This window comes from Phyllobates terribilis, unplaced genomic scaffold, assembly GCF_046119375.1.
Source record: "Phyllobates terribilis strain yellow unplaced genomic scaffold, ASM4611937v1 Scaffold_1__5_contigs__length_1240528914, whole genome shotgun sequence".
Lineage (NCBI taxonomy): Eukaryota > Metazoa > Chordata > Amphibia > Anura > Dendrobatidae > Phyllobates > Phyllobates terribilis.
The window spans coordinates 44,328,117-44,431,342 of NW_027362761.1; the positions used below are offsets into that span (position 1 = coordinate 44,328,117).

Here is a 103,226-nt window from a genome sequence, read left to right on the forward strand (position 1 = left end):
CTGTGTCGGGAAGTGGGTAATGCCACTCGTGAGGCTGCATGCTTGGTGGCTGCGTAGGGCTGGGGGCTGCACCGTGAAGGGATTATGATGATGAGGGGCTGTGCTTAGAAGGTGGGGATGATGATGAGGGTCTGTGCATAGAAGGGGGGGATGATGATGAAAGGCTGTGAGGAGAAGGAGGGGATAATGATCAGGGGATGTGTGGGGAAGGGGGTCATGAGTAGGAGGGGCTGGCGGGGAAGGGGATCATATCGAGAAGGGGCTGTGAGGGAAATGGGGGTGATGATGCTGCATGGTGTGTGGCTGCAAGGGTAAGGGGGCTGCATGGTGAAGGGAATGGCTGTGTCGGGAAAAGGGTAATGTCACTTTTGAGAGGCTGCATGCCTGGGGCTGGGGGCTGCATAGTGAAGAGAGTAATGTCACTCGCGTTGGGCTGCATGCTGGGGGGCTGCACAAGGAAGGAGATTATATTACTCACATGGGGCTACATGCTGGGGGCTGTGCAGGGAAGGGAGTGATGTCACTCATGGGGGGCTGTGCGGGGATAGTGGTGATGTTACTTTTCTCAGGCTACAGGCTGGGGGACTGATGCATGATGGTGCTGTGTCAAGTTGCATGCTGGGAGGCTGCAAAGGGAAGGGGATGAAATCAATCACATTGTGCATGGTGGGGGTCTGCGTGGTGAATGGGGGCAATGTCATTCATGTGGGGCTGTATTCCGGGCTGATGCTCGGGTAGTGGGTGATGTTACTTGCATGTGGCTGCATGTGGTTGGGTGGGCTGTGCAGGGAAGGGGTTGATTTCACATGCATGAGGCTGCATGTGGGAGAGTTGGTCTGCACAGGGAAGAGGGTGATGCAGTCACGTGGGGCTGCATGTTGGTGGGCCTGTGGGGGGGGGGGTGATGTCACTCGTGTGCTTTTTGTTTTCATCGTTACTTATCTCTAACTTGTTTAGTTAATCCTATTAGAACAAATCATACAGGGCACTCCCAAACTTGAACATAACCTACAAAAACACAGGAGTAGTAGCCATAATTAAATAAAATACATTTTATTTAAGCAAAAGATACATGATAAAATTGATTAAAAAAAGGGGATTAGAATCAGAGACAGCTACAAAAACAGGTCAAAACATATATTACAAATGTAAGGCATTCAACTTATGATCCATATATACATACAGGACAAATATCCTATTGTATGTGGCAGATTATGAAACCTATTCAGAATGATACATGGAATATATACCCCTGGAGGTTACATTTAATATTCAGTGGAACAATATCCTACCGATGTGCAGTACAGTATATACCCCCAATGGGTATCCACTGCATTGCTGAGGTGTTATAGAAGCCCAGGTTGCTTTGATAGCAGCCTTCAGATCGTCTGCATTGTTGGGTCTGGTGTCTCTCATCTTCCTCTTGACAATACCCTATAGATTCTCTATGTGTTAGAACCCTCCTGTTAGTTTTTTTCCATCTTGTGTTTTGCGGTCACGTGACCATCTGCCTTTATATTCCAGCTCCGCCCTTCTGGCTGTGCTGGACTTCAGTGTTTGACTGTTTCTCTAGCCTGGTGCTTCGGTGCCTTTCTCTGTCAGTTTGCTTGGTCCTTCTGGGACCTCTAGTACCTTATGTCAGTTTGTCTTATTGTGTTCTGCAACGACATCTCTGTTTAGGAGGTGTCCCATTTTTGTCCCAGTCTTTAGTTCTTTTAGGGACCCCTCCCTTAATGCTATAGGTCTTCGTTCAGACTAGCCGAGGACTAAGGCGGGTCTGTTCGCTAGGAACAGATAGCCTGCTACATAGTAGGGATTCAGCTTAGTCTTACTGTAGGGACAGCTTTCCCCTATCTTTCCTTAGTGGAAACCTTCAAAAAGAGCCTGAAGACCCACCTCTTCCGACAAGCCTACAACCTGCAGTAACCACCACTCCACAAATAATGCTGCACGACCAGCTCTACCCTCACCTACTGTATCCTCACCCACCCCTTGTAGACTGTTAGCCCTCGCGGGCAGGGTCCTCGCTCCTCCTGTACCAATCGCCGTCACATTGTGTTCAAGATTATTGTAATTGTTCTTGTATGTATAGCCCTTCTTCACATGTAAAGTGCCATGGAATAAATGGCGCTATAATAATAAATAATAATAATAATGTTGCAGATCATAACAGTAAGTCCAGCCCAAAAAACTAAAAGGAAAGAAATTCGGGGATCAGTATGGTTTCCATCCAGGATTTGGCTCAACGCCTGCAGGGAATGTCTCTGGAGGTAGCCGAGCTTCAGCAACACGTGAGTAGCTGTTCTGGAGCGCATTTTGTCGAACCCAAGGTAGGACTGCCTGATGTTTTTTATGGTAAACAGCAAGATTTTTTTTCCTTTAAAAATGCTTGTTTGTTATATTTTCATTTGAGACCAACGTCCTCTGGGAATGAATCACAGCGCATTGGTTTTATTATGTCACTTTTGCGCAATGAACCACAGGGGTGGGCCTTTTCTCTCCAACCTAATGATCCGTGTTTAAGGTCTGTTGAAATTTTTTTTTCTGCTATAGGGCTATTATATGACGATCCTGATCGAATCTCATCTGCGGAGGCAGAACTCAGGCGTTTGAATCAGGGGTCAGGTGATCAGGTGATGTTGAAAATTATTGCACACACTTCAGGAGATGGGCCTCAGAAGTTAAATGGAATGATCCTGCGCTGAAATGTTTATTTCTTGCTGGTCTGAGTGAAAGGGTTAAGGATCTGCTAATTGCATTCCCCACACCTGAGACTCTGCAGGATGATATGCAGTTAGCTGTTCCTGTGGACAGGAGGCTGAGATGCAGGTTGAATGAGGTAAAGACTCCTGTAATGTCAGTTCCTAGTCCCCAGAAAATCTGCTCAGACGGCGGAGAACTGATGGAGGTTGGGGCGGTGTCACTCCGCTCTCAGGAAAGAGAGCGGAGGTTCGCCGAGGGATTGTGTCTTTATTGTGGTAATGTTAGAACCTTGCTCTTAGGTTTTTTCCTTTGCTGGTCACATGACCTTGTTGGCCTATTTAATCCTGCTCCGCCCTTCTGGCTTTGCTGGACTTCATTGTATAACTACTTTCTAGCTAGCCTGTGCTCTGTATCTAACTCTGTTAGTTTGCTTGGTCTACGGACCTCTATGTTCTATATATTTTGTTTGTTCGTCTGTCTGCTACTATTTCTGTTAGGAGGTGTCCCATTTTCCTCCCAGTCCTTAGTACTTGTAGGGATTCCTTCCCCACATCTATAGGTCTCCGTACAGACTAGCTTAGGACTTTAGCAGGTCTGATCGCAGGATCAGGTCCCCTGTTACATCGTAGGGATTAAGCTGAGTTCTATCGTAGGGACAGATCTCCTCTCTTTCCTTAGCTCTGGTAGCAGAACATAACAGTAAGTCCAGCCAGCAAATTCTCTAAGGAAAGAGTTTTCTGTTCCATCATGGGGTCGGTTCAGGATTTGGCTAAACACCTGCAGGGACTCTCTCTGGAGGTGGCCGAGCTCCGTCAGCACGTGAGTAACTGTCCTGGAGCACATTTCTTGGAGCCTAAGGTATGTTTGCCGGATTTATTTTTTGGTGAACACCGAGAATTTTTTTCATTTAAAAATGCTTGCTTATTGTATTTTTGTTTGAGACCCAAGTCCTCTGGGGATGAATCCCAGCGCATAGGGTTCATAATGTCACTTTTGCGCAAAGCGCCTCAGGAGTGGGCCTTTTCTTTGCAACCTAGTGATACATGCTTCAGATCAGTGGATATTTTTTTTTCTGCTTTGGGACTATTATATGATGATCCTGACCGTGTCTCATCAGCTGAGACTGAGTTAAGACGTTTGAGACAGGGATCAGGTAATGTGGAAAAATATTGTACTCATTTCCGTCGTTGGTCTACTCAAACAGGGTGGAGCGATTCTGCTCTGAAAAGTCTATTTCTTGCTGGGCTCAATGAAAGGGTTAAAGACCTGCTAATTGCTTATCCTACACCTGAAGATTTGCAACAGGCTATTCAATTAGCTATACGGGTGGATAGGAGACTGCGTGCAAGGGTTAATGAGAGCAAATCCTCTGCTATGTCAGTTTCTGGTTATGAGAATGTGTGTACTAACAGTGGTGAACCGATGGAGATTGGATCGGTGGCACCTCGCTCTCAAGAAAAAGACCGTAGATTTTCTGAAGGCTTGTGTTTCTATTGCGGAAAATCTGGTCATTTGATTAAAGGCTGTGAGCTTCGTATGAAGAAAGAAAAAAAAATGGTCAGTCATGCCCGTATTGCCTGTTTAAATTCCAAGGGTGTATTTTTAGCTGCTTCCACAATTGCTCAGGAAAAATTAATGGAATTTCGGGTGTTTGTTGATTGTGGGTCTACTCTAAATGTAATTGATGGGGGATTCTTGGAAAGACTCAATTTAAAACCCGAACCTTTATCATCCCCCATTGCTGTGGTTTCTGTGGATGGTTCCCCTTTGAAGAATATTACTCTCAAGGTCTGTGAATTTCCTCTCACTATTAATGGTGTTCACCATGAGAAATTGGATTTGGTAGTTTTGAATAACTTGCCTTCTCCAGTAATATTGGGATTGCCCTGGTTAAAATTTCACAATCCTGTACTGGATTGGTCTACCAGTGAAATTAAATCCTGGAGCCATAAATGTTATGACAAGTGTTGTAACGGGCGTATTGCAGCTTTGGATAGGGGAGAATTGCCTGTTCCTATTCAGGATTTTTGGAGAGTTTTTTCTGAGAAGGAATCGCAGGTTTTGCCTCCCCATAGAGACTATGATTGTTCTATTGAATTTGTCCCTGGAGCGACTCTTCCTAAAAGTCGTTTATTTAACCTTACTATTCCTGAGAGGAAGGCTTTGGAGGAATACATACAGACAAGTTTGGCCGCCGGTCACATTAGGCCCTCTAAGTCTCCTGTGGCGGTTGGATTTTTTTTTGTAAAAAAAAAAGGATGGCGGTTTACGTCCTTGTCTGGATTTTCGTGAGATTAACAAAATTACTGTACGCAATCCTTACCCACTGCCATTGATTCCTGATCTGTTTAACCAGTTAATGGGGGCCAAGTGGTTCTCTAAAATTGACCTTAAGGGGGCATACAATCTGTTGCGCATGAAGGAGGGTGACGAATGGAAGACGGCTTTTAACACTCCTGTGGGTCATTTTGAGAATCTGGTTATGCCTTTTGGTCTTACTAATGCTCCTGCATTTTTTCAGAATCTTATTAATGACATCCTTAGACCTTTGATCGGCAAAAATGTGGTTGTGTATTTGGATGACATTTTGATTTATTCGCCGGATATGGAGTCTCATTGGCGGAGCGTACGTGAGGTATTACAGTTATTAATGGACAATTCGCTTTTTGCTGAGCTGGAGAAATGTGAGTTCGCTGTACAGAGAATTAGTTTTTTGGGTTACATTATCTCCAGCGAAGGTTTTGAGATGGACCCGGTTAAAGTTCAAGCTGTACAGGAATGGCCTAGGCCTATTGGTTTGAAATCGATACAGAGGTTTTTAGGTTTCGCCAATTATTACAGAAAATTCATAAAAAATTTTTCTAGTATTGTCAAACCTCTGACCGATCTCACCAGGAAAGGTGCTGATGCGGTTCAGTGGTCTTCTGAGGCCATTGAAGCTTTTGTGTATCTCAAGGAGAGGTTCACCTCTGCTCCCATCCTTATGCAGCCTGATGTGACTAAGCCGTTTTTGGTTGAGGTTGATGCTTCCTCTGTGGGGGTTGGCGCAGTATTGTCTCAGGATAACGGGGATGGATTACATCCCTGTGCCTTTTTTTCAAAAAAAATTTCGGAGACTGAACTGAATTACGATATTGGTAATCGGGAATTATTGGCTATTAAACTCGCATTTGAACACTGGCGCCACTTCTTGGAAGGTGCGGAATTTCCCGTTCAGGTTCTTACGGATCATAAAAATCTGATATATCTTGATGCTGCCAAGCGCCTGAATGCCCGTCAGGCTAGGTGGGCACTGTTTTTCTCGCGGTTTAATTTCTCCGTTACTTACATCCCTGGTACTAAGAATGTTAAGGCGGATGCCTTGTCTCGCAGTTTTTCTCCCATAGTCGGTGCTGAGAAAGAGGAAAACATTTTACAAGAAGGTGTTGTGATAGCTGCTTTGGACTCCGTTTTGGAAGATGAGATTCTTAAAGCACAGGAGAATGCCCCATCTAACACTCCTCATGGGAGGTTGTTTGTGCCTGGGACCTTTAGGAGAGATTTGTTTGTTGAGTGTCATGAATCTCGGTTGGCAGGTCATCCCGGAATCTCTGAGACCAAGAGACTGGTGGGTCTCAGTTTTTGGTGGCCTGGATGGCAGAAGGAAGTCATTAAGTGGGTGCGTCAATGTACTATATGTGCTAGATCTAAGTCCTCACATACTCCTGCTGCGGGGTTGCTTTGTCCTTTGGAGGTTCCCAGTGCTCCTTGGACACATTTGGCTATGGACTTTATAACTGACCTTCCCCCCTCTGAGGGTTTTACTGTCATCTGGGTGGTCGTGGACCGTTTTAGCAAGATGTGTCACTTGGTTCCCTTCGTCAAACTGCCCTGCGCTAAAACTCTCGCTAAGGCCTTTGTCAAGGAAATTGTCAGACTTCATGGCGTTCCTACTGACATTGTTTCTGATAGGGGTCCTCAGTTCGTGGCTCGTTTTTGGCGTGCCTTTTGTGACAGGTTGGGAGTTCATTTGTCGTTCTCGTCCGGATATCATCCTGAATCTAATGGCCAGACAGAAAGGAAAAACCAGGATGTTGAGCAGTTCTTGCGTTGTTTTGTGGCAGACAATCAAGAGGGGTGGTCTGAGTTTCTGCCACTTGCTGAATTTGCTCTTAACAACCATACATCTTCTTCTGCTGGTTGTTCGCCTTTTTTTTGTTGTTCTGGGAGACATCCGTCGTTTGGGTCGTTCTCCAAGTTGGGATCTGCCGTGCCTGAGGAGGAGAATTTTTCCGGTGATTTGGAGAGAGTTTGGACGGATGTGCGTGGTAATCTTCAGGAGGCCAACAGAAAATCTAAAGACTACTTTGATAGGAAACGACAGGAGGTTTTGTTCGCTGTTGGTGACATGGTTTGGTTGTCCTCTAGGAATCTGCGGTTGAGGATTCCTTCTAAGAAATTGGGTCCCAAGTTTGTAGGGCCCTTTAAGGTGCTTCAGGTTGTCAACCAATCTGCTGTTAAGTTGGAGGTTCCTACCTCCTGGAGAATTAATCCGGTATTTCATGTCTCTCTGTTGAAAAAAGCGGTTGTATCGGATTGTGACGCCTCTGCCTCTGTTCCTCCGGTGGTGGAGGACGGGGAATATGAAATTTCTCGCATCCTTAACTCTAGACGGTATAGAGGTAGTTTGCAGTATCTTGTGGCCTGGAAAGGTTTCGGACCCGAGGATAACTCTTGGGTGAGGTCGGATGATGTTTCCGCGTCCAGACTTATCAGAGCGTTTCACAGGAGATTTCCTGATAAGCCTGGTCCTAGGGGATCTGGAGGATCCTCTTAGAAGGGGGGGTACTGTTAGAACCTTGCTCTTAGGTTTTTTCCTTTGCTGGTCACATGACCTTGTTGGCCTATTTAATCCTGCTCCGCCCTTCTGGCTTTGCTGGACTTCATTGTATAACTACTTTCTAGCTAGCCTGTGCTCTGTATCTAACTCTGTTAGTTTGCTTGGTCTACGGACCTCTATGTTCTATATATTTTGTTTGTTCGTCTGTCTGCTACTATTTCTGTTAGGAGGTGTCCCATTTTCCTCCCAGTCCTTAGTACTTGTAGGGATTCCTTCCCCACATCTATAGGTCTCCGTATAGACTAGCTTAGGACTTTAGCAGGTCTGATCGCAGGATCAGGTCCCCTGTTACATCGTAGGGATTAAGCTGAGTTCTATCGTAGGGACAGATCTCCTCTCTTTCCTTAGCTCTGGTAGCAGAACATAACAGGTAAAGCTGACCATTTGATTAAGTATTGTGAGCTTTGTTTAAGTAAAGAAAAAAAAAAGGTCAGTTACGCCGGTATAGCTTGTTTACGCTCTGCAGGAGTATTTCTTTCTGGGAGTACTACTTTGCAGGGAGATTTGATTGAATTTCAGGTATTTCTGGATTGTGGTTCAACACTTAATGTGATTGATAAAGGGTTTTTGGAAAACCTTAAATTGAAATCCAAACCTTTGTCATCACCTATTTCTGTGATTGCAATAGATAACACTCCCTTGAAATGTATTACTCACAAGGTTGCATTTCCCCTCACTATCAATGGAGTTCACCAAGAAATTTTGGACTTGGTTGTTTTAGATAATTTACCCTCTCCGGTTGTTCTAGGATTGCCTTGGTTAAAACTGCACAATCCTTTACTGGACTGGTCTACTAATGTGATTAAGTCTTGGAGTCCGAAGTGCTATGATAAATGTTGTAATGGTCGCATTGCGGCTGTGGAAAAAGGGGAATTACCTGTACCTGTTCAAGATTTTTGGAGGGTTTTTTCAGAGGAGGAGTTGCAAGTTTTACCTCCTCATAGGGATTATGATTGCACCATTGAGTTTGTTCCAGGAGCTACTCTTCCCAAGAGTCGCTTGTTTAATCTGACTATCCCTGAAAGAAAGGCCTTGGAGGAATACATACAGACAAGCCTGGCTGCTGGTTACATTAGACCTTCTAAGTCGCCTGTGGCAGTTGGATTTTTCTTTGTTAAAAAAAAGGACAGGGTTTACGTCCATGTCTGCATTTTCATGAAATTAATAAGATTACCGTACGCAATTCCTACCCATTGCTGTTAATTCCTGACTTGTTTAACCAGTTAGTGGGGGCCAAGTGGTTCTCTAAAATTGATCTCCGGGGGGCATACAATTTGTTACGAGTGAAGGAGAGTGATGAATGGAAAACTGCTTTTAACACTCCGGTAGGTCATTTTGAGAATCTGGTGATGCCTTTTTGTCTTACCAATGCACCTGCATTTTTTCAGAACCTTATTAATGACATCCTGAGACCTTTGATTGGTAAGAATGTGGTTGTGTATTTGGATGACATTTTGATTTACTCACCAGATCTAGAGTCCCATTGGCAGAGTGTACGTGAAGTTTTGCAGTTATTGAGTGATAATTCACTCTTTGCTAAGCTGGAGAAATGTGAGTTCGCTGTGCAGAAAATTAGTTTTTTGGGCTACATTGTCTCCAGCGACGGCTTTGAGATGGACCCTGTGAAGGTTCAGGCTGTGCAGGAATGGCCTAGGCCTATTGGTTTGAAAGGTATACAGAGATTTTTGGGTTTTGCCAATTATTACAGGAAATGCATTAAGAATTTTTCTGTAATTCTTATACCTCTAACCGATCTCACCAGGAAAGGTGCGAATACGGCCCAGTGGGCTACTGAGGCCATTGAAGCGTTTGAGTATCTCAAAGAGAGGTTCAGTTCTGCCCCTATCCTTATGCAGCCTGATGAGACCAAGCCTTTTTTGGTCGAGGTCGATGCTTCATCGGTGGGGGTTGGAGCTGTTTTGTCTCAGGAGAACAAGGGTGGAGTACATCCTTGTGCCTTCTTTTTGAAAAAAAATTCGGAAACCGAACTGAATTATGATGTTGGAAATCGGGAGTTGCTGGTTATTAAACTCACATTTTAACATTGGCGTCATTTTTTGGAAGGCGCTAGATTTCCTATTCAGGTTTTCACAGATCATAAGAATCTGGATGCTGCCAAGCGCTTGAATGCCCGTCAAGCTAGGTGGGCACTTTTTTTTCTCGGTTTCATTTTTCTGTTACCTATATCCCTGGTACTAAGAATATTAAAGCCGATGCTTTATCTCGCAGCTTCTCTCCTACGGTCGGTGCCGAGGAGGAGGAGAGCATTTTACAGAAAGGAGTTGTGGTGGCGGCATTGGACTCTGTTTTGGAGAATGGGATTCAGAAAGCTCAAGATGATGCTCCATCTAACATTCCCCATGGGAGGTTGTTCGTGCCTAGAGCCTTTAGGAGAGATTTGTATGTGGAGTGTCATGAGTCTCGGTTGGCAGATCATCCAGGAATTTCGGAGACTTAGAGACTTATCAGTCGCAGTTTTTGGTGGCCTGGATGGCAGAAGGAAGTCATCAAGTGTACTGTGTGTGCTAGGACATACGCTTCACATACTCCTGCTGCGGGGTTGCTTTGCCCTCTGGAGGTTCCTAGTGCGCATTGGACGCATCTCACAATGGATTTTATTACTGATCTTCCTGTGTCCGAGGGTTTTACTGTCATCTGGGTGGTCGTGGACCGTTTTAGTAAGATGTGTCATTTGGTTCCATTCATTAAGTTGCCCTGCGCCAAGACACTCGCTAAGGCGTTTGTTAAGGAGATTGTCAAGCTCCAAGGCGTTCCCACGAATACTGTTTCTGATAGAGGACCTCAGTTTGTGGCTCGCTTTTGGCGTGCTTTTTGTGACAGGTTGGGAGTCCATTTGTCATTTTCGTCTGGTTATCATCCTGAGTCTAATGGACAGACTGAAAGAAAGAACCAGGATGTTGAACAGTTTTTGCGTTGTTTTGTGGCGGACAATGAAGAGGTGTGGTCTGAGTTTCTGCCTCTCGCAGAATTTGCTCTTAACAATCATACATCCTCCTCTGCTGGGTGTTCTCCTTTTTTTTATTGTACTGGGAGACATCCATCTTTTGGTTCGTTCTCCAAATTGGGGTCGGCGGTGCCGGAGGAGGAGAATTTTTCCTGTGATTTGGAGAGAGTTTGGACCAATGTACGTTGCAACCTTCATGAGGCTAACAAGAAGTCGAAGAAGTATTTAGACAGGAAACGTAAGGAGGTTTTGTTTACTGTTGGTGACATGGTTTGGTTGTCCTCGAAGAACCTGCGGCTGAGGATTCCCTCTAAAAAACTGGGTCCTAAGTTTGTGGGTCCATTTAAAGTGCTTCAGGTTGTTAACCCGTCTGCTGTTAGGTTGGATGTCCCTACTTCCTGGAAGATTAATCCTCTGTTTCATGTTTCCTTGTTGAAAAAGGCTGATGAATCTGATAGGGACGCCACTGTCACAGTTCCTCCTGTGGTGGAAGACGGCGAATATGAAATTTTTCGTATCTTGAATTCTAGATGGCATAGAGGGAGATTACAGTATCTTGTCTCCTGGAAGGGTTTCGGTCCCGAAGACAACTCCTGGGTAAGGAAGGATGATGTCCCTGCTACTAGGCTTGTTAAAGCTTTCCACAGGAGATTTCCGGATAGGCCTGGGCCTGGAGGATCCGGAGGATCCTCATAAAAGAGGGGATACTGTTAGAACTCTCCTGTTTGTTTTTTCCATCTAGTGTTTTGCGGTCACGTGACCCTCTGCCTTTATATTCCAGCTCCGCCCTTCTGGCTGTGCTGGACTTCAGTGTTTAACTGTTTCTCTAGCCTAGTGCTTCGGTGCCTTTCTCTGTCAGTTTGCTTGGTCCTTCTGGGACCTCTAGTACCTTTTGTCAGTTTGTCTTTTTGTGTTCTGCAACAACTTATCTGTTTAGGAGGTGTCCCATTTTTGTCCCAGTCCTTAGTTCTTTTAGGGACCCCTCCCTTAATGCTATAGGTCTTTGTTCAGACTAGCCGAGGACTAAGGCGGGTCTGTTCGCTAGGAACAGGCAGCCCGCTACATCGTAGGGATTCAGCTTAGGGGAAAGCTGTCCCTACAGTAAAACTATCTTTCCTTAGTTCATGTTGCAGATCATAACACTATGGGGTTAAGGTTAGGCGAGTTAGCTGGCCAATCAAGCACAATGATACTGTTGTTTTTAAACCAGGTATTGGTACTTTTGGCAGTGTAGACAGGTGCCAAGTCCTGCTGGAGAATGAAATTTCCATCTCCAAAAACCTTTTCGGCAGAGGGAAGCATGAAGTGCTCTAAAATTTCCTGGTAGACGGCTGCGCTGAGTTTGGCCTTGATAAAACACAGTGGACCTACACCAGCAGATGACATGCCTCCCCAAATCATCACTGATTGTGGAAACTTCACACTAGACCTCAAACACCTTAGATTGTGTGCCTCTCCACTCTTCCTCCAGACTCTAGGACCTTGATTTCCAAATGAAAATTGGAACTCAGTGACCTTGTGGAGTGTGTCAATGACTGCCTTCTGGACATCTGTCAAGTCAGCAGTCTTCCACATGATTGTGGAGCCTACTGAACAGACTAAGGAATCTTTTTAAATGCTTAAGAAGCCTTTGCAGGTGTTTTTTATTACTTATTTTAATTTACTGAGTTAATGACTTTTGTGTTTTCATTGGCTGTAAGCCATAATCATTAACAGAAATAAACACTTGAAATAGATCACTCTATTTGTAATGACTCTATATAATATGAGTTTCACTTTTTGTATTTAAGAAATGAAATAAATTTACTTTTTGATGATATTCTAAGTTAGTGAGCTGCACCTGTAAGAATATCAACAAAACATATTGATTAATCAAGGAATACATTCACAAAAGAAGGATGCAGATAAGGAATGCATACAGACCCAAAATCGTAGTTCACAAGAGGCCCCTGACGCGCGTTTCGGGTATGCTTCATCCGAATTGCATGTATCATTCTGAATAGGTTTGATAATCTGTCACATACAATAGGATATTTGTCCTGTATGTATATATGGATCATAAGTAGAATACCTTACATTTCTAATATATGTTTTGACCCGTTTTTGTAGCTCTCTCTGATTCTTCCCCCCTTTTTAATCAATTTTATCATGTATCTTTTGCTTAAATAAAATAAATTTTTTATTATTATGGCTACTACTCCTGTGTTTTTTAGGTTATCTCTAACTTGGCTTAGTTCAACTTACTGGTTTGTAAAATTCATTGTTATAGACTTGTATGTATAAATATATTTATATATTTCTCCTTTTTGTTAGACTTATTTCTATATGTGTTTTAATTTAAACTGGTTGAGAACTATGGTTTGAATTTTCATTTCTATATTTCTAAAACTCCAGGGTATGTTAAAATATTGCAATTTGTTGGTGAAACGATCTGCAGCAAAGTCATCACCAGTAGACCTGCACTAAATCGTTCAGATCTCGCTGACACTTTTTTTTTTCTTCAGCAGCATTTAAAAAATAAAAAAAGTAAATAAAAACATGATAATCGCTTATGTAACCAATTTATTAGGTCCCAGCAATGTCTCGGTGTATCTCGATGTAACAGGCCAGAGTATACCCCGAGTTCAGACTACAACCGGGGTTAAAGCGGCCTAGCCTGGATTATACCCCGGGTATATTATGGCCTAAGCCATTTCAAATGCACTCATGCCAGATTATACAACCCCTTGATATCAACAGTGTTGAGTGATATACGCATGAATTACTTAATTTTTCAACATCTTCATGGGGGTTCAGGTTTGTCAGTTAAGTTATGTGAGAAGATAATTAACTTAAATCCTAAAGTTCTAAATATATAGATGTGGAACGCTAACTTCTGAGTCATTACAACCAAGATGACACATCTCAGATGTTAGACTTCCCAGTCGCATTGTATTGTAAGATTAATCTTCATCATGTGATTAACATGATTAAGTTATTAAAAAATGGCATGTAAAATCTCATTTAAAAGGGCTCATAAAATAGAGGGGTATATAGTACCTGGAGGGTAAAAAATGGCATCTAAAATCTATCTCATTAACAAGAGCTCAGAAAATAGAAAATAGAGGGGAATATTGTAGCCTGGTGGAGTAAACAAATGGCATCTAAAATCTATCATCTTATTTACCAGGGCTCATAAAATAGAAAATAGAGGGGTATATTGTAGCCTGGAGGAGAAAAAAATGGCATCTAAAATCTATCTAATTTACAAGGGCTCATAAAATAGAGGGGTATATTCTGGAGGGGTATAGTTTAGCCTAGGATAGTTTATTCCCCGAGTTATACTCTGGCCTGGGCCAAACTATACCTGGATTTAAGCTGGACGGGGTATACTTTGGCCTGTTACACTGGCCTTCTGTGGCGACTTACCCTTCTCTGTGGCCCATACAGCCTGACCTGTTGTAGAAGTCATATGGGACAAAACATTTTTATGGATTTTTATTAACCCTTTCACCCCAAAGCCTGTTTTCACCTTCCTGACCAGGCCAATTTTTTGAATTCTGACCACTGTCACTTTATGAGGTAATTACTGGAACGCTTCAACAGATCCCGGTGATTCTGAGATTATTTTTTCGTGACATATTGTAGTTCATGATAGTGGTAAAATTTATTTGATATGGCTTACATTTATTTATTTGTGAAAAAATCGGAAATTTGGCGAAAATTGTGAAAATTTTCCCAATTTTCAAACTTTGAATTTTTATGCCCTTAAATCAGAGAGATATGTCACACAAAATAGTTAATAGATAACATTTCCCACATGTCTACGTTACATCAATACAATTTTGTAAACATGATTTTTTTTGTTAGAAAGTTAAAAGGGTTAAAAGTTGACCAGCGATTTCTCATTTTTACAACAGAATTTACAAAACCATTTTTTTAGGGACCACATCACATTTGAAGTGACTTTAAGTAGTCTATATGATAGAAAATACCCAAATGTGACACCATTCTAAAATCTGCACCCCTCAAAGTGCTCAAAACCACATTCAAGTTTATTAACCCTTCAGGTGCTTCACAGGAATTAATGGAATGTAGAAGGAAAAAATAAACATTTAACGTTTTTTCACAAAAATTTTACTTTTAGACCCAATTTTGGCGCTTTTACACAATAAAAATGATTTTATATAAAAAAATTATTTTTGCATTGCTTTATTCTGAGAGCTGTAACTTTTTTATTTTTCTGATGATGGAGCTGTATGTATGTTTTTTTGTGAGACAAGATGATTTTTCTAGCGATACCATTTTTCTTTACATTCGTCTTTTTGATTGCGTTTTATTCCACTTTTTGTTCAGCAGTATGATGTTAAAGCATAGTTTTTTGCCTTGTTTTTCATTTATGTTTTTTATGGTGTTCACTGAAGGGGTTAACTAGTGGGACTGTTTTATAGGTCAGGTTGTTCAGGACGCAGCAATACTAAATATGTGTACTTTTTTGTTTATTTGTTTTACACAGATACAGTAAATGTATTTATTGGATTCATATTTTTCTTTTTTTTTTTTGTTCTTTATTTTGTGATTTTTTTAAGGCTGAGTGCCCACGTAGCGTTTTTCAAGCGTTTATGCTGCGGAATTTCCGCAGCGTAAACGCTTGTGAAACGCTAGGTAATCCGCACCCCATGGTCCCCAAGGGGATTCCGCATGTTCTATGCACATGCTGCGGATTTTTCCGCAGCGTTTCTGCAGCGCTCATAAATCTGCAGCATGTTCATTAATTTTGCGGAAGCGCAGCGGAACTCCCGCCATTGACTTGCATTGAGACGCATAGAATCCGTGTCTGTACATTTGTACAAGCGGCTTCTATGCGTCTCTATGTGCGGATGGTACCCAGTTCTGGAGGAGAGGAGACTCTCCTCCAGACCTGGGTACCATTGTACCTGTAAAAAAAGAATAAAAAAAAAAATAAAGTTTATACTCACCTGTCCGGCGTCTTCTCTCTGCTTGCCGGCAGCGCTGAAGGACCTTCGGTGACGTCACAGTCATGTGACCGCAGGCCCTTCACCGCTGTGTCTCGCGATATGCCGGCAGCCAGGAACCAGCGAGGAAGCAGCGCTGCAGCCACGCCGGGCATCGGGGGTGAGTATAGCTTTATTTGAAGCATTGTTTTACGGTCACACTATATAAATCCATGCTGTTTGCATGGATTTATATAGTGTGACCTAGTTGTCAAGCACTTTCCAAGTGATGCTATCGCCTGGAAAGCGCTTGTCAATCTGCATGTGGATACGCATGTGAATCCGCATGTATTCCGCATGTATTCTGCAGGAAAAATGCATGCACAATCTGCATGCGTTTTTTCTGCCAGGGAGATGCATAAATGCTGCAGAAATTTTCTGCTTCATTTCTGCATCGTGGGCACATAGCCTAAACATATTTTTATAATTTTTATTAACTTTTTTACATTTTATTACATTGTCCCACTATGGGACATCAACTTTCCCTGCCTTGATCGCTGATCTAATACTCAGCAATGCATCTGCACTGCAGAGCATCAGATCAGCATCTGACAGACAGGAAGGCGGCATCTCAGCTCCTGCTCTCAGGCCACCTGCCTGAAGGACCCCGTGGCCATCTTGGGACTGGGGGTTACCATGGAGACCATCAGCACAACGCGATGCGCTGTGCTGATGGTCTCACTCCCTCTGCGATGCTGTCATGCCAGGTGTAAGTGCAACACAGAGGGAAAAGGGAGAGGGAGCCCAGACACTAAGGAAAGGGGGAAGTGGAGATCTCCTAGTCTGGTCTAGCGTCACCCTGTCTCAACTAACGTCCCTAGATAGCCTCCTCAGCAATTGCTGATTGTGTGCCTCACCCTACTTTCCCTGGCGTAAGGCTACGACTAGGCATGGAAGGAGATGAGCACTAGCCAACCTCCACTAAAACTCTGAAGACAACAAGGGTAGACAAAACAGGTGAAAATGGCTTAGCTTTAGATGAACTCCAAATGTGCACACGGCCTCAAGCTACAGATAGGACGAGGTACAGCTCCTGCTAAGCTTCACAAGTAGAAATTAATATAACCGGCGATGCCCTCTCAGACACACCAGGTATATAAACACCCAGGCCAGAGAGCTAATTAGCAAGAGAGAGGTAGTCGCTCGGTCCTAAAAACAGCCTCTTATCTAAGCAGCTGTCTGCAATGCCAAACGTGGAGATCTTCTGCAACCCACTACAGGGCGACTGTCTGTCACCTCTGACACACCCGTGACAGATGCCCTGCGATGTCACTGTCACTATTGACAGCGGCATCACAGGGGCTAAACACCCATGATCGTGGGTGTTGCTGCGTGGTGTCAGCTCTCACATAGAGCTGACACCCGCACTTGATCGCGGCATCGCTTAGCTCCCGTGGCGTGGCATGTCGGAAAGGGGTTAAAGGGCCATCAGTGCTGAGGGTCTGACTGCTGTTCCATAGGACAGGCTCTGGCAAAAGTCACACTGCATATTTTACAGAGGGGTAAAAATGCTCCTCTTAGCAATTTTGTTAAGGTGTTGTTTTTAGCCGAGAAGGTATATATAATTTGCAGTAACTCAAATCTATAGTACATGGATTGGTATACATCAGACCTGGGCAAAGTGCAGCACGCAGGCCACATCTGGCCCTCTGGCTGTTCCTGTCTGGCTCGTGGACTGAGGCAGCCAAAGGGCTGAAAACAGTGGCCCACAGGTTGCAACATGTGACCACACTCCCGGCTTCCAAAGTTGCCAACCGTCCAGAAAAGTTCATAAAAATATGGCAATTTTTGCCCGGTCCGTAAAAAAAATTTAAGGTGTCAGTGATTTTTTTTTTTTTAAGAAGAAACTTATGCACATAGTTTTGACTGTAATTCTCATCATTTTATAGTGAATACAGTGGTCGCACACTCACTGATCAGCAAGTTATCACCTATCCCATAGTTAGGTCATAACTTGTTTTCACTGCACAACCCCTTTTAAAGGACTCTGTCAGCACAGTATGACTATGTAAACCAAACACAGAAAAGAAGCCGCCGCTCTGTTGATGTGACATCAGCAGAGGCAGCTGAATTCCCGCCAGGAGGGGTCTGTGACCGCTGTGTGCCGGGGAAGAACAGTGCCGGGCACAACAGGCAGGTAGGTAGCAACTACCTGAATGTTAGTGCTTAGGCACATTTATTGTTTTTCATTAAGTCCCGGATATCCCCTTTAATGAGTGTGAGAGGGAGAAAGCTGGGCCATTTTTTTAAATTAATAAAATTTGTTTTTTATTATCGCTTTTCGTAATATAACAAATAGCTCAGATTGTTCAGTTTTGATAGAAGTTAACTTTTCGTGTATGTGCACAAGTCTTGGCCAGCACCACCATTTTGAAGAGCGGGTGGAAATTTGCAGGGAGGGTCATGACAGTGATGGAGCACAACAATCTTTTACGCCTCTCCTCGCGAAGCTCTGCCCACTCTTCAAAAATGTTGGTGCTGTGGACAGGACTGGTGCAAAACTTGAGCAATTCCCTAAAAAAGCATTAAAAAGCCAGGAAATCAGGGATGGACATATCATTGGTGCAACCAGTGCGGCCGCACAGGGGCCCAAGGGAAAAGGGCGCCTCCAACGCAAGTGCAATTTTGCATTTTTAGGAGCTCTGGGGCTGCAAAGGGCCCATATATTGTTCTTGCACAGAGGCTCTTTTATGTCTATGTCTGCCAGTGCATGATATCGTTATAATTATAAAGCTGGTATACATAATACTGTACAGACCAAAGAGAAGAACAAAGCACCTGTAATCTCATTATTCCTGGGCCTCTTTATAACCCCTCGCTTCAGTAACTCCATTCTAGCCATCTCTGTAATGAGTCGTCTAGATCGGAGTTGATTTTTTGAGGACCTCTTAGCAGCTCCATTCTAGACACCTCAGTACTGAACCATCTAGACTAGTGAAGGCTCCCGTGAGTCCTCAAAAAATCAACTCCATTCTATTCACCTCACTAGTGAGTCGTCTACAGTGGAGTTAAAATGAGGTCCTCAAAAAATCACCTCCGATCTAAGAGTGGGTGGAGATTTGCAGAGGGTTGTGACAGTGACTGAGCGCAGCCGACAGAATTTACATCAGAAAAGTGGTGTAAATTATACCAGCAGTGGTCTCCAGTGACCCCGGACATTCCTGTATATATGTATATTACCAGCAGTGGTCTCCAGTGACCCCGGACATCTCTGTGCGGCACATTATGATGACTGACGGTGGCGCTCTTTTACGCCTCTCCCAGAGCTCTTCAAAAATGTCAGTGCTGTGGACAGGACTGGTGATCACACAGCAAAAGTCAGATTTTGGCAAAACTGAACAATCATTTCAGTAATGTGTAATTTTTTATATTACAAAAAGTGATAATAAAAATGCAAGTTTACTAATCAGGAAAAAAAAAAATTTGCCCAAATGCATAAAAAATGTAAGTGTAAAAAAATTCATGTATGACTTGTGATGTCTGTTCCATTAAAAACTTGGGCAATTCCCTCAAAAAGCATTAATAAGCCAGATGAGGCCACTAGAATGGAGTCTATGAGGAGCTCCTGGAATCAGCTCCATTCGAGGTGATTTTTTGAGGACCTTGTTCAAGCAACTCCACTGTAGTCACCTCAGCACAAGGACCACAAAAGATCAACTGCAACCAGCCATTAGGGACTAGGGAGCACCGAACCATTAGGGACTGGGGAGCACCGAGCCATTAGGGACTGGGGAGCACCGAGCCATTAGGGACTGGGGAGCACCGAGCCATTAGGGACTGGGGAGCACCGAGCCATTAGGGACTAGGGAGCACCGAGCCATTAGGGACTAGGGAGCACCGAGCCATTAGGGACTAGGGAGCACCGAGCCATTAGGGACTAGGGAGCACCGAGCCATTAGGGACTGGGGAGCACCGAGCCATTAGGGACTGGGGAGCACCGAGCCATTAGGGACTGGGGAGCACCGAGCCATTAGGGACTGGGGAGCACCGAGCCATTAGGGACTGGGGAGCACCGAGCCATTAGGGACTGGGGAGCACCGAGCCATTAGGGACTGGGGAGCACCGAGCCATTAGGGACTGGGGAGCACCGAGCCATTAGGGACTGGGGAGCACCGAGCCATTAGGGACTGGGGAGCACCGAGCCATTAGGGACTAGGGAGCACCGAGCCATTAGGGACTAGGGAGCACCGAGCCATTAGGGACTAGGGAGCACCGAGCCATTAGGGACTAGGGAGCACCGAGCCATTAGGGACTGGGGAGCACCGAGCCATTAGGGACTGGGGAGCACCGAGCCATTAGGGACTGGGGAGCACCGAGCCATTAGGGACTGGGGAGCACCGAGCCATTAGGGACTAGGGAGCACCGAGCCATTAGGGACTGGGGAGCACCGAGCCATTAGGGACTGGGGAGCACCGAGCCATTAGGGACTGGGGAGCACCGAGCCATTAGGGACTGGGGAGCACCGAGCCATTAGGGACTGGGGAGCACCGAGCCATTAGGAACTAGGGAGCACCGAGCCATTAGGAACTAGGGAGCACCGAGCCATTAGGGACTAGGGAGCACCGAGCCATTAGGAAGCCGTGTGTGAGTGTGTGCTGTGCAGCAGGAAGTGATGGAAGTTCCTGCTCAGAGCCCTCCTCCAGGAAGTCATGAGTCTGTCCTGTCCCGTCCCAGTAGCTGACAGGCTGACTACATGGGAACCTGAACGCCGCTCTGCCTGCAGTGTGATTCCCGGGCATTCCCTGTAGCTGACTGGACTCCTCTGCGCGCGGTCCTGTAGTTGCAGCACAAGTTACCGCAAAGTGACAACTGACAGACCCTGCTGGACCCCGCGTCCATGAGACCCGTGCAGGTAATGTGCGCGTCCACGAGACCCGTGCAGCTAATGTGTGCGCGTCCACGAGACCCGTGCAGCTAATGTGTGCGCGTCCACGAGACCCGTGCAGCTAATGTGTGCGCGTCCACGAGACCCGTGCAGGTAATGTGTGCGCGTCCACGAGACCCGTGCAGGTAATGTGTGCGCGTCCACGAGACCCGTGCAGCTAATGTGTGCGCGTCCACGAGACCCGTGCAGCTAATGTGTGCGCGTCCACGAGACCCGTGCAGGGAATGTGTGCGCGTCCACGAGACCCGTGCAGGGAATGTGTGCGCGTCCACGAGACCCGTGCAGGGAATGTGTGCGCGTCCACGAGACCCGTGCAGGGAATGTGCGCGCGTCCACGAGACCCGTGCAGGGAATGTGTGCGCGTCCACGAGACCCGTGCAGGGAATGTGTGCGCGTCCACGAGACCCGTGCAGGGAATGTGTGCGCGTCCACGAGACCCGTGCAGGGAATGTGTGCGCGTCCACGAGACCCGTGCAGCTAATGTGTGCGCGTCCACGAGACCCGTGCAGCTAATGTGTGCGCGTCCACGAGACCCGTGCAGGTAATGTGTGCGCGTCCACGAGACCCGTGCAGGGAATGTGTGCGCGTCCACGAGACCCGTGCAGGGAATGTGTGCGCGTCCACGAGACCCGTGCAGGGAATGTGTGCGCGTCCACGAGACCCGTGCAGGGAATGTGTGCGCGTCCACGAGACCCGTGCAGGGAATGTGTGCGCGTCCACGAGACCCGTGCAGGGAATGTGTGCGCGTCCACGAGACCCGTGCAGGGAATGTGTGCGCGTCCACGAGACCCGTGCAGGGAATGTGTGCGCGTCCACGAGACCCGTGCAGGGAATGTGTGCGCGTCCACGAGACCCGTGCAGGGAATGTGTGCGCGTCCACGAGACCCGTGCAGCGAATGTGTGCGCGTCCACGAGACCCGTGCAGCGAATGTGTGCGCGTCCACGAGACCCGTGCAGCGAATGTGTGCGCGTCCACGAGACCCGTGCAGCGAATGTGTGCGCGTCCACGAGACCCGTGCAGGGAATGTGTGCGCGTCCACGAGACCCGTGCAGGGAATGTGCGCGCGTCCACGAGACCCGTGCAGGGAATGTGTGCGTGTCCACGAGACCCGTGCAGGGAATGTGTGCGCGTCCACGAGACCCGTGCAGGGAATGTGTGCGCGTCCACGAGACCCGTGCAGGGAATGTGCGCGCGTCCAAGTGGAATGAAATTTATTGGATATTTTAAACTTTTTTTTAACAAATTAAAAACTGAAAAGTGGGGCGTGCAATATTATTCGGCCCCCTTGAGTTAATACTTTATCGCCACCTTTTGTTTCGATTACAGCTGCGAGTCGCTTGGGGTATGTCTCTATCAGTTTTGCACATCGAGAGGCTGAAATTCTTGCCCATTCTTCCTTGCAAAACAGCTCGAGCTCATTGAGGCTGGATGGAGGGCGTTTGTGAACAGCAGTTTTCAGCTCTTTTCACAGATTCTCGATTGGATTCAGGTCTGGACTTTGACTTGGCCATTCTAACACCTGGATACATTTATTTTTGAACCATTCCATTGTAGATTTTGCTTTATGTTTGGGATCATTGTCTTGTTGGAAGATAAATCTCCGTCCCAGTCTCTTTTGCAGACTCCAACAGGTTTTCTTCCAGAATGGTCCTGTATTTGGCTCTGTCCATCTTCCCATCAATTTTAACCATCTTCCCTGTCCCTGCTGAAGAAAAGCAGACCCAAACCATGATGCTGCCACCACCATGTTTGACAGTCAGGATGGTGTTTTGAGGGTGATGAGCTGTTGCTTTTACGCTAAACATATAATTTTGCATTGTGGCCAAAAAGTTTGATTTTGGTTTCATCTGACCAGAGCACCTTATTCCACATGTTTGGTGTGTCTCCCAGGTGGCTTGTGGCAAACTTCAGACGAGACTTTTTATGGATATCTTTGAGAAATGGCTTTCTTCTTGCCACTCTTCCATAAAGGCCAGATTTGTGCAGTGCACGAATGATTGTTGTCCTATGGACAGACTCTCCCACCTCAGCTGTAGATCTCTGCAGTTCATCCAGAGTGATCATGGTCCTTTTGGCTGCATCTCTGATCAGTCTTCTCCTTGTTCGAGATGAAAGTTTAGAGGGACGGCCGGGTCTTGGTAGATTTGCAGTGGTCTGACACTCCTTCCATTTCAATATGATCGCTTGCACAGTGCTCCTTGAGATGTTTAAAACTTGGTAAATCTTTTTGTATCCAAATCCGGCTTTAAACTTCGCCACAACAGTATCTCGGACCGGCCTGGTGTGTTCCTTGGTCTTCATGATGCTCTCTGCACTTGAAACAGAACCCTGAGACTATCACAGAGCAGGTGCATTTATACGGAGACTTGATTACACACAGGTGGACTCTATTTATCATTACCAGTCATTTAGGACAACATTGAATCATTCAGAGATCCTCACTGAACTTCTGGAGTGAGTTTGCTGCACTGAAAGTAAAGGGGCAGTTTTTAATTTGTTAAAGTTTAAAATATCCAATAAATTTCGTTCCACTTCACGATTGTGTCCCACTTGTTGATTCTTCCCCCAAAAATTAGAATTTTATATCTTTGTTTGAAGCCAGAAATATGGCAAAAGGTAGAAAAGTTCAAGGGGGCCAAGTACTTTCACAAGGCACTGTAGATGGCAGCTATGGAGGGGAGGAGGAGCTAGAGGCAGGCAGACATTCTGCAAGTTCTGTTGAAACCACAGTAAGGGTATGTGCCCACGATCAGGAGCCACTGCGGGTTTGAAGCTACGTGTCTATGCAGCATCAAACCCGCAGCAGCCAGATGTTACAGCATAGTGGATGGATTTCTAGAAAACCCATGTCCACTATGCATCTCTGGGCACCTGCGAATCACCTGCGGAAACTGACATGCGGCGCGTCTTTCAGACTCACAACATGTCAATTCCTCTTGCGAGTTCACATGTGGAATTTCCCCATAGATTAACATCAATGAGGAAAGTCCACATGTGAAAAAATTAATTGTGGCCGCTCATTTGCCTAATGAGGGTGTAAGCCGCGCGGCTGTTCTGCAGCGACGGGGCCGCAGCGGGAACATCATGGGCACATAGCCTAAGGGTATGTTCACACATTGCATTTTTTTCAGCGTTTTTTTTTTTTTTTTAATGCAAATTTTTACCTGCTTTATGCAGTACCAGCAAAGATTGAGATTTCAGAAATCTCATGCACACAGCTCGTTTTTTTTTGTCCTCAGTATTTTGTTCAAAACCTCGGGTTTTGCAAAATGCCGCATGTCACTTCCTTCAGCGTTTTATCAGCATTTTTCACCCATTGAAAGTTTACTGCCAAGAGAGCAAGTTTTGCTGCAGAAAAACCCCCCAGCAAAAACACAATGTGTGAACATAGCCTTACAGTTCTCCTCAGAACTCTGAGCACTGATAGTGTCAGACAGCCGCTACCAAGACAAAATAATGGGATTCATTAACCCCTTCATGATCTTGGGATTTTGCGTTTTCGTTTTTTGCTCCCCTTCTTCCCAGAGCTATACCTTTTTTTTATTTTTCTGTCAATATGGCCGTGTGAGGGCTTGTTTTTTTGCGGGATGAGTTTTACTTTTCAACGACACCATTGATTTTACCATATAGTGTACTGTAAAACTGGAAATTTCAAAGTGTGGTGAAATTGCAAAAAAATTCCACAATGTTTTTTTTTTATAACCATGTTCACTAAATGCTAAAACTGACCAGCCATTAAGATTCTCCAGGTCATTAGGAGTTTGTAGATACCAAACATGTATAGGTTCTTTTTGATTTGAGTGGTGACAAAAAAAATCCAGAGTTTGTGTAGTTAAAAAAAAAAAAAGCGCCATTTTCTGAGACCCGTAGCCTCTCCATTTTTCAAGGGCTGGGTTAGGGCTTACTTTCTGCATGCCGAGTTTACGTTTTTATTGTTAACGTTTTGGGCCAGGTACAATGTTTTGATCGCCTGTTGTTACATTTTATTGCAATGTTGCTTCGATCAAAAAAACATAATTCTGGCGTTTTTCTTCCTTTTTTTTTTTTACTTCAATAGTCTCCTTGCTTCAGCCCTGCTATGTGTGGCAGAAATCATCATCTTCTATGGTGTTCATAGCAGATCAGCAATGACAAGAACGGGAGTTTTTCCCCTCCCCCATGACAGCACACCTTGAGAGAGAGGATCCGCCCCACCAAGGACAGGAAACCGTCTGAAATAAAAGGGCGGTACCTCTCCCTCGCTTCAGTTGGTTTCCTGTCCTTGATGGGGAACCTGTCTGGAAGAAAGAAGACTTACCTGGGGCTGTCCCGGTGTGGAAGAGCGGGCACTGGCCTGTGCACCGGGTTCAGTATCCCAGAAGCGCCGTCCGCAGCTTCCCCTGGGGTCTCTGCGCCGAGCGGGGCGCACGCGGTGAGGCAGGCTCTGTCCTCCCGGAGACCGCGGCGCCGTCCTCCCCCTGCAGTGTGGAACGCTTCCGGGTGTGATGCGCCTGACGTCACGGCGCAGGGCACGCTGGGAGCGGTGCGCTGGGTGACGTCAGGAGGCGGCGCCGATCCAAGATGGCGGCGCCCATCGGAGCGTCCCAGGCCGTTTTTTTTTTTTTTTTTTTTTCAACGGAGCTCCGGCCTGAGGAAGGGGGAGGGCCCACAGACCGGAGGAGGCTGGATGGCCCTATATTTAAGGGGGGGAGCTATCCTGGAAGCGTGGTGCGCTTCTGAGACATGGCTGATCCAGATAGCCAGGAGCAGCAGCAGCTTACCCCCCCACCTCAGCAACAGAAAAAGCAGAGGGATGCATCGTTTACAGACAGCCGCTCGAGTAATCGTAGTGGCAGCCGCAGGAGTAAGGCTTCGAGTGCCTCGGGACCATCCAGAATGGAATCATCGGTTCTGCGACAGCCTCCGAATCCGGTACCCGTTTGTGACCTCCGAGGGTGAGTGAGCTTCGTGAATGTCACTGGTTAATAACGGGAAGTCTCTTATGTGCTTCCTTTTTTTAGGAGCCTAAGAAGAGTAGTGCCAAGCAAAAGCATAGAATGTGTGCCCTTTGCCAAGCTTCTCTCTCAGTAGAGTGGCAGAAACCACTTTGCCAGGGCTGTGTGACCAAAACCATAGCTGAGAATTCCCGGGATTTTGCTGCAGATTTAAAGTCCATAGTACATGCAGAAGTTCAGGGGTCCCTGAAAGGGTTCCTTAGAGGGAAGAAAAGGCCCCGTAGAGAGGTTTCCCCCGTCTCTGATTCCTCCCAGTCCGAGGAGCAGTGGGATTCATCGTCCTCTTCCTCATCGGGGGGCGGTAGACCCTGCTTCCCCATTGAGAATACAGACAGACTGGTTAGGGCAGTAAGATCAACCATGGGTCTGGAGGAAGAGAGAGCATCTAAATCCCGGGAGGACATCATGTTTGCGGGCTTGGGAGAGAAGAAGAGACGCTCATTTCCGGTTAACAGTAAGATTCAGGGCCTCATTGACCGGGAGTGGAGGAGACCTGAGAGATCAGGGGCTTTACCCTCCTTCTCCAAAAGAAGGTACCCCTTCGAAGAGAAGGATGCGGAACCTTGGGATAAGATCCCCAAGGTGGACGGGACTGTGGCAAGGTCATCGAAAAGATCTTCCCTGCCCTTGGAGGACTCTGGCGTCCTAAAAGATGCCCTGGATAAAAGAGCTGACTCCTTCCTGCGCCACACGTGGGAGGCGGCGGCAGGTGGCCTAAAACCAGCGGTGGCTAGCACCTGTGTGGCGAGGTCCTTGATGGTGTGGCTCCAACAGCTGGAAGACCAGCTTAAAGATAAAAAGGTCTCCAGACAGGCTTGCAGAGCTACCTCTAATACAAACAGCATCGGCCTTCCTGGCCGACTCTTCAGCTGACTCGGTCAGACTGTCAGCTAGGGCAGCGGGACTATCCAACGCAGCCAGGCGGGCCTTGTGGCTCAAAGGTTGCCCAGGCGACCTACCTTCGAAACAGAAACTGTGCTCCCTCCCATGTGATGGTAGACTCCTGTTTGGCCAAAAGTTAGAAGACCTGTTGGAAAAAGCAGGCGATAAAACCAAAGGGTTCCTGGGATTTTCGGGGGAACCAAGAAGATTTAGTTTTCGGAGGAGAAAATTTAACCGGGGTCGTCCTCCGGGAGACAAAAAGAAATGGGAAGCCAAGTCCAAAAAAGAATCGGGCTACATGTTTGGAGGACCATCCTCGAGTTCGAAGAGATCCTCCCAATGACGCCAGGCTGGAAGTGGGTGGAAGGCTTTCCCACTTTCTTCCAGCTTGGGATGCGATAACAGCAAACCCCTGGATTCTGAAAATTATCAGTGGAGGCCTGAAGATCCGGTTCAGCCAGACCCCCTGGCGGACCTTTGTGGTTACCCCCCTACGAAAGGTCCAGGAAGAACAATTAGCCCTGGAAACAGAAGTGTTAGAGTTAGTAGGAAAGCAGGTCCTTCTCGAAGTACCAGCAACACAGAGAGGGAGGGGGTTCTATTCCCCACTATTCATGATAAAAAAAACAAACGGGTCCTTAAGGACCATCATCAACCTCAGGAGTCTGAACCAAGTAGTAGAAAACCAGACTTTCAAGATGGAGTCAGTAAGCTCGGCAGTGAAGCTCTTACATCGCAACTGCTTTATGGCTGTAATAGACTTGAAGGACGCATATTATCACGTCCCAATCCATCCGGAGTATCAGAAGTTTCTGAGAGTAGCCCTGTTTATTCAGGGGAAGCTGAGGCATTTTCAGTTTGCTGCCCTACCCTTTGGCCTCTCCATTGCCCCGAGAATATTTACGAAACTAATAGCAGAAGTGACAGCCTTCCTACGGATCAAGAATGTAGTGATCGTGCCATATTTAGACGACTTCTTGATAATAGGGAAAACAGAAGCCCACTGCTCCAGTCAGCTCCTAGTGGTCACGGAAGTGTTGCGTCAGCTGGGGTGGTTAGTAAATTTCCAAAAAATCAAGACTAACCCCCTCCAGGACTCAGACCTTTCTGGGTCTAATCCTAGACTCTCGTCGCCAAACCTGCTTCCTCCCAGAGGACAAAATCTGCAGGTTGATTGCATTAGTCTCGAAGGCCATTCAAGCTCCAGAGATGTCTCTGAGAGAGGCAATGTCCCTCCTGGGTTCTATGACGGCCTGTCTCCCAGCAGTAATGTGGGCCCAGGGGCATATGAGGCGGCTTCAGTGGGAGGTCCTGTCAGCACAGAGGTCCTGCAACGGGCATTTAGAAGGCAGGCTCTCTCTCTCCCCACAAGTAGTAGATTCCCTTTCGTGGTGGACAGTCAGGGGAAATCTAACCGCATGCGTTCAATGGTCCAGACCAGTAGATCGGGTAATTACGACCGACGCAAGCAGTTCCGGATGGGGGGATCATCTGGCAGAACTCGCAATACAGGGTCACTGGGCTTACCACGAGGGGGGAGCATCCTCAAACTTAAAGGAGCTTTGGGCCGTAGAAAGATCCCTCAGGGCCTTCCTCCCTCACATCCAAAATCACCATGTCCAGGTCAGGTCCGACAACCGGACAGCAGTAGCCTATGTGAATCACCAAGGAGGGACAAGGTCACGCCCTCTGATGGTGGTGGCAGACAGGATCCTTGGTCTAGCAGAGCGAAACCTCCTATCCCTCAGCGCCCTTCACATAAAGGGGATAGAAAACGTGAAAGCAGATTTTCTAAGCCGCCATACCCTAAGACAGGGGGAGTGGGGGTTGAACCCGGAGGTCTTCCATCAGATTGTCCAGTTATGGGGGCAGCCAGACATAGACCTGTTCGCCACAAGGGCAAACAGAAAGGTGCAGAGATTTTGCTCCCTAAATCCGGCAGAAAATCCCCATGCCGTAGATGCCCTCCAGATTCCTTGGGGGTTCAGGAAGGCCTATGCCTTTCCGCCATTAGTGATGATTCCAGTAGTGGTGAGGAAGATCCGGGAGGAAGGCGCCAGGGTGATTTTGATAGCCCCTTTTTGGCCCAAGAGGCCTTGGTTCTCTCTGCTTCGGCTAATGTCGGTGTCAGATCCCTGGATTCTACCAGAGAGGCCGGACCTTCTCATGCAGGGACCAGTATTCCATGCCCAGGCCAGGGGGTTCCATCTTTCGGCATGGAATTTGAGAGGTCGCTATTGAGTAGCAAGGGGTTTTCACCAGGCTTAGTTTCTACTTTATTGGGGAGCAGAAAACCAATTACAACTAAGATTTATAGAAGGGTTTGGGGTAAATTCCTAGAGTTTATAGATATCCCGCTATCGAGCAAACCTCCGATCAGAGGGATCCTGGAATTTCTGCAAAAGGGGCGGGACCTGGGTCTAGCTACAGGGACCCTTAAGGTTCAAGTTTCAGCTTTGGGAGCACTCTACAATTGTAATCTGGCTGGGAATAGGTGGATCTCGAGGTTTATCAAGTCCTGTGCCAGAGCAGGACCGGTTAGATCCTTGGGTGTTCCTCCTTGGGACCTGAACTTAGTCTTGAACGCTCTTACTAGTGAACCATTTGAACCTCTACACAAGGTTTCTCCAAAAATTCTCACCCTTAAGACCATCCTCCTAGTGGCCTTAACGTCAGCCCGTAGGGTGGGTGATCTGCAGGCCCTTTCGGTTAATCCTCCTTACACACAAATCTTTGAGGATAGGGTCACCTTGCGGCCAGATCCAGCATACCTTCCCAAGGTGGTATCTAGATTTCACCGTAGTCAGGAGATTGTGCTACCCTCGTTCTGCAGCAATCCCAAGAACCCAGGGGAAGTCAGGTTCCATAGCCTAGATGTTAGGAGGTCCCTGCTACAGTACATTCACATGACTAGTCTGTGGAGGAAAGACGGTTCTCTGTTCCTGGCCTTTCAAGGGTGTAGGAAAGGTCACGGGGTGTCCAAGGGTACCATCTCTAGGTGGCTCAGGGAGGCCATTTGCTTAGCCTATACGTCCACAGGGGTTCCAGCCCCGGACAATGTGAGGGCTCATTCCACCAGAGCCGTTGCAACCTCCTGGGCAGAGAGAGCAGACGTCTCGATCGAGCAGATATGTAGGGCTGCTACTTGGTCTACACCATCCACCTTCTTTAAGCACTATCGGTTGGATCTATCCTCTTCTGATCTCACCTTTGGGAGAAGGGTACTTCAGGCGGTGGTCCCTCCCTAGGGTGCTCATAAATTCTCCAAAATTCTCTCAAGGTGTGCTGTCATGGGGGAGGGGAAAACACCAAGGTTACTTACCGGTAGCCGGTTTTTCCTGAGCCCATGACAGCACCCGTAGTTTCCCCCCCTTATTTTTTCTATGTTTCTCACACCCTGGTGTGCACTGTTTGGGGTGGTGTGTATATGTATATTGTGGTGTTGGTTATGTGCCTAACCTCTTTAGGGAGGTCCTCTCAATGCTCTGTAAACAACTGAAGCGAGGGAGAGGTACCGCCCTTTTATTTCAGACGGTTTCCTGTCCTTGGTGGGGTGGATCCTCTCTCTCAAGGTGTGCTGTCATGGGCTCAGGAAAAACCGGCTACCGGTAAGTAACCTTGGTGTTTCTGCAGACCCCTGGTTGGCATGACTACTCATCTTTGCCCAGTGATCATGTGACAGGGTCGCTGATGGGCTGGGTTTGTGATGCGCTACCAGCAAGCTCATGTTAAATGCCACTGTCAGAGATTGACAGCGGCATTTAACATGTTAACAGCTGTAGGTGGATTGCAATTCCATCCGCAGCTGTTAGGGGCCCATGATAGCTGATTTGATCAGCTATGCTGTCTGGTGCCTGCATGCAGCCAAATGCAGAGGGAAGAAAATTAACTTTATTCTCCTCACCAGCATTCGGTTTCAGTCATGGAGGTGGGGGCGCCATGGGTTCAGTCACTGCTGAATACAGAGCGGCCCTGACTGACACTTGCTCTATATTGAGGCCAACTGTCAGGGTCGCGGTTACAGCGGCCGCTCTGTATTCTCAGAGCAGTGACTGAACCAGCGGCGCCCCCGCCTCCATGACTGAAACCGAATGCTGGTGAGGAGAATAAAGTTAATTTTCTTCCCTCTGCATTCGGCAGCATAATAATAACGCTGTTAACCTGGAGATTAACCCCATATCTGCAAGTTATTAGTGTTATTTCTGGTGACAGGTTCCCTTTGTCTACCTTCAACCTTAAAACTATGAAACTACCATCTTCCATTGCTGTAATGGGCGGATCTGTATTTACTGAAGGCAGATTTTATCAGTGAATTGAGAGTCCTGATCAGTCCTGGCGGAGGAAGCAGATTTCTCTGATAAGATATATTACACAGTTCATTATTTTCATTTGTACTCTCGATTTCTGAAATAAAAAATGAAAACAACGGTTACGCTTTATCATTAATCATACGTTGCATTGTATCAAGACTTTCCCATTGATTTATGAAATAAAAATTTAAAGCTACGGTTACTCTTTAAGGCAGTGCTCACTCTGTGCAAGCAACTGTTGTCAATCATCTAATGAGTAGTTTGCCTCATGCTAATTGAGGGGGCAGAATGGCGCACAGAGCCCTTGGCCATGCCAAGGGTGCATCATAGAACAGTAATCTTCATATCGACTAAAATGTAAAAGCAGTCAAATCAATACAACAGGCATGATTTTTATTGGGGCTTACTCCCCTATATGACTGTAATAGCAGTTTACTTGGAGTTTTGGGAGTGACACACCTCCTTTAAGGCTTAGGCAAAATGGTGACTTTTGTCCGAAGACTGCTGTATCGCAGAATAGTGCGAGTGAATGAAACAGCAAAGCATGCAACGGTTTCTGACTTTCTGCTTGTTGTGGTTGCAGTGCCTTGCCGGTTGCAGTGCAAGTCTTGCATTATGCTGCGATTAAGCAGCGACATGCAGTGCTCTTTGGCTGCGACACAGGTCGCTCAAGCCTAAACTTTTATGATTTACGTTTGTCAAAGGTTAACCATCGATGGCTCCTGCCTCGGACTCATCAGTCATGCTGATGTACCCCCATGTTGTGAAGTCTCTGTGTAGCCCCAGCCTATAGCAGTAACCATGCTGAATGACAACCTGAATCCTCCTCCTATTTACTCAGTGTAAACGGTGAACATCATGTGGTAGCAACCATGATCTGTCTCAGGGCAAATCTGTCTGGGAAGCATGTTATTTAGATACTACACACATTTCTGACCTGATAAAGACCAAGCACCACAAATTTACAGTGAAGGGGCTAAAGCTCCGGCAATGTAGCAGGAGGTCGACTGGTATCTGACAGCTAGAGACCCTAAGGTAAAGACACAGCTTCTGTCTTCTCAAAAAGCCTATACATAATAGATATCCATAATACCATAATAACCTGGATAATTCATTCAACAGGTTATTTGGTGTGAACAAAAAAAATATGAATTAAAAAAGGAAAACACAAATAGTTTTAGCTATATTTTCATCGTAATACCAAACTATAATATTTGCATAATAATTTATATGTACTACAAAAAATAATAGTTTGTCCCACATAACACCATACTTCACCTAGCCTCCATCCTCCCCCATGTTTCACTTTTATTATGACGTCCTCAGGGTATATAGGGTCTCTATGACCTACAGCTTATGAGTTGTGTAATGTGATGTTCTGTGACAGCTGTGACTTTGTTGGGCACAGACTTGCTGTCAATGGGTTTATCATGACAGAGAGGGTCCAGAAGTCAGCAGTGTCTGATTTCACCTACTCTTGCACTGATTAGAAGCACTTCACCATCATATTAAACAGTGCAGGTTTCTGCTCGCAGTGCAAGGGTTAATCTGTTCAGTTGACCGCTCCTGGAGCTTTCTGGCTTTGATGGTCTCAGTTGTTCAGTCCTGGTCACTCTCCACTGCTGAGGTGTTATGGAAGCCCAGGTTGCTTTGATAGCAGCCTTCAGCACATCTGCATTGTTGGGTCTGATGTCTCTCATCCTCCTCTTGACAACACTCCATAGATTCTCCATGGGGTTAAGGTCAGGCGAGTTTGCTGGCCAATCAAGCACAGTGATACTGTTGTTTTTAAACCAGGTATTGGTACTTTTGGCAGTGTGGACAGGTGCCAAGTCCTGCTGGAGAATGACATTTCCATCTCCAAAAAGCTTGTCAGCAGAGGGAAGCATGAAGTGCTCTAAAATGTCCTGGTAGACAGCTGTGCTGACTTTGGTCTTGATAAAACACAGTGGACCTACACCAGCAGATGACATGCCTCCCCAAACCATCACTGATTGTGGAAACTTCACACTAAACCTCAAGCAGCTTGGATTGTGGCCTCTCCACTCTTCCTCCAGACGCTGGGACCTTGATTTCCAAATGAAAATTGGAACTCTGGGACCTTGTGGAGTGTGTCAATGACTGCCTTCTGGACATCTGTCCAGTCATCAGTCTTGCCCATGATTGTGGAGCCTACTGAAACAGACTTGGGGACCTTTTTAAACGCTTAGGAAGCCTTTGCAGGTGTTTTTTGTTAATTATTTTAACTTACTGAGATAATGACTTTTGTGTTTTCATAATAATCATCAACATTAACATAAATAAATAATTGAAATAGATCACTCTGTTTGTAATGACTCTATATAATATGAGTTTCACTTTGTTTTGAAGAACTGAAATCAATTAATTTTTTGATGAGATTCTAATTTAGTGAGATGCACCTGTAGGTCAGCCTAGGAGGTCTCCACTACCCCCTTTCCCTAGAGTCTGGGCCCCCTTTTCCCCCTTCCCTTCATGTTGCATTTAGTCTTTCCTACACCTTACGTGACACCTGCTTACTAGTTGCCAGGAAACCAATGGTTTTTACAGAAGAGAACTCCTGCCAAATCGATCTGTAGCCCTTCTCTGCAGAAATAGATAAGTAGTTTCAATTGAGCACTAGTCAATTCTGTACAATCATCTGGTCTGACATCTCAATGTGATATACTTTTAAAGGTGGTTTGTTTTCATTAAAAAATTGGTGCTTAAAGTTGGTTGCTCAATACCTAAAATGTCTTTATAAATATCTATTTTTTACACCATAAGCACTTTTGTGATTTGCTTTTTTATAGAATACCCTACACTGCTTCCTATACTACTAAGCCCTAAATCTGTTTTTTATTTTGCTTCCTGTGACATTTTGTTTGAGAGGAGTCTCAAACGAGGCATCATCAGGAGGCAGAGACAGCGTTTATCCCTCCTCCTGGAACAGGACGCCATCAGGGGGTGTCGCTGTGGTCACCACAGTTTTTCATTTCCGCCCTCTGAAGATGTCCGGAATCCGTGGCGCTGATAGAAGCTGTGGGAGAAGTGACCGAGCTCTGGCACTCTACTTCTATCCCCACCAACACAGCTTATTACTGTGAAAGGGGGTGTCATCAGTCTAGAAGCCAGGTGAGTGATGCCAGCACTGTCCCTTTTGATGACAAATTGTTTAAGTAGGTGTTGATAGCAGTTATGGGCCTGCGCTGGTGTCACTTTTTTTTTTTTTTTTTTCACTTCCTGTGACGTTTGAGAGCAGTCTCAAACAGGACATCACAGGAGGCTGGGGCTACATTCACTTTCCTGCAACGTCTATCTCCCCTCCATGGAACAGGATGTCATCGGCACCCTCTGAAGATGTCCTCGATCCATGGTGATAGACTATGTGGGAGAGGGGAGCGCAGCGGCACTTTGCTTCATCTCCTCTGTCTCATTTTTCAACTGTGAAACAAGATGTCGTCAGGGGTCGGAGAAAGAATCAGGGAGTGACACCAGTACCGCCCCACAGCTTTTTGCACCACCCTCAAGCAAATTATCATCAGGAGGCAGCATTGGGGTCACTCACTGCTCCTATCTCCAGCTCTTATGACACCTTGTTTCACAGTTAGAAGATGTGGCGCCGGAGATGGAGGCAGAATGTGGGTGCTGCACTCGCCTGTCCCACAGCTTCTATCACCATGGAACCAGGACATGATCAGAGAGCAGCAATGTAATAAACTGCAGTGAGTAATTGCCCCCTGATGACCTCCTCTTCCAGATGGGGTGATAGACACTGCACAAAGCTGAGTTCAGCCCCAACCTCTTGTGACGTTCTCTTTGACACTCCTCTCAGATGAAACGTCATAGGAAAGAAAAAAACGTTTATGGATTAGCCAGATAGGGAGAAATGCAGGGCATTTTATAATAAAGCTCATTACAAAAGTGATTAGGATGTAAAGATGGATATTTAGAAAAGACATTTTAGGTGCTGGAGCCCTAAAATTTCCCAACCCTCCTTTTAAGAATGCTCATTTCACAATAATCTTTGAGTGTAAACAGGCTGCCAATCGCCTGATAAACGAGCAAAATGCTTGTTCATTGGGTGAAATGATTTTTGTGTATCACAAAAGAACATTGTTCTTGGAGGTGCATCGTCCTGTGTAAACAGAACTCGCAGTGCTGAGAACCATGGTAGCCTAAGCGCACTAATCAATTTATTACAGATTACTGATTGCATATCGTTTACTTTAGTCTGGCTTTGTATAATGGCTATTATACAACCGCCAATCGGTAAAGGTTTACAGGTCAGCAGTCCATGTAAATGGATCCCAAAGCTGATTATGTTGTAAAATAACAAACCAAACAACACTTACAGTGGGGAAAAAAAGTATTTAGTCAGGCACCAATTGTGCAAGTTCTCCCATTTAAAAAGATGAGAGAGGCCTGTAATTGACATCATAGGTCGACCTCAACTATGAGAGACAAAATGAGAAAACAAATCCTGAAAATCACATTGTCTGATTTGGAAAGAAATTTTTTTCAAATTTTGGTGGAAAATAAGTATTTGGTCAATTAAAAACAAGCAAGATTTCTGGCTCTCACAGACCTGTAGCTTCTTCTTTAAGAGGCTCCTCTGTCCTCCACTCATTACCTTTAGTACTGGCACCTGTTTGAACTTATCAGTATAAAAGACACCTGTCCGCAACCTCAAACAGTCACACTCCAAACTCCACTATGGTGAAGACCAAAGAGCTGTCAAAGGACACCAGAAACAAAATTGTAGCTATGCACCAGGCTGGGAAGATTGAATCTGCAATAGGCCAGCAGCATTGGTGTGAAGAAATCAACAGTGGGAGCAATAATTAGAAAATGGAAGACCTAGAAGACCACTGATAATCTCCCTCGATCTGGGGCTCCACACAAGATTTCACCCTGTGGGGTCAAAATGATCTCAAGAACGGTGAGCAAAAATCCCAGAACCCCACAGGGGGACCTAGTGAATGACCTGCAGAAAGCTGGGACCAACGTTACACAGGCTACAATTAGTAACATACTACGCCGCCAGGGACTCAGATCCTGCAGTGCCAGACGTGTCCCCATGCTTAAGCCATTACATGTCCGGTCCCGTCTGAAGTTTGCTAGAGAGCATTGAATGATCCAGATGAGTATTGGAAGAATGTCATATGGTCAGATTAAAACCAAAGTAGAACTGTTTGGTAGAAGCCCAACTCGTCGTGTTTGGAGGAGAAAGAATGCTGAGTTGCATCCAAAGAACACCATACCTACTGTGAAGCATGGGGGTGGTAACATCTTGCTTTGGGCTGTTTCTCTGTCAAGGGACCCGAACGACTGATCCGTGTACATGAAAGAATGAATGGGGCCATGTATCGTGAGATTTTGAGTGCAAACCTCCTTCCATCAGCAAGGGCATTGAAGATGAAACGTGGCTGGGTCTTTCAGCAGGACAATGATCTCAAGCACACCGCCAGGGCAATGAAGGAGTGGCTTCGTAAGAAGCATTTCAAGGTCGTGGAGTGGTCTAGCCAGTCTCCAGATCTAAACCCTATAGAAAACCTTTGGAGGGAGTTGAAAGTCCGTGTTGCCCACCGACAGCCCCAAAACATCACTGCTCTAGCGGAGATCTGCATGGAGCAATGGGCCAACATACCAGCAACAGTGTGTGCCAACCTGTGAAGACTTACAGAAAACGTTTGACCTCTGTCATTGCCAACAAAGGATATATAACAAAGTATTGAGATGAACTTTTGTAATTGACCAAATACTTATTTTCCACCAAAATTTGAAAAAAAATTTCTTTCCAAATCAGACAATGTGATTTTCAGGATTTATTTTCTCATTTTGTCTCTCATAGTTGAGGTCTACCTATGATGTCAATTACAGGCCTCTCTCATCTTTTTAAGTAGGAGAACTTGCACAATTGGTGGCTGACTAAATACTTTTTTCCCCACTGTATCTGCTGAAGCACTTGCCACTTCAATGTCAGCTCTCTGCCGGTTTCTGTTGACAAGGATGTTGCGGTGACGTGTACATACTCGTAATGTGATGCCAAGATGAGCGGCATGAGACTGCTGTGCTCTGTGACAGGCTACAGCAGTTTTGTGCTGTAGACATAATGGTGACTCTGCAGACCAGCGGAGAGGCGGCACTTGTGCTACATCGGCTTCAATAAATAAGCACTACTTGGATTATGTCACACCATAAGCCGCCTTGACATTGGTTTTCACTAGATCTGAACAACTTGTAGATAGAATCAAAGACCATATTACATATTACTTTCTGGCTTTACTGTTCCGTTTTACAATGGATCCTAATAGGTGAATTAGAATGATGCTGAAAAGCCATGAAAACCTTTGTGACAAGTATGAATAAAAGTAAGATTTATCCAAACTAAATGTTGATGTTTACTTTAAACAAGTTTTTGTTTTAATATTTTATATGTTTAACTATTTGGTTATTCCATTAAAAAGACATTCAGAATAGCTTGCTTTTTTTCTTATTCTTAATCTGGTTGAAAATATGGAATACATATGTTATTTTATTTTAACACACTTTTTGAAACTTCTTGTTTTTCAGAAATTAATGTCTGTGTTTTGGGATGGCTGAAAACCAACAAGATATTTTTCACCCTCCATTAGATGATGGGTCGTTAATTGAAGGTGTAAGCAACCAAGTGGTTGTAGCAGTGGTCATCAGTTTAAGCTTTATTGCTGCTCTCACATATTTAATGTTACGGTATGTTTTGCATGTTCTGTCAGGTATCTTTGCATATAGCCCAAAAAATGGTTTTGTCTTGAATATGAGAAATTGTTATTGTGATTTGGTTGAACAGTTTACTAGTCTGAGGATGCCATTATAGAAAGGGCCATCATTCTAAAGCCGTCCATGCAACTTAGATAGCCGAGCATTTAGTCAATAGCAGTTGTTTCCGATCTCTCAAAACCATGCAACTGTTAGTGGCTTGTCTATATTGAGAAGTAAGGTATTTGGCATGTTGAAATCCAACATGCCAAACCCATCTTTATTCTATCATCTGGGAAGAGAGTTGTGGCTCCCCATCCACCTTGGATGGTTGTCCAGTTCTGCCAAAATCAAATGGTACAGCAGACATTCATCTAATGTATATCACCATTTTAAGGCTAGTCCTATCCATAAAGATAGGTGTTGGCTGCTTGAATGTGTATGGGTAATCAAGAGTGATAATTCAGACAGTCCTGGAATTAACTAACTTCATGGCTAAACAAATTTCATACCATGACTATGGATCGGGAATGTTTTGTTCTAGTGTTGCAAACATAATGTTATCTTTTCATAAAAAAACAGAAGTGAGCAGCAAAACATTCACCCTGAAAATCAAGAACGTGTGCAGGCCATTAGAGATCAGCTACAAAATGAACAGGTATGTTATCTTTTGTGTATTGTTATTCATGTTCCATCTAAAATTGGTCAGAATCTAAACTGAAATGCACAAGTGCTGTTTTTTTTGCCTTTTCTGTAAATTGTCTCTTCAGAGAGGAAGAGAACTAGAACTCTAGCGCCACCTACAGGAAGTAGCTATCCTAAAAGTCAATAGTGACCCTTTAACGAGCTTTATCGCATGACTTAGGATAAAAAGCCAAGAGCAGAAACTCAATTTGCAGACACTGTGTTTCGGGGTACTACCCCTTGTCAATGCAGTACCCCGAAACACAGTGTCTGCAAAGTGAGTTTCTGATCTTGGCTTTTTATCCTAAGTCATGCGATAAGGTTCGTTAAAGGGTCACTATTAACTTTTAGGATTGCTACTTCCTGTAGGTGGCACTAGAGTTCTAGTTCTCTTCTTCTCTGATTAGACAATTTGCATATTTCCCAGAGGAGCATTGTGGCTTTAAAAGTCTCCTCACCTGACGTGCTCAACATGTCACTCCGCAAGAAGAAATATTACAGAAAAGAAATCTAGGGGTATTACACCAATTTACTACTGGGTGGATCTGACAGGGAGCTGAGACATACCTGGTGTCTAATCAAGTAGAATGATTAGAAAGCAGACCGAAGTAGATAGCTAATGAATTTATGTACAGTAGTGTGGGGTATTGATTGTGTTTATTTTGTTTACTTTGGAGGAGTAGCTTTAAAATGACATCTCTCAAAAGTGCATTGAACCTAGGAAAAATAGTCCTCACGATGCACAGATTTATAAACGCTAGTTTTTTTGCTCCGATGTTTTGTATTTACAGGAAACAACTGTGCAACCTCGACATCAATTCTACTCCGATATGTCTTGCCCAGTATGTTTGCAGCAAGCTACGTTTCCAGTGGAAACAAACTGTGGACATCTTTTTTGTGGTAATTAAAACTGTTTAATTTTTATATTTTTGTGATTGTCTTTTTTGTTGGTTAGTATACAAATAAAAAATGTACTAATTATCTCTGAATAGGTGCATGCATTGTGGCGTACTGGAGATACGGGTCATGGCTTGGTGCTATCAGCTGCCCTATTTGCCGACAGACCGTAAGAAAAATTTTTTAATAGTTTACATTTTTTTTTGCTATAAATACATGTCAATTCAGAACAAGATACATAGTTTAACCTCTTAAGAAATTTTTTTTTTTACTGCTTCCATTATAGCAAGCTAAACACCTATGAGCGCTCATGGTTTCATTTGTCGTAAGATTCTTTGATGTTGAAATTATATTCACTAACATGTTAAAGGAGTGGTCCGGCCTTGCGCTACAAGTCTGCAGTCAAGTATGCCTACTAGATGGGCGCGGCCTTGCTCAGTGTAAGTTTATTGAGAAAGTTGTCGGAATGTGTCCGAAAGTAGGCAAATCACATGCTTCCGGTCATATGTCCGCCCGCTCCCGGCACCGGAGAATCCTCACAGCGCGCATTGTGAGGATTCACAAGTCTGCAGTCACATACAGAGATTGCTGTCTTGTAGCTTAAGGCAGGACAACCCCTTTAAGTTTATCTAACGTTGTGGTCAACATTATTGGCAACCCTGATTGTTATAAAATAGTGGAGATCCTTCTGTGTATCATTGGAATATTTTAATACATTTAGCAAAAAAAGTTGATGTATTCATTTAACTAAAGATGAAACATAGTATATGACATGGACAGGATTAAAAGCAATTCTTGGTTGCACAACCTTTGGCAACAATTAGAGTTGAAACCTTTTTCTGTGAGCACCTGTCTGCTGATAGTTTCTTCTTGAATGTGTGCAGGGTTTCTGTTTCCAATAGCAGATTTCACTTCTTTCCAAAGATTCTTACCTGGATTGGCTTCAGGACTCTTCCTAGCCAGTTTAAAGCTGTCACATTTTTATTTCTCCTTTTTAACTATATTCTTGCATACTATTGGATCTGTAGTTTGAGTTCTACGGCAGGATAATATACAAAAATGGGTGCACAACCTAAATAAATACTACAGGGTTCTGCATTGTGTATCAAGGAACATATGTCATGAGGGAGAAAAAAGAAATACACAAATGATATGCACACCTAAATAAAAACAACTTTTGTTGGTGTACAAGCATAAAAATATATAAAAATATCAATGAAAAAACTTGAGCCGCACATAATCAGGTGCAAATAAGGTCCAAGGTGACATGCCAAAAGGTAGACATAACAGCATAATAATACACCATCTTTTATAAATATTGCTGGCAATGGTACATAGAATTAGTATAAGCCATGCATAATGCATACGGAGGATACCATATAATACCCCAATAATCCTAAAGGATAAAGAAATAGTATGCTATGTCCCACACAAGTGAAAACAAGGCATACTGGAGATGAGCTACAGAAAGATTGAAATATACTGTAAGATGCAATATGTAAACTAATGTATTAAATCTCAAATAATGTAATAATTAATGGCAATCTCGAATAGATGTAGCCAGATGTATCCAGTTATCCAACAATAAATAGACACAAGAGAAGCCTATAGGAAGTATATAAAAATGCTTATAAGGTTATTATAGCCACATATGAAAACCGCTCATAGACTATTACTAGCCAAAGCTGTAATAGATAAAGTGTCTAGTGCTAGATAATGTGCTAACCAAAATATACTAAGGAACAGAAAAGATGTCACCCATGATGGCCCATGGCTCATGTAGCCCAGACACCCCACGCGTTTCGCTGTAGGTTACAGCTTCATCAGGGAAAGTGCTAGGCAATAGAGCTGTAACCTACAGCGATACGCGTGGGGTGTCTGGGCTACATGAGTCATGGGCCATCATGGGTGACATCTTTTCTGTTTAGGTTTGTTCATTGATATTTTCTATAATTTATGCTTGTACACCAATAAAAGTTGTTTTTATATTTAGGTGTGCCCGTCGTTAGTGTATTTAATTTTTCTCCTTCGTGCTACAGCAGGAAATTACCCATTTTGTTCTACTAAAACTTAGTTTTCTAATATTTGAGAGCACATTTCACTCTAAAAAATTCCAATGGAAAGGTATAGAATATAGGTCTTGCGCGTTTTGGACTACTGCTAGTCTTTAGTCATAGACCTATCCAATCCATATGGTCTCAAAATGAAGAGTATGTCTTTTATAGATCCGGAGGGCAAAATTCACATAATTAGATTACACCTGCAACATATAGTTCATGAAATTTTAACTTTTAAGTGAATATTAGATTAAATTACTAAAGCGAAAAAGATGAATAAAACACATGAAAAACTATAACATTCAATGAAATGTCCAAATAGATACAGCTCCATTCATCGTGATTGGCACCCATGAAGTTCAAGTACATAATGTGTAATATCTCCTGAAAAAAATAAATCAAGTGAAACCATTTTTTTTGTATAGAGCACTCATGTTAAATACAAAAGAGCAAATGATGATAAACAATAATTTAAAACCAAACACAATGGGAGGGAAAAATAGAAAAAACTAAAGCTTACTGTGTTACTGGTATTGGCACCCTTTACATTAATTTAGTATGGAAACACATTTTGACTCACCTATGGTAAATCACAAAAGAGATTCTCATATGATTAATTCATGTCACTTGGGCACTGACAATTAGCCAATGAATGATGACTTCACTGTTTTAAAAAGCCACATGGTAGGCCCTTTTACTTTTGTCACAATGGTGAAGACAAAGGGGCTGTCTGAGGACATCAGAACTGCTATTATTAGCAAACACAAGACTTCCAAAGGGTATAAGGCCATCTCCAAAGACCTTGGTATCCCAGTTTCAACAGTGCACAATGTTATTAAGAAGTTTGCCAAGCATGGAACCATCACTAACCTCCCTGGACATGGGGAAAAGAGGAAAATTGACAAGAGATGTCTTCGAAGGTTGGTGCGAATGGTAGAAAAAACACTACGTCAAACATCCAAAAACCTGAAGGCCAACCTGGAACAGTCTGGGGTTATGGTTTCAACAAGTAACATACGCCGCACACTAAACCAAACAGAGCTTTAGGAGTGAAGGTCAAGGAAGAAACCATTGCTGACGAAAAGGCATAAAAAGAAATGACTAACCTTTTGCCAAAGCGTACCTTGACAAACCACAATCCTTATGGGAAAATGTTCTGTGGATAGATAAAACAAAAATAGAGCTTTTTGGCAATGCAAAGCAACAGTTTATTTACAGATGGCGCAATGAAGCTTGTAAGGAAAAGAACACCTTACCAACAGTTAAGCATGGTGGAGGATCCATAATGCTGTGGGGTTGCTTTGCTGCGTCTGGTACTGGAGGCCTTGACCATATCACAGGAATAATGAAATTAGAGAATTATCAAGAGATTTCCAGCAAGACAATGACCCAAAGCACACATCCAAAAGTACACAGGAATGGTTTAAAAAAGAAAAATTGGACTGTTTTAAAGTGGCTAGCAGTGAGTCCTGACCTCAATCCCATTGAAAGTCTTAGGGGTGAGCTGAAATCTGCCATTGGGAAAAAGAACCCTGTAGACATTCAAGAGCTTGAACAAACTGCAAAGGAAGAGTGGGAAAATTTCCAGCTGAGAAGTGCAAGAAGCTTATAGATGGCTATAAGAAACATTTTGAGGCTGTCAGCAATGCCAAAGGATGTGCAGCCAAGTATTTATTAGGGGTGCCTTTATTGCTGCACATGCTGTTTATTCTGTTTCTTCTTTGAAATTGCAGCGTGGAAGATGAAAAATATTTTATTTTTGTATTACTTTGAACCAATAATTACAAAATCCTGAGGATATAACTTTGGTACATTTCCATTTATTTCTGAAGAAATTGTACAGTCTATTAAAAAAAGTGAAGGGTTGGCAATAAGTGACCAGCACTGTAGCTATACATTAATAAAGATACATTAAATCCGTACGATGATTTAATCCAAGGGGAAACGAGCATTTAGTTTCAATATCCAATAAGCTCTGACATGATATTCATGTCAGAGGAGAGAGAAATGATATTCCCAAGCCCCACCCCCGGTACCTTAGCCATCACCGGGTCCCTCCTGCTCTGTCCCCCAGCCTTCCGCCTCCTCTTCCTGAAAAAAAATGGGCGCAGTGCGCCCGCTTATATCTGCCGGCCGGGGATTTTTCCCATAGTCTATTACAGTGATCGAAAGGAACTAATCACAGTGATCAAAAGCCAGTAATTAGTAAATCAGTCCCCCCGTGTTAGCCCCTTAGTCAGATTCATTTATTTTTTTCTTTCATTCTTTGCCGTTAGGGTTGGACTAAGGGTTAGGGTTTTCAAAAGTTAAAAAAACAAAAACGATATGATGATTAGTGTTGAGCGCAAGTGCTTGCTATTCAAGTTTGCATCGGGCTGCTCACGTATGCACCGAGTATCGCGAGTGCTCGAGTGACATGCTCGAGTCTCAGCCCCGCATGTTTTGCGGCTGTTAGACAGCCAAAAAACATGTGGGGATTGCTTGCCATACACCTTGTGAAAGTAAAAAAAATGGGTCTAAAGTAACATTTTTGTGAAAAAAAGTTAAATGTTTATTTTTTCCTTCAAAATTCCATTAATTCCTGTGAATCACCTGAAGGGTTAATAAACTTCTTGAATGTGGTTTTGAGCACCTTGAGGGGTACAGTTTTTAGAATAGAAAAATATAGGCCTCCCAAAGTCACTTCAAATGTGAGGTGGTCCCTAAAAAATGTATTTGTAAATTTTGTTGGAAAAATGAGAAATTGCTGATCAACTTTTAACCCTTCTAACTTCATAGCTAAAGAAAATGATGCAATGTAAAGTAGACATGTTGAAAATGTTATTTATTAATTATTTTGTTTGGTATAGCTATCGGATTGCAAAGTTATTTTATTTGTCAAATTTTTGATATTTTCATGAATAATCGCAAAACAGATCAACCAAAATTTACCACTAACATGAAGTACAACATGTTATGTAAAAAAACAATCTCAGAATCACTGGCATCCGTTGAAGCGTTCCAGAGTTATTACCACATAAAGTGACACTGGTCAGATTTCAAAAATTTGGCCTGGTCATTAAGGTCAAAATTAGCTGTGTCACTAAGGAGTTAAGGGGAAATGTGTAACTATTTTGGAGTGGCCTAGTCAAAGCCCAGACTTAATCCAATTGAGTATCTGTGGTCAGACTTGAAGATTCACCAGAGGAAACCATCTAACTTGAAGGAGATGAAGCAGTTTTGCCTTGAGGAGTGGGTAAAAATCCCAGTGGCAAGATGTGGAAAGCTCAGAGACTTATCCAAAGCAACTTGCAGCTGTAACTTCTGCAAAAGGAGGCTCTACAAAGTACTGACTTTAGGGGGGTGAATAGTTCTGCACACTGGAGTTTTCAGTCTTTTTGTCCTATTTTGTTGTTTGCTTCACAATAAAAAGAAAAAAAAAGTTCACAGTTGTAGGCATGATCTTTACATGAACTGATGCAAACCCTCAAAAAAAACTGTGAAATTCCAGGTTGGGAGGTAGCAAAACATGAAAAATGCCAAGGGGAGGAATATTTTCACAAACCACTGTGTGTGTGTGTATGTATATGTGTATATATATATATATATATATATATATATATATATGTACAGTACAGACCAAAAGTTTCAAGAGAATGCCAAGAGTGTGCAAAGCAGTCATCAAAGCAAAAGGTGGCTACTTTGAAGAACCTAGAATATAAGACATATTTTCAGTTGTTTCACACTTTTTTGTTAAGTATATAATTCCATATGTGTTAATTCATAGTTTTGATGCCTTCAGTGTGAATGTACAATTTTCATAGTCATGAAAATACAGAAAAATCTTTAAATGAGAAGGTGTGTCCAAACTTTTGGTCTGTACTGTTTGTATGTGTGTATATATATATTATATACAGTGGTGGCCAAAAGTATTGGCACCCCTGCAATTCTGTCAGATAATACTCAGTTTCTTCCTGAAAATGATTGCAATCACAAATTCTTTGGTATTATTATCTTCATTTAATTTGCTTGCAAGGAAAAAACACAAAAGAGAATGAAGCAAAAATCAAATCATTGATCATTTCACACAAAACTCCAAAAATGGGCCAGACAAAAGTATTGGCACCCTCAGCCTAATACTTGGTTGCACAACCTTTAGCCAAAATAACTGCGAACAACCGCTTCCGGTAACCATCAATGAGTTTCTTACAATTCTCTGATGGAATTGTAGACCATTCTTCTTTGGCAAACTGCTCCAGGTACCTGATATTTGAAGGGTGCCTTCTCCAAACTGCCATTTTGAGATCTCTCCACAGGTGTTCTGTGGGATTCAGGTCTGGACTCATTGCTGGCCACCTTAGAAGTCTCCAGTGCTTTCTCTCAAACCATTTTATAGTGCTTATGGAAGTGTGTTTTGGGTCATTGTCCTGCTGGAAGACCCATGACCTCTGAGGGAGACCCAGCTTTCTCACACTGGGCCCTACATTATGCTGCAAAAATGTTGGTAGTCTTCAGACTTCATAATTCCATGCACACGGTCAAGTAGTCCAGTGCCAGAGGCAGCAAAGCAACCCCAAAACATCAGGGAACCTCCGCCATGTTTGACTGTAGGGACCGTGTTCTTTTCTTTGAATGCCTCTTTTTTTTTTCCTGTACACTCTATGTTGATGCTTTTTGCCAAAAAGCTCTACTTTTATCTCATCTGACCAGAGAACATTCTTCCAAAACGTTTTAGGCTTTATCAGGTAAGTTTTGACAAACTCCAGCCTGGCTTTTTTATGTCTCGGGGTAAGAAGTGGGGTCTTCCTGGGTATCCTACCATACAGTCCCTTTTCATTCAGACGCCGACGGATAGTACGGGTTGACACTGTTGTACCCTCGGACGGCAGGGCAGCTTGAACTTGTTTGGATGTTAGTCGAGGTTCTTTATCCACCATCCGCACAATCTTGCGTTGAAATCTCTCGTCAATCTTTCTTTTCCGTCCACATCTAGGGAGGTTAGCCACAGTGCCCTGGGCTTTAAACTTCTTGATGACACTGCGCACGGAAGACACAGGAACATTCAGGTCTTTGGAGATGGACTTGTAGCCTTGAGATTGCTCATGCTTCCTCACAATTTGGTTTCTCAAGTCCTCAGACAATTCTTTGGTCTTCTTTCTTTTCTCCATGCTCAATGTGGTACACACAAGGACACAGGACAGAGGTTGAGTCAACTTTAATCCATGTTAACTGGCTGCAAGTGTGATTTAGTTATTGCCAACACCTGTTAGGTGCCACAGGTAAGTTACAGGTGCTGTTAATTACACGAATTAGAGAAGCATCACATGATTTTTCAAACCGTGCCAATACTTTTGTCCACCCCCTTTTTTAGGTTTGGTGTGGAATTGTATCCAATTTGGCTTTAGGACAATTCTTTTTGTGTTTTTTCATTGAAGACAAATTAAATGAAGAGAATAATACCAAAGAATTTGTGAGTATTATCTGACAGAATTGCAGGGGTGCCAATACTTTTGGCCACCACTGTATATAATATACAATTATAACACACATATACAGTCATATGAAAAAGTTTGGGCACCCCTATTAATCTTAAGCTTAATGTTTTATAAAAATTGGTGTTTTTGCAACAGCTATTTCAGTTTGATATATGTAATAACTGTTGGACACTAATGTTTCTGCCTTGAAATGAGGTTTATTGTACTAACAGAAAATGTGCAATCTGCTTTCAAACAAAATTTGACAGGTGCATAAGTATGGGCACCCTTATCATTTTCTTGTTTTAAATACTCCTACCTACTTTTTACTGACTTACTAAAGCACTTTTTTTGGTTTTGTAACCTCATTGAGATTTGAACTTCATAGCCAGGTGTATGCAATCATGAGAAAAGCTACTTAAAGGGGCTACTTGCAATTTGTTCTCCTGTTTGAATCTCCTCTGAAGAGTGGCATCATGGGCTCCTCAAAACAACTGTCAAATGATCTGAAAACAAAGATTATTCAACATAGTTGTTCAGGGGAAGGATACAAAAAGCTGTCTCAGAGATTTAACCTGTCAATTTCCACTGTGAGGAACATAGTAAGGAAATGGAAGAACACAGGGACAGTTCTTGTTAAGGCCAGAAGTGGCAGGCCAAGAAAAACATCAGAAAGGCAGAGAAGAAGAATGGTGAGATCAGTCAAGGACAATCCTCAGACCACCTCCAGAGAGCTGCAGCATCAACTTGCTGCAGATGGTGTCACTGTGCATCGGTCAACTATACAACGCACTTTGCACAAGGAGAAGCTGTATGGGAGAGTGATGCAAAAGAAGCCGTTTCTGCAAGCACGCCACAAACAGAGTCGGCTGAGGTATGCAAAAGCACATTTGGAGAAGCCAATTTCTTTTTGGAAGAAGGTCCTGTGGACTGATGAAACCAAGATTGAGTTGTTTGGTCATACAAAAAGGCGTTATGCATGGCGGCAAAAAAACAGCATTCCAAGAAAAACACTTGCTACACACAGTAAAATTTGGTGGAGGTTCCATCATGCTTTGGGGCTGTGTGGCCAATGCCGGCACTGGGAATCTTGTTAAAGTTGAGGGACGCATGGATTCCACTCAGTATCAGCAGATTCTTGACAATAATGTTCAAGAATCAGTGATAAAGTTGAAGTTACGCAGGGGATGGATCTTTCAGCAAGACAATGATCCAAAACACTGCTCCAAATCTACTCAGGCATTCATGCAGAGGAACAATTACAATGTTCTGGAATGGCCATCACAGTCCCCAGACCTGAATATCATTGAACATCTGTGGGATCATTTGAAGAGGGCTGTCCATGCTCGGCGACCATCAAATTTAACTGAACTGGAATTGTTTTGTAAAGAGGAATGGTCAAATATACCTTCATCCAGGATCCAGGAACTCATTAAAAGCTACAGGAAGTGACTAGAGGCTGTTATTTTTGCAAAAGGAGGATCTACTAAATATTAATGTCACTTTTCTGGCGAGGTGCCCATACTTATGCACCTGTCAAATTTTGTTTGAATGCAGATTGCACATTTTCTGTTAGTACAATAAACCTCATTTCAAGGCAGAAACATTACTGTGTCCAACAGTTATTACATATATCAAACTGAAATAGCTGTTGCAAAAACACCAATTTTTATAAAACATTAAGATTAAGATTAATAGGGGTGCCCAAACTTTTTCATATGACTGTATATATATATATATACACACACGTTTTGTTATTCAAGACTTCTTACCAGATGCGATACTCCAAAGAAAATGTGAAAAATTTCACAATAATTCTTATAAAAATTGTAGTGGTTTATTGGGTTGTCCACCAAAAAGAATCATTGCAGCAAAAGATAAAGACTCTTTCCCAGAAGGCTTTTGGCTTACTCGCGTACATTTTTGGAAAACTGCAGTCTCTTTTTTTCCTTGTCTGTGTCAGCAGTGGGGTCCTCCTGGGTCTCTTGCCATAGCGTTTTATTTCATTCAAATGTTGAACGATAGTTGGCGCTGACACAGATGCACCCTGCGCCTGCAGTACAGCTTGAATTTCTTTGGAACTTGATTAGGGTTGCTTATCCACCATTCGGACTATCCTGCGTTGCAACCTTTCATAAATTTTCCTCTGCCATCCACATCCCAGGGGATTAGCTATAGTGCCATGGGTTGAAAACTTCTTATGTTGCGCACCGTGGACAAAAGAACATGAAGATCTTTGGAGATGGACTTGTAACCTTGAGATTGTTGATATTTTTTAACAATTTTGGTTATCAGGCAGTTCTTTTCTCCTCTTTTCCATGCTTGGTGTGGCACAGACAGATGCACAATGCAAAGGTTGCGTCAACTTCTCTCCTTTTTATTTGGTTTAAGGTGTGATTTTCAGGTGTGATAGAGGCTATCCTCTTTGCTGGGCACCTAACCTAATGTGATTCCTCTCCTGTGCTCATCAGGTCCCGATGTCGCCAGTCAGAGCTATCGCTCTTCACTGGAATTCCAACGCTTTCAGGGCTCTGTGGATCCCTAGCGCTGCGAGACTGCGGACCACAGATAAACGTCGGCACTGCACAAAACCCAGCAAGCGCCGACATTTACAGTCTGTGGTCAAGAAGGGATTAAATTGATATCTGGTAGAACGATTGTCTAAGCTACCGGAGTTAAACAGATCGGTGTCCAGGTCTGAGGAAAAAAAAACCTGACACTTCTGTTTTTGGTGTCTATGACGGTATCGTGATCTCAAAAATAGATTTTGATCTTGTCTGTTTTTCAGCAGGAATATATCCTATTTAATTTATAATCTTTACAATCCTGATCAAACTTGGCTCTCTTAATGGAGATGATGGAATCCTCTGTATTGCTGAGTTTATTCTATTTCGGATAACTTTTTTCAAATGAGTGGCAAAAGATTTAAGTGTCTAAATTTGTTAATGTCCGTTTCCAATTGTTGCAATTTAGTATTTTCCTTCTCGAATAATTAATTGCATTAGTTTGAAGAAACAATGCATAAGAATAGAATTCAACTGAGTGGTAAAGCTGTTATTATAGTCTGTAGTGGCATTTTTTTTTTTAATTTTTAAGGTTCTTGGTACCATATTTCTGTCCATATACTGTTGTACTGTGCTAAAATCCCACCAGATTCGTAGTCTCTGAATTGCAGTAGTCTGAAACACATAAGACTTCTATACCTTTCCATTGGATTTTTTTTATTCTATTTTATGAAGACATTTGTGTATTAAAGATGGTCTTTTTAATTATTTTTGCTGTGCTGGGTTTCGTACCTTCTTTGACATAAAATAGTCATATGGTAAATGTTAGTTTTGTCCACACAAAATGATTAATATCATTTTTAAGGGCATACAAATTCCAATGGACAGAGAGCCTGCTGCCAGGGATGTCACTTGCTCAGCAGCTTGCTGTAGTTGCTGAACAATCTGTGTTTATCAGCAGAAGATTATCTCTACAAGACTAGATGTGACATGCCGCTTGGTCAACTTGCTTTGTGTAACTCCGTCCACATCACTGATTGGCAGCTTTCTGTATACACTGTACATTGTCTGCAAACTGCCAATCAGGGGTGTGGGCAGGGTTACACATGGCTCAAAATTCTTAATTCCTGCTACATCGACAGCAGAGAAAGCAGGGATTTTATCAAACTGCATCAAGCAGTCCAGCAAGTGACACATCGCTAAAATCGGGCCCTCTGCCCCTTTCATGCCGCTCGCTGATTCCATAGATTACCAATTCACAAAATAATGAAAGTGGGCAAATAAATCAATCATAAATCCTACAAAAAACGCACTTGTATAGAGAGTAAAATATAATATTTATTACATCGCTATAAAAACTGATAAATACATTAAAATACGTAAAAAGTACCAGAAAAAAATCAGCACAATGAGCGGGTCTTAAAGAATTGGAAATGTATTACTAATAATCAATGGGAACTGAATTCATCACATAAATATAATCAACAATTATATATTGCATTTAGGAAAAGTGCAAATGCATAAGTATATATATATAAACAGTCCCGTGAGGCTATAACCAATGTACAGTTAGGTCCATATATATTTGGACAGAGACAACATTTTTCTAATTTTGGTTCTAGACATTACCATAATGAATTTTAAACAAAACAATTCACATGCAGTTGAAGTTCAGACTTTCAGCTTTCATTTGAGGGTATACACATTAAAATTGGATGAAGGGTTTAGGAGTTTCAGCTCCTTAACATGTGCCACCCTGTTTTTAAAGGGACCAAAAGTAATTGGACAGATTAAATAATTGTAAATAAAATGTTCATTTCTAGTACTTGGTTGAAAACCCTTTGTTGGCAATGACTGCCTGAAGTCTTGAACTCATGGACATCACCAGACTCTGTGTTTCCTCCTTTTTGATGCTCTGCCAGGCCTTCACTGTGGTGGTTTTCAGTTGCTGTTTGTTTGTGGGCCTTTCTGTCTGAAGTTTAGTCTTTAACAAGTGAAATGCAGGCTCAATTGGGTTGAGATCAGGTGACTGACTTAGCCATTCAAGAATATTCCACTTCTTTGCTATAATAAACTCCTGGGTTGCTTTGGCTTTATGTTTTGGGTCATTGTCCATCTGTAGTATGAAACGACGACCAATCAGTTTGGCTGCATTTGGCTGGATCTGAGCATACAGTATGGCTCTGAATACATCAGAATTCATTCGGCTGCTTCTGTCCTGTGTCACATCATCAATAAACACTAGTGACCCAGTGCCACTGGCAGCCATGCATGCCCAAGCCATCACACTGCCTCCGCCGTGTTTTACAGATGATGTGGTATGCTTTGGATCATGAGCTGTACCACGCCTTCGCCATACTTTTCTCTTTCCATCATTCTGGTAGAGATTGATCTTGGTTTCATCTGTCCAAAGAATGTTCTTCCAGAACTGTTCTGGCTTTTTTAGATGTTTTTTTGTAGTAAAGTCCAGTCTTGCATTTTTATTCTTGATGCTTATGAGTGGCTTGCACCGTTCTGTGAACCCTCTGTATTTACTTTCATGCAGTCTTCTCTGTATGGTAGATTTGGATATTGATACGCCTACCATTTGGAGAGTGTTGTTCACTTGGTTGGCTGTTGTGAAGGGGTTTCTCTTCACCATGGAGATTATTCTGCGATTATCCACCACTGTTGTCTTCCGTGGGCGCCCAGGTCTGTTTGCATTGATGAGTTCACCAGTGCTTTCTTTCTTTCTCAGGATGTACCAAACTGTAGATTTTGCCACTCCTAATATTGTAGCAATTTCTCGGATGTGTTTTTTTTCTGTTTTTGCAGCTTAAGAATAGCTTGTTTCACCTACATGGAGAGCTCCTTTGACCGCATGTTTACGTCACAGCAAAACCTTCTTTAATGCAAGCACCACACCTCAAATCAACTCCAGGCCTTTTATCTGCTTAATTGAGAATGACATAACGAAGGGATTGCCCACACCTGTCCATAAAATAGCCTTGGAGTCAATTGTCCAATTACTTTTGGTCCCTTTAAAAACAGGGTGGCACATGTTAAGGAGCTGAAACTCCTAAACCCTTCATCCAATTTTAATGTGTATGCCCTCAAATGAAAGCTGAAAGTCTGAACTTCAACTGCATCTGAATTGTTTTGTTTAAAATTCATTGTGGTAATGTCTAGTGATGAGCGAGCACTAAAATGCTCGGGTGCTCGAAGCTCGGGTCGAGCACATTGGAATACTCGGGTGCTCAACCCGAGCAACGAGCCAATGTAAGTCTATGGGAAGCTCGAGCTTTTTTCTGGCGGTCCCCCCCGGCGGTCTGCAGAAGGTCAAAAATTGCCCAAATCGATGGGAACGGTGCTCAATTAAATGTCAGGTAGGCAAAATATATAGGCAGACAGGCAGGCAGGGTATATAGGAGGGTGCAGGAAAAACATAGCAGGGCAATTGGAAAACACTAGTGCCCTCCGATTTTCATGCACCCGTCTCTTTAAAAAAGCCGGCAATTCATCAGCGGCATACACCGGTACCCGACAATTTAGAACAGAAAGAATCACACACAGATTAGACATGTTTCTGTCTGTCAGTCACATATATAATAAGTACAGTGATAGCGTTGGTTACTGTACTTGTCATTTAGTGTTAAAATAAAGGATTTATTAAAAAATCATGAAATAATTAAAAAAAAAAAATACGTGGGGCTTCGCCCTATTTTTGTGTCCAGCCAGGTACAACTAGGCAGCTTGGGGGCTGGAATCCGCAGTGCAGGGAGGCCCAAGCTTTCTGGGCACCCCCCCGCTGCAAATTGCAGTCCGCAACCACCCCAGAAAATGGCGCGTTCATAGAAGCGCCATCTTCTGGCGCTGTACCCAACTCATCCAGGGCCCTGGTGCGGTGGCTCACTGGGTAATAAAGGGGTTAGGGCCAGCTTGGTATTATCAGCTGGCCCTAAGCCCGAAATTCATGGGGTCACGCCAATATTAGACATGACCGCCATTAATTTCTAGTAAAGTATTTAAAAAAACACAACACCCAGAATAAAGTTCTTTAATTGAAATAAACACACTATTTTTTTAATGTTCTAAATTAAACCATACTTACCGTCACGCCCATTCCAGCTGAAGCCAATGTCTTCTGCAATAAAAGTAAAATAATAAACCAACATCATCCTTACCTTTCCATGGTTCCCTAGACAGCTTCAACTCTGCTACATTCACATGACAGGCTGGATCGCAGCCGAAAGCTGCCATCCAGCTTGCCATGCTGCAGGCACTGAGAAGCGCAGGCATCCTTGCGCTCCTCAGTGTCTGGCTGTGACGGCATCCAGATGAGCCGAGTTCATGTCCAATGAACTCAGCTCACCTCATGCACGTCACTGACAGCGTGGATAAATTCTCCTGCGCTTTCGCTTGCCGTTATCGCAGGAGAATTCTCTCCCGGTCACCGCATGCGCAGGAGAATTCTCCCACGCTGTCAGTGACGTGCATGAGGTGAGCTGAGTTCATTGGACATGAACTCGGCTCATCTGGATGCCGTCACAGCCAGACACTGAGGAGCGCAAGCATGCCTGCGCTTCTCAGTGTCTGCGGCATGGCAAGCTGGATGGCAGCTTTCGGCTGCGATCCAGCCTGTCATGTGAATGTAGCAGAGTTGGAGCTGTCCTGGGAACCATGGAAAGGTAAGGATGAGGTTGCTTTATTTTTTTACTTTTATTGCAGAAGACATTGGCTTCAGCTGGAATGGGTGTGATGGTAAGTATGGTTTAATTTAGAACATTAAAGAATTGTGTGTTTATTTCAATTAATTGACTTTATTCTGGGTGTTTGTGGGTTTTTTTAACTTTTGCTATGGCGTTTGTAATGGGGGTGTCTTATAGACGCCTCTCCATTACTAACCTGGGCTTGATATCAGCTGGCATTATAAGCTGACATCAACCCCAGCCCTATTACCCCACCGCCACCGCTACAGGGCAGTGGGAAGAGCGAGGCTAAGTGCCAGAATTGGCGCATCCTGTGGATGCACCATTTCTGAGGCGACTGACGGCTGGTGTTTCTAGCCTGTCAAGGGGGCCAATATTCATGGCACCCTTCCTGGGCTATTAATATCAGCCCCCAGCTGTCTGCCTAGCCTTTGCTAGCTATTAAAATAGGGGGGACCCCACATAATTTTTTTGGAGGGTCCCCCATTTTGATAGCTGGTAAAGGCTAGGTATTCAGTTGGGGGCTGATATTAGTAGCCTGGGAAGCTCCGTGGGTATTACCCCCTTCGCAGGCTTCAAACATCTGCCCCAGCCGTCTGCTTAACCTCCGCTAGAGACTAAAATGACGGGGAACCCTACGCCAATTTTTTTTAAAATAAATCCTTTATTTTAACACTAAATGACAAGTACAGTAACCAACACTATCTCTGTACTTATTATATATGTGACTGACAGACAGAAACATGTCCGATCTATGTGTGATGCTCTATTCTTTCTGTTCAAAATTGTCGGGTACCGATATATGCCGCTGATGAATTGCCAGCCGGCTTTTTTAAAGAGACGGGTGCATGAAAACACTATTTTTTTTTAATAAATCCTTTATTTTAACACTAAATAACAAGTACAGTAACCAACATGGTCACTGTACTTGTTATATATGTGACTGACATGTTTCTATCTATCTAATCTATGTGTGATGCTCTATTCTTTCTGTTCTAAATTGTCGGGTACCGGTGTATGCCGCTGCTGAATTGCCGGCTTTTCATGTTTCACTGTGAGCACTGTTCCCATCGATTTGGGCAATCAATGTAATGCCACAACCACCATGGCTGTGACATTACAGTGAGTGGCAGACAATCGCTGCATAATTGGTGCTCTAAATAGCGCCAAACATGCAGGACGGGGACCCGAGCTCCCGCCCGAGCATCTTGAAAGTACTTGGCGAGCTCCGAGCATCTCGAGTACTGAGATGCTCGGGCGAGTACCGAGCAGTGGCGAGCATGCTCGCTCATCACTAGTAATGTCTAGAACCAAAATTAGAAAAATGTTGTCTCTGTCCAAATATATGTGGACCTAACTGTATACAGTTAAACATGATTTAATAGGGTGCAATTCACAACCACTATAATAAGTGTAGAATAACAATATAGAGTCAATTCAAAAAAAGATTTACATACCTGCGCGCCACACAGCTATCTGAAGGGGGAATATATACTTATGCACTTGCACTTTACTTATATGTAATATATCATTTTTGATTATATTTATGTGATGAACATTGATTTGTCTTTTGGAATCTTTTACGTTTTTTGATGTTTTTATATCTGTTTTTAGAGCCATTTTAGTAAATATTATATTTTACTCTCTATTCAAGTGCTGTTTATTTGTAGGATTTATCGCAGATTCCATAGCAAAATCCTGCTGACATATCTTTCATTTTTACAGCAACTATTTTTAAAATCCTTCCTTTATATTGTTCATTTGCTGCAGCTTTACTTTTGTACAGTAAACTAACATTATTTTTCATATGTTAGGTAACATTATTGTTTCCAGTGTTTCAAGCCAGCGGGGAGCAAGATGCCCAAGAATTACTGCAGGAAGTTAATAGTTATAATAGAAGATTTTCTGGTCAGCCTCGATCAGTAAGTGGAATGAAATTGTTTATATGCTTTTGTTGTAAACCTGCAGAACCCACGTCTGTAGATGAAAGCATGTAAAATAACAGTATTTTTATTTTTCTCTATTTTAGCTTGTGGATAGAATTATGGACTTACCAACACTTCTACGCCATGCGTTCCGTGAAATGTTTTCCGTGGGTGGCTTATTCCGAATGTTTCGAATAAGGATTGTACTCTGCCTCCTTGGAGCATTGTTCTATCTGGTTTCACCCTTGGACATTATTCCTGAAGCTCTATTTGGTATCCTAGGCTTCATGGATGACTTATTTGTCATATTTTTACTACTTATTTACATATCAATTATGTATCGGGAAGTAGTGACTCAAAGATTACATAGGTGAAAGATGGTACGAGTAGGACTGCATTATACGAGCCTTTAATTAACTAACTATGCAGGTTTAAATTTATTGAACTACTATCTTCCTAACTGGAATTTCCTGTCATGGTGTTCTCCAATGTGGTTATAATTTTCTGTCCACCAGGATGAGAATGTTTTACCTCTTTCTAGAGCTCCGGTTGCTCTTTTGTTTTCCTGTCATGTGATATGTGGTAAAAACTACATCTTCTGGTCCTCCATGGTAGCACCTCGGCAATTAAATGTTGCCCTTCTACTTAATATGTTGAGTTTATTTTGAACTGACCTCGAAGATTACATTTTTACTCTGTGCACCTCTTCAATGTTAAAGGTATTGCAACAGTTTCATGTGTTTAAGGGTTACCTTTGTCGCAGTAGGAAAAGATCCTACAATTTGAAATCCATCTAGCCTTGGCCCACCACATTTTTTTTTTCTTTTTTAATAATAATAAAAGCCGAAGCCAGGTAAAAAGTCAGAGCAGCTCTGTGCAGTTTGTCAATTGGCCTCAAATAGCATATGTGGACTCCTGAAATAGTGTTTTTTTGTATTTTGGTTAAATGATGTATTTTACCACATCTTGTTCACACCTTGACATTTTCAGACACATATATTTTTTTTCTCTGTCTAATTCAATGACACAAGCACCAGGGGAAAAAAATAAATTCACTTTTAATACACTGGATTTTTATAAAAACCTAGACTTAGAAATGCTGAAAGTCAATTCTGTACGATTTGACATACAGAGTTTGTAGTCTTTTGGAAGTGTGAAATGTCTGTAAGATTTTGGACAGAACAGCTACCAGTGTAAGATCCACACTATATTATTAGTTATTGTCAGATAACGGATACAGATACAATCTTTGGCCTTCCCAGAATATTGTGGGACATATTCTCTAAAGCTGACCGTACACATGAAATGGCTGTCGACAGAACGATGCTTTGGCCGATCGTTCAATGAGAAAGCCACCTACTGACAATTCAGTCGGCGGCTTATCTCCGGGAGAACAAAGCAAGAGTTAGTCCGAGATTGGACATGCTTTGATCAACATCTCCCCCAACCTTAAGTTGGCCGGTGCCCCATACACATTAGTTACATAGGTTGAAAAAAGACCTAGGTCTATAAAGTTCAACCTTTCTCCACCAATTATAAATTCTTTGTCACTAAATTATCTGTAACCCTCAATGCCATTTGTGCTGAGGAAAGCATGCACCCCTTTTTTTTAAAAGTCTGTTGGCAGAACCCATTTATATCGAAAGGTTTGGCCAACCTTTATCTAATGTGAATGGGGGGCCTATAGACTTACAACCAAACCAATCAAAGATTGATTCTTGGCACCCTGACCAGTTAAATTAAGTGCTTTGCCAGCCTAGGAAAGGAGACATTCCTATAATTGTTTACTCAGGAACAGTGCCATACATATGGCTGTGCTTGGCACTGCAGCTCAGTTCTGTTCACTTGCAGCAACCCCTTCATTCATATGTTGAGTTAAGGTGTTGAAATTTGGACCCCAACTGGTAAAATCAGTCTCCTATTAGGTCTTGAAAACCCAGTTAATAGGCTATATGAAAGAATAATAATTTTTTTTTTATCTTCATTGCTACTGAATCGTTTTCTTTCCCCATGTACAAAATCTAGATAATTTAGGTTTTGTTGATTAAAAGGACATTATATTGAAGTAAAATAGTTTAACAGCAGAGGAATGTTTACCCACCATAATTGTATAATTCAAATTGTAAAATTGTACGTTTGGGTTTTTTCGCGTTTTCTTTTTGGCCCTAAGCTCACTGCTATTTTGCCCTATAGCTGAGGACTTAATGAGTTACTAACCTTTATTTTCTGTAATTATCCTGAAGGATTGAAAGATACTCCCATGTACTTTGCTTTCTTCTCTCTTCAGTATGCTACAGTACTGTTTCAAAGCCCAGTTTATGCTCCTTTTGAAGCTGCTTGCAACTGTCTTTCAGCATGATCCCAACAGAACGTTTATATATGGGAATTTTCCTGTCTGAGCCTCTTTATTTCCAACTGCAGTCTAAGGACACGGCCCCACTATCAGTATTTGGTCAGTATTCGGTCAGTATTTTTTCACAGAAGTGGGAGCCAAAACCAGGAGTGGGTGATAAATGCAGAATTGGTGACTTGTTTCTATTCTACCTTTTCTCTGATTGTTCCTCACCTGGTTTTGGCTCCCACTCCTGAGAAAAAATACTGACTGAATACTGAGAGTGGGGCTATGGCCTCATTCTCAGACAGGGAAAGTCCCTTATACAGACTGAATATAGTGTACAGATTCTTGCTGAGCAGCAGTTGAAAGCAGCATTAAGTGTTTGGGAGTTAGGCTTCTCTGCAATATACTTATTTTGCATCCATAACTTTGCAATGCCAAAAGGATAATTAAAAAAATAAAAAGTTTAGTTACTCTTTAAGTTATCTGGGACCTAATATTTGCTAGTAAGAAAATGAGGTCTGATTGCACTATTCCAAAAAACTGTAGCTTTTGGTAGACTATACATAAATTGACTGCTGACCCTTGAGACATTTTTTCATGCATGGGAAAATTTCTAGTTGAAGATATGGAAAATGTCTTCATGTTTAGTCCTTCATACACTTTAGAAAGCAATCAGCCAGACAATGGTTTGGCTGGCAGCTATCTTGCCCGACTCTCCCAAACATAAGGGCGCTTGCTCTGCCAAGTGTCCCAATTAGAGAGCCTGTTGCCAGACATTTCTTCCAGTGGCTTATCTCTTAGAAGAAAAAGAATTCTTGTCTGGTCGAATTGGATATGCTGGATCCTTATCTCTTCCAATATCGGCAAGTTCAGCCGACTTTATTCTATTGTGTATGGGGGCCTTTAAGCATAAAAGTGTTTACATTACCTTAGCACTTAGAATGTAGCTGCTTGTTCTACTGCACAGTAGATACTTGCTTTTGATTATATTTACTATACATGGAATGAAGCTATTTGGGCATTGAGGTAGCCCAAATATGTTTAGTATGACCTTTTCTGTTCTTCACTGAAAAATCATGCAGTGAATATTTGTGCAGGGCTATGATATGCAGTTTATAATGTCCGTCCCTGTAAAAGTTTCAGGTTTAGTGTTTAAAGGGAATCTGTCACCCCCTGGGGGATATCAGACCTCTAATATGGGCAATTAGGTGATAGAAATGTGAATCTCTACAACAAGGCATACAGGTAGGTATAGGTCTGCTTGCAGAGAAATGTGTTTTTAGAAAATCTGTTTTCACATGCTTGGCACCCAGGGGACGCCAAGAAATCCCCAACTATCTGATTAGTAATCCCAGAAATCCCCGCCTATCTGATTAGTAAACCCAGAAATCCCCGCCTATCTGATTAGTAAGCCCAGAAATCCCCGCCTATCTGATTAGTAAGCCCAGAAATCCCCGCCTATCTGATTAGTAAGCCCAGAAATCCCCGCCTATCTGATTAGTAAGCCCAGAAATCCCCGCCTATCTGATTAGTAAGCCCAGAAATCCCCGCCTATCTGATTAGTAAGCCCAGAAATCCCCGCCTATCTGATTAGTAAGCCCAGAAATCCCTGCCTATTTGTTTATTTAGCATGTTCTCCCCCTCCCCTGCACGTCACAGGAGAGGGGGATAACATGCTGGAGCTGGGGGGGGGGTGAGGCTAAATAAACAAATAGGCGGGGATTTCTGGGATTACTAATCAGATAGGTGGGGATTTCTTGGCGTCCCCCAGCGCCAAGCATGTGAAGACAGATTTTATAAAAACACATTTCTCTGCAAGCAGACCTCTACTATGAGGCATACTGGTAGGTATAGATTTACTTTTCTATAACCTGTATGCCCATATTAGAGGTCTCAAATCTCCCAGGGGGTGACAGATTCCCTTTAAGAGTGTTATTAAAAATATTTAGCTTTATAGCCATTGGAAAATTATAGCTAGTTTCCAAACATCAGCAATCTGTTTCTTGGCTGATTCTGCCAATACTATTGTAGCTTCCATAGGAGGATGCATGCCAAGCCCCATAATAGTTTTGGCCATCACACGGATACATGAGTGATATTCTATGCTTAATGCAGCTACTTGAAATATTTCCATAGTCTTCCATTTCACTTCAAGTAAATTGCTTCAGTATTGTACAATATAATTCTAAAAAAGATGAATAGGTGAACGTTCACGAGACATTTGCTTAAAAGGATTTTCCGTGCTAAACATACATTTCTGTTGTCAGTCTATGTGACTGCAGATTGCTAAATCTGAACATTGTGCCATATGCACTCTGTCGGGATTCTCCTCCGCTACTTGCATATGGGATTGCATACTTATGTTCACATGCAGACTAGCATCTTTTCCTGTTTCTCTCCATTGAAAATCGAGGAAGAGTAAAGTAGGAAGAGTTGCTAGTTGACATAATACAGCCAGTATTCATATTGCATAGGAGTGGTCATGGGACGACACTCGAATAGGTAGCAAAGGGTAATCTTGACAGTGTGCAGATTGTACACTGTTAGAATTCTGCAGTCACGCAGACTGACTACAGCAATTTATATTTGGCCTGAAGAAACTTTTTTTAATACCTGTAGATTTGTAACATTTTCCTTTATCGAGACTATGTACAAAAAAGCTTCTTACTTTTAGAGTAATAAGGTCAATACATTAGATAGTGTAAAAAGTTGTAACGCTTGTTCTGCTATGGCTCTTTTCTGCCCTCAGTTTAATGGAAACCCTGCCTTGCTCTACTTGATGATCTGTTGCAACCAGACTGTCAAATATTTCAGACTGTTCAGCTCAAAACTTCATTAGTACTGACAATTGAGAGTTGGAGAGTGGCTTAGTATCAGCTGTGGTATTCTGTTCTTTATGTAAAGCTGGCTATACACATTAGATGGCTGTCAACTGAATGATGGCTGACCGCCAGCTCAGTAGACTCTCCCATACACAGAAGTGCTAGCGCGGCTGAGCGCTCCTGTGTTCTCTATGAGATAGCCACCGACTGACTTGTCAGCCATTGGCTTATCTCAAGGAGAACAATGCGATTGACTGTCCGAAATCAGACATATGTGATTGACATCTCCCCAGACCATCAGTTGGCCGGCGCCCCTATACACATTAGACCCGTCCGTATGGACGGTGGTTTCAGCCAACATTAGTCTGTATGTGGGGGCCACAAGACTGCATAGTAATTATTTTTAAAGGGGTTGAGCTGTGCCTGTCCTGTGCAGTCAGACATGGATCTTAGGGGCACATTGCTGCATGCTGGAGGGACCGTTGTTGAGGTAACCATCAACACCCAGTTTCTATCATGCATAAGTCCTGTTCTGATTAGTAGGATGCATGCATGATGCCTGCTGGGTATCACATGGTTGTGTTGACAACTGTCCTGCCCAGTAACAGAGGTACTTGCACAAATTCTTATATTCAGGTAGAGATCTGATTGCTTCCTTGTATAAAAACATTTTAACAATTATTAAATGTATTTTTGGCACTAAGTATTTGCCAATCTATCTCTTCAGTGATAGTCATCCAAAGCAGGTCTCAGGAATTTCTACATACAGAAACTTGTTTACACATACTGACCATTTAATAACCGACCCATGTACCAGATAAAAGTGGTGAGCATTGTGGCTGCAATTTTCATTTTGGGAGGGTAATGCTCATTAAGATTTCTAAATTCATGCAAAATTGGGAGCATTTCCCTCTAGCTTTTATAACTCATGAGGCATGGCTTATAATTTTAACAATACAGCTGTCTCATTAAATGTCTCACTACATGGACATCCCCTGCTTAATCACTCCAGGGCCCTTAAATTCAAAGCCAAGGATACTTTTCCCCTGCGGCAGCACTGTTCTAGCAATGCCGGCTCTTATGTTCCAAGCTGATCACGTTACATTGTTGTGTGACATGACTGCTGCAGCCAATAATCACTGTGACAAAATAGTAAAGGCTGCAGCTATCCAGTGGCCGCTGATTAGCTGCAGCAGTCCCGTGAAACAACCATGACGTGACCTTGAAGGAGTAGCATCTCCGACATCACTGAAACAGCCTCTGCGGGAGGTGAGTATACATTGTTTTTTTTTTTAAATGGGGTCTGAAGTAATTTAGCATATCCTACTAATGCCAAAATTATTGAGATCATCTATAGCTAATTAATATTTTCTTGGAATTCGTAAAACATAAAGCAGGCATTTTAGTGGGTAGTCTATCCTTAAAGGGATCGTCCACTCTATAGCTAATCTATATTTACAGAGCTAGTATCTTTAGTGGACAGAGGTGCTACTGCAATGTGGCACTGTTGCTAGCATGCAATAACACTAATGTCTTGGTAAAGGTAAGCACAACACTGTTTCACATAATTCCCACCAGTTTTATTTCTTCCAACACTCCTTATAATGTGATGGGTTCATACTTGTATAATGACCTTTTTAGTGTATTGAAAAAGGAACTGTACACTTACATAAAAGTATTTTAGAACATGGCAATTGTAGAGATACGGTATCTCTGATGTTATTGTAATTATTGGCAAGGAGAAACCATCTTCTATATGTGAAAAGAAAATATATTATTTGAAATATGCCAAAAAATGTTTGTGGAATGTACTTTTGATATTGTTCCTGTTCACATTTCCACAGTAAAAGCATTGACTTCAGAGCGGCTTCCAGTTATGTTCTTGATCTTTGTTGTGCTATGTTTTGCATGTAACTGATATTAATTTAGGACAATCTTGTCATCTCATAGTGGTTGTATTCGTTGACCTGCATAAATCTTCAATGTCCTGTTGTGTGATAAAAGGAATCTATAAATGAATGTACGGACAGAAGAATGTACATTTGGCTCCATGTAACATCTGACTGGACGGTCTTATAGTCATTTGTGTGTTACTCTCTAGACTGTATAAAGGGCTATCTTAGTGAATGATATCTTGTCAGTCTGTTTTGTTTTATAATGCTGATATTTTTTTTCTTATTTTTGGCTAGTTGGTTTATTCATAAAGGGAATAACATGAGATTGTGACTTAACTAAACATTAAATGGGAAATTTAAGTTTGCACTATAGTCTAAGAAATTTGGCTCCTGGACCATGATCGCAGGAACTGCGTCTGCATGAGCAGTAATTATTTGCCATACACACATACAGCTTAGAGAGCCAATTTGAGTCCATCACGTTTTTCTCCCCATAGAAAATGATTACACGCACAACATAAATTTTGAATATGGTCGTGACACGAAGCTCTCTATTATATAGCTGTAGACAATATCTTATACCTACAGTGAACATGGATAAACCGGCTTAAATGTCAGCAAAGAACCCTCATTTTCCTTTTTTTGTGATCAAGTGTAGTAGTATACATTTTCGGGCAAAAATTTGCTACTTTTAGACCCTAAATATAATATTGATGAAAGCCTCAAGGACAATTTGCTAAAAGCCAAGACGTCCATTACAAAAGGCATGGCTTCCAGAGGAAAAAAGTAAAAGAGTTTTCACATCTTGCGTGTGCTATCCAGTTTTGAGAACTAGTTCAGAAAAAAACAGAGTTGGAGTAGACAACTCAAATGGGAATTCCCATCTCAGCTATTTGGAATTGCCATACAAATAAATAGAGAAATATGTGCACACAGACACCTCTGACAGCTATGCTTGTTGCAGCCCTGTTTTCCAGATGGATGCAGGTCCCATCCCAGAGGTGTGATCCACATTTATCATACATTTATGACATATCCTGTCAATATGCCATAAGGGAACTGGATGGGAATACCCCTTTAATAAAATATTTGGAAGATCTTCTAGAAGATTCTAAGAAAGGTTGTCTTCTCACCTGTATAGCAAATATTTTACATTTGGACTGAGTAATATATAAAGATTTCAATAGCCCCTGACAATACCTTGTACTACTTGCATTTCAAGATTATGTGATTTTACTGTCCAAATTGTGATACATGTTCCTACAAGCATTGCAGAGTATTAGATCAGGGCAGGGAAAGTTGATGTCCCATCCTGTGACAAGGTTAAAAAAAATTGCAAAAGAAAATCAAAATGAAAAAAATATTAAACCAATAAATACATATATTTATGTAAAAACAAAAATAAACAAAGTATACATATCTGGTATCACCACGTTTGGAACGACCAGACCTATAAAACTGTCCCACTATTTAACCCCTTCACTGAACACAAAAAAAAAACTGGCAAAAAATTATGCTTTCATCATACTGCTGAACAAAAAGTTGAATAAAACGCGATCAAATAGACGAATGTAAATAAAAATGCTATCTCTGAAAACGTAATCTTGTCCCGCAAAAAACAAGCCCTTCACACAGCTCCATCAGCGGAAAGTAAAAAAAATCTACAGCTCTCAGAATAGAGCAATGCAAAAACAATATTTTTTCTATAAAATAGTTTTTGTGTAAAAACGACTGAGGAGCCGGCCTTGTTCTAAGACTACTGGACCAATGGACGTAGAGTGGAGTACACGGCTCTAAGGGTGCAGACTTTTTCCGGCACGGGGGAATGGTTCCGTCGATCTTATTATTGTGTTTAGTGATTTACTTGTTTTTTATTAGAAATTTGCTTGCTGTGTTTTGTTAGTGATTTGTTTGCTCATCAGTTCAGCCTCAGGAATCAATGCTTCCATTCAGTGACAGTAAGCATACAGAAGGCCAGACCCAAGATTGCTAATTAAGGAAAGCAATCATGCTATTAATCTCATTATTATCGCAGGGCGCCTCCAGCCATTGTTCAAGCAGCCACTAGTCCCATTGTGTGGATGGGGATAGTAGACCCACCAGAGCCATCACCACAGGGGGTCTCGCATGTAGTCCCAGGTGAAGGGCTCCCAGGGAGGGAGAAGGAGAAGCCTCATGTTTAGTCAGAGTTGGTGGAATGACATTGAAGGAATAGAATCTAGGCTGAGGTCCTGGAGCCCATGTATGGATGGCTTATGGAATTTGGAGATCGGTTGCCAACTGGGCTGGATAAACGTGTTACAGTTGTGGGATCTGTCGTCTGGATTTTATGAACTTTCTAGTTCAGGACTGTTGCTACTGGATACCTGTGCTTCTATCATTTTATCTGTCGTCTGAAGGAGCGTGGACTGTGACTACAGACTATACTGGCTGGAGATACGAAAGCCGTAGGCCAACCAAAAGTTGGGAGACAGTGAGTATCGCCCCAGGGAGGGGATATCGTAGACTAGAGGCAATGTATTTTGGCCATTTACCTGGAGTTGTTGTAAAACCTTGGATGCAAGGAATAAAATATTGTTGCATTGTTAACCTGCCTAGGTGATTATTACAACCCACAACCTCCGATCTTCACAGTGACTAAACATAAAAAAAGATTTTAATGTGGTATTCCTGTAATCATACTGACCCGAAGAATAAAGTTGTCTTTTCACTTTTACCACACTTTGAACGCTATAAACAAAAAGCAATTCCTGAATTGCTTTTTGTTAATTCTCCCTTCCAAAAATCGGAATAGAATACGATCAAAAAACGTTGTGACGGAAAATGGTACCAATAAACACGGCCAATCGTCCTACAAAGAACAAGCCCTCACATGACTCTTGCCTTCAGAAATATGGAAAAAATATGGCCATGCAAACACTGTTTTGAAAAATAAAAAAGCGTTTTCTAGTGAGTGACAGCAGCCAAACATAAAAAAAATTATATAAATTTGGTATCGCTGTAATCGCACCGACCCGAAGAATAAAGTCGTCCAATCACTTCTACCTCATGAGGAATGGTGTAAAAAATAAATCCAATTCTTCACTTGCTGTTGATTTGTTCATGCTGCCTCACAAAGATCGAAGTAAGGCTCGGCACACATCTATCCTGCGCTCTACACTGAGTGCTTACACCAGAGTTTCGGTGTAAGTCTCTGAAATACGTGATTTAGGCGGAACCCCCGGCGGAATATTCCCTATAATGAGGCAGATAGACACTGTGGATGCCGTCTGGCCTATGATCCGGCGAGGTCGACAACGGTTTTGTGCACTTCTGAAGAGGACACCACTGAACAGAGGCGAGACGGAGTCCAGAGTAACTGCTGACTCATAGTGAATGGATCCCTCAGGAGTTTCATCTGAGTCACATCATTCAAACCCCAATGTAAGTGCTCAGCCTAGAGTGCAGTTTAAATGTGATCCAAAATGTTATGTAAAATGTTCCCAAGAAAAGCTTCAACTCAATCCACAAATAAAGCAAGTACCCACTCAGGTCTGTCAATGGAAATATAAGGGGCTTCCACGTTACTTGTAGCACAAAGGCTCTGGAAAAGCGTTATGGCTCCCCCCAAAAGAAATCCAGCGACATCTGCACTTCCAAATACCCCCCCCCTCCCTTCCGCAGTTAGCACTCACGTTTGGCATTTTTGTAATGATGAGAGCCCACTTAATTTATAGGGTCCATGTCTCCAGAAACACGAGCTGGGCACAATGTACTGGCAGATTTGCAATTTTCACTTAAAATAGTCAACGTGTAGATAAATTCCCAGAGGGGTGTAAGTTCCAAAATCGGGTCACTGGAGGGGGGAGCTTATGCTCTTCTGGCAATTGGGAGCTGAGTATATAGAGTCGGCAAACTATTCTACAATAATTTATTATTTGTTCTCCAAGAGTCAAATAGCGCTTCTTTCCTTCCAAGTCTCGCCGTGTGGCTAAGCAGTACGGTACAGCCACAAAGGGGGTATTGCTACATTCAACAGAGATTGTGTGACAAATTTTGGTGCCATTTTTACCCATTTCCCCATGTGACAATGTAAAAATCTGGAGCTAAAACAACATTTTGTGGTAAAAATGTATTTTTTTTTCTTCACCGCCCAAAGCTATAAAATTCTGACACACCCGTGGTGTCAATATGATCACTGCACCCCCTAGATGAAGTCATTGCAAGGTATAGTTTGTAAAATGTGAGGTCACTTATGCTTGGTTCTGCTGTTCTGGCACTTTAGGGGCTCTGCCAATGTGAAACAGCACCCTCAAACCATTCCAGCAAAATGTGCACTACAATATGGCGATCCTTCCCTTCTGAGCTTTGCACTCAAAAGTAGTTTTCAACCACATATGACCACATTGTACATCCATTTTCTCCTATTACCCCTTTTAAAACTTAAGGCGAAAAGTAACATCTTAGTGAAAAAAATGGGCAATTCACCAAATTGAATAACATTGGGCTGAGTCAAAGGAAAATGACTAAGGGTTAAAAATGCTAACTACACCTCTGGATCTGGATGAATTCGGGGTCACTTGTTGGGGGTTTCCACTGTTTAGGCACATCAGGGGCTCTGCAAACGTGACAGGGCGTCCGCAATCTATTTCAGCCAATGGCGCTCCTACCGTTCCTAGCCCTGTTGTGCGCCCAAACAGTTGTTTTCCACCACATATGGGGGTATCGTTTTACTCAAATTGCACAACAAATTGTTCTGTCCATTTTCTATTGTTACCTTTGTGAAAATGAACACTATGGGGAAAAAGGAACATGTTTGTGGGAAAAATGTTTTTTTTTTTCATGGCTCAACGTTATAAAATTCTGTGAAGCACCTGTGGGTTCAAGGTGCTCACCACACCTTTAGATAAATTCCTTGAGGGGTTTAGTTTCCAAAATCTGGTCACTTGTGCCTAAACAGTGGAAACTCCCCCCACATCAGGGGCTCTGCAAACGGGACATGATGTCCGTTCTCGATTCCAGCCAATACAGTGGTTACAGAAAATATTCAGACCTCTTTAAATTTTTCACTCTTTGTTTCATTGCAGCCATTTGGTAAATTCTAAAAAGTTTATTTTTTTTCTCATTAAAGTACACTCTGCACCCCATTTTGACTTGAAAAAAAAAAACAGAAATATAGAAATTGTTCAAATTTATTAAAAAAGAAAAACTGAAATAACACATTGTCATAAATATTCAAACCCTTTGCTCAGACACTCATATTTAAGTCACATGCTGTCCATTTCCTTGTGATCCTCCTTGAGATGGTTCTACTCCTTCATTGGAGTCCAGCTGTGTTTAATTAAACTGATAGGACTTGATTTGGAAAGGCACACACCTGTCTATTTAAGACCTCACAGCTCACAGTGCATGTCAGACCAAATGAGAATCATGAGCTCAGACGAATTGCCCAAGGAGCTCAGAGACAGAATTGTGGCAAGGCACAGATCTGGCCAAGGTTACAAAAGAATTTCTGCATTACTCAAGGTACCTAAGAGCACCGTGGCCTTCATAATCCTTAAATGGAAGAAGTTTGGGACCACCAGAAGTCTTCCTAGACCTGTCCGTCCAGCCCAACTGAGCCATCGTGGGAGAAGAGCCTTGGTGAGAGAGGTAAAGAAGAATCCTAAGATCACTGTGGCTGACCTCCAGAGATGCAGTAGGGAGATGGGAGAAAGTTCCACAAAGTCAACTATCACTGCATCTCTCCATCAGTCGAGCCTTTATGGCAGAGGGCCCGACTGAAGCCTCTCCTCAGTGCAAGACAAATGAAAGCCCACATAGAGTTTGCTCAAAAACATACGAAGGACTCCCAGACTATGAGAAATAAGATTCCTTGGTCTGATGAGCTGAAGATAGAACTTTTTGGTGATAATTCTAAGCGGTATGTGTGGAGAAAACCAGGCACTGCTCATCACCTACCCAATACAATCCCAACAGTGAAACATGGTGGTGGCAGTATCATGCTATGGGGGTGTTTTTCAGCTGCAGGAACAGGACGACTGGTTGCAATTGAAGGAAACATGAATGCGGCCAAGTACAGAGATATCCTGGATGAAAATCTCTTCCAGAGTGCTCTGGACCTCAGACTTGGCCGAAGGTTCACCTTCCAACAAGACAATGACCCTAAGCACACAGCTAAAATAACAAAGGAGCTCTCCTCCACTCACGTTTTATCTCGCTACCCTTCGTAATCAAGAAATCCGTGATCTTTAGAGATACTATCTCTACATAGAAAGCAGTCAGTAAAAAATATGGCCTTTCATTCAGAATCTCAAAACACCTTCCGTTGTGGCACAACTCAGAATTCCCCCAAGGTAGTGAAAATAAATTCTTTATAAAATGGCAACAAGCTGGTGTTGTGAACGTATCTCACCTTCTTCACCCATTTGAACAGAGATAGCTAACGTGCAGAAACTTTAGGAAAATATGAACTACCCTCACAGCACTATTTCCAATATGAACAGATCAAACTCTCCGTCATGGCGAACTTAAGAGATGTTACCTTTGAAACTTCCTGAAATGAACTGGATAATATCCTGTCATCTCCAATGGGTACCCCCTCAATATATACAGTATATTCATCAATGAAACCTAACCTTGTGGAAACACATCCAGATACCTTTTTTAAATACTGGAAACAACAACTTGATGATGTAGATATCCCCGAGAAGATTAGAACGGGTTGGAGGATATTCAGGAAACATATTATAAATGAGTCGTGGAGAGAAACTCCGTTCAAAATCATGCATGGTGCGACATACGCCTTTAATCTACCAAAAAAAGACCCACTTTCTAATAGACTAATTGCATGTCCCAAGAGCCAATATCCACATTCTGACCTCCTACACGGCCTTTGGTCCTGTCCTGCATTGGTTTCCTATTGGGACCAGGTAGCTGACATGATTAACACCACATGGGGACCAGGATATGTCCTTTCTCCATGTTTAGCCCTGCTGCATGTTTGGACTAACATAAACAACCCTAACAAATTAATAGGGAGTCCCCCCAAGCTACTACATACCTGGCTTATATTGGCAAAAAAACAGCTCCTAAAACATTGGCTAGATCCCAATACCCCCCCCCCCATTATGGAACTAATAGCACAAATGAAGCATTATATGGAGGTAGAACAACAGGATGCCCTAGGTAATAAAGAGAAGCAAGCGGGTAAATACCTTCTAAAATGGAAACAGTTTATTATAAATTGCTGTTCAATAGAGATCAAAAGGAAATGGTAGAATGCTTTACATCTACAGCATGGTATATACTAGAAGATCTCAAAAATAACTTAGGTCCTCTTCGTTTAACTTAAAATGAAGAAGAGAATGGTGAGAGGAACAATCAATGGGCCAGGACTTCTGGCATAGATATAAATGCATTAATTATCCATGATGGCTTCAATGAGATATAAGACATAAACTGTCAACTAATTCATTTTGTTGTTTGTTATATCTGTTATACCAATTAAATATGTGAATAGAGTTGTTATAGACTCAGTCTGCGTATGGGAACTCTTACCTCTCTATGTACCAGATTAGATGTATGTTATGTATTTATGTTTTGAAAAATCAAATAAAAATGATGATGATAAAATAAATTAACAAAGGAGTGGCTTCAGAACAACTCTGTGACCATTCTTGACTGGCCCAGCCAGAGCGCTGACCTAAACCCAATTGAGCATCTCTGGAGAGACCTGAAAATGGCTGTCCACCAACGTTCACCATCCAACCTGACGAAACTGGAGTGGATCTGCAAGGAAGAATGGCAGAAGATCCCCAAATCCAGGTGTGAAAAACTTGTTGCATCATTCCCAAGAAGACTCATGGCTGTACTAGCTCAAAAGGGTGCTTCTACTCAATACTGAGCAAAGGGTCTGAATACTTATGACCCTGTGATATTTCAGTTTTTCTTTTTTAATAAATTTGCAAAAATTTCTACATTTCTGTTTTTTTTTTCAGTCAAGATGGGGTGGAGAGTGTACTTTAATGAGAAAAAAATGAACTTTTTAGAATTTACCAAATAGCTGCAATGAAACAAAGAGTGAAAAATGTAAAGGGGTCTGAACACTTTCCGTACCCCCTGTATAAGTAGACCTTACATAATAAAATGTGGACTTTGCCATGAGCAATCTGCAGTATACATTAATAACCTGGACATCTGTGAAAAGGTTTAGACTCCAATCTGGCTTTTAAGCCTGTAAAGAATTGTGCATAAATAGCCAGTATCATGAAAAATATCATGAACATTTTGTAATGTAAACCATAAAATACATAGTGAAAAAGAGTTACATCAATGGAATGGCGGCACTCGTAACAGGGACACAACCGCAGATTTTGGAATGAAAATAATGTACTATTTTGAAATTGTAAATATATGACTAACCATTATGTGCATATGTTATACAATTACATGCATATGTAAACAGTAATATTGTTTACCGGGAGTAAATGCCCCTGTTGGCGTGGCTCCAAGGGAAATGAGCATTTACTCCAGGTAAATAGTATTACTGTTTAAATATTTATGCCATTATATAACATATTCACATGTACTTATGCTGAGAATACAGTACGAACGTCACACTATTAGTGCTTGGATTCGTATTGTGGTATTATTTACATGTATTACTTTATACAGTACAGACCAAAAGTTTGGACACACCTTCTCATTTAAAGATTTTTCTGTATTTTCATGACTATGAAAATTGTACATTCACACTGAAGGCATCAAAACTATGAATTAACACATGTGGAATTATATACTTAACAAAAAAGTGTGAAACAACTGAATATATGTCTTATATTCTAGGTTCTTCAAAGTAGCCACCTTTTGCTTTGATGACTGCTTTGCACACTCTTGGCATTCTCTTGATGAGCTTCAAGAGGGAGTCACCGGAAATGGTCTTCCAACAATCTTGAAGGAGTTCCCAGAGATGCTTAGCACTTGTTGACCCTTTTGCCTTCACTCTGCGGTCCAGCTCACCGCAAACCATCTCGATAAGGTTCAGGTCTGGTGACTATGGAGGCCAGGTCATCTGGCATAGCACCCCATCACTCTCCTTCTTGGTCAAATAGCCCTTACACAGCCTGGAGGTGTGTTTGGGGTCATTGTCCTGTTGAAAAATAAATGATGGTCCAACTAAACGCAAACCGGATGGAATAGCATGCCGCTGCAAGATGCTGTGGCAGCCATGCTGGTTCAGTATGCCTTCAATTTTGAATAAATCCCCAATAGTGTCACCAGCAAAGCACCCCCACACCATCACACCTCCTCCTCCATGCTTCATGGTGGAAACTAGGCATGTAGAGTCCATCCGTTCACCTTTTCTGCATCGCACAAAGACACTTTGGTTGGAACCAAAGATCTCAAATTTGGACTCCTCAGACCAAAGCACAGATTTCCACTGGTCTAATGTCCATTCCTTGTGTTCTTTAGCCCAAACAAGTCTCTTCTGCTTGTTGCCTCTCCTTAGCAGTGGTTTCCTAGCAGTTATTTTACCTTGAAGGCCTGCTGCACAAAGTCTCATCTTAACAGTTGTTGAAGAGATGTGTCTGCTGCTAGAACTCTGTGTGGCATTGACCTGGTCTCTAATCTGAGCTGCTGTTAACCTGCGATTTCTGAGGCTGGTGACTCGGATAAACTTATCCTCAGAAGCAGAGGTGACTCTTGGTCTTCCTTTCCTGGGGCGGTTCTCATGTGAGCCAGTTTCTTTGTAGCGCTTGATGGTTTTTGCAACTGCACTTGGGGACACTTTCAAAGTTTGCCCAATTTTTCGGACTGACTGACCTTCATTTCTTAAAGTAATGATAGCCACTCATTTTTCTTTACTTAGCTGCTTTTTTATTGCCATAATACAAATTCTAACAGTCTATTCAGTAGGACTATCAGCTGTATATCCACCTGACTTCTGCACAACACAACTGATGGTCCCAACCCCATTTATAAGGCAAGAAATCCCACTTATTAAACCTGACAGGGCACACCTGTGAAGTGAAAACCATTTCCGGTGACTACCTCTTGAAGCTCATCAAGAGAATGCCAAGAGTGTGCAAAGCAGTCATCAAAGCAAAAGGTGGCTACTTTGAAGAACCTAGAATATAAGACATATTTTCAGTTGTTTCACACTTTTTTGTATATAATTCCACATGTGTTAATTCATAGTTTTGATGCCTTCAGTGTGAATGTTCAATTTTCAAAGTCATGAAAATACAGAAAAATCTTTAAATGAGAAGGTGTGTCCAAACTTTTGGTCTGTACTGTATATGCCTATTTGAGTTAATATTGGGGAAGAATGATATGCCTTATTCTCTAATGCTAGTCATATATTTACAAGATATTTGCTATTTTTTCATATGCTTAAAGGGGTTTTCCCACAAACAAAGTTCATTTTAATCAATTGATCTTGGAATGATAATAAGTTTCACAATTGGATGTGTTAAAAAAAAATCTTCCTCTGCTGGCATAATCCTATAAATATGCCCCTGTGTAATGGCTGTGTCTGATCATATCACATCTCCTATGCAGGGGAGGCAGCAAAAGAGTATACAGAAGAACGGCATAGGATCGCAGATGCTGCTTTCTGTGAGATAAAACATTTCTCTACCTGTTTAAAAACATTGTTTTACCTCACAGAATGAATCATTTGCGATCCCGTGCTGTCCTCTCTGTATCCTCTCTTTTTCTTGCTCCCTGTCCAGGAGATGTGGTATGATCAGACCATGTTCATGCATGGTCAGGCAGCCATTACACAGGGCATAGGAGGGGCACATTTATAAGATTATCTCAGCACAGGGACATTTTTTTAATCACATCCAATTGTGGAACTTATTGTTCCAAGACCTATTAATTAAAATGTACTTTGGGGGGAAACCCTTTTAAGGCCACGTTCAGTATTTGGTCAGTATTTTACATCAGTATTTGTAAGCCAAAACCAGGAGTGGATGAAAAATGCAGAAGCGGTGACTTATCTTATACTTTTCCTCTGATTGTCCCTCTCCCGATTTTGGCTTACACGTGCTGATATAAAATACTGAATGTGTGAACATTGCCTCACGGAACCTGTCAGATCTGATAATGCTATTAACCTGCAAATATAAGGTTTATCTGCATTTTAAGAGCATTACATAGGTGCCCAGTCGCAGTCATGAAAGTGCGGCACTTGTGAGAAAATTAACTTTGGACTCAGCAGTGCATCATTGCCAAGCCGGCTGTCAGTCAGTGCCGGGAGTGAGGTTGCAGCTGCTGCTCTCAGTGCTGTGAGTGGTGACTGTAATTGTTCCATGCATGCCTGCATGACTGAGCTGGCAGCTCCTGGGAGAAATAAAGTTAATTTACTCCTGAGTGTCACACTTTCAGTACTGCGGCCGGGAACCTTCATAACAATATTAACATGCAGACTAACCCTATATATGCAGTTTAATAGCCACTTCTTACTCATGCCTTGGTGATACACTGTGAAAGAATCAATAGCTATACTGTGGTAGATCGATTCACTCGGCTGCACATAGAGGTAGACACAGGAACACTCTCTTTAAATGTTCTGATGGTTAAGAGTACTGACTGGCTAAGAGTACTGTTTAAATCACGGCAATGTTAGCAAAACAAACACGGCCTTCCCAGCCTAACAGGAAAGACAAAACTTAACTTATGGCATAGTCCTTGTTGCTATGGGTAACCACCTGCTTCAGGAACAAACAACCAACGGTTTAGCTTTCCTTGACATGACAGTAGAGATCCAGAGCTTGTACCTCCAGACCCACCCCACACCAAATGCTCTAAAAGGTTGCTAATCTATCCTCAGAACTCCTCCCTCCTCCTCTAAACAGGGCATCTGCATTACTGTGCAGCTTCCCAGGCCTGGTTCCACATGAAATATGAAGACCTGTAGCCCTGAGTTTCAACTCTTGGAATGCCATCTCTGCTTCAAGAGGCCATTTAGCCATTAACGTCTTCGTGCCCTTAAGAAGGTCGGTCAGGGGTGCGCCATCATGGTGAAATTAAGGATACACCGCTGATAGTATTCCACCATTCCCAGAAATGCCCGAAACTGTTCTTTGGAGATTGGTTTCAACCAATTTTGGACTGCCTCCACCGTTTTCACTTGTGGCTTTACTTTGCTTCTTCAGACGATGTAGCCCAGATATTTTCCCTTCTTTTTCCCGATGGCACACTACTTTGGGTTTATGGTAAACCCCACTTTGCTCAGCTCATCCAGCATGGCCTGGACCTTCTGCAGATGACTTCCCCAATCCGGGCTGAATATCACAATATTGTCGAGGTAACTTACCTTTTGTGAGGGTCTAAGAGCCGGTCTATGGCCCTCTGGAAGGTAGCTGGGTCTCTTTGCAGCCCGAATTGGCTTCTGTTATACTGGAAGCATCTGTCAGGTGTAAAAGAGGCCGTCTTCTTCTTGGCACATTGAGAGAGGAGGATTTGCCAGTAACCTTTCGTTAGGTCCAGGGAGGTGATGCATCTAGCTGACCCTAGCTTCTCTATGAGTTCATCACCGCTTGGTATTGGATACGCTTCAATTTTAGCCCCCTCCTTCGAAATCACCTTGTGGTGAGCTTTGAGGATTCTATATGGCTTTTGGTTCACCTGCACATGTGGTTTCATCAGGATTCCATGTTCACCATCCTGCGTATGTCTTGGCAACTCTGAAAACAGGTCCCAGTTCTGCTGAAGCAGTTCTCAGCACTGTTGTTTCTGGGCCGGTGACAGTGTCTCTGCCATGGTGACACCCTCCGTGTCCATTTCTGGTCTGTCCAGCCAACATGGAGTTTCAACGTGTTTTCTCTGTGGCCCTGCCTTGATGGATAGTGGCACAAGAGGATTTTGCAAAGGAGAGGTGGTAGTGGTTAACTGGCAGGTGGCACAGGACTTGCAATACCCTAGGATTTCACAGTGACATCTGGGCCAATGGTACCTCCGCATGACCCGTTCTTGAGTTTTTTCCACCCCCAGATGGCCACCCAAGACATGTGAATGGGCCCTGTCCAACACCCTTTAGGGTCCTGATACCAACAATTTCTTAGTTACCCGGTACAATAAGTCCCCACTCAACATGAAATAGGGAAACCTATTGTCAGCCCCTGACTCCTGTGTTATGCCATTTATAACGGTTACCTGATTGAACGCCTCTTTTAGAGTTAGGTCCCTATGTTGGGTGAACCCAAAATTTTCTCTGGTTACCCCTACCTCCAGAATGTCTGCCTCATGTGAGGATACTATCTTCTTCTCTTTACCTACTATGCAGAAGGGAAACTCGTCACACTCTGGGGTTGGTGAGACTTTTTTAGGGCCAACTCGTTTCTTACCGGAACAATTGAGGTCTCTGCCCCTCCCCACAAGTCCCAAAACAACACAAAGACCCGACCTATGATAACTAGGTGCAATAAATCCTGGACCACGCCAACCTCATGGGACTCAGTACCTCGTGCTGTCTCAATGATCACTCTGGCCACTCAGATCTCTTCCCAGGGATCAATTGGAGACGGAATGTTGCCCTCACGAGGGTCACCAAACCCCCTTAGTCTAGTAGTCCAGTCATATGCAGGCCATTCACTTTTACACGACAAGCTTGGGGCCCTTTGCCGGGTGGACAGTCCACACTGTAAGCTGGATATGTGTAGAATGAATACCGGCGTCCCATGCTACAGTCCATTTGCTCAGTGGTCAGGGGACAATGGGCAGCTATATGACCTGGGCCGTGACATCTCCAGCAAATTACATATCCCCCTTGAGGGCCTTGGCATTACCTCTGCTGTCCCCTTGGACTTTGGATGCCCCACCCCCTTTTTAACCTCCGCCCCTCCCCCAGTATGGAATGGGTTGCCTCACCACAGACCCGTCAACCCCGATACCTTTTGAGTCCGATCAAGTCATCGGCGTTCCTGGGTTCTCCCAGGGCAACCCAAGTCTGCATCGGGCTCTGAAGGAAGTGCACGAACCGGTCCATTACTTCTCGCTTCACCATCTGCCCTGGTGTAGAGGACTTCGGCAGTAACCACTCTTGGATGAGTTGCAGTAGATCAAACATTTGGGAGCGAGGGGTTTTGTCACAGTGATATGCCCAGCGGAAGACCCGTTGCGCCCTGACAGACATTGTCACCCCCAAACTCACTAAAATTTCTGTTTTCAATTTGTCATATTCTTTGGCGTCCTGTAAGGCTTAAAACACTAATGTAGGGCGCCATCCAATGTTCGGGATCAACATGCAGCATGCCATGTACAAGCTATAAATTACCAAAGGAAAGAGACATGCTATAAAGCAGTGATCACCATATATAAACAAATTTGAATATTATGAAAATATTAATTTCATTGTAATAAATACACGTCACACAACACTATAATATATTAAAACACAAGTAAAAACCCAATGAAACCCACTCTGAGTGAAAGCCCATCCACCCTGAAAGCCATCCCACAAAAAAGTCTCATTCTGAATAATAAAGCAGGACTAGCGTTAGCTGTTTCTGATGACCAATCTGCCACAACTACTCTATGGAAGCCAGCCAATAAATATAGTGTGCCCCCATACAATAATGTAGCTAATGGAGAAACAAGCAAACAGCAGGATAAAAGGTCACACAGTGTAAGAGGTACAGATATTGAACCAGAACAGAAACTGATAAGACAGGGGAGACAATATCCAAACATGAGCCCTGATTTTGATACATAACCATGTTCAAACTACCTGTACAACCATAAATCCAGGGGCCCGATTAGAATGGCAATGGTATTAGCAGCATGCCCTGATTGGGAAAAATAAATCAATGAAAGTAGAGACCACGGGATGGCGTGGATGGGCTCATTAGAGGCTTGTGAGAAGTATGTCATGACGCTACTATATATACAACATGTTATAATTACCAAAGTATCCTCACCAGCTGGCCGGAGCTGCGCGCGGCCAGAGCGGAAGTGCAGCCTCCGAACTGGAAGTGCTAGACACAGCGCATGCGCCAATGACAGAAGCAGTGTGAAGGAAATGACGCTTCCCTCACCATGGAAACCACAAAGGTTTAGTCAAAGTCGGTAAGTTACAATGCGCTACATAGTAGAGGGCAGCGGAAATAACTGGAACATTGTTAATGAGAGCTCACCCTCATAATCTGTACACGCCAGAGTGACCCTACCTCAAGAGTATGGTATTTCTAATGCTTTTAATTACGCTTAATTTACACAGGCTGGTACAGTATCACCTTATTCCAAATACATAATACAATTATTTAATTAGAAAAGTATATACAAGTATAAAGGTAAGTATTTTCTGCAGAAATATATATATATGCATATATGAATTTATCTCCTGGTTCTCCTCCTACCTATCTGACTGCTCTTTCAGTGTATCGTTCTCTGGCTCCACTTCTTCCCCCCTTCCTCTCACTATTGGGGTTCCTCACGGTTCAGTCCTTAGCCCTCTTCTCTTCTCTCTCTACATGGTCCCAATTGGACAGACCATCAGCAAATTTGGTTTTCAGTACCATCTTTATGCTGATGACACCAGTGACTGTCTGGCCGCAGTTTCTAAGATCATGTCCGCTCTCTATCTGAAATTCAACCTTTCCAAAACTGAACTTCTTCTGCTCCCGCCGTCTACTCACCTCCCTAAGTCTGACATCTCTCTCCGTGTGTGGCACCACAATAACGCCGAGCCAGCAGGTGCGTTGTCTGAGCGTTGTGTTTGACACCAATCTCTCCTTCACCTTCCATATACAATCTCTTGCCAGCTCTTGTCGCTTGCACCTGAAGAACATCTCTAGAATCCGCCCCTCTCTCACCTTGGAAGCAACAAAAACCCTCACTGTTGCCCTGATCCACCCCCGCCTGGATTACTCTATTAATTCGCCTCCCCCACACTCGACTTTCCACTCTCCAGTCCATCCTTAATGTTGCAGCCAGGGTCATCTATTTGGCTAACCGTTACTCAGACCCCTCCACTCTGTGCCAGACATTGCACTGGCTGCCCATGAATTATAGGATCCAATTTAAATTGCTTGTTTTCACCCACAAAGCTCTCCACAGTGTGGCACCCCCCTACATCTCTTCCCTCATTTCTGTTTATCGGCCTACCCGTTCTCAACGCTCCGCAAGCGTCTTTCGACTAACATCCACACTAATCCGTACCTCCCACTTCCGGCTTCAAGACTTCTCCCGAGCTGCACCTATTCTTTGGAATGCTCTACCCCAAGAAATTAGGACAAACCACAACTTACACAATTTTAGGCGCTCCCTAAAAACACACCTGTTTAGGGTGGCCTATCACGTTCCCTAATCGAAGTCCTTTTATATTCTTATACCCCATCCCTTATTTCTCCAAACATAAGTCTCCACCGAACCAAAAAGCACTACAGATACTGGCTGGTGATGACCTCATGCAGCCTTTATCTATCCCTCATCCCCTCAAGATGGCTGGACCATCCTTGTAAATAAGCCCCTGCACTTTGTGGATTGTAAGCTCTTACGAGCAGGGTCGTCATTGTTTTTGCTGTAATTATTGTATTATCTTTAGCTATGTTACTTATGACTGTTGTATATGAACCTCTGAATTGTTAAGCGCTGCGGAATATGTTGGCGCTATATAAATAAAGATTATTATTAAGTAATGCCATAATGCCCCTGCCCCAGGTTGGAATATGCAGAAGAAATTAAGGCTTTCCTTATAAATATAATGTCAAGAATTAAGAAGGCAATCAAGCCCGTCAATTTGTAAAGGACATAACACAAGGCAGGGTTAAGTCAAATAAACTCAGTCCCATTGTTCAGGCCTGAGCCACTTTCCGTGTGTACACCAGGGAGCACTCAATATGTGGTCCAGAAAAGGAAAATATGAGCCCTTGCATATTTCTTGGACTAAATAAGCCACCAAGGGAGGATCTGTAGTGGGGGGAGAAGGGAAAAAAAAACCAAAAACCGACTAAACAGTACTTACAATAGATGATTCTGCTTTATTCCTACAAATGCGGTAAATAAACAATATTCTAACATACTCTTCATTTTTGGCCACATAGTGCACTATGAATGGGTGCCCGTGACCGGTGACCAAATATACACTTTGACAGAGTCACTGGTATAATATATGAGGGATGTATCACGCAGGTTGCTAGCCTGTGTGAACTAAAACCTATAAACTTTCTGCCAGCATGTTATATGCTAGGGGTTAACTCTTTTAAAGGGTGTGGTTTTATGGGAATGATGTAGAGATGGGAGGGAAGTCATTCCCCTACCTCTCCTCAGGGTGTGGCTGAGCAGGGTTAAATGCTCAGTCAGCTTTGTTTCTCTGGAGTGTGTGGTCTGGAGAGTGAAGTCTCCAGGCTGTGTTTGGGTGAAACCAGAGAGCAACACCGGAGGACTGGTGTTGCTGAAGACTTCACTGTGCTACCTGCAGCAGGCAGAGCCTCGCTTACTATTGGACTCTGTCATACCTTATCTTTTTGTTTTTCCCGTTGACCCCGAGAGGGTCTGTTTATTTTTATGGGACACTGCTGGAGATTATGCCACTGAATAAACCAGCAGGAAGTTAACCCAAACCATGTGTCCTGTGTCTGCCTCTGGAGAGCCGAGCAAGTTGCTTTACCACAACACACAGGTGAACACAATACAATGGCCTAAAAATACCAAAGAAAAAATTTTAACACAATCATTATCCCCACAGAAAAATGCAAAAATAATGATTATCAGAAACATAAAAAATCAAGATCAGCTCCCTGAGGAGAACTGTGTGGTCAAGATATTGATTCTCAGAAACTGAGCAATCTGGGATCTGGACCCTAAAGAGAATTCACTGGGTCAAAAACCAATTCATGACATTAAACCTCAGGAGTGGAGCAACCTCACCAAAATAACATTTGGGACATATGGGCCCCCCATAGAATCCCCCAGTATCATAATTGTCTTTTAAACCAGAAGACCTTCCAAGTTAGGTGAGTCATGTGGGAGAAATCTATGGTCATAGTTCCTTCCTCAAAGTTGTTTCAGATATTGCATACAGAAGTCCATAAAGCTGAATCCATAACTCTGGTACATCCTGTATATAGACCCCAAATCGAGCACATTCAAAACTCAAACAATGTTGTATTCGAAGAACTGGAGCCTAAGTTCTTCAACCACATTGTTACATCTGTGGCGCCCCTGAGGGTTCAGTCGCCACAGAGGTACTGCATCTCACCCAGAGGTGTGGTATCTCACCCTCAGCTAAGGAAGGAGTATGGCTCGGGACCCTAACACCTGCATTCACTACACCACATTTCCGGGGAACAGGGCGAGATTGCTCCTACGGGAGAGTACAGTCCCTGGTCCCTGGCTGGAGTGGGGGGAATCACCTAGAGAGAGGGAACTATGTAGTGGATGGGGTGGAGGACGTAGTTCCTGGGAGCACTTTTAGTAGGAGGTATAAAAACTAGACACCATCCTAGATCAGGGTGGAGTTCCAGTCAGACAGTGAGAGGAGGAGAAGTGACAGGAGCAGAGGCTCTGCACGAGCTCTGCTCCGGAGGCGGGCCTAGCACAGAGGCCCAAGCCTGAGAGGAGAGGGAGCAGGAAAGGCTCCAGGAACGAGGAGTGACGGGACCCTAGGGGTACGGGCCGTGCAGCAAGCCACCCGTACGCCCGCTGCTACCAGGAGGTAGAGGGGTCAGGCCAGATAAGGGGAACCGGTCCCTCAACTAGTGGAGGAAACTACTAAGGCTCAACTAGGAAACCGGAGGCTGCAGCACTTCAAGTACCACAGGCCACAAGTCCACACCAGTACACTAAGAAGGTAGCCACATAGGACCCAGGGGACGGAACACACGTCGCCCGCCAAGGCCCGAGGGTACCAGATAGAAGTGCCACTAGGTGTGAGGTGCAGGGAGCAGGCCAGAGAGAGGACACACAGAAGGGGGTCCTGCTAAATACTCCAGAGATACCTGAGGGTGGACTGAGCCCCTCACTGAGTGCGTGCAGCATGATGTGGGAAGTTGCTTGGACGTCTGTAACTTGAACTGCAATAACTGTGAGTAAAGACCCTGGGACTGCACTATCTGACTCTGTGTCATTACTGACTACCTGCACCATAACCACCATCATCCATACACGCTGCCCTGAAGCTCCACTCTTCCTGTGGGGAGTTACATCACCTTGCTGCACATACCACCAGCTTCAGCGGACTGCTCCGCAGCGGCGGTTCCCAATAACCGCATTCCACAGGTGGCGTAGTCGGAATATACATAACAGATATACATAAACTACCCTTAGATTGACCATCTGGGTCAAGGACCGGGTCACCGCCACAGTGACTACAACCCCCAGCATCTACTGGCCCGGCTCTGGGTACCCCATGGCCCAGGGGGCGCGTGACATCCTGAATCCAAGTTCATGCCAGTTCCAAAAGACATACTTCTCACCGGCCCCTGATGAAGCCACCATGTGTGGTGACACGTGTAGGGCACTGACAGCCCATCCACGCCATCCCGTGGTGTCTACTTTCATTGATTTATTTTTCCCAATCAGGGCATGCTGCTAATGACATTGCCATTCTAATCAGGCCCCTGGATTTATGGTTGTACAGGTAATTTGAACATGGTTATGTACCAAAATCAGGGTTTATGTTTGGATATTGTCCCCCCTGTCTTATCAATTTTTGTTCTGGTTCAATATCTGTACCTCTTACACTGTGTGACCTTTTAATCCTGTTGTTTGCTTGTTTCTCCATTAGCTACATTATTGTATGGGGGCTCACTATATATATTGGCTTGCTTCCATCGAGTAGTTGTGGCAGATTGATCATCAGAAACAGCTAATGCTAGTCCTGCTTTATTATTCAGCATGAGACTTTTATGTGGGATGGCTTTCAGGGTGGATGGGCTTTCACTCAGTGTGGGGTTCACTGGGTTTTTACTTGTATTTTAATACATTATAGCGTTGTGTGACGTGTATTTATTAAAATAGAATTAATATTTTCATAATATTCAAATTTGTTTGTATATGGTGATCACTGCTTTATAGCATGTCTCTTTTCCTTGGTAATTTATGTCCTGTAAGGCTAAATCATAGTATTATTTTATTATTATTTATTATTATAGCGCCATTAATTCCATGGCGCTTTACATGTTTAAAAGGGTTTATACATAGCAAACAACAAGTACAATAATTTAAACAAAAACAAATTAGCTACTGGTACAGGAGGAGAGAGGACCCTGCCCGTGAGGGCTCACAGTCTACAAGGGATTGGTGAGGATACAGTAGGTGGGGGTAGAGCTGGTCGTGCAGCGGTATGGTGGAGTGAAGGTTACTGCAGGTTGTAGGCTTGTCGGAAGAGGTGGGTCTTCAGGTTCCTTTTGAAGGTTTCCACGGTAGGCGAGAGTCTGATGCGTTGGGGTAGAGAGTTCCAGAGGGAGGATGCACGGGAGAAATCTTATATGCGATTGTGGGAAGAGGAGATAAGAGGGGAGTAGAGAAGGAGATCTTGTGAGGATCGGAGGTTGCATACAGGTAAGTACCGGGAGACTAGGTCACAGATGCATGGAGGAGACAGGTTGTGGATGGCTTTATATGTCATGGTTAGGCTTTTGAACTGGGGTCTTTGGGCAATGGGGAGCCTGTGAAGGGATTGACAGAAAGGAGAGACCGGGGAATAGCGGGGGGACAGGTGGATTAGTCAGGCAACAGAGTTTAGGATAGATTGGAGGGGTGCAAGAGTGGTAGAAGGGAGGCCACAGAGCAGGAGGTTGCAGTAGTCAAGGCGGGAGATGATGAGGGCATGCACTAGTGTTTTTGCAGATTCGTGGTTGAGGAATGTGTGGATCCGGGAAATATTTTTGAGCTGGAGTCGGCAGGAAGCGGAAAGGGCTTGGATATGAGGTTTGAAGGAGAGATCAGAGTCAAGGGTTACCTCGAGGCAGTGAGCTTGCAGGACTGGAGAGGGTAGACAACCATTGACTTTGATAGATAAGTCAGATGGGGGGGTTGAGCGAGATGGTGGAAAGATGATGAATTCAGTTTTATGCATATTAAGTTTTAGGAATCTAGCAGAGAAGAAAGATGAAATAGTGGACAGGCAGTGTGGGATTTTGGTTAGCAAGGAGGTGATATCAGGTCCAGAGAGGTAGATCTGTGTGTCATCAGCATAGAGGTGATACTGAAAGCTGTGAGACTCTATGAGCTTTCCCAAGCCAAAGGTGTAGATTGAGAAGAGCAGGGGTCCAATACAGATAGAGGGCGAGGTGAGGAGGTGGTGTGTGAGTAGAAGACGCTGAATGTCCGGTCTGTTAGGTATGAGGAGATCCAAGATAGGGCCAAGTCTGTGATGCCAAGAGATGAGAGCGTCTGTAGTAGGAGGGAATAGTCTACTGTGTCAAAGTCAGATGACAGGTCCAGAAGGAGAAGGACAAAGTAGTGTCGCTTGGATTTGGCGGTCAGTAGGTCGTTGGTGACTTTAGTCAGGGCAGTTTCAGTAGAATGGTGCGGTCATAAGCCAGACTGGAGGCGGTCAAAGAGGCAGCTGGAGAAGAGGTGTGAGGACAGCTCAAGATGGACGTGTTGTTCCAGTAGTTTTGAGGCATAGAGGAGAAGTGATATGGGGCGATAGCTAGACAGTGAGGATGGGTGAAGGGATGTCTTTTTGAGGATGGGTGTGATTGAGGCATGTTTGCAGCATGAGGGGAAGACACCAGTTGCTAGTGACAGGTTGAAGAGGTGGGTTAGGGTTGGGATGAAGACTGCGGTAAGGTTTGGGATGAGGTGGGACGGGGTTGGGTCAAGCTCGCAGGTGGTGAGATGTGACTTGAAAAGTAAAGAGAAAAGTTGATCTTCCGAGATGGCGGAGAAGCTGGTTTTGGAGAAGGAGAGTTGAGTAGAGAGAGACAGGTTTCGGTGATCACGAGGAAGGAAAGTTTGTTAGTGATGAAAAGATCACGGATGTAGGAAAGTTTGTTGCAGACAGAGTGAACGTTCCATATAGCTCCAGTTAGTGGGACTGGGAAAGCGGGGGCTGGGCGGATTAGGTATAAGGTTAGAGAGGTTGCAGAAATGTGTGCTAGATCTAGGATGAAAGGTAGAAGTGACTGTGGGGATGTGGTGGGGGGGCCGGGATTTGGAGAGATATCGCCAGCAGTGAGGAGGAGCAGAGAAAGTGTTAGGTGGGAGCAGGAGAAGGCATGAGGTGGCTGTCTGTGCTTAGAGATGGAGGATTGTACCAAATTTTTCAGACTGTAAGACGCACATTTTTCCTCCAAAATTTTGGAAGAAAGTGGGGGGTGCGTCTTATAGTCCGAATACTAGCCATAGTATATACTATATACTGTGGGTGGTGGGGGGGAGCGGCAGCGGGGGATGAGCGAGGCACAGGAGGCAGCAGCCGCCTGCTGCAGCCTACACTGTGCCCGCTGCTAAAGAAAATGAATATTCAGTGCTCCCCTCGCCCATGGGCGTGGAGAGCAAAGAATATTCATTTTCCTTAATAGCGCGCACACTGTAGCCACAGCGTGGCTCCTGGTGTTCTCGGCGGTCAGTGTGCCCGCTATTAAAGCCCATGAATATTCACTACAACCCACTCCCATGGCCCCCCCTGATCCCCATCCTGGTATGCATGATACCCCTTGATCCCCATCCTGGTATGCATGGCACCCATGATCACCATGCTGGTATGCAAGGCACCCCCTGATCCCCATCCTAGTATGCTTGGCACCCCTGAGCCCCATCCTAGTATGCATGTGATCCCCATCCTGGTATGCATGGCACTCCCTGATCCCCATCCTGGTATGCAAGGCACCCCCTAACCCCCATCCTGGCATTCATGGCACCCCCTGATCCCCATCCTGGTAATGCATGGCCCTCCTGACCCCATCCTGGTAATGCATGGCCCCCCTAATCCGCATCCTGGTAATGCATGGCACCCCTGATCCCCATCCTGGTAATGCAAAAAAAGGAGCATGGACCGCACCTCCAAAAATCAAACATTTGATCTAATGCCTCTCGGAAAAAATATATATAACAACATGAGGTTCTTAGTTTAACATTCTGATCAGACTGTATGAAGCCCACTGCCACGTCACGGCAAACCTCGTAGTGGGTCCTAACATTTCCTACCTGAACGGGAGCGGAGACATGCGCTAACCACCGCCACAGCGACAATGCACCAGCAGGGCGGGCGGCCTGGTGCCTCACAGTACTCATGCTGCAAGACCGAGTCCCCATGACTCCAGGCCGCGCCGCCCCACAAGCACAAAACCACAGCAACAATGGCCGACACACTGCACCAACACCACAAGAAAGGAGCATTGTGACTCACCTTCCTCCAGTGTGATGGTGATCAGGGGGGCCATGCATTACCAGGATGGGGATCAGGGGGGCCATGCATTACCAGGATGGGGATCAGGGGGTGCCATGCATTACCAGGATGGGAATCAGGGGGTGCCATGCATTACCAGGATGGGAATCAGGGGGTGCCATGCATTACCAGGATGGGGATCAGGGGATGCCATGCATTACCAGGATGGGGATCAGGGGGTGCCATGCATTACCAGGATGGGGATCAGGGGGGACATGCATTAACAGGATGGGGATCAGGGGGGCCATGCATTACCAGGATGGGGATCAGAGCGGGCCATGCATTACCAGGATGGGGATCAGGGGGGGCCATGCATTACCAGAATGGGGACCAGGGGGGCCATGCATTACCAGGATGGGGATCAGGGGGGCCATGCATTACCAGGATGGAGATCAGGGGGCCATGCATTACCAGGATGGGGATCAGAGGGGCCATGCATTACCAGGATGGGGATCGGGGGTGCCATGCACTACCAGGATGGGGATTGGGGGTGCCATGCACTACCAGGATGGGGACCAGGAGGGCCATACATTACCAGGATGGGGATCAGGGAGTGCCATGCATTACCAGGATGGGGATCAGTGGGGCCATGCATTACCAGGTTGAGGATCAGGGGGGCCATGCATTGCCAGGATGGGGATCAGAGGGTGCCATGCATACCAGAATGGGGACCAGGGGGACATGCATTACCAGGATGGGGATCAGGGGTGCCATGCATATCAGGATGGGGATCAGGGGGTGTCATGCATACCAGGATGGGGATCAGGGGTGCCATGAATATCAGAATGGGGATCAGGGGTGCCATGCATACCAGGATGGGGATCAGAGGTGTCATGAATGCCAGGATGGGGGTTAGGGTGTGCCTTGCATACCAGAATGGGGATCAGGGAGTGCCATGCATACCAGGATGGGGATCACATGCATACTAGGATGGGGCTCAGGGGTGCCAAGCATACTAGGAAGGGGATCAGGGGGTGCCTTGCATACCAGCATGGTGATCATGGGTGCCATGCATACCAGGATGGGGATCAAGGGGTATCATGTATACCAAGATGGGGATGAAGGGTGCCATGCATATGGGGGTGGGGGCCACGCATAGCAGGAAGGAGGGGGACATATATTCCAGGATGGGGGATATTAACAGAATTGGGGGACATTACCCCTATAACAGTGTCAGCAGCAGACCCCCTCTCCCTTAACAGTGTATCATGACCACATTTTTTGCTTAATTTTTTTTTCTATTTCTTTCCTCTAAAACCTAGTAGTGTCTTATGGTCCGGTGCGTCTTATGGTCCGAAAAATACGGTATGTTGAGGAATAGTTCTGAGGAGGAAGTGAGGTGGATGGGGAGGATGGAGAAAGAGATGACCAATTCCTTACTAGGTGTAGGGATTAGGGGGATTAGTAGAAAGTGAAGGATTATAGAGGAGAAAGTGAAAACAAACAGGAACATTTTTTACTGTGACTAAGTATCCAGTTACCTTCAGTTCCTTTTAGTTCCAATTCAGGGCTAATTCAGAGCTGTACACTTCTATGTTACACTTGTATGGTACACTGGCTGATGACACTCCCTGCAGACGTATAGCTCATAAATATATTTGCTACAAAGTGCAGGCAGCTGTTAAACAGAGGGGAGTGGCCTCAGCTCATCTATATCAGATAATTAACACTGGGCCATATGCTGGATATTTAAGCCAGAGTAAACAAGGAGGTCGTAAATAAGGGTGGGGGTAGAAGAGTGAGTAGGTGAAATGCATACCAGAGACTAATGCCAACAAAGGAGGGAGAAATCACAGCATAGGAAAAGTTGGGTTGCATACCTGTCGGAGAAATGGATAAACAGAGATGTTGATTAGAGTGTGATGGTTATAGATGACGAGGTGCAGTCTGTATACATCATATTAAATTCAGGACTAATTCAGAGCTGTACACTTGTATGGTACACTTGTATGGTACATTGGCAGATGACACGTGCTGCAGACGTACAGCTCATAAATAGAGTATATTTGCTACAAAGTGCAGGCCGCTGTTAAACAGAGGGGAGTGGCCTCAGCTCATCTATATCAGATAATTAACACTGGGCCATATGCAGGATATTTAAGCCAGAGTAAATGTGGCACCCTGCTGCGCACAGTGCCACAGAACCCAGAAGGGTTCACGGATGGATTTCTCCACAAGAGGCCCTCACTACATGCAAACACCTCCACCTTCCACCTCATACCAGCAGAGGGAACACATTAGGGATATACAAATGGAAGGTGGAGCCAGACAGTTCAGTCTACAGAGAGTTTAGAGTGTGCTCAGGATGTAGCAGCACGCAGGCTGCTGTGTGAGGCAAGCTAGGCCTCCAGCAGCCCTGAAGCCTAGTGAGGGCCCTGAGTGTGGTCGATGGCGAGAGTTAAAGGAGAGTGGGACTAAGGGGGCAGAGGAGCATAGTAAGCTCACCCCGATTTATATACCGGACACCGGGTCCACGCCTACAGGGATTCTTTATGCCCAGTAGGAAGAACCGGAACCCCTGGAGAACTACAGGTCCCAGGTCGACCAAGCTGAACTCATATACAGGACTAGGAATCACGAAAGCCCCAGCGTCCAGGGAGAGTGATTGCCAAAAGAAAGTCCTACTACCAAGTCAGCAGGTGAAGGAGAAATCTAGCATAGAAGCCAGGCCTAGCTCTAGGCAGGTCAGAAGCTTAGGAAGAAGACAGGGATCAGGACTCCTTATACCCGCTCCCTGGGGAGAAGTCCAAAAGTGCCCCCTTCACCTGGGGTACCCTGGACTGGATTTAACAGCTGTACCAGTAAAGGTAACAAAACAAATTCCCTGTCTCTGTCCGTTACTCCGGCTGCGCCATCGTTCTTCCCCTGCACTACAACGCCCAGCGCACCTTCCACCATCTATCTATCTACACTGCCCTGAGGCCCGCTCCACCTGTGGGGAGCTGTACCATCTTTAGCTGCCTTGTCACCTGCCTCAGAGGACTGCTGCAGCACTGGTGACCTTCACCAGACACCACAGGTGGCGTCACGAATTTCTCTGAACTTTATTAGTAATCACTACCCCGTTTGTGCACTGTCCACCCTGGGCCAGCCACCGTGATATATATATACTGTCCCCAAACAGTAAGGCCCCCGGGGGCGCGACATCCCAACTGGTGTCACGAACAGGATCGCGTGCCCGTTGCCACCGGGTACTGTGCGCCTTAAAAGACTGTAAATCTTACTGTGGTGAAGTTTTTCCCACCAATTGCCACTGTTTCCCACCATTATCCGCCATTTTTGGGTCGCCGCGCGGGAAGAAGAGGGGCGTAACCGCTGGAAGCTCGTGAAGTCGAGGACACGCCCCGCCCCTGACATCGTACCAGGAAGTGTCAGGTCCTGGAAGGAGCCAGAGGACACTCTGACATCAGACGCGAACGACGCAAGGTCCTGAAGGAAGACCCGTCGCCCGCGGAGCTGCGGCCTACCTGGAGAAGAAGTTAACACAAAAAGTCCCAGATTAGGCATTATTCATATAGATACCGGGGGGCACAGCAGGGGAGTCACGGCCCTGCAACCCCATCCAACTCCAAGTTAAGACATTTAACAAATCAGGAGGAATACGGAGTATTATGGATGCAAATAAAAACAATTTTTATTGGGTATATATTAAAAGACATGAATAGATAAAATGCAGACAGAACAGACAAAAAAATTGGTACAAAATGTGTGCACAGCAATGCATATAGTTATCAGTGTATATGTCAATCCTGCACAGACCTATACTAGAAAAAGATTCTTTTGCTTTAAGCGACACAGGTGTATAGTATACCAAAAATGGGCTGTTAAATTAACAGGTTATCATCACACAGAGTGCATGAATGAGATAGGCATAACCAGGTCATTATAAAACTGTTATGAATACATAGGTAATGTGTCTATCCACTATATCCAATATAATGACCATGGATTACCAGAGAGCAGGATGAAGAAAAAGAAGAAAAAGAACAGTGCAGCAGGCTGGCACACAGGAACCCCCTTGGACCCCAACGCACGTTTCACTTTTCAGTGTTACAGCTTCATCATGGGGGATATGGCACTAAGCCAGAACAGGACCTTAAATTCTCATGGTAACAGGTCACATGGTGTGAAAGTGACCAATGATACAGCCTTCCCAGCGCATGTGCACTGTCAGTCGCGGCCAGCAAGGACCTAAAGTGTAGGTCACATGGGAATAACACACCACTCCCATATTAATGACGCTCGTCGGCGCGTGCGCGCCCGAGAACAAGCAGTCCGGTGATCTATCAGAGGCGTCACCGTCAGCGCGCATGCGCGGGAGCCGGGACGCGTCACCATGGCTCCTGCGCACGCGCACAACAGCACAAGACGCCCCGTGAATCCCGGACATACGGCAGCCAGCGCGCGCATGCGCACTGCGTCACAGAACAATAGAACAACCTTTCAATATATACATGAATGACCACATATGGTGACCCCTACACAAAGGCAAATAACAAATGACAGATCGACAGTAATATTATTATTATACGATGTTGTCTGGAGTAGATGTTTTGCATGAGAAGAGGGGTGATCCATATGTTCTAAACACCAATGATAGAGTCCAATTGCCCCGGGAAAAATTGAGTGAGGTATTGATCCGATTCAAATGACCATGAGAATAGGTCACTATTATAGAAATGAAAAAATAAAATAAAATTAGAACTACAAAATTAACATACATAAAATTCAAACACGGGAAAAAGGAAGGGATAAGTAAAAAGAGCTGAGAATTAAAGTATGGTCTACAGGAAAGATGCAAAATTTACGGTCTCATTGAGGCCGTACGGAGTGATGGATCCCAGTACGGTAATCCACCGTGCTTCCTTTTGTGCGAGCATTTTCTTTAAATTGCCACCTCTAATGCCGGCATAGACCACATCAATGCCCCTTATACGTAATGATTTTGCATTACAGTTGTGGAATTGAACTGAAATGACGTGGCAATGTTTTTAGGGTAGAAAAATCAGATATTGTTCCGGGGGCCTCAATGTCCCGAACATGTTCCCTGGTCCTAACTCGTAGTTCCCTTGAAGTGAGTCCTACATACACTTTTGGACAATCGCAAGTTGCATAATATACAACGTGTGTCGTACTACACGTTATATATTGTTTAATATTGAAAGTTCGTGTGCCATCCACGGAAGCAAAAGATGTAGAGCGAATAATGTTAGCACAAGCGACACAACGGCCGCAGGGGAAACAACCCAAAAGGGGCCGTCGGGAGCCAAATAATCCAGGAACGGGGGGAGCATAATGACTACGTGTCAATAAATCCTTCAAATTTTTACTGCGTCTTGGGGTCATTGATGGCCCCTCACCTAGACATTCTGTAAAACATGGTTCAGTCCTGAGGATTGGCCAGTATTTCAGCATAGCCAACCTCATGGTTTCCCATTCATGGTTATATGTAGAGATAAATCTGACTGTTTGGTCAGACCTACTCTTCTTGTTTCTGGACTGAAGCAGCTGGCCACGAGGGACTTGTTTGGCCCTATTGTATCCAGCTCTAATGCTTCTCCTACTGTAGCCCCTCTGAAGAAAGGGACTTCTGAGATCATCTGCCTGCATCTGAAATCTTTCTTCCGTAGAGCAGATCCTTTTCATCTGAAGGAACTGACCAATCGGGACGGCCCTAATTGTGGATACATGGTGGGCTGAGGAAGCATGGAGGAGAGAGTTGACAGAAGTCGATTTTCTGAAGACATCGGTCTGGAGGGACGCATCAGTGTCAACCTCCTGACCGATGTCTAAAAACTCAATATAACGTGAATGGTACTTATATGTGAGTTTAATATTCATCGTGTTCCGATTCAACTCCTCCATGAATACATCGAGCTCCCCAGTCGTGCCCTGCCAAAAAAATAAAACATCATCAATGTACCTCAGCCAGCACTGCACACGGTCAGCGGCATGCGCGCCCTCATCGCCAAAAATGTTCCTCTCCCAGTAGCCCAGGAAGAGGTTGGCGTAAGAGGGCGCACAGGCCGCGCCCATGGCAGTGCCGCGCTGTTGAAGGTAAAAACGGTCTTTAAAGACAAAAAAATTATGCGTGAGCACGAACTGAAGGAGCTCAACCACCAGGTCACACAAAGGGCCATCCCGATCAGTCCCCCCCAGGAAGAAACGGACCGCCTCAAGTCCATCTTTATGGTTAATACACGTATAAAGTGACTCAATATCAGCCGTCACAATGATCCAGTCCGGATCCACAAAGACCCCATTTACCCTATTCAGGACGTCCGTCGTGTCTTTTACATAAGAAGGAAGAGTTTCCACCAAGGGTTTTAAGTAATAATCAATGAACTTGCAGATAGGGTCACATAAACCATCTATCCCTGACACGATCGGACATCCCGGAGGGGCCACAGGGTCCTTGTGGATCTTGGGCAACAAGTAAAAAGTGGGGATCTTAGGGTAAGGGATCAGTAATCCCTCAAAAACTTTTTTAGTAATGATGCCATTATCCAAAGCTCTAGTTAAAATTTCCAACAGCATACAGGAGAAGGATGAAAGGGGATTGTAAGACAATTTAATATAAGTAGTTCTATCCCGTAATTGACGGAAGGCTTCCTTTTCATATAGGGTATTTGGACAGATCACCACATTCCCCCCCTTGTCCGCTGCTTTAATTACCACATCACCAAGTGATTGTAGTTCTACTAGAGCCTCCATCTGACGGTGTGTGAAATTGTCATACCGTCTTCTTGTGGATATCTTTCTGAATTCCTCAGACACCAATTTAGTAAAAATCTCCACAGGAGCACAGAGGGACAAGGGGGGGAACCTAGTTGATCGGGGCAAAATATTAGTAGGAAACATACCTTCCTGGTCAGGCATCTGTTCCCTAAGGAGATCCTCAAGGGCTCTAAGGGGTTCAACTTCGGCTGGAGTATCCAAACCATGTATGTTCATTTGTCTATTGTAATGTAACCTCCTCAAAATCAATTTGCGAGAAAAGATATGTAGATCCTTCAATGCTGCAAAAAAGTTGAAAGAATTAGTAGGTGCAAATGTTAGTCCTTTGGAAAGGACTTCAATCTGTGCTTCAGACAATAGATGGTTAGAAAGGTTAATCACATGTAACGCATTTTTATTGTTTTTAGTGTTGGACGTAGTACGTGTATTTGGCTTCCCCCGATTCCTGGTGGCTGCCATAGATAACTCAGTCTCCACATTTCTAATTTTAGAAGTAGCCCCCATAATGGATTCTTCCAGTGACGAGCTTGATTTGATTGATGCAGAACGTGATCGAATACTCGAACCAGATCTCGATGGGGCCCTGGAGCAACTATTTAAATTTCGCCATCTATATACTCTCTCCATTTGTAGATCATTGGTGTCCCTCTGGAATTTTTTAATTTTCAATTCCCTCACCTCTTTTTCCCATTTCTGATAGTCCTGATCCAGACTCTCATTAAATTTCTTAAAAGCCTCCACTGAAAGTTCACTTTTAATGGAGTTCTGTAAGTCTTCCACTTCAAGTTCCATCTCAATAAGGGACGAGGAGTTTAGTTCAGATAAAAGTCTCATAAAGCCGATGGAACAAGTATTCGATAATTCTTCCCATTTCTCCTTGAACCCAGGGCTGTCAATAGGAAATGAGGGGAACACCTGTATTCTGAGACCTCTAGGTATAAGGCTCTTAGAGATGTATTTTTCAAGAAAAGCCCGATTCCACCATGTACGTGTCCTTTTTTTGGTAAGTTCCTTATATCTAGTCAATTTTTCCTGTAGACCAATACCATTAATGCCAAGCTCTATGTCATCACCATCTTTAAAACATCATGTAATTGAAGGGTCCACGCCTCGTCGCGTGTCCTAAAGTCCATAATGGCCCTGGGCGATACTGTGGATAACACAGAAATACAAATTAACACAAAAAGTCCCAGATTAGGCATTATTCATATAGATACCGGGGGGCACAGCCGGGGAGTCACGGCCCTGCAACCCCATCCAACTCCAAGTTAAGACATTTAACAAATCAGGAGGAATACGGAGTATTATGGATGCAAATAAAAACTATTTTTATTGGGTATATATTAAAAGACATGAATAGATAAAATGCAGACAGAACAGACAAAAAAATTGGTACAAAATGTGTGCACAGCAATGCATATAGTTATCAGTGTATATGTCAATCCTGCACAGACCTATACTAGAAAAAGATTCTTTTCCTTTAAGCGACACAGGTGTATAATATACCAAAAATGGGCTGTTAAATTAACAGGTTATCATCACACAGAGTGCATGAATGAGATAGGCATAATCAGGTCATTATAAAACTGTTATGAATACATAGGTAATGTGTCTATCCACTATATCCAATATAATGACCATGGCTTACCAGAGAGCAGGATGAAGAAAAAGAAGAAAAAGAACAGTGCAGCAAGCTGGCACACAGGAACCCCCTTGGACCCCAATGCACGTTTCGCTTTTCAGTGTTACAGCTTCATCATGGGGGATATGGCACTAAGCCAGAACAGGACCTTAAATTCTCATAGTAACAGGTCACATGGTGTGAATGTGACCAAAGATACAGCCTTCCCAGCGCATGTGCACTGTCAGTCGCGGCCAGCAAGGACCTAAAGTGTAGGTCACATGGGAATAACACACCACTCCCATATTAATGACGCTCGTCGGCGTGTGTGCGCCCGGGAACACGCAGTCCGGTGATCCATCAGAGGCGTTACCATCAGCTCGCGTGCACGGGAGCCGGGACGCGTCACCATGGCACCCGCGCACGCGCACAACAGCACAAGAAGCCCCTTGAATCCCGGATATACGGCAGCCGGCGCGAGCATGCGCACTGCATCACGGGACAATCCAACAACATAACCATGGATCCCAGAGCATAATTGATATGATGCAACCTTTCAATATATACATGAATGACCACATATGGTGACCCCTATACAAATGCAAATAACAAATGACAGATCGACAGTAATATTATTATTATACGATGTTGTCTGGAGTAGATGTTTTGCATGAGAAGAGGGGTGATCCATATGTTCTAAACACCAATGATAGAGTCCAATTGCCCCGGGAAAAATTGAGTGAGGTATTGATCCGATTCAAATGACCATGAGAATAGGTCACTATTATAGAAATGAAAAAAATAAAATAAAATTAGAACTACAAAATTAACATACATAAAATTCAAACACGGGAAAAAGGAAGGGATAAGTAAAAAGAGCTGAGAATTAAAGTATGGTCTACAGGAAAGATGCAAAATTTACGGTCTCATTGAGGCCGTACGGAGTGATGGATCCCATTACGGTGGGGGGCGCAATGATGTCCGACGGCCAGCAGCAGTCAGCGCTGCAAGTGACCGGCAGCACCCCAGCTCCAGGGGAGCTGCGTAAAGACTGGGAGGTGCCAGGCCGAGCTGGAGCAGTTGCGGGAGCAGGTAAGAGTGAAGTCCCTGTCCCGGACGCAAACGGTGCTGCTTCATCCCTGGTCCCCCTGCAGTCCAAGGCTGATGACCCGGCTGGGCCAGCCTACAGCAAACAGGTGTCTCCCCGGAGGGAGCACCACTACTAAGCACAGTATGTGAAACTGAACTGAACTGTATACAGTTACCCGTAAGGGTATAAGGACTCTGTGGCTGGGGACTTGAGCAGCCCAAAAACTGTTCGTATAAATAGTTGCACTCCCTGGAGTGCCTTGTTACTGACCATTGAACAAAAACCCGTTTGGCGTGGCGGAAGACGTGGTCCATCACCTGGATCACCTATGCCCTGCAGCCACGCCCAGGGCCTACGTGGAGGGTTTGCGGACGGGTCCCTCATGCTACCATGTACTTTTGGTGAAAAGGACACCAGGTTACGGGACTTGCCGTAACCTTATTGTTGTTGTTATTATTGTAATTGTTATTATTATTGTTGTAACCCTTGTTTAACAAAATGCTTCAGTCCAGGAGTACTGAGTTTTACTAGGGGGGAATGTGGCGCCCTGCTGCGCACGGTGCCACAGAACCCAGAAGGGTGCACGGACGGATTTCTCCACAAGAGGCCCTCACTACATGCAAACACCTCCACCTTCCACCTCATACCAGCAGAGGGAGCCCATTAGGGATATATAAAGGGAAGGTGGAGCCAGGCAGTTCAGTCTACAGAGAGTTTAGAGTGTGCTCAGGATGTAGCAGCACGCAGGCTGCTGTATGAGGCAAGCTAGGCCTCCAGCAGCCCTGAAGCCTAGTGAGGGCACCGAGTGTGGTCGACGGCGAGAGTTAAAGGAGAGTGGAACTAATGTTAGAACCTTGCTGTTAGGTTTTTTTTCCTTTGCTGGTCACATGACCTTGTTGGTCTATTTAGTCCTGCTCCGCCCTTCTGGCTTTGCTGGACTTCATTGTATATCTACTTTCTAGCTAGCCTGTGCTCTGTATCTAGCTCTGTTAGTTTGCTTGGTCTACGGACCTCTATGTTCTATCTATTTTGTTTGTTCGTCTGTCTGCTACTATTTCTGTTAGGAGGTGTCCCATATTCCTCCCAGTCCTTAGTACTTGTAGGGATTCCCTCCCCACATCTATAGGTCTTCGTACAGACTAGATTAGGACTTTAGCAGGTCTGATCGCAGGATCAGGTTCCCTGTTACATCGTAGGGATTCAGCTGAGTCTCATAGTAGGGACAGATCTCCTCTCTTTCCTTAGCTTTGGTAGCAGAACATAACAGTAAGTCCAGCCAGCAAATTCTCTAAGGAAAGATTTTTCTGTTCCATCATGGTGTCGGTTCAGGATTTGGCTCATCGCCTGCAGGGACTCTCTCTGGAGGTGGCCGAGCTCCGTCAGCACGTGAGTAACTGTCCTGGAGCACATTTCTTGGAGCCTAAGGTATGTTTGCCGGATTTGTTTTTTGGTGAACACCGAGAATTTTTTTCATTTAAAAATGCTTGCTTATTGTATTTTCGTTTGAGACCTAAGTCCTCTGGGGATGAATCCCAGCGCGTAGGGTTCATAATGTCACTTTTGCGCAAAGAGCCTCAGGAGTGGGCCTTTTCTTTGCAACCTAGTGATTCATGCTTCAGATCAGTGGATAGTTTTTTTTCTGCTTTGGGACTATTATATGATGATCCTGACCGTGTCGCATCAGCTGAGACTGAGTTGAGACGTCTAAAACAAGGATCGGGTAATGTGGAAAAATATTGTACACATTTTCGTCGTTGGTCCACTCAAACAGGGTGGAACGATTCTGCTCTGAAAAGTCTATTTCTTGCTGGGCTCAGTGAAAGGGTTAAAGACCTGCTAATTGCTTATCCTACACCTGAAGATTTGCAACAGGCTATGCAATTAGCTATACGGGTGGATAGAAGACTGCGTGCTAGGGTTAATGAGAGCAAATCCTCTGCTATGTCAGTTTCTGGTTATGATAATGTGTGTACTAACAGTGGTGAACCGATGGAGATTGGATCGGTGGCACCTCGCTCTCAAGAAAAAGACCGTCGTTTTTCGCAAGGCTTGTGTTTCTACTGCGGAAAATCTGGTCATTTGATTAAAGGCTGTGAGCTTCGTATGAAGAAAGAAAAAAAAATGGTCAGTCACGCCCGTATTGCCTGTTTAAATTCCAAGGGTATATTTTTAGCTGCTTCCACGATTGCTCAGGAAAAATTAATGGAATTTCGGGTGTTTGTTGATTGCGGGTCTACACTGAATGTAATTGATGGGGGATTCGTGGAAAAACTCAATTTAAAACCTGAACCTTTGTCATCCCCCATTGCTGTGGTTTCTGTGGATGGCTCCCCTTTGAAGAATATTACTCTCAAGGTCAGTGAATTTCCTCTCACTATTAATGGTGTTCACCATGAGAAATTGGATTTGGTAGTGTTGAATAACTTGCCTTCTCCAGTAATATTGGGTTTGCCCTGGTTAAAATTTCACAATCCTGTACTGGATTGGTCTACCAGTGAAATTAAATCCTGGAGCCATAAATGTTATGACAAGTGTTGTAACGGGCGTATTGCAGCTTTGGATAGGGGAGAATTGCCTGTTCCTATTCAGGATTTTTGGAGAGTTTTTTCTGAGAAGGAATCGCAGGTTTTGCCTCCCCATAGAGACTATGATTGTTCTATTGAATTTGTCCCTGGAGCGACTCTTCCTAAGAGTCGTTTATTTAACCTTACTATTCCTGAGAGGAAGGCTTTGGAGGAATACATACAGACAAGCTTGGCCGCCGGTCACATTAGGCCCTCTAAGTCTCCTGTGGCGGTTGGATTTTTTTTTGTAAAAAAAAAGGACGGCGGTTTACGTCCTTGTCTGGATTTTCGTGAGATTAACAAAATTACGGTACGCAATCCTTACCCACTGCCATTGATTCCTGATCTGTTTAACCAGTTATTGGGGGCCAAGTGGTTCTCTAAAATTGACCTTAAGGGGGCATACAATCTGTTGCGCATGAAGGAGGGTGATGAATGGAAGACTGCTTTTAACACTCCTGTGGGTCATTTTGAGAATCTGGTTATGCCTTTTGGTCTCACTAATGCTCCTGCATTTTTTCAGAATCTGATTAATGACATCCTTAGACCTTTGATCGGTAAAAATGTGGTTGTGTATTTGGATGACATTTTGATTTATTCGCCAGATCTGGAGTCTCATTGGCGGAGCGTGCGTGAGGTATTACAGTTATTAATGGACAATTCGCTTTTTGCTAAGCTGGAGAAATGTGAGTTCGCTGTACAGAGAATTAGTTTTTTGGGCTACATTATCTCCAGCAAAGGTTTTGAGATGGATCCGGTTAAGGTTCAGGCTGTGCAGGAATGGCCTAGGCCTATTGGTTTGAAATCGATACAGAGGTTTTTGGGTTTCGCCAATTACTATAGAAAGTTCATAAAAAATTTTTCTAGTATTGTCAAACCTCTGACTGATCTCACCAGGAAAGGTGCTGATGCGGTTCAGTGGTCTTCTGAGGCCATTGAAGCTTTTGTGTATCTCAAGGAGAGGTTCACCTCTGCTCCCATCCTTATGCAGCCTGATGTTACTAGGCCGTTTTTGGTTGAGGTTGATGCTTCCTCTGTGGGGGTTGGCGCAGTATTGTCTCAGGATAACGGGGATGGATTACATCCCTGTGCCTTTTTTTCAAAAAAATTTTCGGAGACTGAATTGAATTACGATATTGGTAATCGGGAATTATTGGCTATTAAACTCGCATTTGAACACTGGCGCCACTTCTTGGAAGGTGCGGAATTTCCCGTTCAGGTTCTTACGGATCATAAAAATCTGATATATCTTGATGCTGCCAAGCGCCTGAATGCCCGTCAGGCTAGGTGGGCACTGTTTTTCTCGCGGTTTAATTTCTCCGTTACTTACATCCCTGGTACTAAGAATGTTAAGGCGGATGCCTTGTCTCGCAGTTTTTCTCCCATAGTCGGTGCTGAGAAAGAGGAAAACATTTTACAAGAAGGTGTTGTGATAGCTGCTTTAGACTCCGTTTTGGAAGATGAGATTCTTAAAGCTCAGGAGAATGCCCCATCTAACACTCCTCATGGGAGGTTGTTTGTGCCTGAGACCTTTAGGAGAGATTTGTTTGTTGAGTGTCACGAATCTCGGTTGGCAGGTCATCCCGGAATCTCTGAGACCAAGAGACTGGTGGGTCGCAGTTTTTGGTGGCCTGGATGGCAGAAGGAAGTCATTAAGTGGGTGCGCCAATGTACTATATGTGCTAGATCTAAGTCCTCACATACTCCTGTTGCGGGGTTGCTTTGTCCTTTGGAGGTCCCCAGTGCTCCTTGGACACATTTGGCTATGGACTTTATAACTGACCTTCCCCCCTCTGAGGGTTTTACTGTCATCTGGGTGGTCGTGGACCGCTTTAGCAAGATGTGTCACTTGGTTCCCTTCGTCAAACTGCCCTGCGCTAAAACTCTCGCTAAGGCCTTTGTCAAGGAAATTGTCAGACTTCATGGCGTTCCTACTGACATTGTTTCTGATAGGGGTCCTCAGTTCGTGGCTCGTTTTTGGCGTGCCTTTTGTGACAGGTTGGGAATTCATTTGTCGTTTTCGTCCGGATATCATCCTGAATCTAATGGCCAGACAGAAAGGAAAAACCAGGATGTTGAGCAGTTCTTGCGTTGTTTTGTGGCAGACAATCAAGAGGGGTGGTCTGAGTTTCTGCCACTTGCCGAATTTGCTCTGAACAATCATACATCTTCTTCTGCTGGTTGTTCGCCTTTTTTTTGTTGTTCTGGGAGACATCCGTCGTTTGGGTCGTTCTCCAAGTTGGGATCTGCCGTGCCTGAGGAGGAGAATTTTTCCGGTGATTTGGAAAGAGTTTGGACGGATGTGCGTGGTAATCTTCAGGAGGCCAACAGAAAATCTAAAGACTACTTTGATAGGAAACGACAGGAGGTTTTGTTCGCTGTTGGTGACATGGTTTGGTTGTCCTCTAGGAATCTGCGGTTGAGGATTCCTTCTAAGAAATTGGGTCCCAAGTTTGTAGGGCCCTTTAAGGTGCTTCAGGTTGTCAACCAATCTGCTGTTAGGTTGGAGGTTCCTACCTCCTGGAGAATTAATCCGGTCTTTCATGTCTCTCTGTTAAAAAAAGCTGTTGTGTCGGATGGTGACGCCTCTGCCTCTGTTCCTCCGGTGGTGGAGGACGGGGAATATGAAATTTCTCGCATCCTTGACTCTAGACGGTATAGAGGTAGTTTGCAGTATCTTGTGGCCTGGAAAGGTTTCGGACCCGAGGATAACTCTTGGGTGAGGTCAGATGATGTTTCCGCGTCCAGACTTATCAGAGCGTTTCACAGGAGATTTCCTGATAAGCCTGGTCCTAGGGGATCCGGAGGATCCTCTTAGAAGGGGGGGTACTGTTAGAACCTTGCTGTTAGGTTTTTTTTCCTTTGCTGGTCACATGACCTTGTTGGTCTATTTAGTCCTGCTCCGCCCTTCTGGCTTTGCTGGACTTCATTGTATATCTACTTTCTAGCTAGCCTGTGCTCTGTATCTAGCTCTGTTAGTTTGCTTGGTCTACGGACCTCTATGTTCTATCTATTTTGTTTGTTCGTCTGTCTGCTACTATTTCTGTTAGGAGGTGTCCCATATTCCTCCCAGTCCTTAGTACTTGTAGGGATTCCCTCCCCACATCTATAGGTCTTCGTACAGACTAGATTAGGACTTTAGCAGGTCTGATCGCAGGATCAGGTTCCCTGTTACATCGTAGGGATTCAGCTGAGTCTCATAGTAGGGACAGATCTCCTCTCTTTCCTTAGCTTTGGTAGCAGAACATAACAACTAAGGGGGCAGAGGAGCATAGTAAGCTCACCCCGATTTATATACCGGACACCGGGTTCCGTGCCTACAGGGGTTCTTTATGCCCAGTAGGAAGAACCGGAACCCCTGGAGAACTACAGGTCCCAGGTCGACCAAGCTGAACTCATATACAGGACTAGGAATCACGAAGGCCCCAGCGTCCAGGGAGAGTGATTGCCAAAAGAAAGTCCTACTACCAAGTCAGTAGGTGAAGGAGAAATGTAGCATAGAAGCCAGGCCTAGCTCTAGGCAGGTCAGAAGCTTAGGAAGAAGACACGGATCAGGAGGCCTTATACCTGCTCCCTGGGGAGAAGTCCAAAAGTGCGCCCTTCACCTGGGGTACCCTGGACTGGATTTAACAGTTGTACCAGTAAAGGTAACGAAGCAAATTCCCTGTCTCTGTCCGTTACTCCGGCTGCGCCATCGTTCTTCCCCTGCACTACAACGCCCAGCGCACCTTCCACGATCTATCTATCTACACTGCCCTGAGGCTCGCTCCACCTGTGGGGAGCTGTACCATCTTTAGCTGCCTTGTCACCTGCCTCAGAGGACTGCTGCAGTGCTGGTGACCTTCACCAGACACCACAGGTGGCGTCACGAATTTCTCTGAACTTTATTAGTAATCGCTACCCCTTTTGTGCACTGTCCGCCCTGGGCCAGCCACCGTGATATATATATATATATATATATATATATATATATATATATATATATATATATATATATATATATACTGTCCCCAAACAGTAAGGCCCCCGGAGGGCGCGACATAAACAAGGAGGTCGTAAATAAGGGTGGGGGTAGAACAGTGAGTAGGTGAAATGCATACCAGAGACTAATGCCAGCAAAGAAGGGAGAAATCACAGCATAGGAAAAGTTGGGTTGCATACCAGAGACTAATGCCAGCAAAGAAGGGAGAAATCACAGCATAGGAAAAGTTGGGTTGCATACCAGAGACTAATGCCAGCAAAGAAGGGAGAAATCACAGCATAGGAAAAGTTGGGTTGCATACCAGAGACTAATGCCAGCAAAGAAGGGAGAAATAACAGCATAGGAAAAGTTGGGTTGCATACCAGAGACTAATGCCAGCAAAGAAGGGAGAAATCACAGCATAGGAAAAGTTGAGTTGCATAACAGAGACTACTGCCAGCAAAGAAGGGAGAACTCACAGCATAGGAAAAGTTGGGTTGCATACCAGAGACTAATGCCAGCAAAGAAGAGAGAACTCACAGCATAGGAAAAGTTGGGTTGCATACCAGAGACTAATGCCAGCAAAGAAGGGAGAACTCACAGCATAGGAAAAGTTGGGTTGCATACCTGTAGGAGAAATGGATAAACAGATCTTTTGTGGCTCCCCCGTCAAGTATGGCGCCAGGACTTCCGCCCACTGCTCTGGTGCTCTGGAGGGAGTTTCAAAAACAGTTAAAAAGGCCTCTATTTCGTCACCTTGTGTCATCTTCTGCAAGGCTCTCCTCACTGCTTTCCAGACAGAGAATTCATCATCTGACATTAGAATCGGAGCTGCTGCCATGCCACTAACTGCCTCTGTGAGAAAAACAATCTGCTGCTGTTGTCGGAGCTGTTGCTGGTGCTGTTACTGCTACTGTTACAGGCACTGTTGGTGCGGCTGTTTCATCAGCAGCTTACTTGTCTTTTGTTGTGCCAGCTCTTGCTGCTGGAGCTAATGCTGCTGGTGGTGGCTTTGGACAAAGGTGCTTGATTAGCTCCTCCATTTTGTTTGACCGCTGTTCCATTATTACCGCCGCCTTCATCCAGGACAGGCAGTCTGTCTACAGCTGTCAGACTTGCTTCCAGGGGATCTTGACCACACTTCTAACACCAACTGTGGCAGATTAGTTCACTCGGCTGCACATAGAGGTAGACACAGGAACACTGTCTCTTTAAATGTTCTGATGGTTTATTAAGAGCACTGCATAAACTATGTCAATGTTAACAAAACAAACACTGCCATCCCGGCCTAACAGGAAAAACATAACGTATG

General features: G+C 44.0%; 1 protein-coding gene across 3 annotated transcripts; it reads left to right on the forward strand.

The window, feature by feature from the left end:
- Positions 1 to 20,173: 20,173 nt before the first annotated feature.
- On the forward strand, positions 20,174 to 56,208 carry RNF170 (ring finger protein 170). 3 transcript variants are annotated; one of them, XM_073661171.1, is made up of 7 exons: positions 20,174 to 20,393; positions 37,187 to 37,345; positions 37,934 to 38,009; positions 38,827 to 38,935; positions 39,028 to 39,101; positions 55,449 to 55,556; positions 55,664 to 56,208. In XM_073661171.1, the coding sequence occupies exons 2-7, from the start codon at positions 37,209 to 37,211 to the stop codon at positions 55,931 to 55,933; spliced, it is 774 nt and encodes a 257-aa protein (XP_073517272.1). In that variant the 5' UTR covers positions 20,174 to 20,393; positions 37,187 to 37,208; the 3' UTR covers positions 55,934 to 56,208. The 3 variants fall into 3 exon arrangements, with proteins under 3 accessions (XP_073517272.1, XP_073517289.1, XP_073517280.1); XM_073661188.1 differs by lacking the exon at positions 20,174 to 20,393 and adding an exon at positions 31,173 to 31,648; XM_073661179.1 differs by lacking the exon at positions 20,174 to 20,393 and adding an exon at positions 33,460 to 33,745.
- Positions 56,209 to 103,226: the final 47,018 nt, after the last annotated feature.

Excerpts from the sequence above, each read along its gene's own strand:
- RNF170 (XM_073661171.1), top strand. The coding sequence starts at position 37,209 with ATGGCTGAAAACCAACAAGATATTTTTCACCCTCCATTAGATGATGGG. Across the intron at positions 38,936-39,027 it reads CTGTGGACATCTTTTTTGTG|GTGCATGCATTGTGGCGTAC; the intron begins GTAATTAAAACT and ends ATCTCTGAATAG. Across the intron at positions 55,557-55,663 it reads TTTCTGGTCAGCCTCGATCA|CTTGTGGATAGAATTATGGA; the intron begins GTAAGTGGAATG and ends TCTCTATTTTAG.